Source organism: Callorhinchus milii, unplaced genomic scaffold (genome assembly GCF_018977255.1).
Source record: "Callorhinchus milii isolate IMCB2004 unplaced genomic scaffold, IMCB_Cmil_1.0 Scaffold1, whole genome shotgun sequence".
Classification (NCBI taxonomy): Eukaryota; Metazoa; Chordata; class Chondrichthyes; order Chimaeriformes; family Callorhinchidae; genus Callorhinchus; species Callorhinchus milii.
The window spans coordinates 104665788-104777989 of NW_024704742.1; the positions used below are offsets into that span (position 1 = coordinate 104665788).

At 41.7% G+C, this 112202-nt stretch overlaps 2 protein-coding genes across 2 annotated transcripts; one reads left to right on the forward strand and one right to left on the reverse strand.

Annotated features, from left to right (window-relative positions):
* Positions 1-6271: 6271 nt before the first annotated feature.
* On the reverse strand, positions 6272-32165 carry slc25a46 (solute carrier family 25 member 46). Its single transcript, XM_007893159.2, has 8 exons — positions 31814-32165; positions 18443-18485; positions 17095-17152; positions 14474-14551; positions 9905-10005; positions 8922-8978; positions 8237-8294; positions 6272-7624 (listed from the first exon to the last, which is right to left on the reverse strand). The coding sequence occupies exons 1-8, from the start codon at positions 32091-32093 to the stop codon at positions 7046-7048; spliced, it is 1254 nt and encodes a 417-aa protein (XP_007891350.2). The 5' UTR covers positions 32094-32165; the 3' UTR covers positions 6272-7045.
* Positions 32166-46786: 14621 nt separating this feature from the next.
* tmem232 (transmembrane protein 232) lies at positions 46787-111830 on the forward strand. The gene is made up of 15 exons (XM_042333954.1): positions 46787-46893; positions 48758-48934; positions 52903-53014; positions 55294-55399; positions 57872-58029; positions 63123-63222; positions 70233-70396; positions 75620-75786; positions 82635-82758; positions 84047-84266; positions 86368-86493; positions 91313-91488; positions 101937-102169; positions 110525-110618; positions 111513-111830. The coding sequence occupies exons 2-15, from the start codon at positions 48801-48803 to the stop codon at positions 111660-111662; spliced, it is 2064 nt and encodes a 687-aa protein (XP_042189888.1). The 5' UTR covers positions 46787-46893; positions 48758-48800; the 3' UTR covers positions 111663-111830.
* Positions 111831-112202: the final 372 nt, after the last annotated feature.

Sequence of the window (112202 nt, forward strand, 5' to 3'; positions counted from 1 at the left end):
CTAGACTGCATTAGATTTTTTATCTAATTTATCTAATTTACCTAGATTTTTTATGGGATTAATGCAGGGGAAAACTAATTCTTTCAAAAATAATAAAACTAATATAATAATCTTTGCATTTCATACAGCGCCTTATCACGTTATCGAGATGTCTCAAAGGGCTTCACAGAATATACTGTAAAGCGAATTAACTGCATATTTTGTGGGCGAAATGCAGCAACCAATTTTGCACCACAAAGTCGTGGATTGAGTGACCAAATTATTATGATTATTTTTACAGGATTATTACCCCCAGAAAAGTGATTCGCCAATCGACAAACCACATTCAAAACTTTCTGGAATTAGGTAAGCAAGGGGTGTCTCTCCTAGTTCCAGAAAGTTTTGAATGTCGGTTGACAAGTCATAGCTTATTATTATTATACTTGGGGAATTTAACCAACAGTAGCCACAAAGCATGCCACAGGTTCCTATTTACTGCTAGGTAAACAGAGGCGTGTGGAGTCAGGGAACCTCCCCAATGTTTCACCCTGCCTGGGAATCAAACCCAGGTCTGTCTAGGTTCAAATTCCGGATACCCGGAGGCTTACTGTACATGAGTAATATCTGTTTAGGGAATGGCACCATATTATCTAGCATATTTCAGGAAAAAGATAAATAAAACAATCTTAATTCATGAAGTAAAGTAGGATGTCAAAGCGGAATTGCGAAGAGAAAATATCAAGTAACATTCAAAAAATAGTAAGGCATTCATTATACAGTCACGTTAGTTAGTAAAATAATTGTTGAAGTAGGGAAAGAACCACAAAGAATAAGATCACAGGATATAATAAATAAATAGCTATGATCTAAATTTATACTTTACTTCAATTTTCACAAAGGAGACAGATAAAGAATATACAGATGGTGTTAGGAATAAAATCACTATAGATACGTTAGGGAGGATGGAGGTACTAGATAAATTACACAACCTTAAAGAGGAAAACGCAGGTCGAGAAGGACTTGGTGTCAACCAATGTTGAGGTTAAGTGTTCTGATACGCTACTAATATGAAGCGTGCTGTATAAATGCAAGTTGTTGTTATCGTAAACAAACTGGCGAGGACACTGTTGGGGAACTGGTATATGTATTTATGAACTTTGTAGAGAAAGGAATTGTATTAGAGAGCTAAAAGGTGGTGAATATAATTCACATTTTTAAAACAGGAAATAGAGGCCAGAGAAATAATCCTGGAAACCACAGGCCAATGTGTTTAACATTTGTGGCACGCTTTGTGGTTATCGTTGGTTAAATTCCCCAAGCTATCACTTGTCAACCCACATTCAAAACTTTCTGATATTAGGTAAGCAAGAGGTGTTCTTCCCACGAAGAGAGTAAGTTTTGCATCCCAGCCTCGAGGGCATTTCCATGTGTATGTTACATACTGTCTGGCTCAGTTGTAGCAATCTCACCTCTGAATCAGAAAGCTGTGGGTTAAAGTCCTACGTCAAGACTTTGAGCCCATAATCTAGACTCCAATGCAGTGCTACAGGAACCATAGAAATTTACAGCACGGAAGAAAGCCATTTGGCTCATCACATCTTGTGGAGTCCTGTAGCTCAGTGGTTAGAGCGCTCACCTCACAAGTTCTCACCTGGGTTCAATTCCCGGCAGGGCCAAACCTTGGGCAAGTTTCCTTATAACAATAATAATAATAATCCTTGCATTTGATATAGCACTTTTCACGTCTTCTCGACGTCTCAAAGCGCTTCACAGAATAGACTGTAAAGTGAATTGACTGTATATTTGTGGGCGAAATGCGACAGCCAACTGCCCAAGATTTCACCCTGCCTGGAATTGAACCCAGGTGTCTCGCTTACAAGGCGAGTTTCGTGTTTCGCCCACCAATATACAGTCAATTCACTTTACAGTTTACTCTGTGAAGCGCTTTGAGACGTCTAGAAGACGTGAAAAGGGCTGTATCAAATGCAAGGATTATTATTATCTTTGCCAACTCTATTCAGTTCTACTTATCCGCCCTTTCCCCATACCGCTGTAGTTGACACTTTTTAAGATATTTATCTAATTTACACAGTTACTAATTTACCAATACTGGTGGCATGTGCCATGCATTCATGTTGATGCTGTGTTGCTCACCAGCGAGCTCACAGGGAATTCCAGGTATCTGCATCCACCTAGTGAAGACTGAAACCTGTGCTTGTCTGATGTGAAACATAATAATAATGATTCTTTCATTTGATATAACGCCTTATCACAAATTCGAGACGTCTCAAAGAGAGCCACAGAATATACTGTAAAATGAATTGACTATATATTTTGTGGGAAAAATGACTTTGTGACACCTAGCTGACTAAAAAAAAGGAAAGCAAGACTAAATCGCGTGAGTGGCACAATCAATATTACAATTAATACGGTATTTTGTAGTCGACTGGAATTTCCATATTGTACATAGTGTATTATAAACCTTTCATCTAAATAATTTACTTTCCATATCAACACAGCCAGCTAATGTTTTGTATTGGGTTATTTTGCAAACCAGGATTTCCGATTGGTTGTCTATGAGGTTTCTTTACTGAAAATGTCTGGTAGCAAAGCAAACCTTCATTTAGAACTCCCTGTACTTTATATTTGTTTGTTGAGTTTATAGAATGACCAGGCTTTTTGTCATCAGTGTCTGTCATCAGTTTAGGGTTCAAGTTAGGGTTATAGGGGTAGGCCTGGGTCATGGGTAGAGAAAGGCTGTCAGAATAAATGCACATATTTAAACCTAGATCATTGTGCATTAAACGTTTTAGAATAGATTACCTGTTTTTGTAATCTTTGATCCTATAAAGATTTCCTTTGATACCAAGGAACTGAGGACCTGGATTAAGCATTTGGTACTGAGTAAGCCTGGTACGTGGCATTGGTCTTGGACCTCGAGAACATCAAGGTAGCTAGCACATCACAAGCTGTCCTGTAAAGGTCCACTCACCATGCTGAAGGCAGATGTCCAGCTGATGATCTCAGCTGACGAGAAGCTCTGAGGCTTGGGGCAACAGCTGCTGGAAGGCGTTACGTGGAGTCTGAGTTTGTAGCCATTGTGGACACATGTTCGTACGTCCAGTACCTGGAACGCACCTTGATTGGCCTGCGGAGCCAAGCAGCTGCTGCTTAAACTCCGCACTTTCAATTGTTGGAACCATCGCTCAATGGGACATGTACCTGTCGCGGACGGGACAACAACACAGCCAATCTGGCTCATCAGCAAGACTTGGAAGGGCAGACCAGTTACTGGGACAGGGAATCATCCCACTCAGCTTCTGTAAGCCAAAGCCTAACGAGTTGGGTAGTCTTACCTGGACAAGCAGTGGGAAAGCTTGCCAGACAGCAATATCAATGGCAAGCTATGAGGTTTTAGCTGGTTAAACTCCAACAGTACACCAACGCACACTCTGGGGTCCCCAAGTCTTGGCTCTTGCCAACCTGTGCCTAATACTTTCCTGAATTAGGTAAGCAGAATGCGTCCTTCCAGGGAGAGTGCATCCCATTCCAACAATTTCGCTCTGGAATTTCCACGTGTAGGTGGGATGCATAGAAATCTTGGCTTGGTTTGGATACTCTTAAGCATGGTGATTGATACCAAGAAATGTAGATTGAGTAACCAACAACCCACATCTAAACTATTATCGCATACACCCGGCTGACCCACACAAAATTGATACCAAGAAATGTAGATTGAGTAACCAACAACCCACATCTAAATTATTATCTAGATCGAGGAGATATTGCAGCACCAACATTTTGGTGCACTTAAGCAGGAATCATTCTGAACTCCTGGGTGTAGCCCTGCTCCCTACCCATCCCACACTCTATTCAAACACTAGGCTCTGGCAACCTTGTTACCAAAGAGGTCTGATAGACGCACCCCTTTGCATGTCTTGAACATTCTGACTATGCTCTGCTCCTGTGGGCAAAAAATACCAGATCTGCATTGTAGGGTAGAACGTTTAATGTTAAAAAACATTCAAATTAAAATGTTGCCATGGATCAGTGCTGCCATGCATAAGTGGAGCTCTGTTTGCTTTGGTACTCTTAACATGGTAATGGGTTTCCACGTGTGCCAGACACTCCGGCTGAACAAAAAAACAGGCACAATGAAAAACTCCCTTTTTTTTTTGAATAGTGCATTGGGATCGTTAAATGTTCACCTGAACAGACAGGACCATGATTTAATATCCAATCTGCAGGACACCCCCAGCAATGCATTGGAGTTTCATCTTAGACTATGAGCTCAAAGTCGCAATGCGGGGCATGAATCCATAACAATTTGTCCTTCAAGTTTCACATCTGGTTTTACTCAGCTTTCCCTCACCTCAGCAATGTTACCCATCTCCACCACTATCACTCCTCTTGGACTGCTGAGATCCTAATTGAAGTTTGTATCATATCCAGGTTTGCCTATTCCAACACACTGCTTGCCAGTCAAGAGGACTCATAATTTATACTTTTTCTGTCAGCCATGACACACATGGAAACTAATATCCATACTTAAGAGGCACCAAACCAAACAAAACGCAAATACTGCAGATGCTGGAAACCTGAAACAAAAACAGGAGTTCTGACGAAGGGTCGTGGACCCAAAACGTTGACTCACTTTCCTTTCTCCATAGATGCTGCCTGACCTGCTGAGTGTTCCCAGCGACTTGTTTTTGTTACAAACTATTGAGTTTTGCATACGGTAGAACCCAATTATAATGTGCTCCCTCAGAACACTAGTTCACTTATATTGCAAGCGCCTTATGAACTTTGGTTTGACAATATTCCCCCACTACACAAACAGCATATAAATGCAAATTGTATTGCTGCTGTACATTTACGCTATAATGATTATTCTTCTATTTGATTTTGAGCCTTATATCAGCAGGATGTCTCAAAGCACTTCACAGTATATACTCTAAATTCAGTGACTGTGTGCTGTAGATGAATGCAGCAGCCAATTTATGCAGAAACAGCCATGAAGGACATGACCAATTTTATTTTGGCCAGGAGACTGCACAAAGCCTTTTTTCAAAGAATATTTTGTGCGAAGGATGGAACCACCAACAATCCAGCAGATGTCCAGGACTATATTAGAGCATCAGCCTAAAATGTACAAGTTCAGAGCTCTGATGTGGGGCCCGAACCCTCAACCTTCTGACCCAGAAATGTGAAAGCTACCAGGCTATGCGCAGGAAGGGACATTGGCAGAAGTTGGTCCTTCGGATGAAACATTAAACCGGGGTCCCATCTCCCTGTTCAGGTGGACATTAAAGATTCCATGGCACTATTTCAAAAGAGAAGGGAGTTTTTTCTGGTCTCCTAGCCAATAATTCTTCAAATATAATTGGTCACTCGCTCCATGGCTGTTTGTGGGACATTGCTGTGTGCGACGGGCTGCAACATTTCATCCACAAAATAGTTTTACAATACATCCTGTGAAGCCCTTCAAGAAGTCTCAACAACGTGATAAAGTGTTAATTGAACTGTAAGGATTATTATTTCTTAAGCATGAAAGAAACTAACCAACTTCCTGTGCATATTTGCATTATCACTAGCCATTTGATGAGTTATGTCATAATATGAAAGTACTGAACAGTTATCATGCTGTTATACAATAACAGCTTGCACTTATATACCGCCCTCCTCCACAGGGTAGCGTCTCAAGAGTGCTTAACAGTGGCGGAGTCTGACAGCGAGCCGGGTGGGGGGGGGGGGGTGGGTGGCTGTAAGCATGGTTGAAGAGGAAGGTTTTCAGGCGGGACTTGAAAAAGAAGGGGCAAGGCAGTGGGATTGAATGAGAGTGTTCCAGAGTTTCGGGGCTTAGTGGCTGAAAGCGCGACCTCCGATGGTGGGCGGAGGGTGCGAGGGACGAACAGGAGGCCAGTGCCAGTCAAGCAGAGGCGACAGGTGGTGGATTGGGGAGTGAAGAGGTCGGAGAGGTAGGGAGGTGCCAGAGAGTGAAGGGATTTGAACTTGAAGGCTGGTTGGGATTTATAGACCCCCCACCTATCACATTATAACAGGGGTCTATTATATGTATGGTTTCCGTTTATCTGGTGTGGAGTGTACACTCTCCCCAAAGGGATGCTCTTTGCTTATCCATTTCCAGAGAATGTAAAGTGCAGGTTGACATAATTCTCAATTATACCCATCATTAATTTCCCTAGATATCAATCAATGTATATTCTGTAAAAGTACCAATTGGTACCATATTCGCTTCTGGAATAAAAACCGCAAAGTAAGACAATACCAATCTCCATCAATATATTTTATGAATTATATGGTAATGTTATTTAAAGCCAACACAATATTTTTACAGATTTAATCCATACATATGATACCTTTTACCATAAACAGCCCGGTAATTGTTCACAAGAGAAACCACCTGCATGACAATAGTGTAGATAAGAGCACTGCAGCTCTAGAACCAAAATTGGGCTAGTTAAGACTATCCTATTCTTGTTTCTTTTAAAATCAAATATTCTTTATGTGAATAGGCCATTTGAGATCTAAAGACGATTCAATTCACATTGATGAGGACCACACCATATCATGACTAATGAAAAAACAAATTTATAATGTGAAAAGCTATAATCAACCTGGAAAAAAAAAGGTACAGTTACACTTTTTACATAGGTATCAAAACAATAATGGTGAAACATCTCTAATTATGCTGATTAGTGCATTTGATTTGGAGAATGATTGAAAAATTCAATTACTCATCACTCTCAGTACTTGCTTTTATACAAGTTGAAATTGTTGCTAGATTGCATTTGATACAATATGCTAAAAGATTAGAAGCATACACAGAAATAGACATAGGTCATAACAGCTATAGGTTATTTTACATATTAAAAACAAATTGTGGACATCATCAATTCAGCAATGTGTGAAACAAGATTTTCTCCAGCTCAGTATTTTAAATATAGCAATCAAGTGCTCATTACATTTACAACATAGATTCATCTTTTTTACGTTTCATCACTGAGGGTTATTCAATTTACTCTGTACCTTATATACTCCGTACTTAAGTTACATTTTGCAACAAAGTGGAATATATAATTCTGGTGATCTGTAGAACAGCAACGTGCAATGTGTACTGTACTATAACTGCTCCAAAGCCTTTATAGAAGCCAAATATTCCTTCTTCACGTTTGATTATGTTAATGCAGTCTCTCATTCCCTCATACTGAGTGTTAATTGGAAGTACTTCAAACCCAAGGTCTGTGTTGTCAATTATGGTACGAGTTCCTTGAATGTGAAGACGGTGAAGCACGGTTTCCAGTGGGTAAACTAAAACATCTGCAAAGAGGTTTGCAACAAAACTAGCTATAAGTTCTGGGAAATAAGCATCCAGCACAGTTTGCACAGAACTAGAACCCTCAGCGGGGTCATGAAGTGGCGATTTTCTCCGTAGAATAAACAAAACAATCTTCTGGATGACAGCACTGATGACATAATGAAGTATTCCGTGTAAGACAGTAGGAAAGACCAAGACTCCAAGAGGAAGCAGACGTTTGCTGTGAGGCACACCCATTCCCAAAACTTTGCAAATACCTTCCTTTACACAATCTAGTATCCCTGGATTATCTCTTATGATTTCACTCTGAAAATAGAAACAATAATTAAGTCAGTGATTTATTACTATTAGTACATAAGGAATCACAATCTACTGCAATTGAATTACACTTTAGCACAGCTGTTTGAAGTTTAAAAAGCACTTCTACAATAATCAGAAAATGAACTAAAAGGTGATTAAAACATTTTGTGATTTTCTCAGTGTCTTGTTTGGCAAAACATTTATACAGAACTAAGTAGAAGAAATAATCAATAACACACTCTACCATGTTATCTGCATTTCAACAGATATCTTTGTTGCTCACTGCAGAAGATTGTACAATATTGTTAAAATACAATTTTGCTCAATATATTGCTCATGTATATGTAACTTCTGCTGAGCCAGGCAAACATTTGATAATATAAACTAATTCCATTGTATTTTTTATTCAGTTCTTGTAGCAATAGCTTTTAAACGTTCATATGCAGTTTTTGTAGCAAAGGATTTAAGAGTGTGGGCATCATAATCATTGAAGTGTTATTTTGCAAATCAGAAGCTGACCGCTGGAAAATTTACTCAGTATGTAATGCAGCAATTATTCCTACTTCATATGATCCATTAGAAATAGGTAGTAAATTCGGCAGATATGTAAAATCTTACCTGCACAGTCTCGATTAAGCTAGCCGAGTAAAAGGGCATTGCCACAGCGCAGGTCAATCTGAAGAAAACAATGAGAACCTTTTTAAAAAATACATATTTTCTTACAATATTAATGCAGCCAAATCAGTGGTGAGATGAGCTAATCTTTAATTAATGAATATATCAAGAAAAAGGGATACAACAGGTCATTTTACTTATGCACTGCAACCAGTCGAAGCTTTTAATTTTAGTTTCCCTTAACCTCTGTAACTGACAGTCTTAATCAACTATTTTTAAATAACATGGTACAAGTTTGATTAAAGGAAGAAATAGAGTTTGTTCAAAATTAGCAAGATTAATGGGCACAATGAACAACAAATCATACATATTTATATAACATTATAAATGCTAATTCACTATTTAGATGCTTTAAGAATGGTTTTAACAATGTAACTGATAAACACAACTATTCCAACAGAAAACAGTTTCCTCAAAGCAATGTACCGAGAGTGGATTTTTAAAAACACCAAAGTTGGATGTTTGATACTTTCAGTAACTATATGCATAAACAGTCTACAAACAGCTGTACAATGGACAAATGCTAAGCTCGCCAACAGTCAGCAAAAGGAATTCGCTGAGAATTTGAGAATAGTGACCGATTGTCAGGAACTTGACAAGGAAACATAACCTATTCAAGATACCTTACCCTTTTAGTACAACATGTCCAAGGATCTGCTTTGGACTCCATTTGTGGGAAACCTCCCTATAAACGAAAACAAAATTTCAGTTTCCTCAGAAAATTATGCATAAATTATATCAAAATTTAAGATGAACAATATGCAGAAGTAGCCTGTCATGTAGATAGTATTAAGTAGCACATTGCACAAGTCCTAGGCACTCCTACAAAAGATCAAATCAAACCAAACTCTTGTTCCAGTATATATTATAAATGTATACACACACATACACAGAGACAGAAATAGATATATAATATACATTTTATCATTTTATACTTTTTGTTCTGAATTCTAAAAGCTAAATCCTATATATGAAATAAATTGTCTGGGTTGACTAATAGAGGACTTAAAATGGAATTAAGACAAGAGGCATTTAAAAGGGAATTAGATAGGCACGTGTGGAAAAGGGTTATTAGAAGGCAAGGGAAGGAGCAGAAAATTGGGATTAAGGTACATAAATGGTTTTGCTGGAGGAGCAAACACTGACGCTAATATAAGTATTGGACAGCCTGCAATGTTGCAAAATTCTCTGACTTAAGCAAAGTACATAATATGAAAACAATATGAATTCAATTATGCAAATCAAAACTAAGCTGGTAACATATTGAAACCCAAGTAGATTCTCTGTGCCAGAAAGCAATATAATTTCTTGGTCAAACATTGATTGAAATCATAATTTCAATATTTTGCATTAATATACACACTGCTTTAATACTAATCAATTAGTAACGAATGTGAAGCGTTATTCAAAACATACTATGCAATGTATGGACTCTTACAGCATTTACTGCTAATATGGAGGTCTATTTATCATTTATTAAATATATTTTTGTTATGATTTTTTGTTGCTAACATTTATGCAATGTAATTTTATGGACCAGTATAAATCTTGAATATTATTTAAAAAACAATAGTGTCTAGAAAAATGGAAATATGTAAAAATGTGATCTACCTGGGAAGTGGTGTGAATTCGCTGATAATGCCTTCGGTACCCAGGGCTATTCCTTGCACAATAAATGTGCTTCCCATTCCTTTCCAAAGGCCTTTAGGACCCTAATGAACATAAAATAGGAAAGCATTGATCCTATTGTTAAAATACAGTAAAACTTGCATAAGTTCTTTTTTCTAAATCGTATAATCACCCTGTCATACACGCACCTGAGTTCCGTTCAGTTACCTATCAAAACGACATAGATTTCTTTGCACTAGTTGTATTAATCATCGCGCAACTCGTAATACAGATCCCCTACATTAGTCACTCTTACCGGCTGCTTTGAATCGCAATAAATTAATTTCTTGACCCGTTGACGTATGCATGCGAATGTCTGTATTGAATCGCGGAAAAAGCAGTGACAGACTGCTACGTACACTACTTAGCCGGCTGCATTGAATTACACATGCACAGTGCAGATTATTGATTAAATCTAATTTTATACAATTTGCCTGCAATTTGGACTTCGGATTCAATGTTATGGTCCCGACTGATATGACTTGTGAATTTTACTATATACACAACTGGAAACAACAAGAATTTTACATTTATATAGTGTATTTCACATTGGGATTACGTCTCAAAGCATTTCGGACCTCACTGGGAGTATGACCTGGGGTGGGGGGTAGCTGAGGAAATGCTGTTGGGTGATGCTGTTCCAGACATGGTAGAACGGTTGAGTTCACTGAGCAGAGGATGTAGCTGTGTTGGTAAGGTTGCAAAAGGTCTCAGAGGTAGGGTGAGCAATGCCATGGAGGAATTTAAATAATAAGCAAGGAACAAGCATTTAAAGTCTCCCAAAATACAAGCTGATGAATGGTACAAATCATTTAAAGATTAGGGAAACTACAATTATAGGCCAGTTAGCTCAACATCTGTAGGGCTAAGCTTTTTGTTGTTATAATACGAGACAAAATTATGATTTTGTGGAGTCCTGTAGCTCAGTGGTTAGAGCACTTACTTTGCAAGCGAGAGACCTGAGTTCAATTCCAGGCAGAGGGCAAAACCTTGGGCAAGTTTCCTTACTCCACACAGAGCCTAATAATAATCCCTCCAAAAGCCAAAACAATAATAAATTGGTCATTTTCAATCTACGACTGTTTGTGGGACATTGCTGTGTGCAATTGGCTGCCGCATTCGCCCACAAATACACAGTCAATTCAGTTTACAGTGTGTTCTGTGAAGCGCTTTGGGTCGTCCTCCCGACGTGAAAAGCGCTATATCAAATGCAAGGATTATTATTATTTAGAGGCATGGGTTTCTTAAAAGCCAGCGTAGATTTGTAAAAGCAAATTAAGTTTGGTTAATTTAATAAATTATGGNAAAAATATATTGATAAAGCGGTAAATGCTATTTATATGGATTTTCTTAACATGGCTGAAAAAAATGCAGGATGGTATTAAAGGGAATGTTGGCAGCATGGATACAAAGTTGTTCATTTATGGCCCACAGTATCAAAATTTGCAGATGACACACAATGGGAAGAAGGGTTAACTGTGAAGACTTTAGGAAGGCTGAAATATTGGGCAGATAGATGGCATGCAAAATTAATGCAGGTACAAGTGTGCGGTGATGTATTTTGGGAAAGAGAATAAGGAGAACAACAACACCAAGATTCCATTTATAGAGCGCCTTTCACGTCGGGAGGACGTCCCAAGGCGGGTCAGGATCCGAGCAAGGGGGGAAATGGTCAGGGTGAGGGAAGGGAGGGAGCGAGGAGGGGGGAAATGGTCAGGGGAGGGAAGGGAGGGGGCGAGGAGGGGGGAAATGGTCAGGGTGAGGGGAGGGAAGGGAGGGGGGGGGGTAGAGTTGAGAGGGGAGCTGAAGGCTCGGTCAAAGAGAAAGGTCTTGAGACCGGCCTTGAAGGAGGAAAGGGAGGAGGCGGCGAAGGCACTGGGGGATAGAGTTCCAGAGCCTGGGGGCTGAGAGGCTGAAGGCCCGGCCACCGATGGTAGGGCGGTTGGGGCGGGGGATGTGGAGCAGACCAGAGCCAGAGGAACGGAGGGTACAGGCAGGTAGGTAGGGGGATAGTAGGTTGGAGAGGTAGGAGGGAGCAAGGCCGTGAATGGCCTTGTAGGTGAGGATGAGGATCTTGAATTCGAGAAGAAACGTTAAACTTTGAAAAGGACTGGAAGAACAGTGACACTGAAGAATTAACATACACAAAGCTTTAAAAGTGGGAGGGCAAGTTGACAAAGCTGTGTAACAAATAAGCTAATGGAACCTTAGATTTTATAAATAGTGGTATAAAATACAACAGCAAACAAGTGTTGCTAAACCTGTAAGAATCAATGTATAGGCCACAGTTTGAGTATTGTGCCCGGTTCTTAGTGTCCCACTCTGGGAAGAATGTCAAAACCATGGAGAGAGTATTGAGGATATGCACAAGGATTATAAAAGGGATGAGAGGCTCTCCTTATCAAAACAATGGGAGTTAAAAGAGCTTTGTTTCCTAGATAGTGGGTTATCAGGACTTGGATGTCCTCCAGAATGAAGCACAGTTTCTAACAGTTTTAAAAGTGAATTAACAACAATAAATTGCACTTATATAGCACCCTGCATATAGGGTAGGGTCTCAGAGCGCTTAACAGTGGCGGAGCCTGACTCCAAGCCAGGGGGAGATGACCATATACAGGAACGAAGAGGAAGGTTTTCAGGCGGGACTTGAAAAAGGGGAGAGGGAGCAAGGCGGAGGGATTGAGAGAGAGTGTTCCAGAGTTTCAGGTCGGAGTGACTGAAAGCACGACCTCTGCTGGTGGGGGGTAAGGTGCGAGACGAGGAACAAAATCAAAGAAATATTTGACACATCTAAAAATACAAAACAGTATAGGGGAAAAGGCCAGGGGGTGAGAGTAAATGGATAGTTTTTCCAGTCAGTTTGGTATCTGAGAAGTACTAAAACCCAACAGCATGCTAAAGAATCGCCAAACTAAATTACTGAGAGTTCTGTTTTTTGTTTATCTGTGGCACTGTCCCCGCAAAGGAACCCACCCTGCTTAGCTAATCGTGGAGACTTTAGGCGCAGTTTGGCAAGAACCCAGGGTTGTAGTCCCCTGAGTGTATATTCGGGTTCTGCTGAAATTTAGCCAGCTAAAACTGCACAGCTTCTATTCTAATCTTTCTCAGGTATGTCCAGGTAGGGCCATCCTATGCATTAGGGCTTTGGCATGCAGAGTTATCTGAAGCTGATTGGAAAGAATACCAGCCTCAGGTGATATTGCTGGAGTTCATGCAAATATTATAAATTTAAAAATTCCAACATTTCTTACAATTTTTGATTATCTTTAACACACCAATAATCTTCTTAAAAACAAAGTTTTGGTCTTTGCTGTCAATTTAGTTACTAAAATAATTTTTTTTCTTTTAATTTTCTTCAATTGAATCGTTTAAGCTAGGACTGTGACAATTTATTGCTTTAAAAAGGCAGGCATCATATGACTGACTCCCTCAAAGCTTCTGAAAACAGCACGGTCAGAACCGACAGGGTAAAGCAATACTCAAATTATAGCGCAGTGTATTAAATGAGGCAGAATTTCAGAAATATTTGAAATGAGGCCGTTTTTCTTGCCAATTAATAAAAGAAATTCTGGCAATGGAAAAGGAAAAGGAACAGAGTTCAAATTGTGGGGTTGGTAGGATCAGATTAACAACAATAACTACATTACATTTGTAAGGTGCCTTTCATGTTGATTAAAAAACTGACAAGGATAATACTCCTGGTCACACATTGAAAGAAATAGCTCTAAATGGTAGCATGTGGATATGGTACGGACTACAGCAGTTTTCTGCATACATGAAGGAGAAAATAGAAAGGAATAGGAGAGGGGCAATAGCCTGTTTCTGTGCCATTTCATCCCATGTAAGTTGTGGACCATATTCCACTTTACAGTTAATCGCTGGCAATTTTCTGGTTATATCAAGACTCTCAAGGTATAAATATCAGTGTTGTGGAATGAAACTTCATCAGCTATTCTTCTTGCCTCTCTAAAGTCCTTGTTCAACAAAAAGTTTTGTATCTGTAGAGAAGCAAGACAGTGTGCCTCACAAGGAGAGTTGCTCAACAGATCAGCACTGAAAAGCCTAACTGAATTTCACTTCCTCTCTAGGGTCCTGAAGCAAATTTTCTATTGATGCCCTGGATGAGATCAGATAACTCAGTACAGAACAACGAAACTCAGAATGTTCAACAAACCTTTGAAGTTCAGTTATTCATTGCACAAGTTTGTTTAACCACCAGAACTGTGGAATTTTCTTCTAGCCAGTATAAGACACACACATATGTGGATATTTTGACAAAATATATTCAAAGCCAAACATTTCTGAAACAATGTGTCTGATGCCAGACATCTCTGGCAATGCCAGACATCTCCTTTGTCAGCACTTAACGTTAAGTCAGCATACATTCACCAACAAACAGCAGAACATACTGCATATCTCAATGTTTTGGGGCGGAAAAGAGGGATGTAAAGATAATTAAATCAACTTACACCAACATTTTCAACTAACATATGACAACTTTAAAGACCCTACCTGTGTTTTGCTGAAGTGATACATAATGTTAACAACAGTGAAAGGAGTAAGATGATAATTCTTTGCATGAAAATTGACCTGAAAACAGAAAAATAAAAGAATGTTAGTAGCTAGTGTCTTTTATGCCTGTCCAACTCACAATAATGTAGCAGGTTTGGACGAAAAGGAAAATAAAGGTGGCTCGCGATGTAACAAAAAGATCAAAGTGGGGAAGTCAGTCTTCAACATGTGCACACTTCTCAAACTCCTAACCTGACTCAGATTATGGGAATGGTTCTTTATATTTTCTGACTCCTTGATGAAGCATACAAAATTAGTCCTCTCACTGGATCATATAGCCTAAATCAGCCATTTTAACATCTTGGGGTAAAAAAGTCAATATCCGGGTTATGAGATCACCACCAACATCTCCAGGTCTGGGAAACGCCATATTCCCAAACCTCTGCCAATGTTAGTTTATTAGCTGAGTGCTAGAAGATGTCACCATGGACTGATTCTAATTTTTTTCCTATGTTTTGCCAATTCTTTTCAGACCTAGAATCTAGAGGAAAAGGACCAAAAAGGATTTCAAACGTAAAATAGTGCCAACACAATAAATCAAATTTTAAAACAAATAATTTCAAGTGGATACAACAACAACAAGATTCCACTTATAGAACGCCTTTCATGTCGGGAGGGCATCCCAAGGCGCTGGACAATTGGGTCGGGACCCGAGCAGAGGGGAAATGGTCAGGGTGAGGGGAGGGAAGGGAGGGAGCGAGGAGTGGGTAGAGAGTTGAGAGAGGAGCTGAAGGCACGGTCAAAGAGAAAGGTCTTGAGACCGGCCTTGAAGGAGGAAAGGGAGGAGGCGGCGAAGGCACTGGGGGATGGAGTTCCAGAGCCTGGGGGCTGAGAGGCTGAAGTCCCGGCCACCGATGGTAGGGCGGTTGGGGCGGGGGATGTGGAGCAGACCGGAACCAGAGGAACGGAGGGTACGGGCAGGTAGGTAGGGGGATAGTAGGTCGGAGAGGTAGGAGGGAGCAAGGCCGTGAATGGCCTTGTAGGTGAGGATGAGGATCTTGAATTCGATCCTCTGGGGGATGGGAAGCCAGTGGAGGCGAGCGAGGGTGGGAGTGATGTGGTCGCGAAGCTAGCTATTCAATAGCTAGCTGTGAATAGCTATTCAAAGAGATGTTGGAGGCGAATTCATGATCCATTTGAATCAGTAAGCCAATTTCCTGCACTGAACATGTACAACATTTATTCTCATGGTTTCTGACCAAATCCCTTGTGGGAAATAAAACACTGCATTAATCACAGGGTAACCTTTAAAAAATAAATCTACAATCTAAATTAAATTTTTCATGTTTGACCAGTGGAATCCAAAGGTGACTCATTCATCCAATGTCCATGCAACATGAATCATTTTATAACTTTTTTTACAAGATTACCGTCAACTCTCTTACAACATTTACTTCTGGTAAATATATTTTAAGCTTTTTTAAAAAAAGTTATTGCTGAATATTTCCTACTTAGAATACATTAGAATATACAGCAGAGGCAGACCATTCGGTCCAATTGGTCTGTGCTCCACATGAGCCTCAACTAAGCCTCCCAGCATAACCTTCTATTCCTTTCTCCCTCATGTGCCTATCTAGCTTTCCCTTAAATACATCTATGCTATTCACCTCAAATAATCCCTATAGTAGCAAATTCCATATTCTCACCACTCTCTGTGTAAAGACAATTCTTCTGACTTCCCTATTTGATCTATTTTATATTTAAAATCGGACCCTATCGGAGTCCTGTAGCTCAGTGGTTAGAGCACTCGCTTTGCAAGCGGGAGACCTGAGTTCAATTCCAGGCAGGGCGAAACCTTGGGCAAATTTCCTTACTCCACACACCTAATAATAATCCCTCCAAAACCAAAACAATAATAAATTGGTCATTTTCAATCTACGACTGTTTGTGGGACATTGCTGTGTGCAATTGGCTGCCGCGTTCGCCCACAAATATACAGTCAATTCACTTTACAGTGTGTTCTGTGAAGCGCTTTGGGACGTCCTCCCGACGTGAAAAGCGCTATATCAAATGCAAAGATTATTATTATTATATTATTATTTATGGCCCCTGGTTTTGGTCTCCCCCACAAGTGGAAACATCTTCTCTATGTCTACCCTATCAAAACCTTTCATCATTTTAAAGACCTCTATAAGGACACCCTTTACCCTTCTTTTTTCAAGAGTCCAAGCATGTTCAGCCTTTCATGATAGGTATAACCTCACAGTTCCGGGATCATCCTTGTAATTCTCCTTTGCACCTTTTCCAGTGCCTCTACATCCTTGTAAGACTATTAATCATGCTTACTTTAATATTCCAAACAAATCATTTATCTCTTAAGGACATATTTGCAAGCTTTTTCTGAATTCTTTCAATATGTTTAGGCTGGCAAAACTGCATACAATGTTCTAAATATGGGTTTACATATTCTGGTTTACAGATTATCCTTTACTGCATATGTCAGTGTATCCAATAATATACAGCATTAACACTGTTCTTCTCGATCTCCTCACAACATAACAGTGATTCTATGTATAAAAGTTGTGTCTTCTCTCCACCCCCACGCACACATACACACTTACCTGGCATTGCCGACGGAAAACAATACAGGGATGAGCCAGTACGTTCTCTGTGAAAATACTTAAAAAAGGAAAATTACATTTAAAATAAAGTAGTGTAGAATGTCAACATCAACAACTTACATTTATATAACGCCTTTCACATCAGGAGGATATCTCAAAAGCGGTGAGAAGGCACTGATGGGAGCTGTGGAGAAGATCTTGTTGATATTGAACTGAAAAAACTTAATCGAGCTCATTCAGGTCTTAATGACAACTGGTCAAAACAACACTGGTCCTAGAACTAAGGGAAGAGGCAGAGAGATAGAGTAGGATGTCATCCTAGTATATGTGTTAATGGACTCCATCCCTGCGAATTACATCACCAAGCGAGAGCATATAGATGGTGAAAAGGAAAAGAACAAAGATAGAGCCCTGAGAACAACTGCAAATTACTGTGAGTGGCAGGAAGAAACGCCCTTGGAAGAGACCAAGGGAAACAACATCAGTCATTGGACCTAGAAGCACGATTTGAATAATTGAATAAGATAACCAGCCTGGTTACCTTTGCCCTCAGCCAGCCACATCGTGGTTCTTTTAACTGTTGTAGCCTTGCCTTTTGTGAGGTTCTGCTTGATTGTTAAAGTCTTGAGTGATTCAGGTTGTTAAAATGAGCAAAATGAACAATAAGTTTTTGTTATAGTCATTTTGTTATATGCCTATACCAGTGGTAGCCAATCTTTAGGTTTGGTCAACAAAATAAATTTCCTTGATTGAATATTTCTTGATTGATGGCATGAATCAAGAAATATTCAATCAAGAAAAAACTGAAAACACACCACCGATCAAACACAAGTTTATCTAAACTCGTGCAAATGTTCAGGCGGACGTTTTGATGGCGCCTTGGGTCCCTCCAGCCCGCAGACCACAGGTTGCCAAACATATTCTGTAATTAACTTAAATTAGTTTTAATAAATAAATTGATAGCTGTGGGGGACAAGGCTGCTCTGTCACACTGACAACTAATCACTCTACACAAGCGCAGTGTTTATTGGTGCAGGTTCTCCTGGACAGAGAACCCATAGTGGATCCGCAGGACTCATGCCTTCATAGTCACTCTGAATAGTCACTGAACTCTTTTCCTTTGAAGTGCCGATACATCAGGAGTTTACTGTACTTCTACTTTTTTGCACAAAAGACTGGTCATTTGCCATGTCGATCAAGTGATGAACAGTAACTCTTTAGTAAAATAATCCTTGGATTTAGTCATCTATTCATTTGAAATCACACACTACTTTTAAGATTATGATTCTTCAAAACAAGCTTTAGATTATGTGAGTATAAACCTTTAAAAACATAAGAGGCACTGTACCTTGCAAGACCAATACCAAAACCAGCAAACCTATTTATTTGATCTGCAAAGAAACAAAAAACAAGAGAAAATATTAACATACTACAATTTACATCGAATTACATAGAATATACTGCAAAGAAACAGGCCATTTGGGCCAACTGGTCTATGCCAGCGTTTATGCTCCACATGAGCCTCCTCCTGCCCTTCCTCAACTAAGCCTATCAGCATAACCTTCTATTCACACTAGTGTGGATGCACACTCCACCTCACCAAGCCATTCAGGGATCTAGGCGTCTTGTTCGCCCTCAACTGTCCTTTCTCTCCCACATTTTTGCCATGACCCACTCTGCCTTCCCCCAACTCCACAACATTGCCTGACTCCGCCACTGCCTCATCCCTCAGGCTGCCGAAACCCTCATACATGCCTTAATCACAACCAAGCTCGACTATGCCAACGCCCTACTTGTAGGCCTTCCCAACTCTTTCCTCTATAAGCTGCAGATCATCCAGAACTCTGTAGTTTGTGCCCTCTCCCGCACCAGGCTCCATGACCCCATCACACCCACCACTGCCCGGGTTCACTGGTTCCCCTACCTCCACATCCTTCAGAGGATCGAGTTCAAAATTCTCGTCCTCACCTTCAAGCCCTCCATGGCTTTGCCCCCCCACCTCTCCGACATGCTAATCCCTTATCAACGTGTCCGCTCCCTCTGCTCAGCAGGCTCCAGCCTGATCCGTGTCCCCCATTTAGCCCGCCCCACCATTGGTGGTCAGGCCTTCAGCCTCGCTGCCCAACCCTCTGGATCTTCATCCCACATTCCCTTCACCTCGCTTCCTCCCTTGCCTCCTTCAAGACACACTTCAAGACCCTCCTCTTCGACTGTGCCTTTAGCTACCCTCCTACCCTCTCTACCCTCCACCCTTCTTGCCCTCCACCATCCCTGATCCCAGCTCCCATCCCCGCTCGAGTCCTAATTCCTGACTATTCAGCTCCTTGGGAGGTCCTCCCGACGTGAAAGGCAATTTACAAATGTAATTTTGTATTTTTGTATTCCTTTCTCCCTCATGTACTTCTCTATCTTCCCCTTAACTGCATCTATGCTATTTGCCTCAACTACACTTAAATTTCTTTAGCTAAGTGCATATTTTAACAATTTTGGTAGTGCTCAACTCATAACAGTAACCTTTATTGGGGGCAAGGAGGAGCAACTTTTTTGAAGTTAAAATGGCAACTTTATTCAAGCATAAAGGTAAAGGAAGATAAGATGAAAACCCACCCAGTGATCTGGGCCAATATAAAAGTGCAGCTGCAATTTTTCTGCAGAATCCGCTACAACCAGTGCCCTCCACTACAAAAACCACGAAAAATTTCTGGCGCCCAGGCCTCTCCATATTGCTGCCAGCTATTTACCTGGCGTTACTGTGGGCAGAGTGGCTACGGATCCGCGTGTGCAGTGCGGCATAAGAGGTAAATGGGCTTCACTACATTCACTACTGAAATTGTCTGTGTCTCTCTCTCTATGTGTTTGTTAGTGTGTGTCTCTGCTCATTATGGGCGATTTTCAACCTTCATTTCAACTCCTCCTGCCCCACTTCCTCTGATTTCACTGCACTCCTCTCCACCCTAAATCTCACCCTCCATATAAACTCCCCGTCCCACAACCGTGACCATCCCCTAGATCTCATTATCATCCATGGCTTAGATATCAGAGAAGGCCACCCCTAGACCACTTCCTCGTCTCCCTCTCCTCTCACATCTCTCTTCCCTCCATCAAGACCTCCACCATCTTTTTCCACCCATGAAAAGGCTCCCCCACCCAGCCCAAGACCCTCACAAATGCTCTTGCATCCTCAGACCTCCTCTCCCTCTGGCCTTCCACCCACTCGAGCGCAGCCAGCAGAAAACCAGCCTCACAGTTCACCACCAGCTGTGGCTCAAGCACCTTCACATCTACCACCGCTCTCTCTCGCAAGCAAAAACTACGTAAGCTATACTACTCAGATCATTCTGGAGGCCAAAATTAACTCAAAATCCTATTCTCCACCATCTCCTCCGTGCGTCCCGACCCCTCAATCATTACACCAAACACCAAGCATGAAGAGATCATGTAGAAAACATCCAACTGGTAGCCTCATCCTCCTGCCCCATGTCCTCATATCACTCCCCCCATTCCATCTCCTTCACCCACCAAACCCCCAACCCCAGTTCCTACTACGGCCCCCAACCTACATTCCTTTGCCCCCAGCTCTCCTTCCTCCCTCTCATCCTCCATTACCCTGATGAAACCCACCATCTGCTGCCTCGAACCCCTCCCCACCCAGCTGCTGATCACCCAGCTCCCCTTCCTCTGCCCACATCTTTAATCAGTCCCTCTCCTCAGGATCAGTCCCATTCCCCCTCAAAATCTCCATCATCACTCCCCTCCTTNAAAAACCTACCCTCAACCTCTTCAACCTTGGGCACTACTGCCCTATCTCAAACCTGTCCTTCCTGGCCAAAGCTTTGCAATGAGTTGTTGCCAACCAAATTTGCGCACACCTCTTCCTCCACATTCTATTCAAACCCCTCCAGTCCAGTTTCTGCTCTGCCCCAGTAGTCAACGTTCGTGAAAGTCACAATGTCTTCTCTATCTGTGACCAGGGCTCCCTGTGCCTCCTCGTCCTCCTGGACCTCTCCACCACGTTCGACAGTTGATCACATCATCCTCCTCCACTGCCTCTCCTCCATCATCCACCTCAGTTGTACTACACTCGCTTGATTCGATTCCTACCTTACAAACTGCCAGCTCTACATTCACGCAAATGGTTTCTCTTACCGCCCCGCCCGGTCACCTGCAGGGTACCCCAAGGCTCCGTCCTTGGCCCCCTCCCTTCTCTTCCTCAGCTATATGCTCCCTCTCAGTGATGTCAACCGCAGACACGGGGTTAACTTCCACATGTATGCAGATAACATTCTACTGCTCCTCCTCCTCCAGCTGAGACCCTCAGTCCCCTGATGTTCTGTCAGCTTGTCTGACAGACATCAAGGCCTGGATGAGCGCAAATTTCTGCAGTTAAAAGCCATACTCTTTGGCTCCCGTCAACATATTTTGCCCTACGATTCCGATCTCCTCAACCTACCCTATCTGTCCTTAAAACTCTGAACACGTGTGCAAATTAGGTGTAAGGTTCGATCCCCAGTTATCCTTCCTCTCACACATCCGGTCCCTGACTGTCAAGACTGAGATAGATATATTTCTTATTGCAAAAGGGATTAAGGGATATGGGGATAAGGCAGGGTCAGGTTATTAGCTGGAGTTAGATTAGAAGATCAGCCATGATTGAATGGCGGGGCAGGCTCGAAGGGCCGAATGGCCTACCCCTGCTCGTACATGTTATGCTCTGACCAGTACAGCTTTCCTCCACCTCTGCCACATTGCCCATCTCCGACAATACGTCACTCCACAAGCTGCCGAAACGCTTGTCCATGCCTTCTTCAACTCTCGGCTGAACTACTCTCACGCCCTCCTCGCCTGTCTCCCCTCCTCCACTACTCACAAAATTCAACTCATCCAATACTCCGCCGCCCACATTCTCACTTGCGCTAAACTCTGCACCCCAATTACCCCAGTCCTTGCCAAACTCCACTGCCACCATATCACAGAGTGGATCAACTTCAGCATCCTTACTCAAGTTTTAAATCCCTCCACGCCTTGGCACCCCTCTATCTCTCCAACCTCCTCTCTCCTCATAGCACTACCCGCGGCCTCCTCGTCTCTCGAATATCCTCCACTCCACCATCGGCGGCCATGCCTTCAGCTACTGCACCCCAAACCTATGGAACTTCCTCCCTCAATCCCTTTGCGTTGCCCCCTTTTTCCCCATTTACAGGTTGCGCCTGAAGAGCTTGCCTATGGTCACCTTCCCCCCACCCAGCCTCGGCATTGGGCTCCATCACTGATTAGTGCTCTGGGACGCCACCCGGCGTGGATGGCACTATATAAATACAAGTTGTTGTTGTTTCTGCGTGCGGCTCTCTCCCCTGTATGCGTTTGTGAGTGTCTCTATGTGAGTGCGTCTTTGTGTCTTTCCCCTGTCTGGGTGTGTTTCTTTGTGTATGAGAGCGTGTGTCTTTTTCTCTCTCTCTCTGAGAACATGTGTCTCTGTGTCTGTGAGTGGAGTTTCTCTCTCTGGGTCTCTGTCTCTGTGTGCGCTGCAGGGCCCTGAGAGGCAGGAGATGGTGAGCTCCTGTAGACCGACTGGTCCTGAGTATCTGTATTGTGGCAGATCTCCAGGCCCTTTGGGACTGAGTTGGTGTTCTCCCGGCCGCAAACAGGCCACCCACTTTTTGTTAAAGAAATTCATTTTTAAAATTGCAACAGTCTAATATTTGTTATATGTGTCCTGTTTAGTTTTTAATCAATAAAGTGAAAAAATGTAGGTTGGCAGTAAAATGTACCTCAATAAACTCCCTGCAAATTTCCACAAAATGTCAAATTTCACAGCAATTACCCACAAATTGTTGGCAAATATTGCCACACTTTTCTATTGACCCAGCCAATGACAATGGTATGAAGTTAATTTATAATTAACTTCATGCTCTGCTGAATGTGCCATTTTCAGAAAAAAGTCAAATGTTACTAGTTAGACACTCATACTGTCAACATAATGTTTTACAATAACAACAACAAAATTACATTTGTATAGCGCCTTTCACGTCGGGAGGACATCCCAAGGCGCTGGACAAGCAGGGTTTCTGAGCTGGGGTTAGGATCAGGGAGGGTGGAGTGGGGGGGAAGCAGGGTGATCGAAAGCACGGTCAAAGAGAAGGGTCTTAAAGGAGGAAAGGAATGGGGTGAGCCGGAGGGACTGTGGGATGGAGTTCCAGAGGGTGGGAGTAGAACGGCAGAAGACCTGCACCCAATGGTGGGGTGAGCGAGGCAGGGGACGTGAAGCAGGCCGGAGCCCGCTGAGCGGAGGGAATGAGCAGGATGGTAGGGGGTTCAGGAGGTCACAGAGGTTGGGGGAGCAAGGCCATGGAGAGCTTTGAAAGTGAGGACCAGGATCTTGAACTGTATCCTCTGTGTGATGGGAAACCAGTGGAGTCGGGCGAGGATGGGGCTGATAGGCTCACGGGAGAGGACACGAGCTGCAGAGTTCTGGATGATCTGAAGCCTATGGAGGCAGGAGTTGGAGAGGCCAACAAGCAGAGAGTTTGCATAGTCAAGCCTCGATGTAATGAAAGCATGTATGAGGTTTTCGGTGGCCTGCGGTGTGAGACAGTGGTGGAGCCGGGCGATTTTGCGGAGATGGAGGAAGGCAGAGCGGGTCATGGCGCAAATGTGGGAAAGAAAGAATAGCTGAGAGTCAAAGAAGAGCCAGGTTTCCGGACTGGCTTAATAAAGTAGAGTGTGCAGCAAATGGATGGTGATGCTGTCAGTGCCTGAGGTGTGGAGCCAATCAGGAGAGCCTCGATCTTGTTGACATCAACTGAAGAAAGTTAACTCTCATTCAGGACTTGATGTCTGACAGACATTCTGTCAGGACAGCAGTGGTCCTGGAGTCCAGGCTGGAGGCAGAGAGGTACAGTTGGGTGTCATCCGCATACACATGGAAGTTGATCCCATGTCTGCGGATGATGTCACCACGAGGGAGCATATAGATATTAAAGAGGAGGGGACCACGGACAGAGCCCTGAGGAACACCGCACGAGAGGATGTGGGGACTAGAGGAGAAACCGTTTGTGGAGATGAAGTGGAGGCGGTGTGACAGGTATGATCTGAACCAGTCAAGGACAGAGCCGGGAAGGTTGAGATAAGAGGAGAGGCGGTGGATGAGGATAGAGTGGTCGACGGTGTCGAAGACAGCAAAAAGGTAAGGAGGACAAGGAGGCAGAGGACGCCCTGGTCGCAGATGGACAGAATGTCATTTGTCACTTTGACCAGGGCTGTTTCTGTGCTGTTAGTGGCACGGAAACCCAATTGGAGGGGTTTGTGAAGGGAGTGGCGGGAGAGGAAGGAACAAAGCTGGGAAGCAACAACATGTTCCAGGGCCTTGGAGAGGAAAGGGAGGTTGGAGATGTGGCAGTAGTTTGGGAGTAGAGATGGGTCCAGGGAGGGTTTTTTTAAGGATAGGAGCGATAACGGCAGTTTTTAGTGGGGTCGGAGCAGTACCAGTGGACAGGCTTATGATGTCTGTGAGTAAAGGGGCAAGGAGTTGGAGCTAGGAGGTGGAGCTTTACTTAATGAATGGTTTCCCATAAATTTGAGTCACGATGACTACACACATTTCATAGTTCTATGCATGTGATCTGATTAATGCAGGCAGTTACTGTAGTTAACAGTAATAAAACAAAGAATACTGTAACAGCTGTATTCTGCAAAAGCAGGCTAAAAATAGCTAACATGCGAAGAAAGCAGATGTAAACACTTCTCTTCCAGAACAAACCTGGCAGTTTTTCCTCTCGTGCATTCATATTATACAGTGCAGTGTACATGTAACAGTTTATTGTGAACATGCAGTTGCATGTTTTTGAAGTAAACAACAAAAAGTTATTTTACTTAGACTTTTCGTAAATGAAAAAGCAAAGTATATATGTTTATTTTATTGCTGTCTGACCCACAAGGGAGCCCCTTGCAATGCTCAAAGAGTCTCCGGCTTCAGCTACACATAACCTGGGCCAATACAAAAGTGTGTGTGCAACTTTTCTGCAGAATCCGCTACAAACACCCACTCCACTCCCTCCGCTACAAATCCCCTCCGCTACAACATTACATTTATAGAGCGCCTTTCACGTCGGGAGGACGTCCCAAGGCGCTGAACAGTCAGGTGTCGGGGCCCGAGCATGGGGTAGGGGCGGTGTAGGGGCGAGGGAAGGCAGAGAGGTGGGAGGGAAACCAAGGGCACAGTCAACGAGAAGGGTCTTGAGACCGGCCTTGAAGGAGTCAAGGGAGGAAGCGAGGAGAAGGGACCGTGGGACGAGTTCCAGAGTGTGGGGGCAGAGAGGCTGAAAGCCCGGCCACCGATGGTAGGGCGGGTCGGGCGGGAGACATGGAGCAGGCTGGAGCCCGATGAACGGAGGGAGAGGACAGGTTGGTAGGGGGTCAGCAGGTCAGAGAGGTAGGAGGGGGCAAGGCCATGGATGGCCTTAAAGGTGAGGACGAGGATCTTGAACTCGATCCTCGGGGGGATGGGGAGCCAGTGCAGTCGGGCGAGGGTGGGAGTGATGGGGTCACGGAGCCTGGTGTGTGAGAGTCTGGCAATTTTGCGGAGGTGGTGGTAGGCAGTGCCAGTTTTGGCGCGGATATGGGGGAGAAAGGACAGATCAGGGTCAAACAAGATACCCAGGTTCCTGACTGGCTTAGTGAGGTTGAGTGTGCAGCCGTGGAGGCTGATGCTGCCAGCACCTGGGGTACAGAGGCACTGGCGCGAGCCAATCAGGAGGGCCTCGATCTTGCTGATGTTGACTTGGAGAAAGTTGGCCCTCGTCCAGGACTTGCTGTCGGACAGGCACTTGGTCAGGACGCCAGTAAGTACAGTGTGCTTGGCCCTAGGCCGAGACCGGCCTTGAAGGAGGCAAGGGAGGAAGCGAGGCGAGTGGCTCTAGACACATATGCACGATGAGGCTCGTGCGGGAGATGGGCTTCGCTCACCCTGAGACCCCACTGTTGAGACTCTCTGTGCGTCTCTCTCTCTCCTGTATGTGGGGTGTCTGTGTTGTCAGTCTCTGTGAGTGTGTCTTCCTCCTGTTTGTATGTGTGTTTGTTTGTGTGTGCCTCGCTCAGTGTCTGTGAGTGTGTCTCTCTCTTTGGGTCTCTGTGCCTGTATGCAGTGGCAGCCCCGAGAGGCAGGAGGCAGTGACCTCCTGGAGCCCCGCAGTCAGGACACCGGTAGCTTGGCGAGTAATGCTGGTGTCTGGTGGATATCCAGGCCTTCAAATGTAGTGCAGGGTGGAAACGGACCATTCGATGCTTTGGACCTGCGCATTAATAATTTGTTTTTGCAACAATCTAATAGGTTGTATTTCTTCATGTTCAATTTTTATCAATAAAGTGAACAATAATCCTCCGGATTAATTGGTCATTCACTTCATGGCTGTTTGTGAAACTTGCTGGTATAAACAACTTCAGCACTTGATTAAAAAGTGTCATTACAGTTGACAGATCAATTTCAAGAAACTCACACTTGGTGCACTGGCATCTCCCTACTTTCCAACTTCACACCCCACTCCTCTACCAACCCCCTTCGCTAACCTGAGTCCAGACTCCTGCATGTCCCTCACCCCTCCATCATCAGCAACTATGCCTTCAGCCACTTACACCCTGAGACTCTGAAATTGTCTGCCTCAAACCCTCTGCTTGCCCCCTCCTTGTCCATAATCAGATCACCTAAAGATCTTCCTCTTCAATGATGCCTATGGTCATATTCCTCTCTCTTGTTTGGCATCAAGGTCCACCACTGTTGAGCACTCCCGAGACACTATCCCACATGAAGAGGCTGTACAATTCCAAGTTGTTAACAGTGCTATAAAAATGCAAATTCATTCTTGCTTCTATTCCAACCCCCATTGCCAATGTTCACCTCACTCCAGAATTCTTCTCTGTCCCTGACAATCCTGTCCCTTTCTCTCCTTTATCCCATCTCACACAATGATAGTATTTTTTAACTTTCCAAGGAATCAAGAAACACATTTTTTAAGGTTGTAATTATTCGCAATTGAGGCTTTCACATGGATTAGTAATAATCTTTCATAAAAATAAGATTGTGAACAGTCACAACAACATCAACAAAATTACATTTATAAAGTGCCTTTCACGTCGGGAGGACATCCCAAGTCGCTGAACAGTCGGGGATCAGGACCCAAACGTGGGGTGACAGAGTTGGGATGAGGGAGGGCAGATAGACTGAAGGCCTGGTCGAAAAGGAGGGTATTGAGTCATGCCTTCAAAGATGCAAGGGAGGGAGCAAGGCAAAGGAATTGAGGGATGGAGTTTCAAAGGGTGAGAGCAGAAATGCTGAAAGCCCAGCCGCCAATGGCAGGGTGGGAGTCGTGAAGCAGGCCGGAACCTGCTGAACGGAGGGAGCGGACAGGGGCTCAGCAGGTCAGAGAGGTAGGAGGGGGAAAGCCAAAGAGGGCTTGAAAGTGAGGACAAGGATTTTGAATTGTATCCTTGGTGTAATGGGAAGCCAGTGGAGCCGGGTGCGGGTAGAGATGATTGCGTCACGGAGCCTAGTGCGGAAGAGGATACGAGCTGCAGAGTTCTGGATGATGGAGTCCTGTAGCTCAGTGGTTAGAGCACTTGCTTTGCAAGTGAGACACCTGGCTTCAATTCCAGGCAGGGCGAAACCTTGGGCAAGTTTCCTGAAAAGCGCTATATCAAATGCAAGGATTATTATTATTATTATCTGCAGCTTGTGGAGGGAAGAACTGGGGAGACAAGAAGGGAGTTTCTGGAGTCGAGCCTTGAGGTGACGAATGCATGTGTATGACGGTTTTGGCGGCCTGAGGGGTGAGGCAGTGGCGGAGTCAGGTAATGTTGCGGAGATGGGGGAAGGCGGGAGAAGGTGGGGTTATGGTACTGATATGGGGGAGGAAGGACAGTTGAGGGTCGAACAAGATGCTCAGGTTCCTAACTAGCTTGGTGTGGTGTGGTGGAGTGTGCATCCGTGGATGCAGGCCCTGGCGTGAGCCAATCAGGAGTGTCTTGCTGACACTCAGCTGTAGAAAGTTATCTCTCATCCAGGACTTGACGTCTGATAGACAGTCTGTCAGGACATCAGCTGTCCAGGAATCGAGGGTGGAGGCAGAGAGATAAGAGTTGGGTATCCTCCCCGTACATTTGGAAGTTGCCCCCATGTCTGCGGATGACTTCACCAAGGAGAAGCATGTAGAGGTTGAAGAGGAGGGGACCGAGGACAGAATCCTGAGGAACACTGCACAATACTGTGTGGGGGCTGGAGGAGAAACCGTTGACAGAGACAAATTGGAGACAGTGTAAGAGGTAAGACCTGAACCATTCAAGAACAAATCCTTGAAGGTTGAGGCGAGAGGAGAGGCGGTGGAGGAGGATGGAGTGGTCCACGGTATCAAAGGCAGCAGAGAGGTCGAGGAGGACGAGGGAGCCCCGGTCACAGATGGAGAGAATGTCATTTGTGACCTTGACCAGAGCAGTTTCCGTGCTGTAGGCAGCACAGAAATCTGATTGCAGGGGCTCATAAAGGGAGCGGTAGGAGAGGAAGGAATGAAGTTGGGAAGCAACAACTCTTTCAAGGACCTTGGAAAGAAAAAGGAGGTTGGAGATGGGCCGGTAGTTGGAAAGCAGGGATGGGTCCAGGGAAGAATTTTTCAGAATGGGGGTGATTATAGCTGTTTTTAGTGAGGTCGGAACAGTGCCAGATGATAGGGAGAGATTGATGGTGTCGGAGAGTAGATGGACAAGGAGCTGGAGCTGGGAGGTAAGGAGAGAGGTGGGGATGGAGTCGAGGGAGCGGGTGTTGTATTTCATGCTGGATATGGTGGTGTTGAGAGAGGAGGGGGAGACAGATTTGAAAATGTGGAGGGAGGGATGGGTCGTGGTCAGAGTGAGAGGGGGGAGATGAGGAGGGTGTATCGGTTGGGAGAGCGGAGGCAGCTGAACGGATCCCCTCGATTTTGGACTCAAGAAAATCCAGTGTCTCCTCAGTCAGAGCTTGAGAAGAGAATGGAATGGGCGAGGTGTGGGAGGGTGGATAGAGGAGCCGGTTGGAGGTGGAGAATAGGAACCTGGGGTTGTCCTTTACTTCCAAGATTATCTTGAAGTAGAAGGACCATTTAGGAAGAACTAAAGGTAAGACATTAAAAGCTGAATCAGGGCCATGCTATTGTTGTATGTGTCTGCTATTTTTAAGTGAGTCCTTCCCAAAAAAAGTAATAAAATTGGTCACTTCAATCCACGATTGTTTGTGGGACACTGCTGCTGCGTTTCACCCACAAATATACAGTCAATTCACTTTACAGTACATTCAGTGAAGTGCTTGAGATGACAAGAAGACATGAAAAGTGCTATATCAAATGCAAGGATTATTGTTACAAAAAGAAAACCACTGTAATTAGCCTTTGATCTGTAATCAAGATACTTGCCAGCAATAATCTCATCTATATAGATTCATAGAATGTTACGGCACAGAAGGAGGCCGTTCGGCCCATCGAGTCTGTGCCGGCTCTTTGACAGAGCAAGTCACTTTCACTAACCCCAATCACCAGCTTTCTCCCCATAACCCTCCAAACCCGTCTTCCCCAGACACCTGGGGAATGACATGATATGAATGACATTCTGAAGAAATACTAAAATAAGTTTGCCATCAACTGAGTCTACAATGAAGTTAGGATCAAATGTTAGCAAACAGATTAACCACACTTAACCTCAAGTATCTGCATGTTTAAAATATATAACAGACCTCACCTCAAATGATCTTCTGCTTTTAAATATTTTTACTTTGAAGAACAAATATTACATTTGACCGCTTTTCAATTACTTCAATGCAGGTCACATATAAACTTTCTCTATGCCTGACCACCTCCCTATATCAGTGATCTCCTACCTCACTCTTCTACTTGGCCCCTCTGCTTGCTAAGCTGAGGCCCACTGCATATCCACCACCTCGCCATCAGTAGCCAGCAACTTTAGAAACTACCCACCCAACCTCCAGATCATATACATCTCCTTCGCCACGAATATTCACCACTAGTCCTTAAATCCTGCCTAAAAATCTACGTCCGACTAAATTGATGGTCACCTCCCCTTTTACCCTCCTCTCTTCTCAGCAACTGGCATCATCACTGTGAAGTGCTCTGAGAGGTTCAATGTGAAAGCTGCCATGATCTGCCATGCAGGAAGCCAAACCTGCAGTCCAATGACCTGCAACTGAAACTGGGGAACAATTTTTTTCATGGACCAATTATACTTTATTTTAATGCACATAAAACATCACATTATAAAGGGGTGGAGTTACCCTGTATAAAATCTTTCATTTACATCGAAACTTTCACTTTCTATGTATGTCTCAAAGCAATTTACAAAATATAATTGATTACAACAGCAGGAGTGATTAGAAATTAAAATGAATAGGCAAATCTTTGAATGCCTTTCCACTGTTTACTCTCCACCCCCCCTTGACTTCCACCCTTCTCTAATAATAATAATATAATAATCCTTGCATTTGATGCAAGGATTATTATATTATGTTTTGTCAAAACAAAGCAGGGGCAGGATTGATGTTTGGGGTTCAAGATTTGATGTTTGTTGCTAATTAAAACTTTTATTCCACAGAAATAAGTGGGGGAGAGGAAGAAACAGAAGGTCTCATTAGTTTCATATAGTAGCTTATCATGTCATCAAAACATGTCTAAGCATTTCACTGTAAAGTGAAGTAACCATGTATTTTGCAGACAGTAATTTCCCCACAAAACAACCAGGAAGTGAATAATAATTTTATCTACCAGACCTGGAGTGCCAGACCTGGAGTGCTCAGTTTAACAAAATGCAAAATACTACAGATGCTGGAAACCTGATACAAAAACATAAGTAGTTGGAAACACTCAGCAAGTCAGGCAGCATCTATGGAGTAGGGAAATTGAGTCACCGTTTCAGGTCCACGACCCTTCGTCAGCACTGGGGCACGTTGGGAGGGAGAGGGTTTTAACAGAGAGTGGGGCAGGCAGTCTGGTCTCCCTGTTTTGTTGCAATCCCCCCCCAACTTTGTTTTGCATCACTAACACCCATTTAACCCATCATTCCCTGTCCTCTACCCCATTTTCTCCTGTGTCTCCCCTGCCCCGCCTCCTCCCCCCCCCCCCCCTCCGTGAGCCTCTCCCTCCCAACATGGCCCAGTTCTGAGGGAAGGACCGTGGACCCGAAACGTTGACTCACACTTTCGCTTCTCCAACAGATGACCGCCTGCCTGACCTGCTGAGCGCTCCCGGCGACTGCTGTGGTTTTGTTTCCTCAGTTTAACATCTCATCCACAGGACGGCATCGCCGACATCGCAGCCCTCCCTCAGCACTGCACTGCACTGCACTGGCGCGTCAGTCTCGCCGACACATCCAGACGTGGGAGCCGGATCCCACTGCCCTCCGGCTCAAGAGGCAAGAGCCCTCCCAGCCAAGCCAGGCGGACACATGCCCGTAATAATAATAATAATCCTTGCATTATTATTATTATTATTATTATTCCTGTACTGCATAGTTTTAAAAAAAAACAGCTGCGCGCAGCCACTGCAAAAGTCAAACGCGAGCCCCGGGGATTTGTGTGGGCGGACTCCTCCCCATTTCAGGGTCAGGGCCTGATCAAGGCCCTCCAGCCGCTTTATCGACTCACAACCGAAAGGCCGGGCTGACGAACCCCTCGTGCTTCCCCCCCCCAAATACTCGCCGGTAGATCCTGTCGCCTTCTCGGGAAGGGCAGCGCCCGCCGCCCCTTCCGCCGCAGTATCTGTCGCCGCCGCCCCTGCACTGTAGGGCGGTCTCTCCCCCCAGGGCCCAGCCGCCTGTCCCCGGAACCGGCCCTCGGTTATCCAGTCGTCCGTGCAGTAGTCCGATGACCTTGCGGACGGCGGCGCGGGGGCCTGGCGCTGATAGCCGTCCGACGATGCATCCCCGTAGTCCCGGGAGCTCAGGCCGCCGGCGAAGGCGTGCGGGCGCCGCGAATGCATCCGACAAACGAGTCCGTCCAAAGGCAAACGTCACCAACCGACACCGCGCGAGCGCCACCAACGGTCATCAACCGACACCGCGTGAGCGCACCTGACGTCAGCGCTTCCGAGCGCGGACCCCTCCTTTCTGCGACGCAGCTGACGCAACAGTTGCCTCTCTGTGTCGTCACTACCAGAAGCCGCGCTCCACCGCGCAAAGCCCCTGTGGGCCAGTGGGGGCGGTGCTGGTGGAGCAGCACTCAGGGGCTGTTTGGAGATGACCTGGCACCAAGGTGACATGCCTGGCAATGAGTGTAGGGCTTGAGACAGCCCTCCGTGACCGTCTCTAGTCTGGTTCCTGAGCCAAGCGGGTCCGCAGTATTCCAGGCTACTACTCCAGCCGGGCTCCTCTGACAGACCAGTCACTGGGGGCAGAGAGTCATCCACTCAGCTCCCGTTAACCCTGCAAGCCGAAGCCCTCACGGGTTGGGTGGTCCCAGCCGGACAAGTAACGGGAAAGTTTGTCAGACAGCAATATCAATGGCAAGCTATGCGGGTTTAGTTAGACTTGCCAACTGGCGCGTAATACTTTGTGGAATTAGGTAAGCAGGATGCGTCCCTCCAGGGAGAGAGTGCGCATTCCTTTCCAGTAACCTATCTCTGGGTTTTCCATGAGTAGCAGGGATGCATGAATTCTCAGCTTGGTTTGGTTTCTCAAAATACCCTTTGAGAAGTTTTCCTTTTAAAATTGAGGGCACTCTGAAAATGTAGTAGCTGACCTTCAAATGGATTTGTAGACTTTGGGGATGATAATTTGATGCACAGGGGGACCTCCAGTAGACTTGTTTGCACCCAGTTGAGCGAAAGTTCACCCTGAAAATGATCGTCTTTGACACTGTTGAGTTAAAAGTTCTTGAATTTGATCTAGGGCTTTCACACTGGGAGGACATCTCTGAGCACTTCACAGGATTTACTGTAAAGTGTGCCTTTATTTCGTAGGCAAACACGGATTTGTCAGTGTCCCACAAACAGCCATGAAGTAAATGACCAATTTTATCCTAGGGATCTTTTTGGGCCAGGATACCAGGAGATACTTTTTGAATAGCGCCATGGGATTTTCTTTAGTGTCCGCATGAACAGGCAGAAGGGACCTCAGTTTAATGTCTCATCCGAAGGACAACATCTCCCAGCACTTTATTGGACTTTAGACTGTGATTTAAAATGCTGAAGTGGGGTTTGAACTCACAATCTCAAAGGCAAGAATGCTACCAACTGAGCCAGGCTGACATATACAACTGATCAAGTTGCAGCTAATGTCATTTCCTGCGCCTTGCACATAGTGTACCTGCACAGGTCACAGGAAGTAATATCAGGGTCAACCTGATGGTGCAGAAGCCATTTTCTTTATGGACCCAATGTAATGTGGTATTTTGCGGTGCTTAATATTTTTGATCCAAAACATATAACAGGATTGCCCTGTATTTCTCAGGTTGCTTTACCAGTGTACAAAATTTGAGGGTTGGGCTAGAAACATAGAAATTTGCAGTAAAGGAGAATACCATTTGGCCCATCATAAGCTGTTTACCATGTACTTTTTTAAAACAGCTCGAAAAAGTGTTTTGAAAACTTTTAATTTTTTTAGGGGAGAAATGTTATTTTATCATCGTAACATCACTGAAAAGTAATACGATGATATGTTACGTTGCAGCGTTCCATCATGTATTTGTAGACAATAGAAAAAAGTTATCAAAACCTTTCCAAAAGTAAGCTGTCTTTTTAACTCAGTTGGATAACGGCAGCCTAAATTTAAAGATAACTGAGAATACACAAGTTTGACCCTCCTGGTTTGGAGATCAATTGGATTGAGAGGGTCAGTAATCAAACCACAATTTCCATTGGTACCTATATAATCCAACAAGCAATGGTCAACTCTGCATTTGAACTTCTGCAAACAAGGGATAGAAGCTGCAAAAATGACATTGGTGTCTATTTATGCTGATCGTGAAAAGTACCTGTAGAGATCTTTTTGTTGTGTCGTTATAATAAGATTTCCAATTCCATTATAAATGTATAATGAAATGATTGCTGTTTTTAGCAATCAGCATCATATAATCTTCACTGACTAGTTACCAAATTACACATGGAAAAACATTAGAAGTATACTGCACTGAAAGGTCTGATAAAGTATTAAAATGATAAATACTGGAAAATATGCTCCTAGACAAAGTTAATTTATTCTGAGGGTACCACATTGGCATTATGTGTTGTGTTATTTCATTCCAAGTGCTTATCTATTCATTCTGTTTTCCAGTTAATGTTGTTTGGCTCCGTGACCCCATCACTTCCACCCTCGCCCGACTCCACTGGCTCCTCATCCCTCAGAGGATTGAATTCAAGATTCTCATCCTCATTTTCAAGGCCATCCATGGCCTTGCCCCCTCCTACCTCTCTGATCTGCTGACTCCCTACCAACCTGCCTGCTCCCTCCGTTCATCGGGCTCTGGCCTGCTCCATGTGGAGTCCTGTAGCTCAGTGGTTAGAGCACTCGCTTTGCAAGCGAGAGACCTGAGTTCAATTCCAGGCAGAGAGCGAAACCTTGGGCAAGTTTCCTTACTCCACACAGAGCCTAATAATAATCGCTCCAAAACCCAAAACAATAATAAATTGATCATTTTCAATCTACCACTGTTTGTGGGACATTGCTGTGCGCAATTGGCTGCCGCGTTCGCCCACAAATATACAGTCAATTCACTTTACAGTGTGTTCTGTGAAGAGCTTTGGGACGTCCTCCCGATGTGAAAAGCGCTATATCAAATGCAAGGATTATTATTATTATTATGTCTCCCGCCCGACCCGCTCTACCATTGGTGGCCGGGCTTTCAGCCTCTCTGCCCCCAGACTCTGGAACTCCATCCCACAGTCCCTTTGCCTCGCTTCCTCCCTTGCCTCTTTCAAGGCCGGTCTCAAGCCTCTCCTCTTCTATCATGCCTTCAGTCACCCTCCCACCTCTCTGCCTTCCCTCACCCCTACCCCACTCCTCCCCCATGCTCAAATCCTGACTCCTGACAGTCCAGTGCCTTGGGACGTTCTCCCGACGTGAAAGGCTCTCTATAAAAGAATTTTTGTTGTAATAATAATAATCTTTGCGTTTGATGTAGGGCCTTCCTTGTCAGGATGATGTCTCAAAGCTTTTCACAAGATTCACTGTGAAGTGGAGTGACTGTATTTTTGGAGGAAAATCTGCAGCCAATTTGAGCACAGCAGTGTTTATATGGGGGATTGTTGGTCAGGACACCAGGAGAAACTCCCTTCTCTTTTCAAATAGAGTCATGGGATCTTTAATGTCCAACTGAACGGGTAAATGTTCCGGTTTGGCTTTGGGCATTGTCCTGTATATTTCCTGTATAAATCATCACGTCCAGACTAAACTACTCCAACTCTCTGCTCATGGGACTTCCCTCTCTTCCCTTCACCACCTGCAGACCGTCCAGAACTCTGCAGTTCATGTCCTCTCCTGCATTACCCTCCGTCAGCCTATCACTCCCATCCTCTTTGGCCTAACTGTTCCCCATCCCCCAGAGGTTGAGTTCAAGATCTTCCTACACATTTTTAAAGCCCTCCGCAGTCTTGCCCCACTCTATCTCTGCGGCCTTCTTAAACCTTAACAACCTGCTTCATATTCCCTTCCCTGCCTGCCCCAACATTAGCAGTTTGGTTTTCAGCCTAGTTGCCCCCATTTTCTGGAACTCCATCCTGGAGTCCCTAGTCACAAGGCGCTGGACAGTCAGTGTTTCAGGCCTGAGCTGGGGGTTGGGATTGGGGAGGGTGGAGGACGGGGAAAGGAGGATGACTGAAGGCACAGTCAAAGAGGAGGGTCTTGAGACGGATATTGGAGGAGGCAAGGGAGGGGGGTGAGGTGAAGGGATGGCGGGATGGAGTTCCAGAGGCAGAGTGGGGTGGGCGAGGCAGGGGACATGAAGCAGGCAGAGCCCGTTGAGTGGAGGGAGTGGGTAGGTTGTTAGGGGGTTAGAAGGTCGCAGAAGTAGTGGGGAGCAAGACCATGGAGGGCTTTAAAGGTGAGGACCAGGGTCTTGAACTGTATCCTCTGTGTGATGGGAAGCCGGTGGAGTTGGGCAAGGATGGGGGTGATAGGGTCACAGAGCATGGTGCGGGAGATGACACAGGATGCAGAGTTCTGGATGATCTGCAGCCTATGGAGGGAAGAGTTGGGGAGGCCAACAAGCAGGGAGTTTGCATAGTGAAGCCTGGATGTAATGAATGCTTGTACGAGGGTCTCAGTGGACTGCGGTGTGAAACAGTGGCGGAGCCGGGCGATGTTGCGGAGGTGGGGGAGGGCAGAGCAGATCATGGCACGGATGTAGGGTAGAAAGGATAGTTGCGGGTCAAATAAGATGGAGTAAGGTGGAGTGTGCACCATGGATGGTGATACTGTCAGCGCCTGAGGTGTGGAGGTGGTGATGGGAACCAATCAGGAGAGCCTCGGTTGTTGAAGTACAACTGTAGAAAGTTAGCTCTCATCCAGGACTTGATGTCTGACAGACATTCTGTCAGGACAGCAGTGGTCCTGGAGTCGAGACTGGAGGCAGAGAGATTGAGTTGGGTGTCATCCCCATACATGTGGAAATTGACCCCGTGTCTACGGATGATGTCACCAAGAGGGAGCATATAGATATTGAAGAGGAGGGGACCAAGGACAGAGCCCTGAGTAATGCCACACAAGACGGTGCGGGGGCTAGAGCAGAAGACGGTTGTGGAGATGAAGTGGAGGCGCTGTGAAAGGTAGGATCTGAACCATTCAAGGACAGAACCATGAAGGTTGAGGTGAGAGTAGAGGCAGTAGAGGAGGATAGTGGTTGACAGTGTCGAAGACAGCAGAAAGGTAAGGAGGACGAGGAGGCAGAGGAAGCCCTGGTTGCAGATGGACAGAATGTCATTTGTCACTTTGAACAAGGCTGTTTCTGTGCTGTGGGAGGCACGGAAACCCGATTAGAGGGGATCGTGAAGTGAGTGGTGGAAGAGGAAGGAGTGAAGATGGGAAGCAACGACTTGTTCCAGGAACTTGGAAAGGAAAGGGAGCTTGGAGATGGGGCAGTAGTTTGAGAGCTACCTAATAAATAAGAAGCACAAACCATATAGATCACATATTGCAAGTTTGAATCCTACTCTATATTGAATAACCTGAACTCAGCATCACTGTATTGCTACACAGTCAAAACTCTGCCACCCGCATTCTCACCATCACTAAACTCCGTGCCTCCATTATCTCAGTCCTTGTCAAACTCCATTAGCTCCCTGTCACCGAGCGGATCGATTTCAAGATCCTTACTCTTATATTTAAATCCCTTTGCGCACACTCTGGCACCTCCTCCCATCTCTCCAACCTGCTCTCTCCCTACACTACTGCCCGCTGCCTCCGCTTGATTGGCTCCGGTCTCCTCCTTATCCCCTGGACCCTCTGCCCCACCATTGGCGGTTGTGCTACACCCCACTATACCCCAAAAGTGTGGAACTCTCTCCCTCAATCCCTTTGCCTTGTCCACTCTCTCCCATTTTTAGGTTGCACTTGAAGACATTCCTCTTCAATTGTGCGTATGGTCACCTTCCCCCTCCCCCTAGCTCAGCACTATTAAGCGCTCCCAGACGCCATCTGATGTAAAGGGCGCTATATAAATGCAAGTTGCTGTTGTCGGGGGGAGGGGAAATCTATGGTGTCTGATTTAATGCAGCGAGTATATCTGTTTTACGCATACCAGAAAGTTAACAAAAAGTACCATTCTGCTATTCCTGTTCAATTCACAGTTCACACTTTGAACACCTAGAAGACGGAAGTGAGAGAAAAAACAATTTTGTTTTGAGGAACTAAGATAGTAAAGGGGAAGCATCTCCCCGAGGCAGTCCCAGAGATAGAGAATGTACCCCCAACTGCTGGCGATGTTAACATGTGCCAGTAGATTGGACAAATGTACTAGTTGGTGTGCTGCATTTCAATTAATTTAATTGAAGCCCTGCCTACTGTGGTCCTTGCAATTCCCTGACAAATGGGCTTCCACCTTAATGGGTTTGGTTTTGCTTCATGGTCTCAAAGCAGCATGAATAATTTTGGATTTTCCAAAGATAAATTTGTCTAATTATGAACATGCTGTGCATTCCAACTGAGTTGCCATGCCTTCAGCTCCCCTCTCGACTCTCTACCCCCTCCTCGCTCCCTCCCTTCCCTCCCCTCACCCTGACCATTTCCCCCCTCCTCGCCCCCTCCCTTCCCTCCCCTCACCCTGACCATTTCCCCCTGCTCGGGTCATGACCCAACTGTGCAGCGCCTTGGGAAGTCCTCCTGACGTGAAAGGCGCTTTATAAATGGAATCTTGTTGTTGTTGTTGTTGTTGTTAAAACCTCCAGAAATGTTTAATTTATTTTTATTGCAACTGTCCTGCATTTTATACACTAAATGGAACAGTAAATAGCTAAAAAAAGGTTCTCTTTTCAAAAGAAAATATTGCATTTATCTTTCAAGTACTGAAGACCTACTTTGAAGTATCATTTTTTAAACATACAACAACAACTTGCATTTATACTGTGCCTTTCATATGGGGTGGCATCTTGGAGTGCTTAACTCTGGGGAAGCTTGATGACACCCAAATCTACTTCTCTTCCTCCAGGTCTGCTGATGTTCTGTCAACTTGCTTGGAGCTTGGAGTTGGAGCATTAGTTTGAGAGCTTCAAGCGCAAACTTCTTGCAGTTAAATGTCGACAAGACTCTCGTCATCGTCTTCTCTCCTGCGGCTCTGACCTCCTTAACCTTCCCAGCCTATCCATAAGACTTACCAAATGTGTGTGTAACCTAGGTGTCAGATTTGATCCTCAGCTGTCCTTTCCACCACATATCCAATCCCTAATCAGGCCTGTTTTCCTCCACGTCTATCCCACCGCACCCAACGCAGCCGAAACCCTCATCCACACTTTTGTCATTTCCCATCTTGATTATTATTATTATGTCCTCCTCACCAGTCTCCCCAGCTGCACTATCCATATATCCCAACTAATTAAAAACTCCACCACCCGTTTACTCAAGCGTATCCCCATCACAACCGTCCTTGCCAGGCTCCACTGACTCTCTAATACAAAACGGATCGACTTCAAGATTTCTCACATTCGTCTACCAGTCCCTTCATTTCCTGGTACCTCCCTATGTCTCTAACCTGCTTACTCCCCACTCCATAACCTACCACCTCCACTTAGTTGGATCCAGCCTCTTGTTGTCCCTCACGCCCAACGCTCCACCATCGTCGGCCGTGGTTTTACTATGCCCTGAAATTTTGGAACTCTAGCTCAATCCCTCTACCTTGCCTCCTCCTTCCCCATTTTCAGATCATGTCTGAAGACCTTCTATGACCATGCTTAGGGTCACCTCCCCCCAGCTCTGTGTCAGGCCCCGAGACTCTACCCTGCATGAAGGTTGCTATACAAATGCAAATTGTTGTTGTTGTACCTCTCCACATTTATGTCAGTTACAAGCAAAAACAAGTGTGAACATAATAACTTTAACAGATAAACAGAGATATGAAAATTTAAAACTTAAATTGGCTCTAAAAATTTTCCACAAACATTTGAAGAATGGAAGTAATTGTAGCCTTACAACAACACTCTCACCAACATTTACACATAATATACATGTCAACAGACATCAATTCCTGGAAGATTTTTGTTGCCATCTTCATCTAGAACAACTGAGGGATAATCTTTTGGACACTATCTTTCCAAATTAGTCAAAAAGGTATGTTCAAGTGTCTCTGAAGTGTGAAGTCTGTGAACTGGGAAGGAGCTTGTAAAATCAAGTTGAGGCAGTAATCATGAACAGTTGAGTGAGTTAATTCTCTTGATCAACTTTAGCTTGCAGCCTGCAGCACTAGGTTGAGAAGAGATGTTTCTGTGGACCTCTGCCAATTCCCAGCAATGTTTACCATAGTTGCCTCCATGCTGAGTTGGAGACATTTATCCATTCATAACCACAAAATACACTTTACAGAGTAGTCCGTGAAGCACTTTGAAACGTCTCGAAGATGTGATTCGGTGCTATATCAAATGCAAAGATTATTATTATTGATCCCCTATAGACTTCTTCAGCAGCACGCTGGATTCAGAGCGTGTCAATTTTATCTATTTCAAGTGCTAAGTTGAGAGAACACTCCAATAAGAATCGCTGCTTCTAGCTATACAGACACTATTAGAAACAGATATTTATGGCTGAAAGCAGCATTAGTTGACATTAAAGAATGTTTTCTTGAAGCAAAAAGTTCCCAATTCTACCTGCTGCATAATTTGCCGTGATGGGACCTTGGACAGTAATCCTTGCATTTTTTGATATAGCGCTTTTCACGTCGGGAGGACATCCCAAAGCAGCATGTAGCTTGTGAACCCCAAGCACAGCTTGACATATACAGTATTAAAATTGGTGTTAAAAGCCTCATAAAAGATGGAAATAGAAAAATAACATAGCTCTGAACCCCACCAGTTAATGAGGAACAACTTTTTGGAGTCCTGTAGCTCAGTGGTTAGAGCACTTGCCTTGCAAGCGAGTCACCTGGGTTCAATTCCAGGCAGGTCGAAACCTTGGGCAAGTTTCCTTACTCCAACGTGCCTAATAATAGTAATCTCTCCAAAACAAAACAACAATAAATTGGTCATTTTCAGTCCATGACTGTTTGTGGGACACTGCTGTGCGCAATTGGCTGCTACGTTTCGCCCACAAATATACGGTCAATTCACTTTAGAGTCTATTCTGTGAAGCGCTTTGAGACGTCGAGAAGACGTGAAAAGTGCTATATATCAAATGCAAGGATTATTATTATTTTACTTCAATACCATGGAAAAGTTTACACAAAATCCTTCGGAATTTGGTATGATTTTTTTAGAAAATCTGTCTTAAATTTTCCCTCCAATTTTATTTATTTCAAATTATTACCTTTACAGAGAATTAATTTAATGGAAATCGATACCCTACTGAGCCACAGAGAATGGTGGAGATTTCTGTTTGTGCACCTTCTAAAGTGTCCACGAGGTGTCAGCAGATATACATTTCACCATCTGAGTTATTTTTTAAAAAGAATAAGCCATTCACATATACAGAAAGCAGGTGAATGTATCACAAAGAATATTACTTAAAATTTGAATTGGTATAATGTATGTGTGTGTATGTTGGGGGGAGGGTTCTTGGTGGCTGAACTGGTTCTGATAAAAAAAAATTGAAAAAATGGTGTAGCTTCGAAGAAACCCAATGCAAATGTATAGGTATAATAGTCCCTCAGCTCAATCCCAAATAGCTGAGTCAGTCCTCATTGGGTAATATTATTCTTGTTAGTTAGCAATATTCTGTCGCATCAGTTTTTCTAATTTTTTTTGACGTTTGAACTCATATAGTTTCAGCTGTTATTCCAAAGCAGTGCCGGAGTGTGCTGTGTTGTCGGAGGCCCCATTCTTCGGATGAGACTTTAAACTGAGTCCCCGTCTACCTGTTCAGGTGAATATCAGGCATTATTTGAAAAGGGAAGTGAGTTTCATTGCGGTGTGCAAATTGTCTGCCACAATCACTTACAGTATACACAATGATTGCACTCTACAGTAAATCCTCAGGAGCACTTTGATACATCCTCCCAATGTGAAAGGTGCTACATGAAATGCAAGGATTATTATTATTTACTATAAATAGACTAGACTGGTTTACATTTCAGTTGTGAGAATGAATGCTACCAAAATCACAAACATTAATAAAGCACTGCTACTATTTTTGCCAAACTAGTTCCTTTGTCGAGTGAATTTGAATCAGACCTCCCTAATGAGGTTTATCATTCTTAAAGAAACTGCACATTTGTAAACTGATAATGTCCAGTGTCTATCCTGATTAATAAGTAATTTGGATTGGATTTGAATTGGATCAGTAACACGAGAATGATGCAAATCAAAGTAGAGTAGAATAATCATTCACATTGGGAGGATATCTTAAAGTGCTTCACAGGATCTACTGTAATGTACGGTGACTCTATTCTGCAGGTGACTATTGTACAAAGAGACACAAATTGGTTGATTTAGGGTTAACTTCCAAATAGAGTTATTTCTTATTAAAACAAAAAACACTGAATATTCACAGAATACCAAACATATTCCTCTGTGCATCAGTGCCATCAGAGAAGGGATTGCAAGGAAGTATTTGTTCATTTCCATTTGAACCTATATCGATAGCCTGCAATACTATTCCCAAACAGACATTTTGCAGTTAATTTTTGAAGGTATAAATGAACGTAGCAATAACAGAGGAATACACGAGACTGCAAAAGACATTTACATCCATTGGACAGGTCCCAAAGTAGACAAAAAATTCTAAATCACTCCACCTCTCATGCCCTCAATACATCTGTTTACCAAATCTTTCTAACCTTACACCTCACTTGAGGCTTGTTAATTTTCAACTTATATTTTCTACTTTTGTGCTAACAATCTAAGTTAAATAACTTACTTACATCTATACCATCTTAGCATATGAGATCAATAAGAAATATTTTTGTGAGTAATGATGGGAAACTATATTTTACTGTATATTTTACCTTTTTCTAGATGTATTTAAAAAAAACTGTAGACATATGGATTAAATAATGCAAATTAAATAAATAAATAAATAACTGGACCATATTGTAAATTAACCAAATATTACGTTATTTGCAACTGCAAGTGGAAGATATCAGTAATGCTGTTTAAACAATTTCCTTAAATACCAGCTTCAAAGACCAGAGCACAGAAGATGTATTGATTCCCTGTACAAGCAATGTGTAGAGAGCACCTGTAAAGGGAATTCGATCTTCCTTCTTGATTTAGAACTAAATGAAATTGCAAGAAAAAATAAAACCTTTAATAAGGTGGACAGAAAGATATTCTTGAGACCTGTTTGCCTCTCGGAGCAATTGTAACCAGTGTTTTTTTTCTCATATAAATACACTCTTTTGAGAAAGCATCAATTTATAATTAAGAACATTACAATTATGTGGTGAAGTTCAAAATGTAAGATGCCATTTCAGAGCCCCCACTGCTTCAAAAGATGCACAATAAATTTAAGATTTTGAACGTTATAGTTCTTGTGTTGAAATAGAATACTAATTTAAATTTGTTGATGCATTTATTTAATCCATATGTCTACAGTTTTTTTTAAATACATCTAGAAAGAGGTAAAATATACAGTAAAATATAGTTAATTGGATATCGGATAATTGAATAGTTTGGTTTATTGAATAGAAATTAGAAATCCCAAACCATTTTAAAGATCAGTTAATTGAATACTAGGTATATCAATGATTCAGTTTATTGTGTAATTTTCCCCATAACCATTCAGACAAAGATTCCGGAAAAATGCATAGTCCCAAATAATTATCTTTTACAGTCAGCCCGAACATCATTGGTGTCTTCTTCTCTTTCTTTTCCCCTTCTTTCTGCACTTTCTTCCTTAATAATGTACTTTCATCTCATTCCCTGCCATGAATTTTGCTGATACAATGTCATTTTCTCCCTTCGGCATGCAAAAAAATGGAAATATCATTTATTTCTTCCTGTACTGCTCCAAAAGATATAAATTTGGATAGGAAGTAATACGAGAGCATAGGAATCTCCAGGGCCATAAAAGACACAAATGTCAGTCCTCGCCTGTCATTTCAAAGCCTCTTCTACTGAATGTTGGAGGTCCACTTATTGATGGCCCCATGGGCTGGAATCATCCCGCAGGCCGTAGTTTGACCATCACTGGCCTAGACTATGTAAATTCAAAGTCAAAGAAAAAAATGAATCTTAGAGAATACATTCAAATACATTAGAATATACAGCACAGAAACAGGCCATTCGGCCCAACTGGTCTATGCCGGTGTTCATGCTCCACATGAGCCTCCTCCTGCCCTTCCTCAACTAAGCCTTCAAGCATAACCTTCTATTCCTTTCTCCCTCATGTACCTATTTAGCTTTCCCTTAACTACATCTATGCTATTTGCCTCAACAACTCTTTGTGGTCGCATGTTCCACATTCCCACTACTCTCTGTGTGAAGCAATTTCTTCTAACTTCCCTATTTGATTTATTTGTGACAATTGTACATTGATAGCCCCTGGTTTTGTTCTCCCCACAAGTGGAAACACCTTCCCTATGTCTACCTTATCAAAACCTTTCATCATTTTAAAGACCTCTATCAGGTCACCCCTTATCCTCTTCTTTTCAAGAGAAAAGAGTCCAAGTATGTTCAGCCTTTCCTGATAGGTATAACCTCTCAGTTCTGGGATCATCCTTGTGAATCTCCTTTACACCCCCTCCAGTGTCTCTACATCCCTTCTATAATGTGGGGACCAGAACTGCACACAGTATTCTCCATGTGGTCTAACCAAGGTTCTCTAGAAGTTTACCATAACTTCCCTGCTTTTCATTTCTTTCCCTCTAGAAATGAACCCCAATGCCTGGTTTGCTTTTTCTATGGCTTTATTAACCTGCGTTGCAACTTTAGTGCTACTTTCACTAATTGTGTGTGTGTACCCTTAGATCTCTTTGCTCCTCTACCTCATTTAGGTTTTCATTTTCCAGGATATATGTGACTTCCTTATTCCTTCTACCAAAATGTACCACCTCACACTTTTCCACATTGAAATGCATCAGCCATTTAAATGTCCACTCAGCAAGTTTATTAATGTCCTGCTGTAATTTGTTGCAGTCCTCCCCTTATTAATGTCTTGGTGTAATTTGTTGCAGGACTGCAACAAACTACACCCCCCAATTTGGTATTGTCTGCAGATTTTGAAATTGTACTGCTGATTCCCGAGTCCAAATCATTAATGTAGATTGTGTGGGCATTGAACAAGATATCCTTGGAGAATCCTAGAATTGCATACTATTAATTGTTCATGTGTGATTGATTGTATCTTATTTGCTTTTAGGGAATATACTATTTTGTGTTCTGAATATAAAAGGTAATATGTTAGATTTTATTGTTTTAACACTGATGTTGAACTGCATTTACGGAATGGCCCATGGTGTAGATAAAATAAAATATAATAAAGTATCATTTTGTAATCTACAATCCCCTGCTGGTGAACACGTTTGCAGTGGAGTGCTATGTAGGAATTGGGGCAGCAATAATGTGCAATAATGTCCATAGTGCCACCTGGGAGTTGTGTAAAATTGCCTGAACTCTTGTCAGATTTATCCCTTGGCTTTAATGGCACTTTTCACAGGGAAGAAAGGGGCATCTTTGTAATTCATTTGTTCATGTTCCAGCATGCCAATAGATAGAATATAATATATTAACCCAGAACAGATGTTGGAAACACATTTAAATCAGAATCAGTAATATTTCAGAAGCACCAAGTCAAGGCACTGACGCGTAGCCTGTCCCCAGCCTGAATGGAAGAAAATGTTCTCATTTCTAAACTATGGCTTCATTGCAGTAACTAATTTCCACCTTTTAAAAAAAATGCCAATTTGCATGATGTTAAAATGGGGGGAAGGGGAGGGGGAGGTCAGTGATGGTGATGGGAGGAGTTTACTGATGGGGAGGCGTTTAGTGATGGTGATGGGAGGCGTTTAGTGATGGGGAGGAGTTTAGTGACGGGGAGGAGTTTAGTGATGGGGAGGAGTTTAGTGATGGGGAGGAGTTTAGTGATGGGGAGGAGTTTAGTGATGGGGAGGAGTTTAGTGATGGGGAGGAGTTTAGTGATGGGAGGAGTTTAGTGATGGGGAGGAGTTTAGTGATGGGGAGGAGTTTAGTGATGGGGAGGAGTTAGTGATGGTGATGGTGATGAGTTAGTGATGGTGATGGGGAGGAGTTAGTGATGGTGATGGGGAGGAGTTGGTGATGGTGATGGTGATGAGTTAGTGATGGTGATGGGGAGGAGTTAGTGATGGTGATGGGGAGGAGTTAGTGATGGTGATGGGGAGGAGTTAGTGATGGTGATGGGGAGGAGTTAGTGATGGTGATGGGGAGGAGTTGGTGATGGTGATGGGGAGGAGTTGGTGATGGTGATGGGGAGGAGTTGGTGATGGTGATGGGGAGGAGTTGGTGATGGTGATGGGGAGGAGTTGGTGATGGTGATGGGGAGGAGTTAGTGATGGTGATGGGGAGGAGTTGGTGATGGTGATGGGAGGAGTTGGTGATGGTGATGGGGAGGAGTTAGTGATGGTGATGGGGAGGAGTTAGTGATGGTGATGGGGAGGAGTTAGTGATGGTGATGGGAGGAGTTAGTGATGGTGATGGGGAGGAGTTGGTGATGGTGATGGGGAGGAGTTGGTGATGGTGATGGGGAGGAGTTAGTGATGGTGATGGGGAGGAGTTGGTGATGGTGATGGGGAGGAGTTGGTGATGGTGATGGGGAGGAGTTAGTGATGGTGATGGGGAGGAGTTAGTGATGGTGATGGGGAGGAGTTGGTGATGGTGATGAGTTAGTGATGGTGATGGGGAGGAGTTGGTGATGGTGATGGGGAGGAGTTAGTGATGGTGATGGGGAGGAGTTAGTGATAGTGATGGGGAGGAGTTAGTGATGGTGATGGGGAGGAGTTAGTGATGGTGATGGGGAGGAGTTAGTGATGGTGATGGGGAGGAGTTGGTGATGGTGATGGGGAGGAGTTAGTGATGGTGATGGGGAGGAGTTGGTGATGGTGATGGGGAGGAGTTAGTGATGGTGATGAGTTAGTGATGGAGGTGAGAGCTCAGGCAGTTCTCGTGCTGCGTGTCCATAGCAACCGTCGCCAACACAACAGCGGCGGTGGTGCAGACCTGAGGTTGGGAGCAGGTAAGAGGGACACAAACACTCTCTCTCTCTCACACACTCACAGTCACACACTCTCACACACATACTCTCACTCACACTCAGTCACACACTCAGTCACAGTCACTCAGTCACACACACACTCACACTCAGTCACACACTCAGTCACACACACACTCACACTCAGTCAGTCACACACACTCAGTCACACACTCAGTCAGTCACACACTCAGTCACACACTCAGTCACAGTCACACACGCAGTCACACACTCACTCACACTCAGTCACACACTCAGTCACAGTCACACACACTCAGTCAGTCACACACACTCACACTCAGTCAGTCACACACACTCAGTCACACACTCAGTCAGTCACACACTCAGTCACACACTCAGTCACAGTCACACACGCAGTCACAGTCACACACTCACTCACACTCAGTCACACACTCAGTCACACACTCAGTCACACACACACTCACACTCAGTCAGTCACACACACTCACACTCAGTCAGTCACACACACTCAGTCACACACTCAGTCAGTCACACACACTCAGTCACACACTCAGTCACAGTCACACACTCAGTCACAGTCACACACTCAGTCACAGTCACACACTCACTCACACTCAGTCACACACTCAATCACAGTCACACACACTCAGTCACACACACACTCACACTCAGTCACACACACACTCAGTCACACACTCAGTCAGTCACACACACTCAGTCACACACTCAGTCACAGTCACACACTCAGTCACAGTCACACACTCACTCACAGTCACACACTCACTCACACTCAGTCACACACTCAGTCACAGTCACACACACTCAGTCACACACACACACACTCAGTCACACACTCAGTCAGTCACACACACTCAGTCACACACTCAGTCACAGTCACACACTCAGTCACAGTCACACACTCAGTCACACTCACAGTCTCACACACTGACACATACTCACACACAGTCACACACTCACTCACACACACTCACAGTCACACACTCACACATACTCTCACACACACACACATTCAGTCACACTCAGTCACACACTCTCACTTACACCACTCTCACTTACACACACACACACAATCTCACTCTCAAGCACACACTCACACACTCACATACACTCACACACAATCACACACACACACACTCTCTCACCCTCACACTCTCTCACCCTCACACACACTTTCACACATACTTTCCCTCACTCTCACTCACACACTCACACATTCTCACACTCTCACACACATACTCTCACACTCTCACACAATCTCACAGGTGATGAAAGTGTGGCTAAGGGTCTCGGCGGTCTGTGGTGAGAGGCAGTGGCGGAGGCGTGCAATTTTTTGGGAAAATAGCTCGATGTGTGTGTAAAAAAAATAAACTCAGTCTGGAGAGCAGAAATCCTTACAGTAAACCGGCGAGTATGAGTGGTATTCAGGATGTGCACCTGTGCCTTGAACAGCAAGGACAGGACACAGTAAGGACCTTCCAGTCTGCACAGAGTTACTGACTTGTTCAATGGGCCTGGAGGGTGGAGGGGTAGAGAGATCAATAGATCAAACTAGATGGAGAGGGAGAAATTCCACCTGGGTCTAGATTTATTCTATGTAGCATTTCAGAGTGGACTTCCACTTCTAGTACAATATGCCATGTGACATATTGACTGGTACCCAGGTATGATGGAGGCAGAAGCCCTCTCCTAACCCCCCGGCTCACCTAACACACCAGAAGTTGACCCACCTTAGATTTCCAGCTTTCTGATACTCTGGATTTTTGTTTGATGTGGCCTCTAATCTCTGATCTCTCCTATTTATTAATCTGTTTACTATGTCTTTGCCTTTTATTGATTGTGATTGTAGGTATAGTTTGCTAAGAGGGACATACAGTCTACAGCCTGCAAAGATGCCAATTATCAAGATCCCCATAGTGAAAAAGTTTGGAATAATTTCTCACACGTACCAACTGCAGCTCCAAGAAAAGCTTGCAAAAGAAGCCAGCGAAGCCCTGAAACGCAGCCGCAAAAAGGAAATGCGAAGGTTAGAAAGTGTGTTATTGTCTAATAGTTAATTATTGCATAAATGGTTAATTTAACGTATTCTATCATTTTGATTACATTTCATACTGCTCAGTTTGAAATATAATTTACGGATATTTTATTTTAAGGTGCAAACTGCAAGACAGTTTTTTTTTAAATTGCTTTTAGTCTATGTTTACAAGGTAACAATTCAAAGTATCAGCATAGAAATTAAGAGTATAGGAGGAGGAGGAGGCCATTCAATCTATTGAGGCCAGCTGGTGCTGGTTCACTCTAATCCCTGTTACCCTTTTATATTTTTCCTCTTTAAATCTACATTCAACTCTCTTTTAAAGGGGATGAGCTAAAAAGAAAGAACAAAAGAATGAAAACTAGAAATGACGGGCAGAGCTAAGATCGATGTATTGGGGGAGAGGTTGCAGTTCAGATCTGGCCAACTTGGCCAAATTGAGGCGAGGGATCTGGAACACAATCTAGCACTCTGTTTTTAATTGTCATCTGAATGTTTTTTCAGTAATACTTCAGAATCAGCCAAAATCCACAGTTGTTTGGCACAACCATCTTTGCAGTGTATAACAGCAGACTGACATTTAAATATTACTTGCAATGTTACTTCAGAGACAGCTTTAATCCTGATTTGTTCTCTGTAACCAACGGAAAAACTCAACGGGCAGTTTTATAACCAAAAAGGCAGTTGATATGCAAACAGCATAATTACGCGATAGTCTGCTGTATTAGTCAGAAAAAATAGTTTACGTGTAATCACCACTTTTTTTTTTGAAAGTACTTAAAAACCTTAACATTCTGAAATCCGTTCATTCACAGTAAATTTAAATTTGGATATAAGTGAGGATATCCGTTTACGTAAAAGGTAATTGAAGGAAATTGCTTCCCTAGTTGTACTGAAAATATTGTACACTCACACAAGAAAAACTGAGCTACTTATTTTATAAGATAATGTGCAATATATCTCCAATGTCAGTTTTAACAACAAAAGTGCCATTCTCTGTGTAGTGGTGGATTCGTCTAATTACTTTTTTTAATGGCTACTTTAACCTACAGCACTACCACCAACAGTAACCTTGCCTTTAGTTGCAGAGCTGCAGTATAAATAAAACCTCCTGAGGTAGTTCTTCACGTTGTATCGAGAGGCTGCAGCAACTGAAATAGCAAAACAAACAGCTTCCCCAAGTGCATTGACAACAGTGTTTTACTTGTTGGCCATTAAGGCTGAGCTATTAGCAGTGTGGTTTTAGCATTGCTGACCTTTCTCAACCTTGTCTGGAGATTGGGAACAAGTGTGGCTCAGAAAAAGAAGGTGTGTCTGAGAAATAGCTACAAACGGCATGTTCATGTATGAGCTGTAGCTTCAAATTTGCAGCCAATAACCCTTCAGAGAAAATTGGGCTGATTCCAGGCACAGCAGCTTCAGGTCCGTTGAGAATCAGTTCTATTTCAACCAGTTCTCAATAGTCTACAAGCTAAACACAGCATAAAAGGCTCATCTCACATCAGTATTGGAATCAATCAATCAATCAATCAAACAATCAATCAAAGTTATCTACTTTTGCATCAGGATCATAAGGCAAAATGGAAAATGCAAAGTATGGCTTCTTTTATGGATTAGAACGTTTTTGAAACCTGTTTTGAATCAATATTCTGATGGTGTGTTAGCTTGCATTTGTTTTCTATTTCATCAAACCACCATAAGTAATTGATGTTACCTTTATGGAAAACGCGATTTGTGTTTAGTATTAAAAATACCAAAACTTGCATTTATATAGCTGCCAGAGCGCTTGACAGTGGCGGAGCATGACACTGAGCCGGGGGGAAGGGGAAATGACCGTATGCATGGTTGAATAGGAAGATCTTCGGACGCGTCCTGAATATGGGGAAGGAAGGGGCAAGGCAGAGGGACAGAGGAAGAGTGTTCCAGAGTTTCGGGGCATAGTGGCTGAAAGCGCGTCCACCGATGGTGAAACGGAGGGCATGAGGAGCATGCAGAAGGCTGGAGCTAGTCGAGAGGAGGCAGCGGGTAGTGGTTTGGGGGTAAGCAGTTTGGAGAGATAGGAAGGTACCAGAGCATGAAGGGATTTGAAAACGAATGTGAGGATCTTGAAATCGATCTGTTTGGCGATGGGGAGCCAGTGGAGCTTGGCTAGAACTGATGTGATGGGGGTATGGAATTTAGTGCATGTGAGTATGTGGGCGGCGGAGTTTTGGATCAGCTGGATCTTGTGTATGGTAGAGCTGGGGAGACCGGCGAAGAGGGCATTTGAAAAGTTGGGAGGGACCAACGCATGGACGAGTGTTTTGGCTGCATCTTGGGTGAGGTACGGTCAGAGGTGGGCAATGTGGTGGATGTGGAGGAAGACGTTCTGGTCAGAGGTGGGCAATGTGGTGGATGTGGAGGAAGACGTTCTGGTCAGAGATCGGATGTGGGAAAGGAAGGACAGCTGTGGGTCGAACCTAACAGCTGGGCGGCAGACTGGTTCGGTAAATCCAATGGATAGGCCAGGGAGGTCAGAGCTGCAGGGCAGAAGACATTAACGTGAGCCAATGAATATGGCTTCCATCTTGTCAACATTTAGTTGTAAGAAGTCTTTGCTCATCCAAGCCCTACTGTCCGCCAGACAAGCTGAGAGAACATGGCGGACTTGGAGTCTTAGCTGCAGGAGGAGAAGTAGATTTGTGTGTCATCCGCATCCATGTGGAAATGTACCCCCTGTCTGCGGATGACATTGCCAAGAGGGAGCATATAGATGAGGAAGAGGAGGAGGCCAAAGATGGAGCCCTGGGGTACGCCACAGGTGAGAAGAAAGCATTTGAAGAGACAAAGTGAAGGCGATTTGTGAGGTAGGACTCGAACCAGGCTAGTTTGGTCCCACTAGGATGGTTGAGTCCTGTAGCTCAGTGGTTAGAGCACTCGCTTTGCAAGTGAGAGATCTGAGTTCAATTCCAGGCAGGTCAGGGCGAAACCTTGGGCAAGTTTCCTTACTCCACACTCCTAATAATAATCCCTCCACAAAAACAATAATAAATTGGTCATTTTCAATCTACGACTGTTTGTGGGACATTGCTGTGCGCAATTGGCTGCCGCGTTCGCCCACAAATATACAGTCAATTCACTTTACAGTGTGTTCTGTGAAGCGCTTTGGGACGTCCTCCTGACGTGAAAAGCGCTATATCAAATGCAAGGATTATTATTATTATATTATTATTATTGAGGAAGGAGAGGTGGTGGATGAGGATAGGGTGGTCGACTGTGTCGAACGCAGTGCAGAGGTCCAGGAGGACGAAGAGGCAGAGAAGCCCTGGTCAGAGAGAGAGAAAGGATGCCGTTTGTGACCTTGTCAAGTGCCGTCTCTGTGCTGTGGGCAGGGGTGGAAGTCCGACTGGAGGGGCTTGAGCAGGGAGTGGAGGGAGAGGAGAGAGCAAAGCTGGTTAGCAACAACGTGTTCCAGAGCTTTGGCAAGGAAGGCCAGGTTGGAAATGAGACAGTGGTTTGTGAGATTGGAGGGGTCAAGGGTGGATTTTCTGAGGAGGGGAGTGCTGCTAGCGGTTTTAAGGCGGAGAGGAACAGAACCTGAAAAGAGCGACTGGTTGACTGTGGTGGCCAGCAGGGGGGAGAGGAGGGGGAGTTGGTGGACCAGCAGCTGGGTGGGGAGTGGCTCGAGGCAGGAGGTGGTGGGCTTCATCTGGGAGATGATGGTTGAGAGAGGAAGTAAACAGGGTAAAGGTGTTTGAAGTGAGAATGGAGGCAGCTGGCGGTGGTGTGAGCAGAGGATGTGATGGATGGTGGAGGATAGTGCCTTTGGGTTGTTTTTGGGCTCCAAAATGGTTTGGGAGTAAAAGGCTCAAAATAATATTTGTAGCCATGCCATTCGTTCATCAAATAACTAACTTACAGATCAAAAATCTCAGACTTAAGTAATTTTTAAGATTGATTCTGCTTGCTATTTATTCCAGAAACCCAGTTCATATCACTGAAGAATTTGTCAAGAAATTTAACTGCACACAAGAGCTAAAGGAAAAGGGACGGTTGATAACCATCGCTCAACAAATGCTGAGCTGGAATAAGGTATTCTTCTTAAATATGTGAAAGAAATTATTTAGCTGTTTGGCAATAAATATATTAATGGCATCTTAGGAGACAGGGCGGAACAAAGTCACTTCTGTATTTTTCTATAGCAAATGGTCTATCTCAGTTACTATGTGTGTGTTTTGGGGGGAAGAGTAGGTGACCTGACTAGGAGCTCAAGTCCTGAAATGGAGCTTGAAATTGCAACCTTTAAATGTTTCTTTAAATAAACAATGTTTTTCAGACAAACCAGATACACAATATATTTGAACAGCTACAGACATTTTGTAGCCAACCATCAAACATGTTTTTAATCCTTTAAATCTTTTAAGTTGCAGTGATACTTAAAAGCTAGGTTATATTTTATCTTTTGGATCCTTATTTCCCAATTTTTTTAAGCTGTTTAATAGACACGGCTTTTTGATTTTTTAAATACAAATGATTACCGAAAGCAGTTCCCATTTGCAAATCAAAACTGTTGCTGAACAATCCTGTTACTAATTATTTAAATTTAGACCCTGATATCAGACAACAATACAGTTATCCCAGTACCAACTACATTGCATTGCAATGTCTTGAATTGAAGCACATAGTCAGAAATGCTGTCTGGTACACAAACCAAAAGCTCACCTGTGGTAAATGATAGGAACAGCTCAGAGAATATCATCCGAAATTCATTATTATACATTATAATGTACACGGAAACCTCATTGTACCCGCCTGCTATACAGTGCTGAGTTGCCTTTGGATAACTGGAACTGTACACCTAACTATCAATGCTGACGAGCTGACTTTCTTCCATAAAACATAGCCAATGTCTAGGTGATCAGATTGCCACTGATGTCACTTCACGTGTGCATTCATGTTATACAAATACAATACAAAATTATATTTGTAAAGTGCCTTTCACGTCAGGTGGACATCCCAAGGTCCTGAACAGTCAGGAATTAGCACCCCAGCTGGGGTGGGTGATGTTGGGATCAGGGAAGGTGGAGGGCAGGGAAGGTGGGGGTAGGAGGGTGGGCGAAGGCACGGTCGAAGAGGAGGGTCTTGAGGCATGCCTTGTCAGGGGGCAAGGGAGGGAGCAAGGCAAAGGGAATGTGAGATGGAGTTCCAGAGGGTGGGGGCCAAGAGCCTGAAGGCCCGACCACCGATGGTAGGTAGGAGGAGGCAAGGCCGTGCAGGGCCTTGAAGATGAGGATGAGAATTTTGAATTCGATCCTCTTGAGGAATGGGAAGCCAGTGGAGCCAATGAGAGTAGGTATGATGCGGTCATGGAGCCTGGTGAGGGAGAGGACATGAGTTGCAGAGTTCTGGATGATCTGCAGCTTGTGGAGGGAAGAGTTGGGAAGGCCGACAAGTAGGGTGTTGGCATATTCAAGCCTTGTTGTAATGAAGGCATGTTTGAAGATTCCGGTGGCCTGAGGGGTGAGGCAATGGCGGAGTCGGGCGATGTTGCGGAGGTGGAGGAAAGCAGAACGGGTCATGGCATGGATGTGGGGGAGAAAGGACAGTTGAGGATTGAACAAGACATCTAGGTTTCTGACTGGCTTGGTGAGGTGGAGTGTGCATCCAAGGATGCTGATGCTGTCAGTGCCTGAGGTGCAGAGGCACTGGCGCGAGCCAATCAGGAGAGCCTGGAGGAGAAGCCATTTGTGGAGATGAAGTGGAGATTGTGTGAGATAAGATCTGAACTATTCAAGGACAGAAACTTAAAAGTTTAAGGTGAGAGGAGAGGCGGCAGAGGAGGATAGAGTGGTCCACAGTGTCAAAGGCAGCAGAGAGGTGGAGGAGGATGAGGAGACAGAGGGACCCCTGGTCACAGATGGGCAGCAATGAAACTCAATTGGAGGGTTCGTAAAGGGAGTGGAAGGAGTGAAGCTGGGAAGCAACAACTCTTTCAAGGAACTTGGAAAGGAAAGGGAGGCTGGAGATGGGGTAGTAGTTAGGGAGCAGGAATGGGTCCAAGGAAAGGCTTGGATCCAGGGAAGGGGTGGGGTAGGCCAGAGTGGGAGGAGTTCAGACGTGATGGGCAGGGAGTGCTGCCAACATCGTCTTCTAAGTTCTCCCTCCCTGTGCACTTTACGAACAGAAAGTGCTGCTGACATTACTTCATCTGAATGTACAAATAAATATTCTGCGAGGTAGTATCATAATAGAAAGGAATGGCTTTGTTTGGCTCACAATCTTAAGTTGATGTGTCATTTAGACCAATGCAGCTATTGTAGTCTTGCGAATGTTGTTGCAGGTAAATAAGAAGGATTTTTATTTTCCCACAGCGCAAAGTTGGTTTTAATACAATGGGTTCAGGATCCAATGTGAATCTATCAGCAGGTTGGACAGATCTAGTTTTGCTGGCTCAATGTAAAGGGATAATACAAGACGGTGAGTTTTGAATTGCTATTTCCTAAAGCATTTTTACTTTACAAATAAATTGCAATGCCACAAAGCAGGTAGGATGAAGCTCCTGATAAGATTGCAGCCCAATTTCTCAGGAAATTACAGGGAAATGCAAACCATTTGTTTCTGGAAAATTGTTTTGATTTGGAAGAATATTTTGGTCAAAGGGCTGCAAGTGAACCAAAAGTGAAAATTCTGAAACTTGCAATGAAGATTAAAAATAAATCTGTTATTGGCAATGACTAATTGGTTACCATGAGGGGGCGTGAGTGCTATGGTGCTTTTAAATTTAAAAGCTATAATGAAAATCATATCGACATGGGATCTAATTAAAATTTAGATAAGAGATAAAAGCATGCCTTCTCCATCTGATACCATTTGATAAAAATGGCAAAAACAATTAGCTCCCATCGTGTCTTGGAGCGCCGTATAGTGCAGGTTTGGATGCCGAGCTAGGTAGAAGGGGGGAGGAGGAGGTGACCATAGGGACAGTTGAAGAGGTAAGAGGAAAGTCTTCAGGTTGCTTTTAAAGATAGATAGAGGGGCAAGTCGAAGGGATTGAGACAGGAAGTTCCAGAGTTAGGGGTGTAGGTCACTGAAGGCACGGCCACCAATGGTCTAGGTATGTACAGTAGTCCTATGTCAGCTGAGTAAAGGGGGTGGGGGCAGAAGAGTGGGGTACAAGCAGCTACGAGAGATAGGGAGGTGCTAGCTCAGTGGTTAGAGCATTCACTTTACAAGTGAGAGTCCTGAGTTCAATTCCAGGCAGGGCGAAACCTTGGGCAAGTTTCCTTACTCCACACAGAGCCTAATAATAATCCTCCAAAACAAAACAATAATAAATTGGTCATTTTCAATCTACGACTGTTTGTGGGACATTGCTGTTCGCAATTGGCTGTCGCGTTCGCCCACGAATATACAGTCAATTCACTTTACAGTGTGTTCTGTGAAGCGCTTTGGGACGTCCTCCCGACGTGAAAAGCGCTATACCAAATGCAAGGATTATTATTATTATTATTATAAACGGATTTGTATGCGAGGATGAGGATCTTGAAACTGAACCTAAAAACTGGTTATTGTACATATTTTACAAATGATTTAAATAAAAGAAACAATAACCCATCCTCTCAAGATGATTATGGAGAGGAGGGGGGGAATTGTAATAATTGCCACCAGCTAAAATTATCAGATGGAGAGAAAAATTATCCTTTTGGCCTTCTCTCAATGGCATCCACCCCTCACCCCACTGATCGCTGAAGAATGGTTTGCTCTTTCTATTCCACAGAATTGATTTATAATTTAAATGTAATTTTCTTCACCACTTTATGCGGTGAAGTAACATGAAAGTTTACATTTCTGTGGCAGATAGTAATGCATCACTAGTTATATCACATATTACATTCTCCCTTCCCTCTGAAAAGTATTCTAAAATAATCCTTGTATTTAGTATAATGCCTTTCAGGAGGACATCTCAAAGAACTTCATAGAATTATATAATACATTACAAAATTACATTTGTATAGCGCCTTTCACATTGGGAGGATGTAACCCAGGCGCTGGACAGTCAGGGATTTGGACTTTTTGGACCTGAGCTGGGATTGGGGAGGGAAGAGGTGGTCGAAGGCTCAGTCGAAAAGAGGGTTTCTAGAAGCGCCTTGAAGGAGGCAAGGTAGGGAGCGAGATAAAGGGAATGTGGGATGAAGTTCCATAGGATGGGGGCAGAAAGGCTAAAGGCCTGACCGCCGATGGTGGGGTGGGCCGGGCGGCGACGTGAAGCAGGCCAGAGCCTGCTGAGTGGGGGAACAGACAGTTTGATATGGGGTTAGCAGGTCGCAGAGGTAGGGAGGAGCAAGGTCATGGAGGGCTTTGTAGGCGAGAATGAAGATTTTGAACTCTATCATCTGGACGATGAGGCAGTGGTGGAGCCGGGCAACTTCGCGGAGGTGAGGGAAGGCAGAGCGGGTCATGGCACAGATGTGGGGTAGAAAGGATAGTTGAGGGTCAAACAAGATGCCAAGGTTCTGGACTGGCTCAGTGAGATGGAGTGTGCATCCATGGATGGTGATGCTGTCAGCGCCTGAGGTGTGGGGGTGAGCCAGTCAGGAGGACCTCGGTTTTGTTGACGTTCAACTGTAGAAAGTTGTTCTCATCCAGAACTTGATGTCTGACAGACATTCTGTCAGCACAGCAGTGGTTCTGGAGTCGAGGGTGGAGACAGGTAAGTGTTGTGACTGTATTTTGAGGGCGAATCTGGTAGCAAATCTACGCACAGCAGGTTTCACAGTCATGAACAATTTTATCTGGGGATTGTTAGCCATGGCATCGAGAGAAACAACCTTTTCTTTTTGAATAGTGCCAATAGCTAATGAAGTTGAAAAAGAATAATTGCCAGCCTTAATTAGCTTGTTTGATTCACTGATTGTGAGAAACTAATTGATCTCTAAAAAAATTCTCTAGGGGCTTTGGACATTCTCTTGACTTCCTTGGACCACGCCCCATTCGATCCAGACCAGATTTCTTGTTTGTTCTTTCTTGCGGAGACAGTTTTGTACTGGATTTTTGCTGATGCCATACAACAGCCCTATCTTTATTCCAGCGAAATCAAGATCATAAAGGTACATACAAGGTTGAATTAAAATAACCCAGACAGCTTTGATTTGCATAACTGAATAATCATAATGATAAGCTATTTCAAATGCTGGATTCTTGTAAAACAATATTGTGGTTATACTGTAATGATAATATTATTACAACTAATTTTGTGAGATGCAATCATTGGTACCAAGGCTAACTTTTCCAATAGTATTTACCCATGTTTTCAAGTGGTTAATGATTGATGTGGGATTGAAGTTAGAAACATGAGACAGTCTTCATTGGGAGTGAAAATCACAGATTCTCTTAGACTTGATTTTTTTTTATCATTTAAAGATATTCAGGTTTGAAATTTCAGTCTTCGTCTGAAATGTCATTTTGTCTTGAAGTGAAGATTGAAAAGGTTGTGAAAAATTCCTAAATTCAGTCTTAATTTGAAAGCTGTTTTTCTGCTGTTTTTAAAAGAACCCCGTTTCCAAATTAATTTAAGAATTCTCACAATTCTATTCAATCTGAATTTTAAGATGAAATCATGTTCCAGGCTACGTCTGGTGTAGAACCCAGGATGTAGTCGCTATAGCTAGGTTTAAACGAACACTCACAAACAGAGTTAGCTCAGAAGTATAGTTTATTCAAATACTTGCAGCAAGGAGAGGGAAAGCGAGAGGCAATACAATAGCACGTCTCTCAGAAGAGTCGGTACTCTCCTTCTAACAATGGGGCAGTCCCATTAGTTTATATACATGATTATTTGCAATCACCTCATGCTTAACTCGTGTCTCAAACAATTCTTGCTGTTGATGGACAAGCATTCAATCATCACAAGCTTGAGTATACATTCACAGACAGTACAAGGACACAGGTTCTGCTCTGATTATCTACAGCTGTTGCTCAAAAACATCTCTAATCTCATCATATCTAATCGAGACACTCTGTACTTTACGTGTTTTAGTCCTTTTACATTCCCACACTGGGTAGAGTTTTGTTTCTTTGAGGTTTGTCTAGATCTGTACTTCTGCACTACCATGTTTCAGCTACTAGAGGTCCTCAGCAAGCTGTCAGATCCTGGCACTATATTTGTACCATATTATATTGCAGTATTTCATGCCCTGTTTTATAACTGGAAGCAATATCATTTTCACAGTAGAAAAGTGAATTAGCTGCACACTGTTAAAAAAGAATACCTAATTTTGGAGTTCTACATATGTGCAACTAAGAACTTTCAAATTAGGTGTCAGTTTTTGTATTATTAACAAACTAGTCATGCGGTCATATTATTAATGGCATTAAGAAGCAGTCCCCGGAAAGTTCTTGGACTGTCCAGTAGACACTTGTGTTGCAGTGATGTTAGAGGTGGTTTCAAATGGGGCTTTATGAGAAGTGTAATATACAATGCAATGGACAGAACAAAGCCTATGTTATGCACCTTGATCAATATTTAGGTCTGAAGTATCTATTTCTCGGTGTGTATCTATTTACAATACATACTATAAGAAAAACATTTCAGTTTGAATTTACTTTCATTTATTAATAGGATGGACATTGCGATTTCTCACAGTAATTACCTGATCTCAGTTAGATTGTTATGGATAGTTGCTGATCGAAGGTTAAACACTATTTTCAAACCGGGGAGTGGGAATTAGAAAATAATTCTGAGTACCTTTCAATAAACTAGTTAAAGGCAGAAACAGATTATCGCCCTTCCCTTTTGATCAGGCAATTAAGATGTGTTTCACAGGAATTCATCTTTGGTTAAAATGGGAAGGATGGAGTCAATTATTTTACAGATTAGCTACAAATTGTTCTGGAACGTTTTTGAATTGACATTTTTATCTTAAGAGTTCTCTATTTTAAAAACTGTTAAAAAAAAGGCTCTTCAGTTTTTCTTTCAGATCTGTCTCTTTTGATTTAAATTGTTTCTGCTCTCTTGTTATCTTGTTCATTTTCAGTTTCTCTTTCCTTGAGTGGAGCTTGCCAGCACCTCCTGCGAGTCAGAAAATACTTCGTAGATTCCCAATTTTCCAGTCCATTAAAGCAGACTTTAAACAGGCTGACATCGATGTTCTAATGGGCCTATTATATACACTGTTACGTCAAACACTACAAAGATTTTCTGTAGCTCCTGACACTATAAGAATTGGGTTTCCAGTCTTTGGAGTTGTTGAATTTTTCATGCTTATTACAATCTTTGATTTGTAGGTGTACAATACTGTAAAGTCAAGCGACTGTGTATTTGTAGGCAAACATGGCAGCCAATTTGCACACACAATATCTCATAAGCAGTCATCACAGAGTGACACATTTTATTTGAGCATTGTTAGCAAGGACATAAGAAGGAACTCCTTTCTCTTTTTAAATCGTGGTATGGGAACTTTAACAATAGTTAAAAGGGAAAAATGGGAGCTAAGTATGGGGAAAGGAGCAGGAAAATTCAGATGAAAATAATTCAATTTCCTTGTATTTAGACCCTCTTGAACAAGAAAAGTCATCCAATGCACAAATTTCTCAAAGAGTCTGGGGATAGGTTTCAATCTACAGGAAATCTATAGTAATTCATGAATTATAATGTCAATAACGTCTTGTTTCAAAGCTTTCACACTGAAAATCTGTATACTATATCTGAATGCTCACACCTAATTAGCATTTAAAAAAATTAAAAGGAGTGAAAAGTGTGCAATATGTTGAAAGAAATAATAATAATCCTTGCATTTCATATAGCGTCTTATCATGTCTTCAAGACATCTCAAAGCACTTCACAGAATATACTGCAAAGTGATTTGACTGTATATCTTTTTTTGTGGGTGAAACACAGCAGCCAATTGCACACAGCAGTGTCCCACACACAGTCATGGATTGAAGTAACCAATTTTTTTTTGTTGAAGGAATTATTACCCATGGAAAAGCAATCCGCCAATCGACTAACAATCGGGTTCCTACTTACTGTTAGGTAAACAGAGACGTGTGGAATAAGGAAACTTGCCCAATATTTTACCCTGGCAGGAATCGAACGCAGGTCTCTTGCTTGTGAGGCGAGCGCTCTAACCACTGAGCTACAGGACTCCACAACAATAATAATAATCCTTGCATTTGTCTTTCAAGACGTCTCAAAGCACTTCACAGATTTTACTGTAAAGTGAATTGACAGTATATTTTGTGGGGGAAACGGGGAGACCAATTGCGCACCACAGTGTCCCTTCAATGTCACTTCCTGTTTTGTGTATGCATAGCAAAGCAGGAAATAATGTTGGAGGTAACTTAATAACACAGAAGCCAGCCATTTTAGTGCTAAATGACTACCAGCATATGGAAGTGAGTGGATAGGGTCCACAGTGCAACTATATTTATAAGCGAATTTGCACTGTAGTAAAGCATGTTGTAAGAGGGCTGCACTGTATTATATGCAGGTTTAGCAAGTTCCAATGCTTGTGGACCACTTTGGGACATATTTGATTAGGCAATTTGAAGCGGCATGTTATTCTGGGACATGATGCTAGTGAAGTAACTTCAATGTAAAATAAGGTTAAAGGGGATTACAAATGGAGCCAAGTATGTGGTGGGTGGGGTGTAGGAGGAGGGATATTGAGATCTTAAAAAAAAAGTCATTTCTTAGAACAACTAGAACAACTTCCAAAAGTCCTCTTAATCCCCAATTTCTCAATGTAGATGGATATCCAGCTGAGTTATGCAACAATTTGGATGCTGCCTTCACTTACAAAACACACAGTCACTACACTTTACAGTATATTTTTGATGCGCTTTGACATGTCCTGCCGGTGTGAAAGGCTCTTTTCCCAGTCTAAGGATTATTATTAATATATTAATATTATTTCTATATATTGCTAATGTACAGGAAGTCTATGATAATCAACTAATTTATTGTCAATTTTCCTGATATTTTTTTAGATGTTAGATAATCCCTACAAAACATCAGCAAAGATAATCATCATACTCGTGCCCCAGCTGATAGTGAGTCTATGATTTGAGTTTGAGTGCTTGGATCAAAATCCAAAATTATAAAGGATACAGGTTCCTTGCTTACCTGAATGGCAGCAAACCAGAAATGATCAGATATGTGATCTGAGTGAGTGTTTTCTGACAAATGGAAATGGTTTGATGTAACTCAGTGGAGCTGCTTGTGAAAATCTGTACAAATAATAACTGATTAACTTAAATTTTAGAAAAGGCTTTCAAGGGAGTCATTTACTATTCTATTTTAAATTATATTGTGATTGTTAGAAATTCCAACATAGGTGGCTTTTGCCATATTGATTTACTCATATTTTGCACATTCAACAATAACACTTAGCCCCCTTCACAAGATCACAAAATTGCCCTGGCTGAATAAGGCCTTTCTTCACCCCTTTGATATCATCCCCCCGAATGGCACCCTACTGTCCTCCTATCAGAGCGTCAAGCTGATTTTTAAATGAGTTCAGTGTCCTGGACTTACCACATTTTTTGGAAACCTGTTCCAGTCATTATGTACCATTGAGAAAATAAAAATGCCTGGTATTTGTCCTGATATTGTCCTCCACAATTCTAAACCTTTGTCTCTTGTTCTACTGTCTTTGTGCATCCTAAAGTATTGTTCTGCGTTTACTTTTCCAGTCCCATTTCAAATTGTGAGGTGAATTTGAGAGAGCCTCTATTGAGGTTGAGCTGGCCAGAGAAAGAAGTGAGGTATTGGCACAAGCTGAGGAGGATGGCCTCCATCTGGTCCATACGAACCTGCAAAAAATTTAATCTCATCCAGGCCTTGATGTCTAACAGGGAAGCGAATCAAGAGTAAAAGTTGAAAGTAGAAAGACGGTAGGGTGGGTATTCATGAAGGATAAGATCAAACGGGCCAAAGGGCCTGCTTTATCCAAACCAACCTTGTGATCCTGTGATTTGGGTGCCATCTATTTACATGTATATATTGTATCCACAACAATTACTGGCTATTAGCTACTAACTGTATAAGACTCTCGTTTCAGAAATGAAACAGAGTTGTTCTTGATTTTTTTAAAGTCATATTTGTAAGATGGAAAATAAACTGTTTTTTTTTAAAAAAGGTATACTATAATGTCATGATAAGCCTCTATAAAAGTTTGTATTTGTTTCCTTCTTTCCATAGCTTGGATTTTTGGTATTTCTAAGATTGTTCATCTTTCACAAGGTTGGACTCTTGGAAGATTTTAAGGATCATAAAGCTTATCTTTGTGTCTATTTAAAAGGTAGGACTATGATAAACCTAATGCATCTAAGCCTCGTGTGGATTGTAAAAACACTTCAGTGAAAACAAATTACAAGTTGAAAATACTCCCGATATGATTTTACAGATGCTTCAAACACAACTTGCCTAAATGTCCCAATAATTTTTATGATGTGTTGATGCAATGTTTTTTTTAAAACCAGCCTTGTTACATGCCCCATTTTGAAAGTTTCAGTTTAATGCATTGTTTCATTGAAAGGCTCACTTAAATTGAATGTGTGTGTGTTGCTCACTGTTTTGGATCATTGGAGTTGCACTATTAACTGTACTTGCATGAAACATATGAAAAGTCTAAGAGTCAAATTTGATATTTTTCTTTTTCAGATATTCAGTTGTTTGCCAATTAGATTATGTAATTCAGGGACCATTTATAATGCAAGCACAAAAACTTTTAGAGTTATTGGTAATAATGCATTCACTGTTTCTAGTATTTTTCAAGTAATCAATGCATGGTTGAAGTGCTGTCCCTACTGACAAAAGAACTCAGTTCTTCAAAAGATGGGAGTCTGGGACTATGTTGGCCTGGAATATTTTGAAAGCTAACCTTTTAAAATAAACGTTTTAATGCATTTTATATCTTTAAATACTGTTAAAAATAAATGTCAAAATCGCCAGGGGCCAAGGGTTGGCTGAGTAATTATGTTACTAGAATTTTGATTTATTGGCTAGTGGATCTGAGGTAGAACTCTGGTTATTACACTATGGCTTTCTCCCTGAATGTTCAAAGTCCTGTTTGTCTCAGCTAGTTCATTGATTGAGAAGAGAAAACTGTCTGGAAGAAGAACTGGGAATGGGGAAGGTTTTGTCCTGTTCTGCTCAAGCATGCTTTCTGGCAGATTATCTGAAGAGCATGATTCAGAGCATTTATGGGCACGTTCATGAACTGATCCAAAGAATATGGGTGTCAGATTTTCAGACTTTCTCTGATAAAATAAATGTTTTTGGAACATACACTGATCAAATTGACCATTGTTACATTGATGATCTGTTTTGTGTCTTAAAAATGGTTAATTTTGTAATTGTACTGATATTTGCAAATGGTTTGCTAGAAAGTTGTGTACCTCGCTGTCAACAAAATAATTAATTCTTGCTTTTCCTGCTTTGGGATAGCGCTTTCATATCAGGATGACATCTCAAAGCACTTCACTGGATTTTACTGTAAAGTGTAGTGACTGTATTTTGTAAGAAAACAAATTTGAAAGTCAACGGAATTTGGAGGAAAAATGTAAGATGTATTTTGCTAAAATATATACTAAGTGCCATAGTTTACTTTGGTGTAAAAGCCTAGAACGTTACCAGAAATGACACCAGGTCCAACCCCTTGGTTTCCATCTGCAATAGGTGGAGTGTCAGAATGCATGCTAATTTCTGTTCATTTTGCATCCATTTCCCTCAAAATCTAGTAACATATAGCTGGTAGGAACAGGTGTATTGTGCCCACATCTTCCTCTATGAGACCATGGTTACCTCGTCATCACTGAGGGAAGGAAGTATTTACTCAGTCAAACTGAACTTCCACTCCATCACCAGTCATCCTTCTGCTTCCTGTCTTTATCTCCCTGTAGTCAATGAGTCCATATAAAGATTCTTGAGGCAAGATCTTTATCCCTTCCTGGCCTGACTATTCCCCAACAAAAGGAATTTGTGCCATTTAAAAAGAAGCTAATTATTTCCTTCCAAGTCCCCCTCCTCACATTTTACCAATGTATCCCTCATCTATTTTATCAATGTGTCCTGATGTACCAAAAAGATGCATTTGAAACTTCCTCATCCAGAATAGGGAGAAGCTATTTTCACTAGCAGGGCGAAGCATTCTGAGATGCTTCCCCAAATGAAGGGTGCTATACAAATGCAAGTTGAAGCAGTGGAGTCAGTGACTAGGGGCTATAGTTATGACGATAATAATCCTTGCGTTTAATATAGAGCCTTGTCACATAGTTGAGACATCTCAAATAGCTTCACATGATTTACAGTAAAGGGTGTGACTGTGTGTATTTTGTAGGCAATAGTCCAAAAGATAGTCACAAGAAGAGCAAAAGTGAGCTTAGGCAAAATTGTTTTACACCAAAAGAGTTGTTGGATTTGTTGTGGAATGCCCTGCAAGTAAGGGAGCAGAGACAGAATCCATTGTAGGTTTCCAGAGGGAGTGGATGAGTATATGAAGGTAAGAGACTTGAAGGGGTATGGGGAAAGCAGGCCAGTGGGGTTGAATGAACATCTTGCTCTGCGAGCTTGTGCAGATTTGCTTGAATGGCTTTCTTCTGTGCTGTAAATTTCTTTCATTCTTTGTAATAAATGGCTCTTTCCTGTTACTGGCATCTTTTCTGCTAGTACTGCTGCATCCTTTCTCTTCATTGTAATTTTATGTTTGCATCACGTTTCTCCATTGCAAATTGGAGTTAATATACTCCAGACATTTTCCTGAGGCCAAAAATGACCTTGTTGTGGCCATTGAGGTCTGTTGTGGGAGGTTCTGGAGCTTAATTTGTTTGGCTGCTCTTTGATGTTCAATTATAACCGTTCTAGTGTCTATCATTCATATGCCAGAATTGATCAGATTCTAACTTCAAAACCCTTTAAGTTCTTTTCGGGCTAATTCACTGGAATTTTGACCCTATTTTGTTAACCCCCTGGGAACAATGTAATTCACTTTCCAAGCACCTTTGAATTCATGATTCTGCTAAATTTCCCCACTGTCTTTTAGGACTGGTATTTGGTGAAATATAAGGCTGTACCGTGGTTTGGGGCGGAGGGGGTCACATATCCCATTACTGATTTTGAACCCCCCCAAAATTGTAGAGCCCAGGCACCTCCCACTCTTCTCCATGACTCACTAGCAATCTCCTGCTCTGATTCGATTCTAGCTCCTGCTGCACTTTCCATTTATTCAATCAGTGGGAGAATGAACATAGTAAAAACCTGACCGAAGTGGAAAGAAGTTATTTTAAGATCATTTTCATATGTAATGAGAACTGACAGTTCAATCGGGGAGTACAGTCAGAGCTGATAGGGTGAGTCAGAGTAGCGATAGGTGAGTTGGTAGCATAACAAGAGCTGTCAGGTGTGTTGTGGACAAATGTTGAAGCTGAAAGGTGAGTCAGAGCACTCTAAATGAAGGAAGACTAAATTGTACACAATTTAAAAAGCCTTGGAATCATAATAAAACAACATGACCATGACACGTCATTTTCTTTATAAATCAGTGGCATAACAAGATTGCATCCATGGCGATATTGTGTCAGTATGAAATGTTATAACTCCAGTCCCTGCTGATCATAGCATTTAGACACAATGGGGACTCTTGAAATGATGTGCAGGAATCTGACCTGATGCCTGGAGTTAACAGATATATTGGTTCTTCATGAAGAATTGTTTTGTTTTATTTAAATGTTAAAAAAACATATTTGGGAAGTAATTGCTCTGTAGAGAGATATTTGACATTTGACACTTGACATTTCCGACCTCAGCACAGTGGACAAGGCCATTTCGGACCACTTCCTCATCTCCTTCTCTCACATCTCTCTCCTCCACCAAGCCCTCAACCATTCTCTATCGCCCTTGGAAAAGGCTACCCCCTGAGACCCTCACAAAGGCCCTCGCATCATCAAACATCCTATCCCTCTGGCCTTCCACCCACAGAGATCCTGAAGCAGCCGTCCAGCTGCTCCATGATCGCCTCTCCTCCACTTCAACTCCCTCGTCCTCCTGAAATCCAGGACCATCTCCAAACCCACCCGATCCCCCGGTACAACAACCATCTCCGCTGCCTAAAAACCCAAATCTGACTGCTCGAGTGCAGATGGCGGAAAACTGGCCTGACAGTTCACCGCCAACTGTCGCTCGAGCATCTCCACAGCTACCGCCATTCCTTGATATGCGCAAAAACGGTCTTCAACTCCAACATCATCTTGGAGGCCAAAAACAATCCCAAAATCCTTTTTTCCACCACCCACTACCTCCTCCGTGCCCCCCCTCAGGCCTCCTCAATCTTCACATCCAATGCCAAGTGTGAGGATGGACTTCTTTTCATCTAAAATACACAACATCCGCCAGGCAACATCATCCACCTGCCTCTTGTCACCCACACCACAACCTTTCTGTCCCCTTCACCCTCCCCATCACCTGCTCCTACCACGACCCCCATTCTACATCCTTCCTCCCCATCTCTCCCTCCTCTCGCTCACCCACCATCACCTCCAAGAAACCCTGGTTCGAGTCCTACCTCACAAACATCTGCACAAACGGCTTCTCCTCCCGCTCTCACCTGGTTACCTGTGGGGTACTCCAAGGATCCATCCTTGGCCCTCTCCTCTTTCTGATCTACATGATTCCGCTTGGGGATGTCATCCGCAGACATGGGGTACACTTCCACACGTATGCGGACGACACCCAACTCTATTTTTTCACCTCTCTTTGCGACCCCCAGTCCTCTGATGTTCTGTCAGCCTGCCTGTCAGACCTCAGGAGCTGGATGAGCGCAAATTTCCTTCAGCTGAACGTTGACAAGACGGAAGCCATACTCTTTGGCTCTCGTCAACGTCTAAAATCTCACAGTTCTCACCTCCTCCACCTACCCGACCTCCCCCTAAGACTCTCCGAGGCATCAGGTTCGACCCCCAATTATCCTTCCTCCCCCACATGCAGTCCCTCACCAGCACCACTTTCTTCCACCTCCGACGTATCGCCTGTCTCCGCCAATACCTCTCTCCGAAAGCCGCTGAAACCCTGGTCCATGCCTTTGTCACCTCTCAGCTGGACTATTCAAATGCCCTCCTTGCCGGCCTCCCCTCCACTACCAACCATAAAATCCAGATTATTCAAAACTCTGCCGCCCGCATTCTCACCCGCACCAAACTCCGCTCCCCGATCACCCCAGTCCTTACTAGACTGCACTGGCTGCCTGTCCCAGAGTGGATTGACTTCAAGATCCTCACCCTTGTCTTCAAATCCCTCCACTCCTCTGCACCCCCCTACCTCTCTGACCTCTTCTCTCCACAAAACAGTGCCCGTTGCCTTCGTTCCTCCGGGTCTGGCCTCCTCCTTGTCCCCTGAGTCCTCCGCTCCACCCTCAGCGGCCATGCCTTCAGCCACTATGCCCCGAGGCTCTGGAACTCCCTTCCTCACTCCCTTCGCCTCGCCCCCTCTCTTCCTATTTTTAGGTCTCTGCTGAAGAACTTTCTTTTCGACCGCGCCTTTGGTCACATTGCTCCCCTCCCCCTGGCTCAGTCCCGGGATCCGTTACTGTGAAGCACTCTGAGACGCTGTCCAGCGTGGAGGGCGCTATATAAATCCAAGATGTTGTTGTTGATCGACCAACTTTTGTACGACCTCGATAACACTTTAAATGAACATGTTCATGATTGCGTCGTCAAGTTGTTTTGTTATTGTCAATTAATTCCTTCTCTTTAAAATTTGGTGTGACAAAAAGCATGGTGCTGCCTTGATGCTGCAGTTGTAGTCTTGATTAGCAGGGAGGGAGTGGAAATATATTCTTACTTATCTTGCAATTGATATTTTATAATAATAATAATAATAATAATCCTTGCATTTGACATAGCGCTTTTCACGTCAGGAGGACGTCCCAAAGCGCTTCACAGAACACACTGTAAAGTGAATTGACTGTATATTTGTGGGCGAACGCGGCAGCTAATTGCGCACAGCAATGTCCCACAAACAGTCATGGATTGAAAATGACCAATTTTATTATTGTTTTTGGTTTTGGAGGGATTATTATTAGGCTCTGTGTGGAGTAAGGAAACTTGCCCAAGGTTTCGCCCTCTGCCTGGAATTGAACTCAGGTCTCTAGCTTGCAAAGCGAGTGCTCAACCACTGAGCTACAGGACTCCACTTTTAAAAACAGTTAATTGTCTTTGTTATCACTCAATACCTTACAGCACCTTAAGAAAGAACAAATAGGAAATTGAGATTTTTAGACTTAAAATTTTAACAAAATCTGTGTAACCTTCCATATTTTAGATTTAAAATGCTCCAAATGTCAACAAATTTGTATTTCTATGTCACTGATGTTTTTGGTAAAAATCTGCTATAACAGTAATCTTTTTAGTTTTCGATCAGTAGAATTTCTAGTACAGTAATTTTGAGTGCCCTCCAGAAAGCTATCTTAAGATCAATCTCCTGATAGACCCAATCAAGGTGACACCAACTCAGCATCATTACATTTGAAGTAACCTTTGTCAGTGACAGGTTCTCTCAGAGCTTACATTATCAAGATTGTATAATAGGTCAAGCTGGTATAATGTGCAATGCTTTATACACTTAAAAATCCATTGCTGATTATACAAATCTCCTTACTATTCTCCTGGTGGTGGGGGGGTGCAGGTAAGTGGGGTCTGTTTGGGGCTGAGCTGGCTCCAAAGTGATGTTCTTCGCAACAGAATGTCAGAATCTAGTTGACTCTCTTTGGCAGTCTCGGCAGTCTGGTTTCTGATGCAGTATTCCAAAGTATTGCTGATGGCAGACTAGCTAGCCTGCCTCACTGGCAGGACCTGGTGGGGCAGACCTGGAGGGGGGATTCTTCCCATTCGGTTAAGTTTTAACTTCATGGTAAAACCCTGACAGATAGGGTGATCCAAGCTGGACAAGCAGCAGGAAACTTGTCAGACAGCGCTCTCAATCACAGCTATGTGGTTTTAGCTGACTGGCCTCCATTAGTATCCCTAAGGCTTAGCTTTCACCAACTTAAGCCAAATACTCATTGGGATTAAATAATCAGGGTTCGTCACTCCACTAAGATGGTGCCCATTCCATTTTGGATAAAGGGAACATTTTATGTGTCGATGACATATATATGTGGAACTCTGTCTGGTTTGGATACTCTTAAGCTTGCTGATGGTTTTTTGCATGTGTCGAATGACTCCTGACTGACCAAAAAAAATTTCACTGGAACTATCTTAATTTTTGGTTTCTTGTTAATAAAATGCACAACTTCTAATATGACTGTTATATTTTTAGATCTGCCAGAATGTGAAACCTCCTACCAGCCTTATCCAAATGTTCTGCTCACTGTTCAGTTCATCATTAGAATAGGGGAAGTAATCTGCAGCTTTTCAAAACCAACTGAATCAGAGTCATCTGATGACAGTGATGAAGAATTGGATAGAAAGCTACATGGAATGGTAGGGATTCGGAATTTTAAGACCATGATTACTTTTCAACTGCTGTAATCCCAAGACTCAGAAATGTTAAAACGAAAGCAAGGTTTGAAAAAAGTTGTCTGATAAAATCTGTAAACAGACCTATAAAAGCAAAGTCCCATGACGCCGACTAGTTGGAATAACCTGTCCAAACCAATCTATTTTTGGAGTGTGGGTCTCCTGCGATAGTGCCACAGATATCCAGCTTCCTTAATTAAGCAATGCGAGTAGAAATCTTCCGAAATTCAACTCAACAGTATACCTACCCACCCACTGCCAGTTACATTATGTTATTCTAACACTTATCTCAGGGTCAGACTCCACAACAACAAAAACAAAATTACATTTGTGTAGCGCCTTTCACGTTGGGAGGAGTCCCAAGGGGTTGGACAGACAATGATTACTTTTCGGAACCGAGCTAGGGGTCGGGATTGGGGATTGGGGAGGGCAGAGGGAGAAGCAGGGAGATTGAAAGCACGGTCAAAGAGAAGGGTCTTGAGATGGGTCTTGAAGGAAGCAAGGGATGGGGGGGCGAGGCAGAGGGACTGTGGATTGGAGTTCCAGAGGGTGGGGGCAGAGTGGTAGAAGGTCCGCCCGCCAATAGTGGGGCGAGCGAGACGGGACGTAAAGCAGGCCAGGGCCCGCTGAGCGGAGGGAGTGAGCAGGATGGTAGGGGGTTTAGGAGGTCACAGAGGTAGGGGGTAGCAAGACCTTGGAGGGATTTGAAGATGAGGACTAGGATCTTGAATTGTATCCTCTGTGTGATGGGAAGCCAGTGGAGTCGGGCGAAGATCGAGGTGATAGGGTCACGGAGCCTGGTGCGGGAGAGGACATGGGCTGCGGAGTTCTGGATGAGCTGTAGCCTATGGAGGGAGGAGTTGGGGAGACCAACAAGCAAGGAGTTTGCATAGTCAAGCCTGGATGTAATGAAAGTGTGCGTGTATGAGGGTTTTGGCGGCCTGCGCTGCGCTGTGAGACAATGACGGAGCCGGGCAATGTTGTGGAGATGGGGGAAGGCAGAGCGGGTCATAATAATAATCCTTGCATTTGATATTGGGCTTTTCACGTCTTCTAGATGTCTCAAAGAATATGCTGTGAAGTGAATCGACTGTATATTTGTGGGCGAAACGTGGCAGCCAATTGCGCACAGCAGTGTCCCACAAACAGTAATGGACTGAAAATGACCAATTTATTGTTGTTTTGTTTTGGAGAGATTATTACTATTATTAGGCACGTTGGAGTAAGGAAACTTGCCCAAGGTTTCGACCTGCCGGAATTGAACCCAGGTGACTCGCTTGCAAGGCGAGTGCTCTAACCACTGAGCTACAGGACTCCAAAATACTTAGTTGTTCCTCATTAACTGGTGGGGTTCAGAGCTATGTTATTTTTCTATTTCCATCTTTTATGAGGCTTTTAACTGTCAGCGCCTGAGTTGTGGAGGCGCTGATGGAAGCCAGTCAGGGGAGCCTCGGTCTTGTTGACATTCAACTGAAGAAAATTAGTTCTAATCCAGGACTTGATGTCTGACAGACATTCTGTCAGGACTGCAGTGGTCCTGGAGTCAAGGGTGGAGGCAGAGAGACAGAGTTGGCTGTCATCCGCATACATGTGGAAGTTGATCCCATGTCTGCGGATGATGTCACCAAGAGGGAGCATATAGATATTGAAGAGGAGGGGACCAAGGACAGAGCTCAGAGGAACGCTGCACAAGACGAGCTAGAGGAGAAACCTTTTGATGGATGTTGTGGACATCCACCTCTGTCAAGCACTCCAGGATGCAATCTCATGTAAAGGGCGCTATATAAATGCAAGTTGTTGTTGTCAACCTGGTGCAAACCAAATTATGCACGGTTAGCACAACCTACAAATGAGATAATAATAATAATAATCCTTGAATTTGATATAGCCCCTTATTACGTCTTTGAGACGTCTCAAAACGCTTCACAGAATATACTGTGAAGTGAATTGACTGTGTATTTTGTGGGCGAAATGTGGCAGCCAATTGCGCAGAGTGTCCCACAAACAGTCTTCCATTGAGTGATCAAATTATTATTATAATTTGTTAAATTTTGAATGGATTATTAACCCCGGAAAAGTGATCCACCAATTGACTAACAACCGGGATCTTATTTACTTATAGGTAAACAGAGGTGTGTGGAGTAAGATATCTATTTGCATTTCTTATCTATTTGCATTTCTATTGGCAGATATCTATTGGCAGTTGACTTTATTTTGTTGCCCTAAGAATTCCTGCAACAAAATGTACTACTTTTTCTTTTACATAGATTTTAAAAAAAGCTTATAACAAAAATCACCAACAAGTCCATCTTTTCCACTAGCTATTCAACTCCAACCCCAAACTGATCTACTGGAAAGCTTCTTATACTCAGTAATTTGTGTTAACTATGGTAATAATCAGGGATACAATACCTGAGAGAAACATCAGCAAATGTACAGGTACAACATATTGTGCCATTTGGGACTCATTCACATCAAGGGGATGTCCCAAGGCACTGAACAGTAGAGTGTTTGCACCTGAGTTGGGGGATGGATTTTGAAAGGGTGGGAGAAAGATGACAGAAGGCGTGGTGAAAGAGGAAGATCTGGGATGGGGTTCCAGAGATTGGGAGTGGCTACTGGGGAGAGCATTTAAAAGTGAGGATGAGGCTCTTATACTCAGTCCTCTGGGGGATGGGGAGCCAGACAAAGATGGGGGGTAATTGGCTCACGGAGCTTAGTCTGAGAGAGGTCATGAGCAACAGATTTCTGGATGTTCTGGACTTGTGGAGGGAAGAGTTGGGAAGTTTGGCGAGCAGAGAGTTGGCATAGTAGTCTAGGCCTAGCAGAGTAAAAATACATATTTTTTTAAAAAAAGGTTACATTTGCTATTCCAATTACACGAGATCACAAGAAAGGTTTGGATGGACCATTTTATCTCTGAATTGCCTTTTCTTGAATTCGATGTATTTTATGTTCATTTATAAGTTGGATTTCGGAGATCCGGAAATAATTTGTAAACATGATACAGATTGGGCTTTCCAGAAGCACAGAGTAGCAGGCAGGGCAGCATAGGCTAGAAAGGCTTGTCCTCTTAAGCCTCCTTTATTTTACAAATTGTGGGGGAAATTTGGAGTAGTTGAAAATCTTACAACTCAAGCAAAACATCAAGTTTGAAAAGATGATCACTCTTGTTGGACTTAAAGGCTTATTTCTTTTGGTGGCTGTGAAGGAAAGAGAGAGAGGACAGTAAAGATGTGGAGAAAGATCCAATGTTCTGGAATGGGAATTGTTGCAGGAATATTCATCGAACACTTACCATTAATGGCCTTCAAAATGTCCTGTTAGAGATAGCATCAGTGTAGTTGTGGACCAAGGCCACAATGCAATCTCTTCATCATCAGAAAGCAATTTAACAATTTGCTTGTCCTGCTTCTGTCTGTCAAACAGTAAGATTGCTCTTCTGTGACAGCCACACTCCTTATTACTTTGACTTTTGCGAACAGATCAGTGTCATATTTTGCTAGCTGCAGCACATTTTGCTGAATGAAACATTAATCACCAGCAAAAATATAATCCTCTGGAGTATCCATGCTGAATGCTATCACTGCACCAATCTTCCCTGGTAATACTTTTCCGTTGTATAAAAAACATTTAAGGCATGTGAAGCAGAACCTAAAGAACATTTTGGAAAAGTCTGCAATCTTAACCAGCAGGATCAATTTGTTAGTGCTTGTTAAAATTATTCGGACAGTTGCTGAGTAATTACACTGCTTTTGCCCAACCAATGAGTCTGATTTTCTGCCTTTACAATTATTAATTTACTACTAACGATAAGTAATGGAACATAAAATATAATAACGTAAATTATGCCATATTTAAATGTGCTATTTAAATGACACTGGAATCAGAATTTCTCAGAATCTGCATCAGTGTGTCCACATTGTCATTTCAAAATCATGTTTGCAACTTTTGTTTTCTGACCAGTCATTTTCCGATTTATGTGGGATGTCTGTACCTTTAATTTGCTTTCTTTGGCAATAATCCCCTTCCTAGATTTGGAGACAAATCACCTTGAGAAAGTAAACCCAGAACAATTCTTTCAGATGCACTGAGACTACAGAATAAAAGGACAACAGGTTTAGGAGTGCAAAGTGAAATTTCAGGATCAACACGAAAAGTATTTCTTTAATAATAATCCTTGTATTTGATGAGGTGCTTTTCACGTCTTCTAGACGTCTCAAAGCGCTTCACAGAATATACTGTAAAGTGAATTGACTGTGTATTTGTGGGAAAAACTAGATGATATTTAACAACTGGAACAGGTTATCAGAACTTGTGGTTAAGTCCAGGACATTGGACTCATTTGAAAAACAGATTTGGGATATTATCCCGACAAGAAAAGCACTTTATAAATGTAATTTCTTGTTGTTGTGGTTGATGGGAGACAATAGAGTAGGTATTCTGGAAGGATGAGGTGAAATGGGCTACAGGGTCTTCACCCGAATCTCACTTACAATCTTGTGTGATTAAGCAGGATTCTTCCACAGGGTCACCACACCAACATTTCAGATCATTTGCCATTGGAATTTCAACTGCATCAATAATCACAGAAGCCACAAGATGCCCACTACACTTTTGAAATGGCAGGACACTGGAAATTTGCCAAAATCTCAGAGCATCAAAATATTTTGATGAAATGTGCAGAATGTTATCACATCTAACAGTGAAAGCAAGTTAGCTGGGTGGAGTTAGTCAAATGTGATACTTTGTGATCAATCCGTAACTAAAGTGGTCCATCCCCTGCTGCCCTCATTAACCTACTGGTCAAACCTGCTTGTAAATAGTCAACTCAGAGGGAGTCACTCCTCCCAGATCTTACGAAAGATTTTTGTAGTGAGACCTCCTTTCAAGTGATGGTTGGTATTTTCTCCAAAGCTATTTAGAAGTCCAATTAACCATTAACTGTTTATTTTTGCTTTGTAAAAATACAATTTCTTTACCTTTTTCTATTATCAAAGACTTGTTAAATTAAAACGTTGTCGTTTATCACTCGTTGATCCTAAATTGCTTAAAGTACATAAAGAGCAAACATCAGTGTTTAATATTGAATATTTTACCATAAGGACAGTATTTATTTTTCTGATTTGTTTGGTAACTCAGCAATGATATAGGTTTTCAGACTTTAATTTCTTGTCCTATATGCAGTTCAACACAGATCGAGTCAACGAGTTTCAGCAGAAAGAGTCTGGGATTAATCCGGTCCTTTGTGATTGCCTTCTGATTTGGTTTTGTGTGCAGCATAACATCCGGCAGTTGGATAATGTTCTACAACATCTCCTCCTCCTCAGGGACCAACTGTGTGAGGCAAATTGGTACGATTCATCTCTAATTTTATTCAATGCTGAGCTAGCTTTGAAGCTTTGCTTTTGCTTCCAAGTTATAACAATAAAAATAAACCAATTTGGTATGATGCATTGAGAAAGAAAAGTGAATCTGCTGGTGGACATTGTTTTAATTATTCTATCTCTATTTGGCAAACAAGAAAGAATCTGCATTTTAAAGAAAAACCATGTTTGCATAACATTTTGTGATGCACATCTGATGGGACTTGTATATTTATTAATTATTGTCTGTCCTATATTTGCTTCCATGTATTCCATTTTTGGCTTGCCAGAAAAGAGGCAGCTGTGACTTAACTGCTGTGTGGATTATTGGCAGCGCATTAAAATATTTTAGATTAAAGGGACTGTTATCTAGAATCTCCGTTATCCACCTAAGTGTATATATTTTTTAAAAAATCAATATTAATTATGTTTTAAATTTTGATCATTACAGGAAATGGTTGCAGAATCCTTGCTGAAAAACTGTGATCCCAACGCATTTATCTGTGTACAAAAATGTATTAATGCATAGATGCTAAATATTTTTCAGTGATACCAAGAACTGAACTTTACTGTTGAATTGGATCAGTTTTAAGCACAGGTGCTATAATGATAGAAATTATTCCAAAGATAGCACCACCTTAAGTGAATAAAAAGAAAATGCCAGTTGAGCTGTGATACACAGACAGAACATGCAATGACTACTGCAGACAACTTCAGGCTCAAATGTGGCTCAACTTCAAGACCAACCAGTTGAGCCACATTTGAGATCTGAGATGCCACCTGCATGAAGGGCACTATATAAATGCAAATTGTTTGTGTTGTGACCATATTGGGGAAAGGGGAACAACCATTAGCAGTCTTTAATATCTATGGCTCGACTTCATATAGCATTGAGATGATAATTATCACTTCATAATTTTAACTCATATTACAAAAATTTAGTTGAGCCACTGTTCTTACGCTTTCAAATCAAAAGGATGACAAAGTGAACTTGTGTTAAAGTGTAGTGTGGTTTGTTGCTATCCTAACAATGCAGTCATACATCATTAAACTAGTGTTGTTATTAAGATTGAATTTGTATTTATTGTGGCTGCAGTGAATTAATGGAGCACCATGTAATTCAACAATATTAATTCTCTTCTAGGAATATTAATTCTGTTCTAGGAAATCTGTGAACTCTCTGATGATTTTCTTTGGGTTTTGTTTATATTCATAAATTCATCAAAAACCATTACTTGAAGATTATGCATCTTGGTCAGCAATTCAGCCTAATTATTCAAATATTGCTAATATACCAAGATTGGTTAAAATTAAGTATCCTTAAAGAAACTGTTAATTATCCAAAGTCAGTGTGTGCAGGAAAGTAAATGATTGCTGACTTTTTTTTACTTTGAGGTGGAAATTGAATGTGTCATTCATTTAGAAATGCAATCACAGCAGCAATCATATTAAACAGCTACAATATCAAGCACATTAAATGTTTCATTAACGCACAAAATGGTCTTTGCATAAAAACAGTTTGATAAAAGTGGTTGTGTATGTATTTAAATGATGGATCACATATAAAATAATAATCTGGGAGACAGGCAACCTGTATGAATATTGATTGTTACCCCATAAAAAGAACAGCCGCATAAAACGTTAGTGTTTCGTAGAATAGAAATGCATTCTATTTTATAGCTTCTAATTGTATCAAAACATCTCCAATTGTTACAAAGATATTGATTGACAAGTGTAGTGACTGCTTTTGTATCCAAACAGTAATCATCGAGCACTCTGAGGCACTACCCCACTTGAAGGATGCTATGTAAATGCAACTTGTTGTTATCATTTAACAATATCTCACAAACAGGCAAATGACTAATTAATCTGGAGGATTACGACACTCTTTTTCAAACAGTGTCATGAAATTTTTGAAATCCACCTGAGCAGGCAATTAGAATTTCACTTTAACATCTCTTCTGTAAAATACAAAAGAAATTGACATTTCTATAGTGCCTTTCACTTTGAGAGAATGTCCCAAGGCACTTAACAGTCCTGGCTTGGCACTTGAGTTTGGGGTGGGAGCCAAGAGGTGTGGGAGGGGAAAGATGACCAAAATAATGGTCAAAGAGGTAGGTTTTGAGACGGAGCTTGCATGAGGTGAGGGAGGGAGGGAGTTGGAGGGACTCTGGGATGGAGTTCCGGAGAGTGGGGCAGATAGGCTGAAAGCCTGAACACGATGGTAGTGCAGGGACTTGAATCAAACTAGTGCCCATTGAGTGAAGCAAGCAGCTAAATCGGTACAGTTTGAGGAGGTTACTGAGGTAGGGTGAGGCGAAAGCTTTGCGCATGGACAGGAAACAGGAAGTCATGTTAGGGATGACCCAATGATCTGAAAGTATTTAAGATCCCTTAAATGTTATCGTGAGGTGTGATAGCAGGTTTGACCGCTCATGTGAGCAGCTGGCTGAATTGATCATTCTGTGCCAGCCTGTTCTGTGTTAAAAAAAATAATCCTTGTATTTGATATAGCGCCTTACCACGTCTCCGAAACATCTCAAAGCGCTTCACAGAATATACTGTAAAGTTAATTAACTGTATATTTTGTGGGCGAAACGCGGCAGCCAATTGCGCACAGCAGTGTCCCACAAACAGTCGTGGATTGAGTGACACATTTTTTTTGAAGGGATTATTATCCCGTAAAAACAACACCAATCAACTAACAACCAGATTCTACTTGCTGCTGGGTAAACAGAGGTGTGTGGAGTAAGGAAATTTGCCTAAAGGTTCACCTCACCCGGGATTCGAACCTCGGTCTCCCTTGCGAGGAGAGTGCTCTAACCAGTGAGCTACAGGATTCCACAATAGAGAGAGAAAGAAAGAAATAGAGAAAGTGGCAGAGAGAGGGAAACTTTGGCATGGTGTAGCACCACAGTGACAGCATAATTCTTAATGGATTTTGTTTTTAGCTGTTTGGGTGTTGTAGTTTGAGTTTTGACCCATTATTTGCACTGTTTGCTTAACTGCAATAGGTGCTGATAATCGTCTCTCTTTTGAACAGTGACTCAGTATTTGGAAAGAGATAAGTAGTTAGCCGGAAAAATTCCAACTTTTCCTCTTAATTTTCCTTCCCACCAGGCAAACTGCGAGTCAGTCTGAGATGTCACAGTGATTCTATTATATTATTAAAAGAATAAAAGTCAACTGAGTTTGGATACAAAAGTAGTCACTATACTTGTCAACAATTATCTTTGACTTATTGTTATAATGGGACTCCACTGTATTGATAATTGAGCATCTGTCCAAATTTAACAAATATTGTCAGCCTACAATTAGGCTCAGTTTCAGATGCACAGATGGACATTATAATAATAAGTGAGACCTGATTGTTAAAACCACGTCTTATTAAAAGGGTGCATTGAGCAGAATACTCAAAATAATATGCAGGATAAAAAAAAACAGAAGATAAACTGTTATCCCATTTCCAATAATGTATCTTAAAAGGTTAAAAAAAGAAGCAACTGAGAATTTGTCCTATTGTCCTGGCTGATGATCCCGCAATAAAATTGGTCACTCATTTCATGGCTGTTTGTAAGACATTGCTGTGTGCAAATTGACTGATGTATTCGCCTACAATATCATTTATTTGCAATAAAACTTGTGAAGCATCTTAAAACTTCAATTCTGGTATGTGTTGGAAATATCTGTGGGTATACAAAGTATGAAATAAATTTCTGGGATTTCCACACTCCTTCATTTTCAGAATTTATTCTGAAGGTATTGGGAGTAATTTCCCATTTGTTTTTTCAGTGACTTAAAGCTTACACAAATATATTGTTGTAGTGATTTGCTGCCAAATTTCTTTTCATTTCTAACTGATTTATTTTGGTGAAAGACATTAAAAACATTACCAAAGGCTTACTCAAAAGTGACAACTGGAATCATTAAACCTGTAGAAATAAAACTCATGCCTTTCTGTTCCTGGTGCCTACAATTAAAATAAGACTATAATAATAAATGTGTTTTTATTAATACTTTGACATCCAAATGATCGAAGAGCTGGTAATGTAAGTGAGCTCTGTTTCCAGGAAGCCAGTGCAACCCGGTGAGGATTGAGGTGATCCTGTGCCTGGTTCAGGAAAGCATGTGGGCTGCGGAGTTCTGGAATAATTCATTTACAGTCAATGTTCTGAAGCACTTTGGGAGCTCCTCCCGAGGTGTATCAGATGAACTAGGAAATCTGGCAATAGGGCATTGGAGAACAACAACAAATTTACATTTATAGAGCGCCTTTCGGGTCGGGAGGGCGTCCCAAAGCGCTGAACAGTCAGATGTCAGGGCCCGAGCATGGGGGAGGGGTGGTGTAGGGGTGAGGGAAGGCAGAGAGGTGGGAGGGAGACCAAAGACACGGTCGAAGAGAAGGGTCTGGAGACCGGCCTCGAAGGATGTGAGGGAGGAAGCGAGGCGAAGGGACCGTGGGATGCAGTTTCAGAGTGTGGGGGCAGAGATCAAGTCTGGAGGTGACAAAGGGGAGTCGACGAGCATTTAGGCTGTGTTGGGGCATAGAAAAAAAGTTAGCAATGTTGGAAAGATGGAAGAGAAGCCGTTAGAATAGACAAAATTAAGATGTTAGAATAGGTAAGAGCAGAATAGGGAAAGTGAAAGGGAAATTTGAAATGGTTTCAAATCTGTTCTGTGTACCATGAAACCTGCAATGAGGGGAAATCTCATGCTGTACCTGTAGTTGCTGAAAATACAAACCAAATGCTTTTCAATGATTCGATTACCTTGAAGCTCATTTTTTTTAACTTGAGTTATAATAATCCTTGCATTGCTACCATGTCAAAATAACTCAAAGCCCTTTGCAGAGTTTTAGAACTAAGTGGAGTGTAGAACTGTTTGGAGGTGAATGCGACAGCAAATTTGTACAAGATAGTGTTGATAGTAAATGACTGATTTTATCTGCTGGATTGTTGACTAGGAACACCAAGAAAAACTCCCTTCTCACCTGAACATCTTAACAGAATCCTAGTGTCTTGTAGCTCAGTGGTTAGAGCACTCACCTCGCAACTGAGAGACCTGGGTTTGATTCCCAGCAGGGCGAAACCTTGGGCAAGTTTCCTTACTCCACACGACTGATAATAATCCCTCAAGAAAAAAAACTAATAAAAATTGGTCATTTCAATCCACAACTGTTTGTGGGACACTGCTGTGCACAATTGGCTGCCAAGTTTCACCCACAAATATAGTCAATTCACTTTACACTATATTATGTGAAGCGCTTTGAGAGACGTCTAGAAGACGTGAAAAGTGCTATATCAAATGCAAGGATTATTATTATCCCATACTTTAAAAATATTCTGTTCACAGATTTTAATTTATCAAATGAAGTCCATGTTTGACAGCTGGGGGGTCATATCCGTTTCATAACCCTCAGAGTTTGATTGATGTTTTCCTCAGAGTTTGATTGATGTTTCTTTTATAGCTGGATTTTTTTTGCATTATTACCTTAATTCCTAAAATTGACTGGTTTGATGCTATATGTCTCGGCTACTCAGAAGATGGTATTTAATGCTTCATCCATACATCACTTTTATCTCCATGATGTTCCCATAATGTCATTTTTTTTCTCTCTTGAGTGTGTTGCAGCTTTGAACGATACAAGATTTTCAAAAAAATTATTCAGATGCCATATTAGTCACAAGCTGAAATATTGACTCCAGAAACACAGCTACATGAATGATGGTGTCATGATAATTGAATATTTTCAAAAATATTACATTGCTGACCCTATATGTCACACCATATATAGAGGCAATCACAGTAAAGGGATACCAGTCCCTTACCTAGTCTTCACTTTACTCATGTTTGAACCATTAAAGGAAGATGTGTAGCTCCTATTCTAAACCATCCCACTCTACAACTTCCAATAGCATCACCTAGATGGGACAGTTCCTGGAGAAGTATTCTTTAAGGTCACGAACTGTCACATGGCTGGAGGCTTCCCTCAGGGGTTTGTTTCTGCTCAGTCCTGAACATGTCCACCAAACTTGGCCAAGATCATTGGTGGGTCGGCATCCACCTCCAAGTGTCAAGCTGACACTCTGTTGCTTTAGTCGGCCTCCTTCCTCTATCGGGTGTTCCAGGCAAATAACAACAACAACTTGCACTTATATAGCGCCCTCCACGTAGGGCAGCATCTCAGAGCACTTAGATTGATTATTAACAATAACCAGGTTAATAATAAAGGCAAGAAAAATATTCACAATTTGTAGGAATGTAAACACAACAATGTAAATACTGGAAACTCCTGATAACTTGACCCTGGCTTAAATTGTCATTATCACTGTCAATAACCCAGCCTCTTCCCATGTGAAACGTCCTAACTGATGTGAAAGGCGTTTTACAAATGTAATTTTGTTGTTGTTGAGATGTTAATAAGGGACTCCGCTTCACTTGTCACTCCATTTAACATTGTAACTGGTTGTATTCTAGAAATTCTTATGAGTACTGTACTTATATTGTGAAATTAATCGGTTAACGTATCCTGTAAGATGGTGTCTTGCATTGCAGTTCTCTTACCCCCACCCATCCCGCAGCCTCCAATAGACCAGAGGCCTCCATGATGGATCTGAGCATGTACACCCAACCTCCGCTGAGCACCCACACCAATCATAGAGCTCTCTTGTAGCCCATCAGGACCTAAACTCACCACTCCGGATAACTCATCACTGACCTCTTTTTCCTTGGAGTGAAGAGTTATCAGGAGTTTACTGTATAAGAATGTAAAATAAATAATGGAAATAGAGAGACAAATAATAATGTCTTGGAAATTTCATTTTTCTTATCTTTAGGATTGATTCTTTGCTGGCCTTGCTGCTTCTAAGTGAAGCTGCTAAAATGAACATGGCTTGTTTCAAGGTTTTAACAGATCTAGCAAGCAATATGATCGAGATACAACCACCCATCCTATTGGAGGTAAAGATATTCCTGCAAAGCAGTGTGCTGAAAATTATTAGAAGGAGTTTTTTCTACTGTTTTTTTCCTTTTTCCAAAATTCATAATTATGTCATTGGGCAGTCCGCAATATGTTTTGCTTCCATTTGAAATGTGCAATTCCATTCTACATGATTCTCATAAATTACATATGAATTACTTGCCTATTGTGTATTATTAGCACAAAACACATTGAAACCCACTAGGAGGTGATTAAACAATAATAACAATAATAATCCTTGCATTTGATATATTCTCCCTATACAACCGTTTATCCTTTCATTTCCATTATTTCTACCTGCATCCACACTCTGATTGTTAATAGGAAGCTTGGATGCAAACAAAACATGAGACTGAGATTTAGATTCAGATCTCCAAGATACAGTATAATCCTCTGTTATTCCAACATTATATTGTAAAGCACACAATGTTAGTTCTGAGTAAGGCTGAAAGCAATTTAACTGCAAAAAACTTTTCATATATTTGACTTTAGTAGTTGCTGGAATCACATAAACTTGTTGAGAAATTGTACTGGTGTGCTTCACATCAGGAGGATGGCTCAAGGTGCTTAACAATACTGACTTTGTACCTGAGTTGGGGGTGGGAGCTATGACAATACTGGCTTCGCACCTGAGAGTTGGGGGGAGGGAGGCAAATGATGTTCAAAAGAGGCAGGACTTGAGATGGACCTCATTTTATAACTAGAACATTAAAATTGAAAGGTGTGTTATACCCCACAAGTAAAAAAACAAAAATATTTTTCAAAAAAAGATCTGGTGGGAGAGACCATTTTCCAGAAGTCAGAGGGTGTTCAGCCTCAACTAGTCATTTATTACGAGACACAAAAACAACAACTTCTGTTCCATCTGATAAATATGACTGTTTTGTCATCATATACTTGCACTTCACCATACTGTTTTTGGTGTGCATGTCACAACTGTTAATAGAAGGTGCATAGCTCCTCCCAAAGCTCCTATTTGCCCCAAGCTTATATTTGTTGAATATGCCTGGAAATCTGTATTAACAATCTAGAGGAGGTCTGACAGCACAGCTCCGCTTCCCTCATGAACTCTATCCATTTAGCTCTGAACTAATCAAAATTCAGAAATAAAAAATAGTTTTTTTCTGCAGTCAGCCCACCTTGTTCCAACATTGTATTGTAAAGCACATAAAGGCTTATCTCATACATCTAAAAATTCTTGTCACAATTACTTTGGAGGGTTAACAATCTGAAATAAATGTGTAACTGGTAGTTGTATTTTAATGACAGGACTCTGTGGAGAGAGAAGATCCACATGTTTGGCCCTGGCAGCTGGGCCATATCTATAGCTGTATGCTAGGTGATATTTGTCTCTATGGCATCAATACAGAAATACAAAAGTCTGCTCTAATTGGTTTGGGAAATCCATCAAACAGACCAAAGCAACTCCTCCATACAGGAGGATTACTTGAACTTTTGGAGTACTGTCCATCAACAGCACCCGATCCTGGTGAGTACCAGAGTGCCATTTACATTGTGTATAAGAACTAGAATGACAAATGTTAGCAAAGAGAACTGATTTCCCTCGTGTCAGCAAGTATTGTTTCTCAACACGCTGAGAGGAATAAGTAGAATAGATGGAAGCAATTTATTTAACTTGGACTGTGTACTCAGAACTAGAAAACTCAAGTATAAAATGAATAAGCCTCAAGCAAAATGAGATAGAACAAATGTTCCCCCCGCCCCATCCCCAGAATAGTGGGTATGTGGAATAAACTTCTATCTAAAACGGTTGAAAGAGCAAGACAATCTAAAGGAAGCCTCTGTTCAAAGTATTCCCCCGAGCTATAAAAATGAACATGATAACAATGAATATATATTAGTTTACTTGCAGCAAGGAATCCTCCCATTTTGCAATTCTCTGAATTGCACGTCCTCTGCTGCTCTGCTTACATGTTATTGGAAGGAAATGTGTACATCCCAGCATGACTTCTTTGACATGGGGGAGGATTTGAAGCCCTTGCCCCCTTCCTGTGTTTGCCCTGGGTTAGTCAGCAACAGTCAGCTTGCAGGCCACTATGATCCATTTTGCTATGTGCAGATCTTCTCCCTATAACACATATAATCACAGGAACAGCTGAAGGCCAGTATCCTAGGGGTATGGAAGGTATATTTGAAGAGTGCTCGGGAAAGTTAAAATACATATTGATGATTATATTTAGTCTTGTCTGTAGCTGGGGGTGGGATGAGAGCCCCTGGGTGAGTGGGAAGAAGAATACTTTGAAAAAAAGTTGGTGTGATGTTTAACTCAGAATTTACTGACCCTATGGCAGGAGTGCGATCAAATGAGCCAAATGGAGCCTGTTTATGTTTGCTGCCTAGTTTATTGACTGAAATTTTAATCTAAATTTGCTTACCTAATTATGGAATAATACCTACATCACAGGATGAAGAGAAGGCCCTTTGGCCCACCTGATCCCATCCCTCCAGGATACCCACCCTTGCTCTCTTCTGCAATGCCTTGATGACCTGGGATTGTTGTAGTTGATGACCAACCCTATGTTGCTATGAACTGTATTCAGTACTCTAGGTATGGTCTGACCAGAGCTCTGTCCAGCGTGAGTATGATGTCTGGGAATCTAAACTCAAATGATTTAGCAATATAACCCAACATCCTGTTTGCCTTGTTTATTGCTGCCTCACTCTTGATAGACTGAACGACGAGTCAACTAACATCCTTAGATCTCTTTCAGATTCCCTTTGGCAAGTTTCATCCCATCCATGGACCCAACAAATATCCTCTGCTTCTTGTCCTGCAGCTAATTATTAATTCAGGTCCATGACTTGTCCTTGATAACCAGTTACCACAGTTTGTGAAGGCTTTCATTTAAAGAGCAGTTTGATTCTATGATGGGGATAGGGTGGGTGTTCAGGAAACATGAGATCAGATGGCCGGAAGGGTCCCTCTTCATCCAAACCTTCAAACCAAGTCTCTTGTGAGACTTTCATGTAGTACTTTGTCGAATGCTTTTTGGAAGTCTGGATATACTACATCATATGGCTTCCATCAGACAATTTGGACTATCAACTCCTCAAATAAGTCTTTGAGGTTGATTAGACAAGACCTAGCCTTTCTGAACCCATGTTCCCTGTTGTTTATTAGATTATTTTTATATAGTCTTTTGGAACTCTAGATATACTACATAATATGGCTTTCCTCAGATGATTTGGGCTGTCAACTCCTTTGAGGTTGGCTATTATTTATTAGATTATTTTTAAATATAGATAATCTTTCACTTGCTTTCTGATGATTGCCTCCATATTTTTTACAATTGTGGAGATCAAGCTAACAGATATATAGTTTCCAGGGATGGTATTTGAAGTATTTCAGTGACCCGAGATGAAGGACGCTATATAAATGCAGCTTGTTGTTGTATTTCTAAAATCTGTTGTATATTTAAGGTCTACGACCTTTTCAACAATTACAGTACAAAAAAGCAGTGGTATTACTCTGTCACCATATGAAACTTGTTGTTGCTGTCACTACCTACAGTAAAATATGAGATCAAGAGCAGGTTTATTTAAAGAACCAACACCATCTATTTCTGCAGGTTTAAAAATTGAAGGATGCTGTGGCCAGCAAAGATTGCCTCTCAATAAAAAGAACCAAGTTTGTAACATGTCAACGGAGGAGAAAGAGAGGGAGGATACTGTGTCCCCTGACTCCATAAATTCTGGTGGGTAATTTTTCAGCAGTATAAATTATAATCACTGTATAAAATAGCAACCACCCATGGAAAATGTAAGGTCACGTAATGTGATCTGGATGCCGTAGCACATTGTTTAATTTCTAACCGCACACACAAGGATTATCTTTGCCTGCATTGAAGAAAGTCTTAAAAAGTAAAATATAGTTTTGTTTCTTGTACAGTTACATTAAAAAAATCTTGTATATATGACATATTAGTCTAGAAGGGAATAGGAATATTGGGGAGACTGAGAAGGCGAGGATGGGTGGAAGCTCACGTGAGTATAAACACCGACATAGACTAGTATAGATTCTATGTATGTAATTATTTGTATCTAAACACAAATGATCTATCCACAACAATTATATGTGATGTTGAGCTATGGCACTCAGTGTGCATCATATCTGGCAGGGAATTGTATGTAAGCTGTTATGTCAGTAATTTTCCAACTACTACTACTTCTACAGTACTATCATTGGGAACCTGTTTCAGATAGCCCATGGTTTGTAACCTTTTCACATCTTTATAACTTTTCTTCCCTTTGGGCAGGGAAGATTTATGTTATCCTTGAACAGATGAGGTTCATGTTTATTGTTTGAGGCTGGACTACCAGATGTATATACCTTACTGCAGGGCAATTCATAGTCGTGGACTAGACAGACCTTATTGAGAGCAACCATATTACTGAATGGACCCCCAGTTGTCCTTCAAACTTTACATCGATCTCTTATTTGCTCAGCTTTCCTTCACCTCCTCAACATTGTCCACGTTCTACCCCCGGGGGTATTACATCTACCCCCGGGCTTCCGAGATCCTCTTTCACACCTTCATCACACACAGGCTTGATTATTCCAATGCCCTACTTGCCAGACTTCCCAGTTCTTCCTTACAAAAGCTGCAGACCATGCATAATTCCGTAGCCCTTGTCCTCTTCTGCATCATGCTCTGTAAAGCTATCACCTCTATCCTTGCTTAGTTTCACTGGCTCCCCATTCCCCCCCCCAGTAGATGAAATACAGGATTCTTGTCCATAATTCAATTCCCTCCATGTCCTTGTCCCATTCTACTTCTGAAACCCAACCAACCCAGCCTCTCTGTTCGCTCATTGACTTGCTTCATTTCCCTCACTAGATCCGGCCTATCATTAGTCCCTGAGTTCCTCTGACTCCTCTCACTCTCCTCCTTTAAAACAGGTATTAAGACTTGCCAATTTGTCTGCGCTTTCAGTGATCTTTTTCCCCCCTACCCTCTTCAGCTCTCCCTCCTAATGCCCACCCCCTCCAGGTTGGGTGCCCAGTCAGCTGTGTAAAGTACTTTGGAATGTCCTCCTGGTATGAAAGGTGCTGTGTAAATTGTATTGTGGTTTTACAGCTATAATGTGATGTATTCTGTCCTTGTTCTATCAATGATGTGCCTTGTGGAGGTAATATGCAGAAATCTTTCCTCAGTTGTTTGCAATCCAAACAGCTCATAAGATAAAGTGGGGAAGACGATACTCTAATCTTATATCCCTGGCAACTCTTGACTTGAGAGATGACCATAACAGGACTCAAGCCTACAATCTTCTGATAGCTTCATATTTCATTATTCATTAGACCATATGTCTTTCCAGCTAACTAAGTTCAACACCATTTAAAGAACAGTCTTATTTGAATATCCCATCCATGTTGGTGCACAAGGCAATAAAATGTGCAATTTCCATATTAATTGTCAGGTGTTGCACTTAGCTTCAATTTGTTGCACCTCCAAGATGCCTTATTCGGGTCCTTTTAAACTGCTAGCTCTTTGATAGGATATCTGTGGTGCGTTAGAGAGAAAGAGCTCCTATTGAGATGGCTGATATTTTTCCAGACAGTTTTCCCACACATAGTGCATTACTGTTCTGTGGTGCACCACAGCACCTTGGGACGTCCTCCCGATGTGAAAGGCGCTATACAAATGTAATTTTGTATTTTGTACCATGCTTTGTTGTAACTGGAGCAATCAAAATGGAAGCAATCAAATGTGGTATGATGGAGAATCAGTGGGTGATGAGGTTTATCAGCAGGTTGACAGTTGATTGCAGGTTTACCTGTAGGAAGCAAATATATAAAGTCAAGAACCACCAGAGAGTAAAAAAGAAACTGCGAAGACAAAAACTCTGGAATAATATCACTAAAAGCTGGAAATCAACTGAAGGTCAATCAGCATTTGAAAGAAGAATTGTGTTAATGTAACATTTATAACCCATTCTGCTTAGATGTTATTTAATTGCCTGAAATGTGGCAATGAGCTCATCAGTGATAACAGTCTTGTTGATGGTATTGCACATTGCTGTGAATTTTTATGCTGCCGGGTTATTTCAGGCAGCAGCTGAGGCTTTCAGGCAGTAGATCCATTGATAGAAGCATTTTGCAGGAAAGCTGCCTGATGATTAATCTTTTTTTGGAAGAAGCCAGCAGACATGGATTGATTGCTATCAGCATTTCTATCAGAGAGCCAGTATAAATGGAGAACAAGAGGTGATTGACCATACTCATGTGACTATAAGAGCATCCCACATTACCACGTGGCAAACATCATCTGCAAGGGCTTCAACGTCTTTAATGCACGGATCTATAATTAGTTGTGGAGGATAGGCCAATCCATGATTAGCTATTACATCCTTAAATAGATCATTGGCAAGAGCACATTAGGATTACTGAGGTCTGAAGAGCAAGGCTTTCAATCAAGACTCTGATTCATAAATAGGGACTCTGAAGGCTTTCAAACAAGACTCTGATTCATAAATAGGGACTCTGAGTCATAAATGGGGATTCCATTCCTTAAGGTAACCAGAACAACATTTGATTGCTCCCATTTTGATGGCTCCAGTTACAAAACGGCACGGTACAAAATACAAAGGGAACAAGGTAAGGTTACACAGGCCCGTAGGAACTTGATTGCATACATAGTCAAGATTACATTGGAGTGGAGTTCCTGTGTGTTTCCTCATTAAAAAGTTGCATTTCAAATTGCTGCATACTAGATCCAATAGTGTTCAGTTTTGTATCTCCTATTTTCAAAGGATATTGAGGCATTGGATAATCATACATTCTAAATAGGGAACAACAACAACAACTTGGATTTATATAGCGCCCTCTACGCCAGACGGCGTCTCAGAGTGCTTTATAGTAACGGATCCTGGAACCGAGCCGGGGGAGGGGGGGAAGGTGACCAAAGGTGCGGTCGAAAAAAATAGTGGCTGAAGGCACGGCTGCCAAGGGTGGAGCGGAGGACTCAGGGGATGAGGAGGAGGCCAGACCCGGAGGAACGAAGGCAACCGGTACTGTTTTGAGGAGAGAGGAGGTCAGAGAGGTAGGGGGGGTGCAGAGGAGTGCAGGGACTTGAATACAAGGGTGAGGATCTTGAAATCGATCTTCTCTGGGATAGGCAGCCAGTGCAGTCTGGCAAGGACTGGGGTAATCGGGGAGCGGAGTTTCGTGCAGGTGAGAATGCGGGCGGCAGAGTTTTGAATGATTTGGATTTTATGGATGGTAGTGGATGGGAGACCGGCGAGGAGGGCGTTAGAGTAGTCCAGCCGAGAGGTGACAAAGACACAAGCACAAGGAGTGGTAGATAAGGGAAGAGAAATTAGGGCTCAAATCCAGACATCAATAAGATCTAATTTCTGGGTGTAGAAAGCAGGAAATACGTCAAATAGGATGCTGGGCTTTGTACAATAGGTCTGGAATATATAAGTAAGGAGGTTCTGCTCCAGTAATGTAGAGTGCTGGTCAGATCTCGTTTGAAGTACTGGTTTGGGCACTTAATGTTAGGAAGATTATATTAATCTTGGAGGGTGTCCAGGTATGGTTTACTAGATTAATACCTGGGCTGAAGAGGCTTAGTTATGCTGAGAGCTAAATTGACTGACGTTATACAGGTATTCCTAAAACGAAAGGAGGACACAAGGTGATTTGATTAAGGTATTTAAATACAAGATGTGTCCGTTACATGGGACATCTCTTCAGAGAGGTCGTAAAGATGTGGAATGCTCTGGAAAGCTTTTCAAAATGCCTTGAAGTTGGTGAAAATCCAATAATAAAAAGTTTTATGGTACTGAGGTAACATTTTGATGATTACTAATATATGATACAATAACAACAACTTACACTTATATAGTGTCCTCAAGTAGGATAATATCTCGGATGGCTTGATAGCTTTCTTTACAGTTTATGGCAGAAACACGGATATCATTCCTATTGATGTTACACAACCTGCCTGCAATTATTCAAGATATTTCCGGAGATTTTATAATATGGCAAACTCTGTGACGAGACTGCATTTTAATAGCGGAATGTATTGTGTGATTGTTGCTAAGGAGTCCAGGAATAACATTTTCCTTGGTGGTATTACAGATTTCAGAGGGTATACAATATAGAAATTCCATTACAAGTATACAAGACCAAAGTCTGTAACCCTAATAGCCAGTGGAATTTCACCCTTAGATCTGCAGAATCTGTATTATTATTAATTTTTGCTCGTCCTAATTATATGCTGCATTTTTTAAATTAAGCTTCAGGCATTGATAAAAACATATACTAATTGCAAACCATCCATCCTCAAGTTGCAGAAACAACTATAGGTATCCAATGTGGTTAGAGTCTTCAATAAGAGAATATTACAGTACAATTATGAAACCACCAGTTAATAAATTACTGGCATAAATGAGAGTCATCATTATATCGATTTTTGATTTTCTGGTCTCTTTATGAAACTAACAAATACAAATTCAAAATGTTCAGCTTGGTTTATGACAGTGTTTCTTACATTATTTATCTGACAGATCATGATAGTAGCTGGTTTATTTGCTATGGAGCAGCATACAGTCTGGCAAAGGTCTGTCAGATTCTCACTGGTGACAAGAATCGAGAGGGGCTGAGGTATGCTGCATGGAGTGCTCTGCGAAAGCAAAGCTGGAAACACAACAGTGGAATGCTGACAGCTATTAAAATAGCTGAGGTAATTTGTGTTTCATTGAATATTGGCAGGGGTATGAAACAAAACGTTTATCTGTTATATATTGTAGCAGAAGCAATCATGCTCATCATAACCTAATTTTACACGTAATACAGTGGAATACGTTTTTGCCATACGCCAGTTAACCACGGACGTCAGGCAAATCGAAGAAAACGCCCGGTCACGATTCATTTGTATTCTTAGTTGTTGTAAATATACCTGTTAATTCAGATGGAAATCTGGTTAATCCGGACAAACTGTACTCACTAAGGCCTTCTATGTGTCGAGCCTTCAACCACAAGGAAGTCCGGGATGTAGATGGGTGGAGTCAAATAATAATTGACAAGTGGCTGGAGTTGGGCTGTCAATCAGTGAGGGGCCGGAGGAACGGGGAAGAACAAGAGAGGGAAATGACAATTGATTGACAGCTGAGCAGCTTGTGAATGAGTGGAACCTATCTATTCACAAGCGGCTTCAAGCTGTCAATCACCTCAGCGCCGCCTTAATTGGTCCCCTTCCCATCCAATGTGAGGGTGGAGATGCCGCTTCGTTTTGTGAGAGTATGTTAACTGGTTAGTTAACATTGCTTCATGAAACAACATTATTACATATTATTCTACAGCGTCGGTGGCGCTGCTCTGCTGGGGGGAGTGGTATTTTGGCTAACCTTGGACACCTCTTAAGTCAGACAAAATGCCCGTCCTCCAGCGTCCGGCTTAACCGGCTTCCACTATATCCCTCAGCCCAGATCATAATTTAAATTTTTTTTCTCTAAGTCAAAATTGTTTAAGTCAGCAAACTATAACACTTCAACTTTGGGTTGGAAAAATATTGTACATGATGGACACTATTTAATTTTGAACTGCATTTTTGATTAGATAATTTAATTCCATAAAATAATTTAGTGTAAGTGCATTAAAAACAGAAATATGTGGACCAGATTTATCATAGCTATCTGATTAGAAATCTAGGTTTCTGTACTTGTTCAGCACCTTGGGACATCCTCCTGACACGAAAGCCGCCATACAAATGTAATTTTGTTGTTGTTGTTCACCGAATTTGTCTGTTTCAATATCCAAAAGAATTCTGTATCCGGTTTACACATATTTTGGACCATTTATGTGTGTTGCATTGTGCGTACTTTGCAGTAGCTGTATTGAAGATGTTGATGGCATGCTTTTAAATTTTGAGCTACCCAGCATATACATTCCAATCTGACATTTTGTGTCACTGTCCAACTTCTATTTCAATTCCCAAACAGATTGGGTGGTTTGCCATGTAAAGCAAGTAGGTCAGGTAGAAAAAAAGATTGTTTTGAACTTCATAGAAGCTTTATGAGCAAGTTAAGGATTAATAGACAATTCTTGGATTTTGTGAATGTCAGGTAGATATTATTAATCCCCTATAAATGTATGAAATTCAAATTCTCTAACAAAATTAAAGATGCTTCTCTACATATTCATACACTGTTATGAAGGTATAAAATGTAGCTAATGAAGTTACTGCATGGTACTTTTTGAATATACCAGCTACTGAGACATGCTTTGGATATTTCTGACAAAATACACAATTGAGAAAAGGTAATTATTCATATGAAAACAGGTCATCAAGTTAAAGAAACAACCCTGAGGAATTTGAAAGAAACTGCTTTCACAGTAGGAATATGAAATGCAGGGTGCAGCAAAGTGGAAAACAAAATTGCAGTTTAACATGTGATGATGCTTTGAAGAGTAAATGCCAATTGAATTGATATCTTAATTTACAATTCATGATGACTGGATATTTCAGTGAAACATACAAGTCCAGCATTTGTCTTATGGATTATTATTATTTTTTTTGAGGGTTTATTATCAGGCTTGTGGAGTAAGGAAACTTGCCCAGGGTTACAACATGCTGGGAATTGAACCCAGGTCTCTCGTTTGCGAGGTAAGTGCTCTAACCACTAAGCTACAGGGCTCCAACATGATGACGGTAACATTGGATGAAGATTCATGTGGAGCCCTGTAGCTCAGTGGTTAGAGCACTGGCCTCACAAGTGAGAGACCTAGGTTCAATTCCCAGCATGTTGTAACCCTGGGCAAGTTTCCTTACTCCACAAGCCTGATAATAATTCCTCAAGAAAAAAAACAATAATAAATTGGTCACTTTAATCCACAACTGTTTGTGGGACACTGCTGTGTGCAATTGGCTGCTGCGTTTTGCCCACAAATATAAAGTCAATTCACTTTACAGTATATTGCGTGAAGCACTTTGAGACATCTGGAAGATGTGAAAAGCCCTATATCAAATGCAAGGATTATTATTATTATTATTTGTTGTAAACACTTAAACAGCTACCAGTGTTAGCATTTCAGAATTGGATACCTTTCTGTGCAGCATCATTTACATAGGATAGTTATTGACAATTCAGAGAAGGAAGTCACAAGATGCTCCTTGCATTCTGAGCTGCCATCGGTGGTAGCTGGCACCTTATCTCCTGTAGCAGAGGGACCACTCAGATGCGCAACCTGGGTGCTGGTAGGAAGCATGGGTGTTACTGGTGATATTTTAGAGGGGGTTAGAATGATAGAATGGTGCTTTAGCTCCCTCACTAATACATGGTTCATTTTATGCCACATTTTTTTACCGTATAAATAGGGCATAAAATGCCGTAAGCCTAAGGCATGGAAAATATGAGTTAAAGGATTTTAATTTGAACTTTGATCATAAGACAGGAAGTTGATAAGCCACAAGCAACATTACAAAGTGGATTGTTTCCCATTGTGTAGTAGATATGAAGATTAAAATTATGATTTTAAAAAAACAATTAACGGTATATTGTTAAATCCATGAAACAGGCAATGGTCTGTTTGCAAAGAAAATTTAATAGAACAATGACCCAGAATTGGGTTAAGGATGAAAAATTAGGATGTTTAAGAGAAAAATATTTGGAGAAGAAGGGTAGAGCCAAAATAAATTGGGATGAGAGAGCTGTAGATGTGAATATTCAAATTGGGAGGTTGCATAAGTCCACTTTGTCTTTCAGACATTGATTGGAAAAAGCTTTTCCACAGAATATATCACCCAGGCCTATATGTAAAAACAAAACTATTTTATCTGTTAAAAAATAAATTTGTATGTTAGTGTTACATTATAATATTAATTTAAGATTTTTATATTATTCAATTATGCAGTAATTTCCATCTCAGGCAAAAACCTTCATGTTTGAGAATTTTATAATGTTTTGAATATTTTTTGGAAATAAATATATAATTGAATAATGGATACTTTGTTTTCCGGCAGTCTTTCATTGTATGTACTTGAAATTATGTTATATTGTTTCCTTCTTGTCAACAGGGAGACTAGCCTTGTATTTAAACAAGTTATTTTATATAAAAATATATACGCAATAAAGCAAAAAATGTTTCCATAATTCAGTTTAAGAATTTAAATTCAGTGAAATCTTGAACCATGGATATATAATTCTTAGAATGTGTTCTTTTAATAATGAAGGCTCCACACTATAGTTGAATTATTGTTTTTTAACATAGTTATTGAACTTTTTTTCATTTCCGTCCATTAATGTTTCATTATTTTAACATTTTACCCTGCTCCAATTTTCATAATACATTTTTGGATTTTTCTCAAGATTGAGTCTCCAACTGTCATTGAATAATAATATTGGCAAATCATTTGAATAAATAACCTTTGGTCCATTTTATATTAAGTTGATATGAGGTTGAATACAGTTATTGTAAACCATAGTGTTCATTCACAATAGGCTAGCATCTAAAAATAATTCCAGTTATAAGTGATATTATTTTCAGAATAAATAAAAGAGGTATGTAGTAAATTTCATGGTAAAATGCAGAAATGTATTGCGAAACATATTCCTCTTCATTCTGATATTTTTGTGCTTTTCATCTTTTGAATACAATTAAAGTCACGTTCTAGAATGAGAATTTTTCCAAAATGCACTCTACTCCATACCATTTCAATTGCCAGGGACTACATATTCTCAAGGCTGAAAGTAAACATGCAAGGTGCGTTTTTTTTAAAAAAAACAGAATTTAGGAGATGAAACTAATCGTCAGTAAATTTACTGATCTTGGTGATAAGCATGTCTTATTCTCAAATGATTGGTAAATTTACAAAAAAAGGGGTTAAATTAATTAAATTGATAAGGCAGCTGCCTTATACTGTAGTATGAACTACAGTAAAGTAGATTTTTGTAGTTTGGACAGGAACATGAAATACAAAGTGAACTCTGGGATGAGAAAAAGCCATTCAACAATTATGACAAATTATTGTATTTTTGGATTATTCCAAATATTTTCACTTCTATTATCTTGCATATTAGATTAGCCCAATCTGTGAATACGTTGTTCTGCTATCCGGTCTAAATTTACATTCTCTGATTTCTTTATATGCTCCTTTGGATTTACTTTCTTGACCTCCTTTAATGCAATTCATTAGTTTGTGCTAATCTAATCCAGGGTGTTCCAACTAGTGGCCCGTGGGCCGATTTAATCATCTCCCCACTTTCCCTCCATTTCATCTGGTCCACACTCTCCCTCCATAACCCTTAAATGTTATGTTTCTGGAAGGGAAACGCAAACATTTTGCTTATGCAGCCTGCAGACGTATCTCAAATAGCACATCCGGCCCTCAGCAGCCAAAAGGTTGGATCACCGTTTTGTGCACAATTATTTTATATACAATTATGTGCCTTATTTTTCAAACTTTACATTTTCCTGATCTTGTTCATTGATTTTTGCTTTACATTTGGGATCATCTTGATGCTATTCCAGTTTATGTTAAAGGTTTATAATTTTTATCTTTAGCATACCTTCTGTACACTAGTATGGTATGTTTATATTCATCCTAACATTCAGTTCATTTTCTTTATCTTTAATTGTCATATCATTGTCAGAAACAGATATGTCTATTGTTACCTCTAGGTTTTGTGTTCTAATTAAAATTGTGTTCTAATTCATTGCATATGTCCCACATTTGTTTACTTATGCAGTTCACATTTGTCAGTGATTTTGTATTGCCACGTGTGTTCACTTCCATAACCAATCCTTTCTCAAGATGATTTTTTTTGGATTGTAAAGGTAGCAGAACTCTGTGATGGTTAATGTTTTTCGTATGTTGGATTTTTTTTACTGAAGAAAAGGATAATCTCTATCCAGCTCCTACTAAAATTAGGCTAATCCTTATCTAGCTCTTATTAAAATTAGGATTAGCGTGAGAGCGGATTATGTAAGCGTAAATAATTTAGATCCAATTATGTATGACCAGCAAGAACATTTTCACTCAGCAACATTTATTAGGGGAAAAACTCTTGAGGTAAAGCCTTAGAGATTGTGAATAGATTAAAATGAGCGATCTGGGAACATAAAAATGCACAACACCAGAAAGACTAATGTCCATCATGAAGCCCCATTTTTTAGAAAAACATTCTCCTTTGTATCTTTTAATTACTTCTTTTGCCAGAAATCCAAGATGAGCACATTCTTGTGGAATTCTTTAACTAAATTATCCCTAGAAATATCTCAGTCCCAAAAATGTTGAAGTTATAGATCGTAGAATAAATTAGACCACGGGGGTTTTGACATTGTATATATCCTCTGGGTTATAAAGATCATTCGTAGAAGTTATTTTGGAAATGTAATGATAGCAGAATTTTGTAATGATGCTACTTGCTTGTGATTCTCAATTGAAAATAAAAACTGGTTCAGTGGTAGAAAGCTATGAAACTTTTCGGGGTGGAGGACATAGAATAATAATAAGATTGGAATAATTTGCTGTGCACAATTGGCTGCCGCGTTTCACCCACAAAATATACAATCAATTCACTTTACAATATATTCTATGAAGTGCTTTGAGACATCTCAAAGACGTGATAAGGCGCTATATCAAATACAAGGAACAGTTTTATTAAAGGGTTCTGAATTATCACATTCCAAGAAGCTTGGAAGAGATTTCGATATGGAGAGTTGATCTGCAGGGAGAAGAAGATAGAGAATAGCTGGGGTACTTTCTAGAAAGAAATTCTCAGCCTTAAAATAATCAAGGCTTACTATTTAAAATTGGACAAAGTCAATTAAAAACAATATTATCTTGCCATATTCAAAACAAATACTTATTGGAAAGATCTGGAAGTGGGGAAACCGGCAAGGAATGCATTTGCAAAGTCAAATCAGGAAGGGTAATAAAAGCTTGAATGAAGGTATTAGTGGTAGTTTGTATGTGATAGGAATTAAGGCCAGGGAGACTGAGGAAACAGATCCAACAGTGAGTAGACTTTGGTAGGAGCCAAGGAGAATGACTTCTGTCGTATACTCGATGAGCTGCAAGAAGTTGAGGCACATCCAGACCTTGATTTCTTAAATAGAAAAGTAGATTTGGGTGTCATCCACATACATGTCTACAAGCGTCACCAAGAGAGAGATAACCAAAATCACTCAGAATAGAGCCCTTAGGTACCCCGCAAATGACCGGGCGAGGGCAGAAGGTGAAACCATTTGAGGAGATAAAGTGGACGCATTAGATTACGTACAATTGGAATCAAGAGTGTATGGTCCCTTCGTCCCTTGGAAGTGGATGAAAGAGAAGTGATCGAGAAGGGTGAGGGGTCAACAGTGTCAGAAGCAGCAGCAGAGAGCAAGATTGCAGAGGAAAGCTCTGTCGCAGAGAGTGAAAATGTCATTGGTAACTGACAAGGGCAGTCTGAGTGCTGTGTTTGGGGCAGAAAAGTCTGGTCTGCTTGTGCTGCTCTAACCTCTCCGCCCACCATTGATGGCCAAACCTTCAGCAACTACACCCCAAGCTCTGCAACTCCATCCTTCTAACCTCCGTCTCACTCCCTCTCTATCTGTCTTTAAATCCTGCCTGAAAACCTACTTCTTCTCCTCCATAAAATAACAACTTGCATTTATATAGTGCCCTTCACACGGGGTAGCATCCCAGAGCGCTTGATAGTGGCAAGTCTGACCCCCAGCCAAGAGGAGAGGGAGAGGGGGGAGGTGATAGTAAGCACAAGCAAAAAGGAAGGTCGTTAGGCGGGATTTGAAGGTGGGAGTGAGGGGGCAAGGCAGAGGGATTGAGGGAGAGAGTTCCAGAGTTTTGGGCCATAGTGGCTGAAGGCACGGGGCTAAGGGATGAACAGGAGGCCAGAACCGGTCGAATGAAGGCAGCAGGTGGGGTGTAAGCAAATCGGATAGGTAGGGAGGTGTGAGGGCATGAAGGGATTTGAAAACGACTGAGAGGATCTTACAGAAGCAACTCTTGCTGGAAGTGTGCATGAGTGGATACTGGACTAACACCAGAGTTATCTCAGCTGTGATTCCCCCTGCAGTTTGATTGCCTACTGACATTCAAAACCTTGGGTCACTTGTGAAAAAAGGCCTTTGGACAAGGCAACAGAGGGCTGCTACTACCCACAGACGCAGCCTGTAATGAGGGAAAATTGGAAGCAAAATCATTTTGTTCCATATACTTTTCCAGTATTCAGTCCAAAACCTAATATAGTCAAAGAACATATGGAAATATTATAGTAGTGGTAATACTTTGCTGAATAATAAGTAAATAATAATAATCCTTACATGTGACATTGCACTTTATTGTGTTGATGAATTATCTCAAAGCTCTTCACAGGATTTATTGTAAAATGTAGTGACTGTACGTTTGTAGGCAAACAAATATTATCTGTTTAATGTTTTGTAAGTAATTATTTCCCTCAGTTAATTTACATTACAAAACACAACATTAAAATGTAGTTTCTAAAGTACAAAAAAGCCATAATAAAGAGAAAGATGTTAATGGTTCCCAGCGTGTAACACCCTCCTCCAGTTTCTGAAACTAATTGTGTGTGTTTTCATGTGGTAATTTTAATCTAACTGAGCTAAAATAATAAACTATTTCTATAACACGTTTTCTTTCTATAGCTAAACAGAATCACTATTGCAATGTTTCCAAGGTGCGCACCACAACTGATATACTGAGCACTGTGTCTTGTCTCCTGCTGCTCTATAGAGAAATGAGACCCAGGGGTCCCCCTGAGCGATAGTTGCATGATAGTGACTCTGGATGTGCAACTCTGGATAGAAACTCTGGATGATGCATGATAACAGCTCTGGATTCTTGCACTATTAACAGAATGTTTGAGAAACTGTGTGGAACTGAGCCACACAGCAGTGGAAAGGTTGCAGGTTTAATCGCTGATCTATGATGAGTTAGGTGATCTTACCCAACGCAGTGATAGGGTTGTTATAATTGACCTCAATGCTATTAGGCCAAGGAGGAGGAAAATCATTCAAGGTTTTCATTGATCCCCAGATCTAAGGCTGGAAATGCACAAGCTGATGTTGGTTAAGAATAAGACTGGGCTCAGCTGTGATTCCCCACAGTGGGTAGGTAGCCTGTCAAATATCATCATCACAATGGATGAATGGGCATTTAGGTGAAGTAATCAGGGTGACTAAACTTTGCCCAGCACAACTCAGTACCTTCAGGAAAGAGGAGAGAAATTTTCAGGGGGGTGGATACTGTACTCTTCTGCACCCCCCTGGAGCTCCATTAGACTTAATATCTAATTCAGCTGCTCTAATATAATATTATCCTCTTTTAATGCTCTGTCTTGTCTGCCACAAATCTTTCAGTATTTCCCAGACTCTTTTTTGTTGACTTTCCCATTCTCCGCACTACAGTGCACCTCCCTTGCCAAGACCTTCACACTCATTTGCTTACATGGAACAGGGCTGCACAATTTAGAGCCTTTTTTTAAGTAATAAAGCAACACTTGCTATATGCTACTTCCAGGATGTAGGATGCAGTCACAATGTCAGTTCTCTCATGGCAGATTTGAATGCTCCAGCTCAGAGGGGAAATGCCACAGGGGATCCAGAAACTATTTCCTTACCACTGAGTTTCATGGCATGATTGCAAATTCCCAGTAGTGCCTGCCTTAAACGCTTGAGCGTAGTGTAATTAAGGGCGCTTGGATATGAATCTGCTAGTCAGGGGATTTTGACCTGTCTTCCATTTTATTTATTACCTACATTTTCCTAAAAATTTTAATTCTGTGTAATTTTTTTTATAAATGTTTCTACAAATGGAATTTTAAACAAATGTAGAGCTTTAATTGAAATATTATTTAGGTTATTCATCATAATCTTGATGAATTATGTAAAAAATAAATATCGGATGTCGGAGTCCTTCCTAGACAGTCTCTCGAGCCTGAGGAATATTTGGGTAACACACAGGGAGGTACTATCTTATTCTGACAGTGGACTATTGATGTGTGGGTCTGTTTTTTCTATAGTGAATAGATGTTCATTTTCCCTACTTGTATGTATAAGGGGGAGGGGAGAAGGGAGTCTGCACTAACGTGCCTTATATTGCGGAAATATTTGTCCAGAATTGCAGGGAAATTTGGCAAATTTTGTGGGCAATTTCGGGAGGTGGAATGGGGGTCATTAGTGCTATTCTCAGAGAGCGAGAGAGAGATGCACACCAAAACAGATACATACTCGCAGACACAGAAGACACACATATACACACACACACACACAGAAACACACACATACAGACAGAGGAGAGAGAGACACAGACACTCATAAACAAACACACAAAGAGAGGAGAGACACTCACAAACATATACAGAGGAGAGAGAGACACACAGACACACCCACACAGACAGTCACAAACACAGGAGAGACAACAACAACAAGATTGCATTTATAGAGCGCCTTTCATGTCGGGAGGACGTCCCAAGGCGCTGTACAGTTGGGTCGAGACCCGAGCAGGGGGGAAATGGTCAGGGTGAGGGGAGGGAAGGGAGGGAGCGAGGAAGGGGTAGAGAGTCGAGAGGGGAGCTGAAGGCACGGTTGAAGAGAAATGAAGAGACACACAGACACACCCACACAAACACATACACAGGAGAGAGATACACAGACAATTTCAACAGCGAGGCCTCGGAGTGGAGCGAAGCCCATTTCCCACTTGCGCTTCACCATGCGTACGTGTCTGGAGCACTGAATGCAGCAATTCAGTGCAGCGCTTCCCCCGGCACTGAACTGGAGTGTCAGCCCCAACCACAGTAATGTGGGGTAAACAACCAGCAGCAGCGCGCAGAGCCCCATGGCACCAGAAACTGCAGTAGCCGATTTTAGCGGAGTTTATACCAGAGGACGCTGTTTATGGCGGATTCCACAGAAAAATTGCCACCGCACTTTCTATTGGCCCAGCTTATAGGCTTCAGCTATAGAGTTAGTGCATTTCTGAAACTTAAATTGACAGGAACTGAATATTTACCCTTTTGGGTGATAAATAGTCTGCTGGACTGGTATTTCATGGTTTCACAGACCATTAAGATGGTGTAATAAATGGTAATTTTCACATAAGGATGCAGAACAAGTACCTAGCTTAAATTAAGTTGAATTGATGTTCTGTTTTCCTCTTTTCAGGCAGAGTTAAACGGCCCAATAAATCCTTGCATTAATGGAAACCTGAAAATTTCAGCATCTCCCAGAAGCTTAAGTGCAGCTCCACATATAGGTTACAGAATAGGAAGTATTCTTTCTCAGCTCTACCTGCCTTCTGTGGTTCCTCACCTTCCTGTGCCTCAGCTACCACCACAACGAGCTCCACTTCCCAGACAACCTAAGATAGAAAAAAAAATGTCAGGTCTTACCCTCAGGTATGAATGAATTCTCAACATTTGCACTTACTTGTTTTTACTTCCAGTTATACTATTATAACAAGTTCATTAGACCTGGTGTTGTAAATAAACATCTAAAATCTGAACCGTTGCAGCTACAACATTTATGTCAGATAGGCAGATAGTTTGTTCAGGGTAGAAACATATGAAATAGTACACTTTGGAAGGAAGAATAGGGAAAGCAAATGCACCTTAAAGATATTAAATGGAGTAGAGGATCAGGGGATCTTGGTTTGCATATGACACAGCTCTACACATTAAGGGTAGCAGTTGAGGTAGATACAACAACAACAAAATTACATTTATAGTAATAGAGGACATCCCAAAGCGCTAAACAGTCAGATGTCAGGGCCCGAGCATGGGGGAGGGGTAGTGTAGGGGTGAGGGAAGGCAGAGAGGTGGGAGGCAGACCAAAGGCACGGTCGAAGAGAAGGATCTTGAGACCGGCCTTGAAGAAGGCAAGGGAGGAAGCGAGGTGAAGGGACGTGGGATGGAGTTCCAGAGTGTGGGGGCAGAGAGGCTGAAACCCCGGCCACCGATGGTCGGGCGGGAGACATGGAGCAGACCGGAGCCCGATGAACAGAGGGAGAGGGCAGGTTGGTAGGGATTCAGCAGGTCAGAGAGGTAGGAGGGGGCAAGGCCATGGATGGCCTTAAAGGTGAGGACGAGGATCTTGAACTTGATCCTCTGGGGGATGGGGAGCCAGTGGAGTCGGGTGAGGATGGGAGTGATGGAGGCAATAAAATGACAAATGACAAACACTTGTTTTATACCTAAAGGTACAGAGTAGAAAAACAAGAAGACAAGGGTGAATGTGTACAAGATTTTAATTAGGTGACTGTTGGAAATTTTACACACACTATTATAGGAAGGATATAAAAGCAATAGACAGGTCCAATGTAGATAGTGTATCGTTCGGGATCAGTTGGTGTCACTCTTGCCTCTGAATCAGAAGATTGTGGGTTCAAGCACCAATTCAGGACTTTGAACTCACACGTCCTCCTAACATGAAAGGCATTACACCAAATGTAAGGAAATAGGATATTTCTCAGAAACAAGGGTTTTGGCTGAAAAGTTATGGCTTTTTTGCACTAGAGCAGAGAGCAATACGTTTTGACCTGATATAAATCTACAAAAATATTATAGAGATATGATAAAGTAAATAGGAATATTTCCTCTCTTCTGCAGGATGGGAACGAGAGGGCAAAAAAATATATAGTGACAAAAAGCGTTCGAGGAGAATTAGAAAATATTTAGTGCACTGATGGTAACAAAGAATTAATTACTGGGAGGAAAAAAGCATCTGCACCAGAATGGGTCATTTGAAACATTCATACTTCACTTCAGATTAATTGATCATACACAAATGGCTATTTTTTGAACCTTGCTGGTGCAAATGGCTGCTATGTGGTTAAGAATTATTACAATTAATAACAATTATTTGTTATTATAATTATTTGTGAAGTGCTCCAAGAAATTTCAAGAAATGGCACTATAAAAATGCAAGTTCTTCAATTAAACTCCACAATTTGAATGTCTTTTGTCTGAATTGAGTACTTTATTGCAGTTTTGATTCACACCTCATGGTGGCAATATATCTTTATTTGGAGTATCAAATATATCTCGTGATTGATGATCCGCCATGTAAAGTTGCTCTTATTTATCTTTAAATTCCAAACCAAGGTTCAAGAAAGAACATTGTTAATGATTTGCTAGATCTGATGCCTACATTGAAATCCATTTGCTATATCTTAATCCATCATTTTATGTTAGATATATTTTTGAATGTTTATTCCTGCTTGCATTTGTTACCTCATTTGCATAATGTGGTGTCATTAGAAATATTGCAAACAAATTATTACAAAGTTATTGTTGGCTAATTAATAGTAAAGTCTAAATAATGCCATTATTACTATTCCACTGCCCTCCCATATCTAAATCACACCTATACATAGACAAATGTGTAAATATTAAACAAGTACACAGAGATATAAACATTGACTCAAAAAGGGCCACAAACATATAGAGAATGAAAATAATGGTAGCCTAATTACAACCCTCTCACCTCCAGCTGCAAATATATGTATCAATAAGCTGAATCTGCTGGAGGTCCTTTAAGGTGTTTTTTCATTTTGATTTATTCAGTTGGAAAATTTGAGGGGTAATCTTTCCAACGCAGGCAAAAAAATATGTCAAAGTGTATCTGAAGTGTGAAGTCTGTGAACTGTGGAAGAACTTGTAAATCAAGTCGAAGAGATGGTAGCCATGAGGAGGGTGGTCAGTTAAGTTAGTTTATCCTCTTAATCAGCTTGCAATTGCAGATTGTAGCTTGCATTTTAAGACAACAACAACAACATTACATTTATAGAACACCTTTCACGTCGGGAGGACGTCCCAAAGCACTGAACAGTCAGGTGTCGGGGCCCGAGCATGGGGGAGGGGTGGTGTAGGGGTTAGGGAAGGCAGAGAGGTGGGAGGGCGACCAAAGGCACGGTCGAAGAGAAGGGTCTTGAGACCGGCCTTGAAGGAGGCAAGGGAGGAAGCGAGGAGAAGGGACCGTGGGATGGTAGGGCTGGTCGGGCGGGAGACATGGAGCAGGCTGGAGCCCGATGAACGGAGGGAGAGGGCAGGTTGGTAGGGAGTCAGCAGGTCAGAGAGGTGAGGGGCAAGGCCATGGATAGCTTTAAAGGTGAGGACGAGGATTTTGAACTCGATCCTCTGGGGGATGGGGAGCCAGTGGAGTCGGGCGAGGGTGGGAGTGATAGGGTCACGGAGCCTGGTGCGTGAGAGTACATGAGCTGCAGAGTTTTGGATGATCTGCAGCTTGTGAAGGGAAGAGTTGGGAAAGCCGATGAGGAGAGAGTTCCCGTAATCGAGCCTTGATGTGAGGAATGCGTGGGTGAGGGTTTCGGCAGCCTGAGGGGTGAAGCAGTGGCAGAGTCTGGCAATGTTGCGGAGGTGGTGGTAGGCAATGCCAGTCTTGGCGCGGATGTGGGGAAGAAAGGACAGTTCAGGGTCAAACCAGATACCCAGGTTCCTGACTGGCTTAAGTGAGGTTGAGTGCGCAGCCGTGGAGGCTGTTGCTGCCAGCGCCTGAGGTGGAGAAGGGTTGGTTCTGCGGACCTCTGCCAGAAGCGATGTTCAGCATAGCTTTTTTGATGTTCATCCACTTGCAGCCTGTTGATTCCTTGTATCTTCAAAGGAAGGCTGCCCATTTAGAATGACATTGTTGAGACCAATATTTTGTGGCTGAAAGCAGTCATAGTTGAAGTTAAACAATATTTCACATAAAGGTATAGAAAAGGGAATATAAGGGAGAAGGGGATATCCACGTGGAGTATAAACATTAGCATGGACTAGTTGTGCCGAATACTGTTCTGTCCTGTACAGTTTATATAATTCTACATAAAGAAACTGGTTCCCCATCCTTCCTGCTACACAAGCTGTCATAATGGTTCCTTGGACACTAGCGTGCAGCTTTTTAACACCTAGATCTACTGATTGTATCTTAGCACTGGTGGTAAAAGTCACCAATAAACATAATTTGAATAGGAAAATAACACTGCTCTGAATCTCACCTGTTAATGAGAACCAATTAAGGTGTCGGCCTGACTCAGTTGGTTGCATTGTCTCCTCTGAGTTAGAAGGTTGTGGGTTCAAGCCGCACATTAGGACTTTGAACTCACAGTCTAAGCAGACACTCCAGTGTGGTACAGGTGGTGTTTTGCTGGAAGGGCTGTCCTTCATATATGACGTTAAACCAAAGTCCCATTTGCCTATTCAGGTAGATGTTAAACGTTCATCACAGTATTCAAAAGGAGAAGGGGGTTTCTCCAATGTCCTGGCCAATAAGCCCCAAATAAAATTGGTCATTTGGTAATTCAAATACATAGTCACTACACTTTACAGTATTTCCTGTGAGGTGTCCTTCTGACGTGAACTGCGCTATATCAAATGAAAGGATTATTATTAATAAAGAATTTTACTCTAATAAAATACAAACATTTGCACCACAAAAACAATGTACGGAATTTGATATGTCTTTTAATGAAATGCATATTAATACTTTCTCCCAAATTCTGTGACATTGAATTATTTAATTGATAGAGAATTGCACGGAATTTAGACCCATAAATTCACTGCATTTTCCTTATACTTACCGCCTCAAAGAATTCCATCAATTAAGGAGACATAGATTGTCTCTTTTAAATCCATGTTGACAGGACTTTGTGCTACTGTGCTTTTTAGGGCTTAGCGTTGATCTTTTTGTTAAAACTGGAAGAAGTTTGTTTCTTTGAATCTGCAATAATGAATAGTTCCTAATTTTAAAGTAACTAATTCAGGAAATTGAATGCTAAAAGATTCATAAATTACAGAATTCAACTATGAAGTATGGAATTCAAAAATACTGAATTGAGATGTTTTCACTGTGGTAAATAAATATCCATTGAAATTTTAAGCTTATTCAAAAGATGCAATAATGCACTTAAACAATTGTTTGATTTCAGTTCTTCATTCTAATTTCACTTTTTATTCGCAAGTAACAGCTGGTTGACTGTTTCATGCTCAATATAACATCAGAAATAGAAAATCATCCCTACTACCCTGGACAGCTGTTACCTTCTAACAGCAAATCTATGGAGACTATTATTGCATATAGAAATGCCAATAAATATCACTTGCTTTGTTTAGTTTTACCAACAAGAGATAAACTAAAAGTGTACTTTTTGGAATCATTTTAAGCAGTTTTTATGCAGGGCAATATAATTTATGCATCACCATGGGAGCATCTGGCACTTAGAAGCTCAAGCAAAACTCAAATGATCTGGATGAATCCACTTGATAATTCAAAACCTTCATTCATGCTTTTATCACCCGAAGGCAAGATTTCTCCAACACTCTACTTGCAAGCCTCCCTATCTCCGTCGTCCATAAGCTCCAACTCATCTAAAACTCTGAAGTCCAAATTCTCTCCTGTACCAAACTCCAGGCATCCATTACAAAGCTCCACACACACACAGCCCTGTATCCTTGCCAGGATTTACAGGCTCCCGCAGGTTAGCTTCAAGATTCGTATCCAGACCTTCTTTAGAATTCTCTCCCCAAATTACTTTTGGTTTGTGCTTCTCTTCCTGTCATTTGCAAAAGATCTTAAAATTGTATCTCTTTGGCTATGCCTTTTTGTTAACACTCAAATTCTCTGAACTTCCCTCCCTGCTCGGTGATCACAGTCATCTGGTACGAAGTGCTTTGAGACATTCATCCTTTATGAAAGGCTTCTTATAATAATATTCCTTACATTTGGTATTGTGTCTTTCACGTTGGGAGAATGTCTCAAAGCACTTCAGGGGATATACTGTAATGTTTGCCTACAAATATACACTTGCTCCACAACAAGTGCAAATATTTTTTATTAGGATACTTATGAAAGGATTTGCCTTTCAATCCCAGCCTTAATTGTTATTCATATTTTCTATGGAGAGCTCATAAAGGTATGACATAGCAACTCAAGGTAGTGCAAATTAAAAGTTACTTCACATCAGTACTCCTTGCCTCTTTGTGACTAATTTGGAGCAGCACTCAAGATTAATTTGGATCTTTTGAGCATGGAGGACAGGGGAGGAGGGTCGGGACGGTAGTTGGGGGTTGGGGTGACCGTATTGTTATGATTAAAACATGGCACTTTTTTTCCAAGTCTTCGAAATTATGTTTCTCACACATAAATACACAGTAAATAATTTTTTTTAATTAATTAATTTTTATTGAACAACATATGCAAAAGAAAGAACATAAATAGGGGTTGAAAGAGTCACAACCCCCCAAAAAACTCTACCTAATGAATTATCTAATTTCCTATTAATCACTTAATCTTTTTCCCCTACATACAATTGGGTTCTAAGTTTATGGTGTCAAATGTAGCGTGTAATGCGTACACATGGGAGAGGGAACAGTTGTCTTAGCTGTTTGCTTTGCGTAATTGAGTGGTCACCATTGAGTGTTTAAACTGCAAATTAACAGCAGCTGTGACCATATCAATTGACTTACTACAATTGACCAACTACAGGCAAAACACGGATGTACAAACAGTTTCCTTTTCATATATTTTGTTTTCCCAGGCCAGGTGAGCCACGAGTACATGGTCGCCTTTTTAGACTGCTCTGTGTCACTTTGTTTTGTTCACAGTAATTAAAAGTAATGTTTGCCACAGTGACTAAATGGCAAAGCCCAAATTTATTTCACAAATTAAACTGATGACTTTTATTTAATTGATGAATTAAAAATTAAATTGATGAATTAATTGATGACTTTTGATTCACTGCAATTGTTTTGTGCACAGCCCTATATCATCATGCTTTATAGGCATGATCTGTAAAGTCCTATGTTCGAGTGTTTGGTGTTAATAAGCTTTCATTATATGTTGTGAATAGAGTGCTTCTCATTATGTGCTACACGCTGCCCAGTAGGGCGTTGATTATTAAACACTGTTTCGAATAGCTTGTAGCATCACTGCCTAAACATTAAAAAAAATTCTTATTGTGCACAGCAGGAATTTATGCAGCGGTGCATTTTGGATGCGTGTTGTGTTTTTAATGGTTTATTTCCCAGGTCAGTGCACATTGCGCTAGGACTTATTTGTTTCCACCAGTCATGCGTGACTTTTAAATGGGGTGAAAATGAGATTGTAATATGCGCTAATGACACATTCACAAGCATGAAAATAAAGTACAGCTCTGCATCCTGTTCAGAATAGATTGCACTGCCTATTTATATAATTTAACCGGTGGTTGGAGTAAGATGCCAATAGGCACAGATCATAAATTTGAATTGGAATTTACTCTTCATCAAACAGGAAGAAATAATAAGGTTGAAAATAATAAGCTTAATGTTTACCTGGGGTATGTATGAGATACAATGTGTGAGGAGGTGGAGATTCAGCAGTGAAAGAGTGCATTCTGGAGACAATTAGAATGAATGGGAATATCGTAAGGGACGCTGAGAATAGCTTGAAGTCATTCAGCAAAGGATTAGTTGAGAGTGTAGGAGGTTGAAGAAGAATCTTAATAAGCATTGGGCAGGGGAGGTAATAACATTACACTTAAGGTGATGCTGTAGAGCAGTAGACATATGTTCTGTCATCCATCAGCAGTATGTCAACATCTAACTTAATAGTAATATTGTTTTGTTCATCCTAGTATACATAAGCTGAAGACCTGCAGACTAGTTGGCTGACAGAAAGGAGTTTCCTTAGATCTGCAGGCAGTCTAAGAGTTAATGTTCTGCCTAGCAGTCAGCCACCGGTCAATTCTCTTACCATAAACCTCCAAGTGAATCAAGAATTGGTAGGATAAATGAGCTGTCAGTACTGCTAAGGAAATTGGCACCCACATTCATAAAATTCATGGCACTATCCGTGCCTTTAAATTAATAGAATAGAAGCCTTTCCTGGTAAGATAGATTTGCACATCCTTTGCTGATCAATGGATGAGCCAGTGGGTGCAAAACAGGTGAAATCGCCTTTTTAGGTTCCTGCTGTTTGGAAATTTGGAGAACTAACATAGCATTACATTCTCCAAACAGAGCAAGTTTGACTTGAGAAATGTTTGGATGTTTTTAACTGACTTATTCCCTTGGTTATGTGAGGTATCTAAAAGAGACTGGTAGATTAAAGTTGAAAATGGCATTGGAATGGACATGAAATAACCTGTATCAACCTAGAAGCATGAATGAACTGGACAAGTTTCTAGAAAAATAAAATAATTTGGGTTTATTAGTGGTAAGATAAACATGTTAAAGAAATGTTTGGAGTCTTTGGAAGGGTAGCTAGATGGACCAATAGTTTCAGGTTCCTTTGTAATTATAATAGATCAAGTGTTTTTAACTTCTTATATAACATTAGACAACGTTTCTTTGTTAAACCTGAACCATTATCTTATTTATCTATATAACTAATGCAACATATGTAATTCCTGAGGAATGTTTTTTCTTTCTACAGAACAAGGGTATTGAAATCTTTTATTTTGTCATTATGAAATCCTAAAACAAAAGCTCAACATCAGCCATCTGTGGTGTACATGTGTGTTTGTGTGTGTGTGGTGTGTTTGTGTGTGTGTGAATGTGCTAGGTTTGGCTCCTTCACTGACTTCTCTTTCCTTACAGAAACATATCTAGGCCAAATGAAACAGCCAAAGTTGTGAATGCAGCACAATGGAAACTTAACCTGTGTCCTGCTATTCTGTGTCTTTTTACCCACCATTGTCTTAATTCTCCAACTCCTGGTTTAACATGGCTTCTTAAGGAGAAAATGTTTAATACAGAGATTTTGTTTTATTTCAGAGAAGAAATAATGTTACCAGAAGCAATTTATCAAGCACCCCCTAGCTTTAATGTTCGCACAAGCTTTGATCTCCGGAGAATAATGGAAGATCAGGTAAAATTGTAGTAATTATGCCAGCAGTCAAGGTTAATTAAAAATTACATTAATATCCCTTTTTAATGATACAAATCTGATTATTTTAATTGGTTTCAGATTTTCTTCTTTGGAGAATGGACAGCGCAAACCCACTTGTACTAATGGGCAATGCTACCTTATTCATTTTAAGATACCTTACAATTTATGAATATATAGCATCTCACAGCACTGAAAAAATCTGGTGTAATACCAAATAAAGTAGTATATAAATTAGTAACAGATCACTCAGATATTGTTTAGGATATAGTGATTAAAGTCGCAGCGCAAGCTGGCAGTTATATCCATATTATAAATATTTATGAGACTAATGGTGCATTCATATGGAGCTGGCAATGAAGTAGCTTGGCTCCCAATTGTATAAAAATGAAGACAGTAAGCTACATAATTTAGTTCATTATAATAATATTCCTTGCATTTGATATAGCACCTTATTATGTCTTTGAGACATCCCACAAACAGTCGTGGATTGAAGTGACCAATTTATTATTATTATTATTTTTTGAAGGAGTTATAATCCCGGAAAAGCGATCCGCCAATCAACTAACAACCAGGTTCCTACTTACTGCTAGGTAAACAGAGGCGTGTGGAGTAAAGAAACTTGGCCAACATTTCGCCCTGCCGGGAATCAAACCCAGGTCTCTTGCTTGCGAGGCAAGTGCTGTAACCAATGAGCTACAGGACTCCATTATAAAAACATAACAAAAGGATTGCTGTTTGTAGTGATCAGTGTAAAATAAATCCCATTAGTGATGATGTGTATTGAAAATGCAGTTTGAAAAATTCAAGTTTACTTTTGCTTTCCTTCATAGTTAATACAGAACGGTTTAACTTATGTTCTTTATTTGTTGACAGTGGAGGAAAGAACTGCAGGTAAAACTGGAAGAAGAGGAAGAAAACAGGGAGATAGAACTACAAGACAAAATGCAAAAAGAGATTTGGAAAGAAGGAGAAAGTTCACAAAATATCAATGACACATTAAACTCCTCTCATAATGAAATGTAGCTAGATTATTTGTGACTCTTGTACTGCTGCAAGATTTAACTACAGAATTTGTGTCTGACAATTTCTTGTGGAAAACGAGCCCTGTTGGAACAAAAATGCAACTACTGTACCTCTCTCCCACTTTTCACTAATATTCTGTCAAATTTCATTAAAAGTTCCAGTCTCAAAGATGCTATTACTGTGATGCTAATTTTTAACTATGAATAATGCCTGTGCTCTTGTTAAAAAATCCAATAAGTGATGACTGTGAGAGTGAACAGAGAAGTGCAGTGCCACAATTTTGTACCAGCCTGGAGCACTACACACTACAATATGCAAGCTCATTAAGGCTTCAGTGGCAATAAATGTTGAAATTTTATCTCGTCCACAGACTGTTTTACAATATAATCAACACTAATTCTCACACACTATGCTGCTGACCACTTCTTTAAGTGTACAAAATTATTTGAACAGAAATCTAGCCCTAGCTCAATCCTGGTATACGGGGGGGTAATTCAAAATATTTTTATGTTCAGCAAAGCATTCCTGCTGATGCCAGAA

Excerpts from the sequence above, each read along its gene's own strand:
- slc25a46 (XM_007893159.2), bottom strand. The coding sequence starts at position 32,093 with ATGCATTCGCGGCGCCCGCACGCCTTCGCCGGCGGCCTGAGCTCCCGG. Across the intron at positions 10,006-14,473 it reads ATCACTTCAGCAAAACACAG|GGTCCTAAAGGCCTTTGGAA; the intron begins GTAGGGTCTTTA and ends TATGTTCATTAG. Across the intron at positions 8,979-9,904 it reads GAATTCACACCACTTCCCAG|GGAGGTTTCCCACAAATGGA; the intron begins GTAGATCACATT and ends TTTCGTTTATAG.
- tmem232 (XM_042333954.1), top strand. The coding sequence starts at position 48,801 with ATGCCAATTATCAAGATCCCCATAGTGAAAAAGTTTGGAATAATTTCT. Across the intron at positions 75,787-82,634 it reads CAACTGTGTGAGGCAAATTG|GATTGATTCTTTGCTGGCCT; the intron begins GTACGATTCATC and ends TCTTATCTTTAG. Across the intron at positions 110,619-111,512 it reads GGAGAATAATGGAAGATCAG|TGGAGGAAAGAACTGCAGGT; the intron begins GTAAAATTGTAG and ends ATTTGTTGACAG.